This window comes from Sciurus carolinensis, chromosome 3 (genome assembly GCF_902686445.1).
Source record: "Sciurus carolinensis chromosome 3, mSciCar1.2, whole genome shotgun sequence".
Lineage (NCBI taxonomy): Eukaryota > Metazoa > Chordata > Mammalia > Rodentia > Sciuridae > Sciurus > Sciurus carolinensis.
In genome coordinates, this window is record NC_062215.1 from 167,488,739 (window position 1) to 167,632,917 (window position 144,179).

Genomic DNA, 144,179 nt, shown 5'->3' on the forward strand with positions numbered 1-144,179 from the left:
AGTCTCATTACACTGCCCTCCTGGCACTTCCAATCCTGCTGTCCTCCAACACAGCCTCCATGGAGGATGGAAAGCAGATAATGTACCAATTCTATTGAAAGGTTTCAGTCGGCATGTAGACTCAAACCCAAGCTCCTCGCTGTGGCCTAGAGAGAGGCCAGGCATGACCTGATCCAGCCGGTCTCATTATTTTTGGAACTCTCAGTAGTAAAAAGGAGTCATTTAAAAACTGTACCCATCTAGGGCAAAAAAAATATATATATATATACATACATATATATATATATATATATATATATATATATATATATATATGAATATGATGTCTCCAAAAGTGCATTCACATGAAAGAGCTATTTTGACTTCTCTACTCATGATCGTTAAAAGGAATCCCTCCATTAATGCAGTAACACAGATATAATAATATGCAAGCTTCAAAGTCCAGAAACATTTTCTAATCACATTTTTATTAATATGATTAAATATAATATAAAACTAACTTGTATTGGTTGATCACCATAGGATAGATGAATTCAAGATCTCATTTCATCTTCTCTGGAATCTCTAAAGGAAACACTATTGTTTTTCTCTCTTTATGGAACTGGAAGTCAGTTTGGAGAAATGAAATAACTTCCCCAAAATCGCACAGGTAGCAAAAAATAATTTATAAACTGCTGATCTGGAAGTTAAAATCTAGGCTTGTGGTTCCCAAAGTATTTGCTCCCCAGCTCTAGGCCAGGCAGACTTCAGAATATTATTTTCAGCGCCATATGCCATTTTTAAGATTTTGGAAGAAAAAAAGGAATGGGAAGGAGAATGGTCTCCACAGAGCATTCCAGAGCTTGGCATCCTGCCAAGCCCAGGTCTTGGGGTTCCTTTCAACCTGTTTGTCTTTCTTCTAACAACTGCAGGATCTCAGTTGATTCCCTGCCTCCAGTTAGTCCATTGACTCTGCTCTGCACTGTGACTTTAGCTTCACATTAAAGACAAGTGTGTCCTGCAGATCCGCAAGCACGCCCCTAACTCAGGAGCTTTGAGCTTTGAATCTTCCTCAGTGCTAATTGTTTTTGTTAACTAAGGTGAAGATCAGGAGGAGGGGAACACGTGCAGAGGGGCATGTGATGGTGTGTCTTCAGGCTGCCGAGAAGTGAGGGCGGCTTGGAAGAGTGCATCTCACTGACCAGCAAAGCTTGCCACAGGGTTCCAGGAAAGTTACCTAAACTCTGAGTGTCAGATGACCTTACTAGATTGTCAAGTGGCTGTGAGGATTTCTCGATCATACTTAAAGTCTCCTTCACAATGCTGAGGAAGCCATTGTTTATAAAAGCTCAATAAAAATAGAAGCATTATAACTGTAAATTCCCAAATCACTTAGTCAATCTTCCACGTGGAGTGCTTCAGTGGTGGCCTTCGCCTTTGCAATGAAATCCAAATGTGTCAACATGGTGTGGTAGAAGGTGATCTAGGCATGGCCTGGTTAGCTCTCCACACTCACCTTTCCCCACTTCTCCACAGTCTTACCCAAAGGCAGTTCCCAGGGTGGATGCTCACGTACGAGAACCCAATCAACCCAAGCTCCTATCCCTGGAATTTTTATTTTTCCCACATTTCAAACCCAAACTGAGGTACCTTCTTCCAGACCTTCTTGGATCATGCTGCCCAGGCCTGGCTCCTAAGCTGTTCTTCCATGTCCAGTCCTGCTCCAGGTGTGGTATAAGTATTTACTTACTCATATCTTTCTAATTCTGCTGTGCTGTGTTCCTTTCTAATTTTTTTTTTGTTTTTAAAAAATCTTTTAATTTAATGTAATTGAATGGCCATGAAAATTCATAAAAACTGAAAGGACAAAAGTGTAAAACTGAAATTGTCTCTCGAACACTGGTGGAATAATGTACTTGGTAAGCCTATTCAAGCTAGATTGTTGTCTTTACTTTTAACATTGGAATCAAATTGAATTGCTAGAACATTTTTAAGAAAAGCAGTTTTAGTATTATCAAATATGTATAGTAATTAAGCTATCAACTAATTAGATATTGCCAAGTATACATTTCTCTAAGTCCTTTAAATAAAGACATTTTTCTCTGAAATATAATTATCATGTAACTTTGCTCACTCATAAATGGTTCTTTTTGTGATTTTGGAAACCTGATTTTAAGTAGTCTCATAATTACCTGTGTAATCAGATTTATACCATCATTTCCTTGTCAAATTCCTTCTTCATTTCTACTGCAAAGGTAGAATAAAATTTGGTTTTTATCTAATAGTCTTATAAATGACATTATAAATCCATTCATAGGTTAGAGGTTCTGGAAGGTAGGAATTATGGTTTGTTTAGTCCTTTTCTCTCCCCAGCGTCTGGGACCTAGCCCAGACATGCTGAATTCACCAATGCCCTCTGGATTTTCTTAGTCCAGTTGTGAGGAACCCTCCATGTTACATTATCAGAAGGCCTTTAAGACTAAAGCACACAATTATCAAACTTAGTTTAAATCAATTACAGCTGAAACCAAATAAGCCTATTATATTTAAAGTATAAAGATTTTTGTGCTGCATAAGAACCAAACATAAATGGTCACCGACTGTCTGATACCATTCAATAAATCTGTCAGGCAAATTGACAATAAAGTTGGAAATGAAGGAATTTGGGGATGGGGGGACACAAATATTCAGACCAAGCAGTCTTCGAAAGGGAAAGCCTAGACAGGAGGGTGGGCCTCCCAGACCCCTCTGTGGAGGGACTGCTGGGTGGAACACTTGCTTGGCTCCTGGTTTCTAAGTGGGCTTGGCAATCAGGACTCCCAGTAGTTCTGAGAAGGGAGGAAAATGAAGTCAGGATGTGTGTCCCCTGGACACCCCTGTGAGGTTTCCTCTGGCCCTCTGCACCTCTCCATCAGAGCCTCCTGCTCTGCAAAGCTCTCTTTCCAGGCTCCAGGGAGTCCACCTCCCTACTCCACGGCAGCTCTCTGCTCTCACAGGTTGGTACATAATCCTTGGTGCTTCCACTGTGCCCCTTCCAGTTTGCAAGTAATCTCTTTATTCAAAATCCTTCTCTAAATTTCCAATCCAAGTGCGGCATCTATTTTTGATTTGATGGATCACTCAGAACTGATACAAAAACCATGAATGCCAGAAAGGACAGACCCACATGCTTCTACAGGGGCTGCCAGGCTGCCGCGGTGTTTCTAGGAACAGTTCACTTCCTGCAAGCAGGTCTCTTCTCTTCCAAGCCCAGGAAGAAGTGATTGCTTTCCTCTAAGTAAATATAATCTGCAAACAAACCTCCACCTCCAAGATACCCTAGCTGCTGGGCTTCCCACCACCTGTATGCACATCCATGTGCACTTGACTCTACACCCAAGAAGAGGATGTTTGCTTTCCTTCTGCACGGCCAAGAGACCACTGGAGTGTGTTTGCAGAGGGGGAGCAGCTCAAAAGACCCCAAAGAAGAATTTAAACTTTGAGTTCAAGAAGAAAGAACAACTGATTTTTTTTTCCATTTTTACCCATTGAGATTGAATTAAATGGTGGAGGACCCAATCATACTCAATTACTAGAGATGAAGCAGTTTCCAGACCTTCAACGAGAAGCCCTCAGCCCAAGAAAGTGCAGCTGACCCACTAAGAGTTGGAATTACACCCCTGCCAAGCATTCTGGGATTTGCTTAGGAAGATGGTAAGAACAGATACATGTTCCTTCTTTCACCAGTTTCTTTCCTTTTTCAGGTACAGTGAATTGAACCCCAGGGCACTTAATCACTGAGCCACATAACCAGCCCTTTTTTACATTTTAATTTAGAGGCAGGGTCTCAATAAGTTGCTTAGGGCCTTGATAAGTTGCTGAGGTTGACTTTCAACTCATGATCCTCCTGCCTCAGCCTCATGAGCTGCTGGGATTACAGGCGTGCACCACAGTACCGTGCTCTTCCAAGAGTTTCTTCATTGGAAAGACAGAGTTGTCCCCTGTGCCTCATCTAGGATCCTCTGAATCCTCTCCACCGGGGATTCTCAGAATGTTCTGGTCGCAGACTCTTCCTACTAAAGAATCCGGGAGGCCCCACTCCTCTCTGGTTTCCCTGACTTCTTTTGTCTGGCAACACAACAGCTGACCTGATATAAAAATGGGATGAGCCTCTTCTGAAAGTGCTCTTTGCCACTGCTTCTTCCAGCTAGATTTCTATTTATCCTTCAACATTCAGCCCCAGGACCACTATCTCTGAAAAACTTTCCAGTGTTGGTGGAGTTATGCCTTCTCCTTGGGTCCCCATACTAACTCTTGCTACATCTTACTTTGTGTTGTAACTGAGTATTTAATGATCTGGTTCATTTACCTTGCCTGGGGTCTTTTGGCAGCAGAAACTTTGTCTTACCCCTCAATGAAAACCTAGTGCTCAGCTTACAGCAGAAACAGTAAGCACCCAATGCATGAATCAATTAATCTGGAAATAAATCACTGCCTACCTCCCTCACTTTGCAGGCAGTGAGAAGAGACTGTGTTTGTAGAGATATTTTCCAGGCTCAGGAGCTGTAGGCAGAATGATGGGAAGGTTCTTACAATGATGTTCTGGAATGTTCTACAGCAATGTTACCCAATATAGCAGCTCCTGGCCATATGTCGCTATTCTGTACTTAAAACGTAGCTAGTGCAGCTGAAGAACTAACTTGAAAATTTTATTTGCTTTTAATTGCTTCAAATTTAAATAACCATGCATGGCTAGCAGTTACCAAATTGGCCAGCTCTCTTCTAGATCTTCTGAGTATAGAGTCCCTCCCACATCAGGCTAGACTGAAGGAAGCAGAAGAATGTGAGTTTAGCACCTAGGTTCTGAAACTGACCTGCCACTGGGTGATTCACATAAGCCCCCAATGCCTCCGTTTCTTCCTCCTACGTAAAAGAGGCGTGCTGGCGACATCACATGAAGTAATGGAGGCCTGAGTTGGGAGGTCCAAGATCTTATGTCTGTTTTCCCTATGATGGGCCTCACACTAAACAGTGCATTTGGTCCCCTTATCCACTAAGCTAGGTTCCCTGCAGCAACACCAGTGTCCAACACCGTGCCTGGCACATTTAGACTCTCACCACATTAAGTGTGGGAAGGAAGAGAGAAGGAGAGAAGGAGGGAGGCAGACACCAAGAGAGAAGGATGAGAAGAAAGAAAAGTGAAGGAAATGGGTGGTGGTTTTCTTATGAAGACTGAAATGAGCTGCCAAAATAAAATACAAGAGCTTCAAATAAAAATTTCAGTGGAGGGGACAGCTGGGGATGAAGATGGAGCCTGGCACACGGGGGAAAACACTCTTCCAAGTGACAAAAAAAAAAGGGATGTGACAGCTCTGAACGGACCAAGGGGAGAGGAAGGACCACAGGCGGGAGGGTCTCCCTGCATCCCACAGCCTCAAACAGGCTTCCACCCCAGGGCCTCCACGGAACACGACTGCAGGGGGCACATCCTTATCTGTCCTAAAAGGTTCTCATCAACAAGGACATCAGGAAGTGAGGTCTGCTTCACTGGCCTCCCGAGGTTTCTATGACACTACCTTTACCAGTTCCCCCCAAAAAAGCAGCATTGGGCAAGTTTTCATAACTGTTTATTCATTATAAATAGTAAATATTTACTGCACTTTTTACATGAAAGACATTTTTACAACACTTTGTTGTTGGCTGAGGCTGCAACACAAAGATCCTCGTTCTCTCTTTCCAACGCCCTTGTCCAATGCAGGAACGAACCTCAGTTCCATGCCTCGTCTCGTCTTGCTAACTCACTACGTCACCATTCTTAACTCTAAAAGGAATGTATTTGTGCCTACCTCATTCATGACTCCAAGAACAGAGAGAAATAAATAACACTGCCTTCCACCTTTCTTGTTCCTCTTAACATCTCAAAAAAAAAAAAAAAAAAACTTTTATTGACATTCTAAAATGTCACGACATAATCGTATGTAAACCTCAGTTCCTATAATCTTTTAATATTGGATAGCATTGTATAATTTAAAAGTACATGAGAGCCACGTGGACATTTCTGCTCTTGCCCTGCCTTTCATAGAAAAGAGAAGAATGTAAACGTCATCATTTTAAAAAGCATTATTCTCTGACATGGTCTCTAATCAAAAGGAGCAAGCCTGGTGTGGGTTGTTCAGCAAATAGCAAACATCGCTGCATTCTACCACAATGGGTTCCGGGCTGCAAAAATAAAAGCACCTGCAAAAATAAGAGTTCTGCTTTCATTTCTATCACTCTGGCCATGGCCAAAGCGTCTGTGAGGTACACAGTATTGCACACGGATTAGCAGGTATGTGACGCACGTCACTTGGCCGTGCCCTCCCCCTGCCCAGGCTGGCTTCCGAATGAATGTGAACTAGGAAAATGTCATACACCTCTCCCCACACCGGAAAAGAAAAACAAGCTTTTCTTCCTATTATCCCACATCCTGTTGGCAAAACGTGTCCGGGACAATGATTGACAACTAGATTCTAAATGAGGATACAATAACAAATAATTTATTATTCGGGAGGTCTTTTACATCTAGTCTAGCTTCCTAAAATACGGTGGCATTTATTTTTATATCAATTTCCAGTGTGTACAAGTCAGGGATTCCTCCATTCCTGCTTCATTATGTGAGCAGTTTTAAAGTTGCAGAAGGGTCAGCCTTGGACATCAAACAGGTTATACTTTAGAGTTTCCTCCTACTATATTTTAGAACATTCTACTTGCTTGAAACAGTTCAGGTAAGTCTCAGATAAACACACATACACACAAATGGAATGTTTTAGCTCCTTGATCATCAGCAATAAAGAGTTGGGATATTTTAATTTGTAGCCAGGTTAAGCCATTGTTTGAAAATGTTGCTTGTGTCCGTTGTCACTCCAGGTCATTGTCTTCTCCACCGCTGTCATCCAGCCTGTTCAAAAGAAGCCGAAACCAACTTTTGCAGAAAGAAAATCAATTGCTGCTCTTTGTCTCCACCTCCCCCAAAGGATGATTTTTTTTTTTTTTTTCTGAGAAGATTCTTCATGTCCAGGCTGTGGAGACCAGAAGCAGGGCCAGTTTTAGCTCCAAGTGGACAGTTCGTTTATGCAATATCTGGCTTGAGATAATGAAAGGCACCTGTGAGGAAACACGCAGCTTTTTAGGTCAGGCTGGGACAATTCACAGTAAGGGGCAGTATCAGCTACAGGCTGACAATGTCATACTTAATACCGTGGTATCAAAGGATTGAGACTAATATTTTTATTCCTGAGACAAGTTTGACATAACTCTGTGTCCCTGGGATTATACCCCATGTGATCCTTGAGCTGACCTCATTAAGAACATGTGTTTGTAATGCCAGGGGTTATTTCATGTTGGCCAACCCTCATGTTTTACCTACTGGCAATCAGGTTTTATGTCTCAGCAATTAATAACCACAAGATGTTGTGGGCCTCAGTTAAGAAAATAATTATATAAGGGAGCCCTTACTGGAACAATCAGCTGGTCTTGCCACAAAATTGGTACTGGGATGTAAGGCTTAATGATTCCTCAAGCTCCCCCTTCTTAAGCAAAAGGTGAATTTATCTCCCTTCCAGGAGAGATCACCCCCTAGAAAGTCCAAGGCTTACTTTGTCCGTACTGCCCATATTGGTAGCCTGTGACAGGGTCCATACTGTAGCCTGTGGTGCTATAGGTGGGTGGACAATAGGACTGAGATGTTGGCAGACTGTCCAAGCTCTTCATATGGTCTAGTCTCTGACTGCAGCTGGCCGACACCGTGGTGGTAGGTTCCAGGCCCCCAGTGAGAGGGGAGAGCGCATAATCGGTCTGAGGCTGATGAGGTACCCCACCATGGTTGGTCAGGAGTCCCATTACCTAAAAGAGACAGTCAGGTTAGAAGACGTTAGCATGCAGGCAGGACCAGACGGTAGCCCAAGCTGAAAGAATAACTTGCACGTCCAATGTTTCTTTCTTTGGAAATCTGTTAAAGAGCTATTCCTGAGACTGTGACCTCGATTCAAAGTGGCAGCAATATTACATCATACCCAATGATAACATCTGATTGCAGTTTCAGAAAACAGGGGATGAGGGGGAGAAGGGAGGGAAAAGGAAAAGAAGGAAGGAGAGGAGGAAGAGAGACGGGGGAGATTACACCATATCCCCGTGATAAAATCAGACTGGAATTTCAAAGGAAAGAAAAGAAGGGACAGAGACAGAGAGAAATTATGTCTGTTCCTATACAGAAGTGTCTAACCATATATCACATCTGGAGGTTTCCCATGTAAGTTGAAATAGGCATTAACTTGTATTTTTTTAAAAAGTTGGGGGTTGGGGTGTCACTCAGTGTTACGGCACTTGCCTAGCATGTGCCAGGCTCTGGATTTGATCCCCAGCACTTCAGAAATGAAAGTTCAAAAAGTTAGGGCTGGGGGTGCAGCTCAGTGGTAGAGTGCTTGCTTAGCTTGCACAGGACCCTGGGTTCAATCCCTTCCAGCACAAAAGAAAAAAAAAAAATACATGAATCGAAATCAGGGTTTTGTGTATGTGTGTTTGAGACCCTTGTGTCCTCCCCTCTCAAGAAAGTTCCTCTCCTTGTTTTGACTATGCTTCTGCAATCAGAAACCCTTTGCCCTTCCCGGAGGCTTCCTTAAGCATTCCTCATCTCTCCCACTAGGTCTTGGTTGCTGAGCCACCTACTCTAGCTGGGGAGACCTCCGAGGGGTGCAGCCTGCTGCCTCTCCACACCACACCCAGCACCAACTGAACCAGCGGGTCAAGGACTCTCCAAGCAGCATCCTCCGTTACTTAAACATTCCGTTCTTCTCTAACCAACCTTTCCCATATAAGATGCGTTAAAAGACAAGCCAGAAAAGCAAACATGGTCTTTAAAGTTCAGTGTTTTAAATGACCCTGGTGAATACAACAACATAAAAGTCAAAAGCAGAAAACAGTGATCACAGAAGAACAGCTTTCAGATCCGCTGGGCAAAGTGTTCCCAAACTCACTGACCCTTGCAACACCTCATGTTGTAGAAGTAAGTGGGTAATTAATTTTGCAGCTGGAAAGTGACCACACAAGAGAGGAAGTGATTTTTTTTTCCCCATAAAAGCAACAGCAAAAGAAATCTGCTGAGTGAAGAGCCCTCAGAAAGCACAGAGACTGCAAAATTTTTAACTACAGGGGCCACAACTGCATGACAGGTCCGTAACAGTGCTGCAGCAATGAAAACTGAGTCCTGACTGCAGGCGCTGGTGCTGACTGCAAAGGCAATTCAGGCAACAGAGCTCTGGATGCAAGAGCCCCAGCGAGGTGGAGGTGTGGGAGCCAGTCTCGCATCCCAGAAAGCATTCTAGCTCAAATTCAAAATCAAGGACTCCATAGCTTCTTTTGGGAAAGGTTTGCATAATCTTATAGCTAAATAACTTCTTCTTGAACTAAAGCTTTTAACTGATCCATTTTCAATGAGCCCCCAGAGGCCAGGGGAGGGGGAGATAGTCACCAACTTCTGCAGGTTATCCTCTAGCAGGTCCCTGCCCCCTGCGACCCTCTCTTTCACTGGCATGACTGCATGGGTCCACAGGTGGGAGGGTGGGAGCAGATGATATAGCAACAGTGTGTCCAAATTTTGAAAGATACTCCAGGGATTTACATTTTCTTGAGATAGGTGGTAAAAGAGCTCTTTTGAAATCTCTGAAAATTAGTTATAGTCTCAAAATTAATGATTGGTAGCAAAGCATAGTTTCATGCAATTGCAGGAAAGTGAAAGTCACACCATAAAGTATCAACTGGCTGCACAGCTCCAGGAAGAAGAATGACTTCCTGGATGTTCTCTCCACTACCTGGTTCCTGCTCCTCCTCTTCCACCACCCCCACTCCCACTGCCTTCCTTGAACTTCTACAGATAATTTTATAGTGTATACTTGGAAAATTCACAGACTTCCCTAAGTGGGGTTTTATATGATGCTGGGCATGTATAGGCACCAAGCCAAATCCGTCAATGCCTGAAAATCTTCAGTTAGCAGCTATAAGAAATCCACTTTTTAACTATTTATCATTAAAAGAAGAACTTAATGCCAGATCGTCTCAAGAGCAATACAGACAATTATACATTGTACAGTTAAAAGATGCACAAACTTCACTTGCTATATTAATTTACTAAACACTTTATCTTGACTCAGCCTTGGTACATCTATTTTTAAAGTCTTTAAAACCAAGGTCGTTGAATGCCAAACAGACTCCTTTCAAATCAAGGAGCACATCTTTGTGTGTTGGTCTGGTGAGCAAGAATGGACAGGAAAATTAAGAACACAGAAAATGTGAGTTTTTAATGAAAGTAGATAATGACAAAGGGGGATATGGTGCTGTAAATAAGCTGTATTGAGTAAAATGCAAGCACTTAGAAAAAGCAGTTTTGTAACTCCATCAGTCCAAAGAGGAGGGTACCGTGGATTAAACTCAGGGGCACTCGACCACTGAGCCACATCCCCAGCCCTACGTTGTATTTTATTTAGAGACAGGGTCTCACTAAGTTGCTTAGTGCCCCACTTTTGCTGAGGCTGGTTTTGAACTCACAATCCTCCAGCCTCACCCCCTCCTTGGGTCACTGGGATTACAGGCATATGCCACCACACCTGGAGAGAAATATTATAGCTGTACAGCACAAAGCAGGATTTTATTCAGAACATGCACACTCTTCCATGAGCTATACATGTACATTGTGATACATCTTTTAATCCCCTGCCACACAGTTCTCATTTGCATAATTTCGAATGCAGCAATAACTTTGTCCATGGGGAGAAAACAAAAACAGGAGGGTCCTAAAAGAGAAGAAATAAGCTCTTCCCATAGGCCAAAAAAGTCACCTGATGGTGATGTTCACTTAGCAACCTTTTGCAGTTGTTGCATTTGAAAACTTTTTAGAACAGAATTTAACCTTGAAATATGTCTTTTGGAGGATGGTGGAGACACAGTACTATCTTCAAGGCCATATTTGGTAGTTCCTCAGAGGTTCCCAGGCAAAGTGATTTTAGAACCCAGCAAAGGTTCCCACTTCAGTGAGAGACTTCAGTTCCATAGCCCAGAATCTGCAGCAGCTGATCCCAGGGGAGAAAGAAGATCTGGGACCAGGCATCTTTGATCCCCATGACTTCCTCGGACAGCCCAGAGACAAGACATTCTCCCACAAATGTCTGCCTATACTATGACTGTCACATATTGTATATAATCACTATCTTAAAATTTGTTTAGGAAGAAGGGAGGGGACATTAATACCTCCCCACATTTGGTCTGAAATTGAAATTAATAAAACTATCATGTGATTTATTTCAATATTTCACACCAAAATAAACTTGAGAAATATTCCATTTTCATAATCTGTCATTTAAAAGTTAAAAAGGAAATCTGTGTGAGGGACAGAGAGTGAATATATCAATAAAAAAAATGCATTACTTTCCCTTAACATAATTTAAAACCTCAAATCTCTATGGAAGGGTTCCATTACACTTTTATGTATGTTTCTTTAAAAGCTAATTCATATTTCATGTGGTTCAAGGGAAGCTATGGAAATTTCTTTTTGCCCACAAAGTCTGTAAATGAGTTTCTTAGAACTCCACGATATGGTTTTGGAGTGTCACCCCGTCATATTTTCTTCTAGGAATATTGTCAGGATTTCTTTCATACAAGCTTTTCCTGAAGCAATTGGTTATTCAAATCCTAGAATAAAATCTTCATCTGTTGTAAAGTGGACTTTTTCCCCTCTCAAATCATCAGCAAGATATTTCTACTACAGGGCTGGCATTTTTTCTGTTTTTTGTTTTCTTGTTTTTTTTTAATTGGGGGTGGGAGGAAAGCACAATTGCCTGGTTTTCATAAACAATTTCAAAGGAAATGAAACAAATTCAAGGCTACTCAGTTCTGCCTCTTGAAGGCTGACCACATCCTTATGACATGCCAGGGAGATCTACAAGATGCAGCAGACACAAAGAGCTTCCCTTTAAATAAAGATCTCTGGTGTCCCACCAGAAGTGGACCAGGAGACTCTTTGGCTATTTTCACTTTTAGTTGTGTACAGCCCTTAATCAAGGCATATAAAAAAAAAAATCTATTAGGCAGTTTTCTAAACTGTTACCTCCAAAATGCATCCCAGACACAGCTAATTGTTACATGGATGAAAGTGAAAAATAAAGTGAATGCCTTGGTCTCTTGTGCTCACACTTCTTCTGCCAGTTCCTCTGTCGTTTCCATTATTAGAGACATTTCCCGATGATCTCTTTAAAACTCATTCTCAAGTTTCAGAATTCCAAATAGGTTGTTTATATCTTGATTGGAAGATTATATGGTTCAGGAAAAACTAACTCTTTACAATTGTTTCATGCCGTATTTCTCTTGAATTAATTTTCCTATTGTGAGATTAAATATAAAAGATAAAAAAAAAAAACTACGGACTGAATTAAGATCTACATTGAAAATGATGTGTCTGGAAAATATTTGTCTTGGCACAAGCATTATGGTTTTGCCATCCGTTGAAAGTGCTCAGAGTTTATCCGAAATCTAACATGACTTAGCAAATTAGGGTGTGTTTCAGGACGCTTCTTTCCCCTTTGCCAGAATCTTGGTCCGTGTCTTTATTCTCTTCCTTGTTCTTGAATGAGCCGTTGTTCTTCTGGCTTAACATTTGGTAGCAGGAGCAGGGGTCATGGCTCAGTGGTAGAAAGCTTGCCTAGCAGGCACTGGGTTCGAGTCTCAGCACCACATACAAATAAATAGATGTCCACTGACAACTTAAAAAAAAAAGGGTACTGGAAAAAGTTTTTTAAAAATTTAATAGCAGTATCTCTTTAAAACACCATCGTGCATAACAGCTTTGCATGATGTAAAGAGATTTTTTTTTTTTTAGCCCTCTGCCCTTCCCTCCAAAAGTTTACTGACTACATATTTTTCTCTTTAGATATAATTTATTCCCACAACCAGAGGAAAAAGTCAAATGTTTAACAAGTGCTTTTTGCCAATATGGGTATTACTGGAGTCAATGGTTAAATTTCATGGACTATGTCTTTGGAACTGAAAAGTCTCCATTTAAACAGCTGAGACTTTCCCAAAATGTCTTCAGGTTCAAATGCCTTAGGAATTATCCTGCAGTTGATTAGCATCAAAATAATTAGATTTTTGGTTCTGTCTGTCTGAAAGCTGTAAGAGGGAAGTTGCCTGAAGGCAGAACTTTTCTCTTAAGGTATGTATGGTGACCTTCTAACCCATCCTCAGAGTTAGGCAGAGCTGACCTTTACCTAACTAGAAAGAAAGTCAGTGCATGCAAAGCACGCAGCCGAGTCGGTCCTTAGTCCCCATTTTAGGAGTAGCTTGTTTGATGCATGGTGAAAGGGAATGCGTACCAGACAAGTGTGGTTCATACGCAGCATACATTTCCAAGCTGCATTTGTGAACAGTACAGTAAGAATTTTCTCAGTTAAACGCCACCAAATACATATGCATTCATCTCCGTCCTCTGGAAATAAATTTTATTTTATCAATTTCTTAGAGATGCATAAGAGAGCTAAAATGTTAAATTTTTAGCAATATTCTTTTTTGGTTGTTATTTTTCTGGGTTTTTGTTTGGTTTGGGTTTTCGTTTTTGTGGTACTAGGGATGAAACCTGGGGGCTTATGAATAGCAGGTAGGTGCTCTACCACTGAGCTACGTCCCCAGCCCAGCAATATTCTTCAGAGTCCAATGACTGGAATATAAATCTTGGCAAATAATTAGCAAAGAAGTGACTTGCGAGAGATGTTTGACTGTATGTATATGTGTGTGTGTATACATATATATATAAAAAAGTACACGTATATATGTACACATATATATATACTTATTAAGTTCACTTCCAGTAAGTGATGAACACATCTACCTATTATCAATACAACAAAGCCCACCAAGAAAAAGCTCATTCCACCTAAATAAAAAAGTATGCCAGTTAATACAATGGGTATTTGACTATGTTAAACACATCATGGTCATAATAAAATTCTCATGTGTTTTAATTCATTTACGCATGCCTGCATTTAATATGCTTTGAGACCATGTCTACAATTAATATGATTTATGAGAAAAGAACATGTGCAATTTTGGGGGTACACCATACACAATTTTTTCTCCTATGAATGGAAAAATATAAGAAAATGGCTCAAGGAAAAATCGTTGGCCCATAGCACATTAAGATGGACTGACAGAGCCCTGAGTAAACTTGGGGGAGTTAATGATATCCTCTTATCTGACCCTGACACATTTGCAGCATGTAATTTACAGAAGCTCTGTCCAGGGAATCTTGACAAATGCTCCTAAGGACGTCAGGGCAATGTTCCATGCTAATGTAAAACAGATGTGGGTCAGATACCCCCATTCATCACTTAAGCAGAGTCTCAAACTCTTTCTGGGAGGAATGACATTACCTGCTGTTAACTCTTCTCCTTTCAGGAAATTTCTCACAAACACAGTAGCCCTCTAAAGTCTATATACTCAAACCCATCACCGTTTCAAAAACCCATCTGAGAACATGACTGTGGAAAATCAAACATATCTTGCTTTCATTTCATGACTACTTCAGGACATGTTTGCTCACTATTAACTGACCCTTTGGAACTTAGGATGCTAAATACAGAAAGAAACAGGTTCTATGCTTGGGCATCCCATAAGACTTTAATGAGTTGGTATTTGAAAATTTCTAATTGTCCATAAACTAAACCTGCATTTAAGAAAATGCAGAACTGATTCACCTTAATGATCATCCTTAATGCAAACCTTGTTGAATGTTAACTGTGAAGCTCTGGCTGAGGCTCACAAGTAGCCTAATAAACCTGAAACACACGTCACCTTTTAGTAAGAAGGGCTTCCGTTCTGTCCCTCCCAGGCTGAGAATTTTGGGCCACGCTATATTCCTTTTCCCCTAAAACATTCCCCTCCACCCAACACCCAACGGCATGGAGGGCAGACACTCTGAGCTACTAAAGAAGGAAACTAGTTTTCCAGTTCAACAAGGAAATTTCTTCTTTCATCCAGACCATGTATAACGTAGGCAAAGATTTCTGCGGTGCTCCCAAGTCAGTGACACAAGATTCCTTCTACCAAACACCTGAAGACTACCAAAAAGATACCCTGCAACCCTTCTCTTCATGGGAAGGAAGGTGCATCCTTTAGATAAAGAAAAGAATCCACTAAAGAGATGCTGATTTACGGATACTACCAATCAGTAGATGTCAGGAAAAAAAAAAAAATTCTAACCAGGGAAGGTAGAGGATAGTCTTGCTAAAGTCTAAGAGTGAACTTGCTCTTTAGGAAATGCACTGGGGTCTGAAGGTGGAATGAGCATTCACTTAAGATGCCTGGAACCTGTAGCAACTCTACAAATGTGAGCCCACATCTGAGAACTCGGTCTTCCAGGAGCCAGAAGCAACTGTGCAACCAAGTGAAAATCCTGTCTGCCTCAATTCCACCCCACACCTGACTGAACCAAGAATGCCGCTCTGTTGTCTTTGGCCACTCAAAAACCTGCTGGTGTTCCTGAGCCTAAATTCAGTGGGAGCTGTGTCTACTGCTGCACAGGCAACTCCACAGGGCCCTCAGCAAAGTCACTTATGTAGTTCTGTGATCTGCAGAAAATGAAGTCTGCTCCTGCCGATCTTAATGAAATAAAATTTTCATAATCTTGTGATTAAAAGAATGATCCCCAACTGTTAAGTCAAAATCACTTAGATGATCCCTTCCTTTCCAAAACCGTTCTATTGCACCTGTCATTTCAGCCGCCTTTGTCCTTCTCTGGTGAGAGGGAAGCATCGCTGGGCCCCACATTCTCTTGTCTGTAAGTTACATTCAATTCAAATGCAGTATCTTGTATTACAGAAGATGGATGGCATATTTTAATGTCTCTGTCAATATTATATTTCAATAAAAACAAGAATTAGACCAAGAACACAATACGCCAGTCGGCTCCCTTCCCACTCTTGGCCCGTGCCATGGAGGATGGTCGGCTCTTGTTTTTGTTGTGGTGGGTCCTCGTGTTATTATTATCCCAGGTGCTCAAACATAACCAGTTTTAGAGCATTGTTTTTCCACGGACTATCTCATCTAAGCACACTAAAATTACTGCATTCTGAATGAACATCAGTTGGAGTCTTTAAACTGCCGAGGTGGAATTCTTGAAAACACCCCTATTCACCAAGAATCTGCCTTTCCTTCTAGGTCACTGTTTCCACATTTGCTTTATTTGTCAGAGACAAACAGAAGAGTAATTTTTGTCAGAGGTCTGCATGATCATTTTAAATAAACAACAATAAAATCCCTACTTTACCAAAAAAACACTTAAATTTGCTAGGTCCTATGTTCCTCAATAGTGTTCTATGGGACAGTTCCTTTTTAAGATTTTCCAGGTTAAGCAAGAAAGTGAAACAGAAGGTAAGATAGTTTGAACAACTCACCTGAGCTAGTGGGTAGCCTGGAATCCAGTGCTTTGGACCTTGGGGCTCTCTTCAAGATGACTCGCACCCAGGCTGCAGCCAATTCACCACTAAAGAATTTCTCTCTCTCTCTCTCTCTCTCTCTCTCTCTCTCTCTCTCTCTCTCTCTCTCTCTCTGTCGCCCTCCCTCTCCCTCTCTCTCTCTCTCTCCCTATCTCTCTCTCTCTTTGGTGCCAGAATTGAACCAGGGGCACCTTATCACTGAGCTGCATTCCCAGTTCTTTGTATTTTCTATTATTTTGAGACAGGGTGTCACTAAGTTGCCCAGGCTGGCCTGGAACATGCAATCCTTCTGCTTCAGCCTCCTGAGTCCCTGGGATTACAGGCATGTGCCACTGCATCCAACAAAAATTCTCTTTTTTTTACCTTATTTGCCTTATCTGAAGTTAAATGCCTTATCTAAGGCAAAACTTGAGAGTGTGGTATTCAACAAAGGGGCTCCACAATCAAGTTGGAGAACACTGAGTTAAACAAAAGTAAACAGTTTTCCATAACTTCAGGACTTGTCAGAGCCTTTAGTAGGCACCAGGACCCTGATAGATAAAGGCATATGATTTGTGACTTTCATCTAATTGTGCATTCAGAATACTTTTCCCCAAAACCACTATTCCAAGGAGCCCACTTTGGGGAATAAGCCTTTATTATGAGGTTCAGCTTGGCTTCTGGGTGTCCAAAAATGATGACGATACAATTCTATTCCTCCTGAACCTCATTATCAATGGGAATGGGAATGAAGGCATTATAATAGAGTATCATGTAGAGTATATTTTAACAGATGTCAAGACAGTCGTGTGGCATCTACAGAAGCTAAAACAAGAAACTCCGCCTGCAAGAGCTGGGGAAGGAAGGACTGACCCCAAGCTGGAATTTTTCCCATGGAGTCACACAAATAGAGGATCAGTTCCAGAGGGGGCATTTATGAATCTCAGAACAGATGCAATCGTTTAACTGAATTTTTTAAGTGCAAACTGCCCCAAATGAGACATTAGGATTTTGTGAGAAAAAAAATAGTCATTTCTTGAAATAATACTTGCCTCCTTCATTAGCTCAACCTGAGAGTTAGCTGCACAGCCATCTCACAGTGATGTATAAATACCACCTGGGATCCTACAGAAGGCACTGGCTCTAATATTAAGTTAGGAACAGAAAGACAAAGAATACAACTTTCACTTATATGTAGGAGCTCAAAAGTTGATCTCAAAGAGGTAGAGAATAGAATAGGGGTTAGCAGAGACTTGGGAGGGCATTTGGGAGGGAGGAATGGAGAGAGGACAGTTAATGGGGACAGGAGTGCAGCTGGATAGAAGGAATAACTTCCAGTGTTCCACAGCACAACTATGATTGACAACACTTTGTTGAGTATTTTAAACTAGCTGGTAGAGAGGATTTTGAATGTTTGCAACCCAAGAAATGATATAGCTTGAGATGATCGACCCTCCAGTTACCCTGTTTGGATCATTACATGTATTGTAACGTCACACCATACCCATGTGCCAATTAAAAGCAAACATAGTTTTCAAACAGCACTATCTCAAAGGCCTCCCAGTTTGCCATTTTTTCCATTGATCAGCAAGGACAATGGAATTGCTAATCCAAGAAACTCTTGTTTACTGACCTCAAGCTAAACGTCAAGAGTAATTTTTAAGTATTCTACTGTACTTTGAAAAATATACACCTCTGATGAAACCCAGACTGTTTTGCAGAGGCAGATTCTTTAGAGGGGAAAAAAACACAACAAAAAATAGTACACAACTAATGACCGAATCAAGTCTCCTGTGTCCACAGTACAAAGCACACATTCAACCCCTAATTGAATAAATATGCAAGTATTCAGATTTCTGTAGATATTGCCATTTTGCAAATGCAGTAAAAAATTAAAAGCTTTACATTGCATTCCAACCACATATAAAGGGTTGATTCAGACCATTGACCTTGCCGTAGAATCTACCACAATTTTTCTGTATATTACTGACTACAAAGAAAAACTTTTTATTCTAGTAGCTTAGTTATAAACTAAGCAATCATACTCAATTTTTTTCTGCTCAATGGCTAGAGGAATTCAAATGAGCCTAAACACCATGGGGTTGTAGCAGTTGATTTGTCCAACATACAGAAGAGCAGAGCTGACACCATTTCTATTTAAATAAACTCAGCAGACACACACAAAAAAGTTAATTCAGCAGGAAAGATTTTCTTGTGGCTCTCTTCAGCAGCATGATGTAACATGCAGTGATTGGTTGCTGCTTCCTTCCTTTCTGCAAAAAGGAGATCGGATCCAAGTCACTGCTACTCTTAAAATCCTCCAGATCCAACTGACTCAAGAGGCTACAGTCAAAGCCTACAGAAAGGGGGCTCCCTCATATTCTTTAAGGGTAGCAACCCCAGCCTTCAGAACAAACCAAAGGCTCTAGGTCAATCCAGCCTACACAGATTCAACAAATGGAAAAGCAAGGCTTTTCAAGCAAGGTTTGTTCCGTTTCAAGAATAGAACATCTTGAAAGAGCAGTATGGCAGACTGGGCGTGCAAATGGCCCAGGGTTCTTCTGATGTAGCTGGCACGGGCTCATTTTTGTTTGTAAACATCCTTGAACCTTTGTGAACATGTGAGATTCCTCAAGTCCTGGAAATGAGCTCATATGCTGCTCTAGGAAAGGAACAAAATGACCCTGGAGCTTTTGAGAAGCTGCTGCTTTGGTACGGAATGTCTGACCCAGCTTTGTTTGACACCCAACAAATCTCTTTAATCAAAATCACTCCTCTTTCTTCCACAGATGAATCTCTGGAAAGTGTAAAGGGAAGGAAGTGCCTCCTTTGGGAAATAGGTTGGTGGCCGGCCACCTGCTCGTCTGGCTCTTCGCAATGATAAAAGGTGGGCAGAGGGCATGGGATTTGTCAAATGGACAAAACAAATGGCTGACCCACAAGACCAGCAGCAAACAGCTCCTGGATGTGTGCCCGAAGATGTCAGTAAAATTTCTCTGTTGAAACAGGAGCTGGCCGTACCACCAGAGTAAACCTTACTGCTTTTACCTGAATCGACAGCACAAGAGGACAATGGATTTACATGCAGAGTGAAAAAGACCTTCACTGAAACATATGAAATGGAAAAGTACCCATGGCAACCATTTTTAATCGTCCTTTTTTAATGAATGTCTCCCTTGTTCACATCGTCCATGGACAAACAACCATCATCTTGCCTTGCAGCTAAAGAATTTGAGATCATTTGTTAACACTGTGGTCCAAAAAATGACAAGGAAAATCAAAAGCAGTCTTGAGTTTTGTGTACACATATTAACACTTAACTGCTTCACCCTAATAAGTTTCAGGATTAACAAATGTTTGTCAAAAGAAACTGTGCTGAGCAACTGAAATCTAATTTGAAATGGAACCAGGAGAGTCTAATACATATATGCATGAAATGGAGAAGCAGCCTAATAAGCGTAGCTGACACCAAATATGCAATTTACATACATTACACACTAATAATCTCAATTTTAATATTATTCTTTAAAGGCAACTGGATGGGTGGTTGAGTTAAAGGTTTCCTTTTGTAAGATGTGAATAAGAACAGAAGTTGATCCTGGCGTCTTCTGCCATTAACCACCATCTCGTTAGTACAAAGGGTCTGTTCCAGGGAGGGCATCTCAACACTACAAGGTCATGAGCATTCAACCAGACTTAGACGAATGGTCAATAAACTTGATGAGATCTGCAGACCTACTCTTTGTTCCTGAGGTGCTGAGTGGCAAGCAAACATTCAAGCATCTTCAAGCCTGGTACACAAATCTTTATGAGACTTTTTTCTTTCCTCAGTAGATTATCCATGAAATAGGACAGGTGTACTGGTTATTCAATTACATCTTATCCAAGACCTGGACAAAATTTGAAACGAGGCCTCTGAGCATAGCTCTTACCATGGGGATTTATTAATAACAGTTAAACATTCTCTAAAACAAAAGCCTTTTTTTTGTAATTTAAGCCTATTTTCTTATATTTTCATTGGTTTCACTCATAAACCAGAAACTAAAATCTGCCCATCTGCTCGAAACACAAAATGTGTTCATAATAATCCAGATTTATACCAAATGTATTTTTAAGTATTGCTGAATGGAGAGGTACTCAAAATTTACAGCCTCTGAGGTTGCAAACAGGACTTCCTCTTTCTGAGAAGGAAAAGGCTTAAAATGAGTGTAGGAAGGGATCCGAAGGCTTCTTGGGTATCAAATGGCTCCGTTGGAAAAAAAAAATGTCAACGATAGAAGAGTAAATGAATCAAAACCATATGGACCAAATTTTCCCTAAAATACACAGTTTGAAAAATTAAGGAGGAAAAGTGCTTGGCAAAAATGTGTTTTAGGTTTTACCAAACCCAAAACATTTGAAGAGTCATTTGCAATGGTTGACGAACCCTAAATTCAGCCAAGTGGCCCCATTTTTGTACACTATAGAACAATAGAAAGGCTTCCCAGGAGCATGGAATCCACTAGTACTATATTTCACTTGGGAAATCACTGGAAGCTGTCACCAAAGAACTGTGGAGTTTGTAGAAGGGTGTAGAGGGTAGAGGTGGGGCGTGAAATGATAAAAGTTTGTTAATTTCATTGGCTTTGTTTTAAGGGTTTGGCTATGTGTGTTTGGGGGTAGGAAGCAGTGTGGGTCATATTTCTTGCCTAGGAAAGTTAATTAGAAGAACATGGGCCAAATGTTAATTGGTCTCATGTCTTAAGCATGTGGTAGCTTTTCCTGGCACTCCATATTCAAAGACCGCTCCCTGTCCCTCCTGCACAGGCTGGAAGGTACTGGTAACACACTGTCTACGGATCAAGGAGAAATAGGTCTTTATTTCCCCCACATTTTGTGTTGTCCCTGCAATAAGAGAACATGTAGTTCAGACAGCTAATCTGAGAAAATAGAAAATATTGGGGTTTTATAGCCAATCCCCCTACCTTGCCCATCACTAAAGATCTCATCTCAGAGAGTCCCTGTTGAATCCAGCCTTTAGTGGAACTGGAAGCCCAGCCCTCCATTCGTGAAGCTCTTCCACCATGATTGCAAGAAAAGCAGGCCAAACAGCAGTACTAGAACCCACAGAAGCTTCTCAGGACATTATGCAACCCCTGGCAGAGACGAGGAACTAAAAATATGTAATTTGTGTTCACAGAAGAATTAGTAGCAACTAGGAGATAGGTTTAGCTCTTAACCCTGCCAGGAACTCATTCTGTCATTTAGATGAGTGTCTTGTCTTGACCTCAATTTTCCCACAAGTAAAATGGGAATGTTCCCCAGATAGTTGCTGATTAATTGATAACAAAGAAAAACTGCCAACAATTAAGTTGCCCTCTTATTACTTTCAGCAATTCAGAGGAAGGATATGACCCAAGTTTCTTGTCATTTCTTGTTTTTCTGTCCTGCTTTGCTTTGTTTTTGGTATTCTGAGATTTAGCCTGTCACAGATACAGGACAAGGGGTGGCTACACTCTTTGACCATCTGGACAGGTGTGAACTCTCCAAATCATTGTTTCCCACCGACGTCCATGAAGCAGAGGCCTTCCCTGAGGAAAGGCCTAGAGATGTCTAGGAAGCATCATTTGGCAAAGGACTCTGTTTCTGAGCTTTAAGAGAATCTTTGCCAGAGGGACATGTTAGAGACACCAAATGAAAACCAACTATTATCCACGCACACACACAGAGGAATCATCTGACTATCTTTATGGTATGTATTATTCCATGACCCCCCACACACACACAAAAAAAACCAACTAGAAGGTCAAGTCTATGATGGTTCACACACAGTCTAGCTCATGATTTCCAAGTGATCAACAATACATCAATTTCAATGATGCCAGAGAATGCATCAAATAAAATGCACAAATATTTTTAACATATCAGGTAGCTTAGCTTCCATTGAAGAGATCTGCAATGAACAGACCATCATGACTCATGAAACTTCATATTCACTTCTGTGACAAACTGTAAAGGCAGAGAAAAGGCAAGACATAACATTACATACACTACCACCTCAATCATGTTTTTTGAAAAGGTGCAAGGACCCCAGAAAGTTAGAAGTTGATATGCAAAAATATTAACAGTGCCCTCTGTTAATTCTCTGGGAGAATTTTTTTCTGCTCTAAGGATATTTTAAATTTTTTTCCCATTTTTATGAAAAAGCATGCAATGTTTTTATTACTGGAAGAAGTTAAGAGATTAATGGAAATGAGATTTAGCAAAATATAGTCTAGCCAGGCACACTGGCACACACCTGTAATCTCAGCGACTCGGGAGGCTGAGGCAGGAGGATTTCGAGTTTAAAGCCAGCTTTAGCAACGGCAAGGTGCTAAACAACTCAGTGAGACCCTGTCTAAATAAAATACAAATAGGGCTGTGGATGTGGCTCAGTGGTCAAGTGACCCTGAGTTCAATACCTGGAACGAAAAGAGAAAAAGAGAAAGAAATTGTATAAAGTAACCTGAACCTAAAAATTTAGAAAAGTACTCTCTACTAAATTATTTTAAAATATAACTAAAATCCTCTGCCCCTGTTTTGTCATAAAACCTGTTTCCTCTTCACTGAGTATGTGCTGTAATGAATGAGATCTTAGACCAATCACCAGGAATCCTGGAATCTCGTTCCAATTCCCTCCCTATTAGTCCGTGGCTGGCAGAGGGTCACAATCTCTTTGGGCCTTAGTTGAACCGTCTGCATAACAGATGACCAGAGAGAAGTGGAGCAGGTAGAAGAGGAGGTGGAGAAGAAAAGGAGAAGCCACGATCACAACACAAATTCCTTGTTGGCATCTTCTGATCCAACGTGTTAATCAGCACTTCTCTATAATAAGCAGTAACAAAAGAGTCACCGCTCTTTTTTATTTTCTTTTATTTTTTTTCCTTTAGTCCCCCCTTCTTCAGCTAACAGGTAAACCATGTTATGAGACATAGGTTCTTGCTTCCAATTTTTCTTTACACTATTTTTAAGAAAGCCTAAATCAAAACTAGTACAGGCACCGCTGGTCTACACGGAGGCATTTGGGAGAAGTGATAAACTCCAACAGCTACAGAAACCTGAGTTCCAATCCCAATTTTTCTACACCATTAACTTGTAACTACTTTCGGTGAGATAGACTCCTTCCTTGTCTTGTTTTCCAAATTCGCCTGAAGAAATAAGAAGAAAATTTATCTTGTTTATCTCTTTCCTTACTCATTGGCAATGCTACCAGAACTAAAACAACACAGGATCCTAGTGGTGATTTTAGGCAGAAATATGTAGTAGAAACACAAAAAATCCTGGAGAGTTGCAAGGTAAGAAGTAAGGAATTAATGTAATATGTAAGATATAGTAAGGAAAAGTTGCCTGTAGAATTTTCCATTGCTTCCATCAAATGATTCTACCCTACCACCAACTCTGATCTCTGCCAATCTTCTTGAAGTCAAGGATTAGCAGCTGGAAGTTCAGGTTCTAGTAATTCCACTTACATAATACCTATTTAATACACTTATCATTGCATCCAAGATGATATAATACAAGAAACTAGCTGTGTCCACTTACAGAATCCAAATTCTTATTCTCTTCCTTATGACCCACTAAAATGAGTTCTAAGAAATGCCAGTGGATTCCTACCTCTCACCTTACAGAAGCAGCTAGGGTCAGAGTTCACTTCCATGAAAACTTTCAACCAAATCACATTCATAAGAAACTTTTCTCTGGCCCCAGAAGACTAATGTTAAAAATCACAGACACAACTGCTTCCCGTGTTACTTCTAACCAGTGGAAGAATCTTCTGTGTGATGAATCTGGGCACATTAAAGATGACTGTTAATATAAGCCCATGATTGTCATGCAAAATCACATTCACAAATGCCAGTCCTCTAACATGAAATGTAGTCAGTGCTTAGGAAGCACTTTGGTTGTTGTTTTCATGTTGTTATTTTTCGGTTGAGGTTTAAAGCCCCCTCTTACTTTTTTTTTTTTTTTTTTAATCCCAGGATGTGCTATAGGAATCTATGAAACTTAATTACATTTACTGTTACAAAAAAGGATTTATGAACTTTTGCCTTTAGGCAGAAATGTTTATTTCATTGCCTTTGCTGTCCATTCTTTTCAACTCCCACGGCTTTGAACTTTTCAGCTGCTCAGAGTTATCACCGTTGTGCAGAGCTCAAGAGCTCCACTCTAAGACACACACACCACGAGCTGAAGAGAACGAAGGAGGCAAAGATATATGAGTCGTGATTTTGGCCACCCTTTGTGCCATTAAAATCTCATTTTCTGCCTATTAGAATGCCCTCTCCCTGCTTAGGCGGCGGTGATAGTCCGTGATTAGTGTGTAATTGAGTATAATTGTCTTTTCACTTTTCATTTGTGTCATTCTGAGCTTCTCTCTGTTTTTCTAACCACCGGGAGGAAAAAAAGAGGTCGAGAAAAGATAAAGCTGTTAAAACTCTCACTCTCAGCCCTGAAGAGATTCTCGATTGCAATTATAGATTGCAACCCCTTTGTGACACTTCTCCAAATTTTGTGGGCAGCTATCCTTGCCACCTGGACCAACTGCTCTCTAATAAAATCAAGTGATCTGTATTTAAACAACTGCTAATAATGTCAACCTCAGACAGATGCCACATGTAGGAAATTTAACCATCCCTCTGACATGCAATTATCGAGGCAATTTATTAATGTGATCTCCCAAGAAAAACTCATAGTCCAATGCAAATTAGAAAAACAATTACAACATTCAAATATTTATATATTCCCAAAGAGCAGTAATTCTCCTAATTTGCGCATTTATAACTCATTTATTCCAGAGTTCCGTAGTTATCAGCTGGGTCTCTCTCCACCCGACTTGTCTGCATGCTCTCCGATGGTTTTGTCAAAGCCTTGGTGTTTTCTTACGAGTTAGGTTTGCTCAAAACCCTGTCAGCTCAAAACCCATTTTAGGCAAAAAACAAACAAAAAGATCCACGATGTTTGGGAGGTTCTTAACCAACGCAGAGCTGGGAGAGAGGGGACACGTGACAAATGTCTTCACAACTAAGTACAAACACAAAGTCTCTGAGATTACATTAAAAGTTGCTTGAACTTTAAGGCTAAGCTACAACTTTGGATGCAGCAGTAGGAAGGGTAGAGAGAAAGGAAACTGGAAAACTGAAATCATGTGGCTTGTATAAAGAATACATTATGGTTTAAATTTGGTAATTCATTATACGACTGCCTGGGGGAATCGACTCCTTGGTTCTGGTACACAGCAAATCGTCTGTCTAGAACCGTGGGACTGACCTGAGGTGAAAGGCCATTGCCAATGGCGGGGTTCATGGGGTTGGAGGGCCCCGACGGAGGCACAAAGCTGTCTGAGTAGCTGGAAAATCCGTGCCTGGTGCTGGGGAGGCAGTAAGCAGAGCCACTGTCTGGGTTCGAAGGAAGAGGGCTTTGGTGTACAGTGCTCGGAGGAAGCGGTTGAGGTCTGTGAACGGTGCTGCTGGGATCCGACACGGCTGAAATGAAAAAGACTGTCAGTGCTAAGGCTTCTCTGGAGGCCAGCAAAACAGGATCAGTGCAGAAGTTCCCAAGTCACTAAGCCAGTGGTAGTAACTATGGGTCAGATGGAATGCTAACTTCAAACTGCACTTCCTAACACGCTGCTGCAGAATCACCCAACAAATAGTCACAGCTATCTTTGAGCAGATTCGCAGAACCATAACTTTGGTATATATGCTCACGACATATTCACCTGGAATATGAATGCAGAAATCACATGAATGCTAGCCTCTTTTGGTAGTGAAAACTACGAATCGATGTGAGAATTAACCAATATCATGACTGCGAGTCTCAAATTTCCCATCAAAATATACTTTTTGACACATTTAGGTACTAATATTAGGTACTAATAGCTAAATATCAGTATGGTTTTAAGTGCCTGGCATGCTATGTATTCTTAATCCAAAATCAATTTAGTCTTAGAATTCAACATTATTGGGTTCACTTTTACCTATTTGCTAACACATAGTAACTTTATTAACCTTTCCCTTCCCTTCCCTATGTTACTGCTGCAGTTAGTAACCATCAGAGAGCTTCAGGTAATTGCAAACTGAAGCAGTAACATTTTAACCAAAAAAAAAAAGCAAATTCCATGTTTATTGAGGAAAGTTGTTTCCTTTTAAAACACTGAAATAGTATTCCATTACAACAGAGTTTATCTAAAGAGATTCAGATATGTCCTAGAACAAACTATGTTTCTGAAATGTGACAGGAACATTTAGGACAACCCAATGGCACATAATTGACACACAAACAGCATCGAGGTCAACCTGTGGAAAGAATTCACAGTATAAAGTATCCACCGGACAGAGCAGTTGGAAGTTCCCTCTAATCTCGGTGACTCCCTTTCCGTGTACCTTGTGGAATAGCTGTGGGCTGGTACGAGGTCTCCGACAGCTGGTATGTTGGCAGGGTCGGCATGGCAGTGGGAGGGAATCCCCCCGGAATGAGATGGTTGAAAGCCATCAGCTGATTAGCTCCAGCTTGCTTCCTCCATCTCGCACGGCGGTTGCTAAACCAGACCTATGGATTTAATTTAAAATTTGAGGATTTCACTGATGAAATAATAGTACATCCTTAATGAACTTTTCATGCTAAAACAGATTAAAGGCCCCTTACTGACAGGGCACATAGATGCAGGAGTCCTCCCTCTTCAGTGTTATTTGGAAGTATTGTCAGGGGTGAAAGCAGAGTGGAAATGTCAGGGTCAGCAGAGGGCTTTGAGGACCCTCTATGGTCTTGTAGCAGCCCCCATAATCCATGTGATAACTTAGAGTGGAGACAGCTGTGTAGGAGCTGGGACTAAACTAACTTCCAACTATGACCATTGATACCCACCCAGCTTCTTACTGTTGGTGTGCTGGGGAGCTCTGGAACCCACACAGGACAACTGTTCTAAACTTGACCTTGCTTATTACATACACCAAGCCTTGTGTTTTATGCCCCTATCAGTCTTTCTCTGTAATCCCATAGTCTTTATAGGCACATCTCCCAGAGAGTCAGATCAATTGAACAGGAGGCCAAGCAAAAGGAGTCTTTTGAGCAACCCTTTGAAAGTGAGATCTTGCAATGATCTCCATAGAAATAAATGTCAAAGTGTTTCCAAAAATGAAAATATTTTTCATTTAAAATAGCTTATTTATCATTTCTTTTGACAGTCTTAAAGCACCTATGATATTCTGTGCTGGCGGTCTCTGTGCTAATAAGATATATACAGAAAGAATCTGATATAATAAAATACTTCCAGGAATTCAAAGCCCAAGTATTTTGTGTGTGTGTGTGTGTGTGTGTGTGTGTATCAGTGGAGAGAAAGAGCAAAAATGTCAACAAGAAATGTAACTGAACATCTAAACTGCTGAGAAAATGTAATATAAGGTTTTCAATGGGCTGCATGACCTTATCCAATGCTTTTAGCTGCAGAATGTAAATGTAGAACCTGGGCTAATTTTTCCAAGGTACACACATGATGATTACCCCAAAAGAGGATTTCTATCAATTAAAGAAATGCTTTTTTATTTTTTAATCAAAATTCACTGAAGCTGGGTGTGGTGGTGCACACCTGTGATCCCAGCAACTCAGGAGCCTGAAGCAGGAGGATCACAAGTTCAAGAACAGCCTGAATAACTTAATAAGATCCTGTCAAAAAATTTTAAAAAAGGTATAGGGTGTGGCTCAGTGGAAGAGCACCCCTGGGTTCAACCCCAGTACTGCCAAAAAGAAAAGAAAAGAAAAAAAAAAGTTCATTGAAACTTAACAGGGGAAAGCATTTCACTTGAGGTTGGAGGGATAAGGGTGGGTGAGGCAGGACCCCTGGACTTGAGTAGCTTCCAGCCTGGTCCTCATGGAATTCACAGAGAAGTCAGGGAAACCAATATAAGTGCTCACTAGAGAGCTCAGAATCAGGACATCTTTAGAATGGAGGCAAAATCTCAGCTCATTTTAAAGTTTGGATATGACTTCCACAAAGGATCTTTCCAGTGGAGGTCACAGTACAGAATAGAAAGACTTGACCAGACTAAGAAAAAAGCAAAATTTGATTTCCTTCTAGGACAATGCTGGCAATTATAAGACTTAATTGGAATTATTTAAAGTCATATAGTTTAAGAAAGATAAAAGGAAAAGATTTTTTCTTCCATCTGGAGCATAAGACCCAATTTAGCAAACTTTGCCCAGGCACTTGCTCAAACTTCTATCACTCATCCAACATGTCTGAAAAGAGATTTTCTTCTCCAGTCATTGTTGCAACACTGGCAAGAAAGGCAGTTTGAACTTAAGCAAAATATTACCATTTAATACTCCTTATGTTTCCAACAGGAAGAGAAGGTAAATCAATATTTTCCCATGTTGATACATAATTGAATCAGAGCTTTTACTTAACCTAATAAATTGCCACCTGGGGTAACAGAACCACCAATAGCTCATCCTTTTGGGCCTGCCTTCGCTGTTTTCTCTTTGCAAGTCTGAGCGCCCGTCACCCAGATTCCCAGAGGTATTGTGGTAAGAAAACCATTGGCAAGGAAGAGCTTGAAACAAACTGTTTTGGGGTCCCATTCATCCTTGAGTGTACTGTACCGTACCACCCAATGTGGTCAGAGCTTCGCATTATAAACCCTCAGGGTAAAAGAGGCACTTCTGCTCAGGCAAGGTGGCCCCACACACCTTGCTAGACCAACTATGCAGATCTCCAGCTCTGTGTGCCAGGCCGGGAGGAAAAAGGAACTCCCCAAAGTTTAGGTGTGACCTTGCTCATGTGTATCTACCATCCTCAATGCCAGTGGTGAGACCCTCCATGAGTGCCTCAAACGCCTACACTTAGATTCTTATCAGAGCCTGCTGCCAAGCTCTCTGTGCCAACTTCCTTCTGTGACCTTTAGATAAGTAAACCAGGTTAGATTTACCCCAGGGTGGTGGTGCCTGATCTCCCCACCCATCTCACCTACTATTCTAGCCACACCATAACTCAGTTTTAAAAAGCAAAAAAGGTCATTGCTTGAATAACAAAGAAGAAATATCATAACTTTCTACAAATTCCTTCAAAAGATAGAATCCAGACTAGGGGTTTAAAGGTTCGGGGTTTGTTTTCATTTTTTTTTTTTCAAAATAACACAAATAAGTTTTAAAGGTATTAAGTAAACCCACCAGGAGCTGGTTTGGAAAATTAAAAAAAACAAAAAAATGATAAAGAGTTTTATTTAAAAATTCATATTTGTGATATAATATTTTATATCTACAGAAAAGGATGATAATAAGTAGTTGAGAAGCAAATCTTTACTGAAAAATGAACCTTCAGCAAGAGTTTTCCAAAAGAAAGAATTTAAATGTTCCTTAAGTTTAGGCTAAATAGATACAAAGGGCTATTCTTGAGAGAACCAGGGCATGGTAAAGACGGGCCTGCCTGTCTGTGGCCATTTAACTAAAATTTTTATCATCCTACCAATGCCAACCTTCTGCATTTCCTAGAACAAGCCAAGTCTGCAAAAAAGCATTAAAGGAAAAATATACTAAAGTTGAATACTGAGAAGTGGTCTTTGCCCTCTCTATGCTTTGAAACTCAGAGAAGATATATCTTCTCTTTTTAGCAGAAAAAAGAAAAATGAGACCCTTGAAATACTCATCATTTTAAATACTCAAATGGACAGAGCACAGTGATCCTGGGATACTGTTATCTTCCTATATTTAACTGAAAAAAAATCTCTTGATACCCAGAAGTCTTCAGTGACTCAATACAGAATCACTAATTCCTAAGAGATCATCAATGACACATGTAAATGACATATGTGAGTGTAAAATACTAAATAAGAACATCTAAAGTAAATGGAGAGTATTCATTATTCAATTTCAATTACTATAAACTTTTCCTGGTTTTGAAAAAAACAACAATAACAAGAGAAACAAACTGGCCTTTGATTGATATTCTAAGAGAGAATATGAGTTTTCCAACAATGTCTTTGCTAGTAAGGCAGAAGGAACAAGTTTTACAAAGTCAGCTACATACCCGATAATATGATTCTATGATCTGTGATTCAGTGCAGTGTTATTCTCTGCATCACACATGACCTGGCCTTCCAGATCATTCTTGGCATGGTAAGGAAGTAAAAGCAGGGTCACACACTGGTTGGTAACCTATTCTTAGGCACAATTAATTGCCTATAATTGCACTGTAACATCACAATGCACTTGAACACCCTCAAAGCAAGTTTGTATTTCATTTGATGAACTAGAACCTGGTGCATTTTTATCTACCCCCTGGACCTTTCTCTCCCTATATGTCTTTGAACTGAGTCCAGTCATGAAACTATACCATTTTGGAAAATGACCTCCACATGACCTTCTGGAACACTCTAACATCCAATAATTGTTCAAGGCAAAATTTAAATTGGTTGAAAGATTCCCCCAAACATCATAATAACCAGGAAAAAAAAAATGATAATGAATTGTAAACAGGAATATCACTTTCATGAGCAAAGTAGCCAACTTGTCCAGACCCTGAACAATAGAAATTGGGGAAAACTTAGTACTCCCCACAGTAAAGACACAAATGGGTTCAATGCAGACCAGCAAAAGTAGAGTTCCAGCTCCTGCCTTACGACTTCTGTGACCTTGAACAATTTGCTCATCAATGGTGGGCCTCTGTTTTTGGATCTGCTAAAAGGAAAATATTTTAAAAAAACTATCTTGCAAGATGGTTGTAGTAATTAAAAAGGTAGAATCAGAGCACTTAAAAGAATAGGTAGGAGATGTTATGTGTTCAATAAATGCCAGCCGTTGGCTAGGGAGGTAGCTCAGCAGTGGAGTGTTTGCCTGGCCTGCACAAGGCTCCCAGTTCTACGCCCAGCACTGCCAAACAAAACCAAAATATAAAATGTTAGCTCTGAACTCAAAGTCTCATATTGACACTCCTGTCGGAGAAAACCAGCAATTAAACCTTGCTTTGTTTTCCACAGCCAAAGCCTTGCATGCCAGTAAGTGAATGGGAAAGGGCCCGAAGAACACCCTAAATACTGGAAAACCAGTTTGACTTGAATGGAGGCTCAGGTCAAGCTGGCTTCCAGATTTCACAGACTAGCGCTAATTATCTCATCGTGTGAGCTTATTTTGCCCATCAATAAATTACTGGTTCATATTTTTTGGTGTTGTCCTCAAAGGCAATCTAACTGACATTACTCCAGATGGGTTACTTCAAATGTTAATTGAAAAAAAAAATGGAGAGAGAATGTAACACTTCTTCCTTAGGAAGAGAATTCACAAAGAGATCATAAAGTGCTTTTTAAACACCTGTCTTGGTGACCGTCTGATGCAACAAGGCCAAGCACTGTGGGAAACGTGGGACAGGCTGCTGCTTTCTCTGGACGCTCTTTCATTCCCACCAGCTTTCTCTCCCCAGCCTCTTATCACTACTACAATCCCGCCTTCACCAGGCTATGGACAACAGGTTGCTGAGGAGAAAGGCCATGTTCCCAAGCATCTCCGAAGACCATGGTCACGTGCAAAAGCACATTCAACTGCATCTGAAGCATCGGGAACAATCTCCCACCAAAAGCTGTGGGATGACCACATTTTTGCTTCATTATGAAGTTTGGAGTATTTCTAGACCTATCTTAACTTCTGGACTACACAGAGCCGCTAGGTGGCTTTAAATCACCACTGGGTTTCCTTGAGAATCCCAAATTATTGATGCAGAAGAGTCCAGAGAGATCACACATCCTAGTCATTCTAGTAGTTTTTCACTTGTGATGTGAGAGAGGTGGCAATTGAGAATACCCTGAAATCCAGCTTCCCTAATAACACTAGTGTACACACACACACTCATGCAACCTTGTGTACATATCTCAAGCTCTTCTAAAATTTATCCATGATTATTCTGGTAGTCCATGGACCTGGGTTAAGATCATTTGATCTAATTTACCCATATAAGTTTAAAAAAAAAAAGTCAAAAATTAAAGCCCAGCAAGATTAAGCAACTTGCTCAACAAAACACTTTCGCAAGCTAGGATGAAAACTCACATCTTCTGACTCCTGGTTAAATGCTATTTCCACAAGTAGCTTCCCTTCCTATCTTCCACCATCATGGTGACAAAAGGGAAAAATTGCTTTCTACATGAACTTCTTAATTGAAATAGTTACTAAACCTTTTGCAAATCATAGATATTTGCAAATAATTCTGTCCAAGAAAAAATTAATGTTTGTCATTATTTACATATGAACAGTTATCCCAGTAAATTCAACGAAGTCTTTTTTTTCTTACTTCTAATGTTGTTATTACTAGGCAAATAGTCCTTGTTGAAATAGTTCTTAGATTATATACTCAGATTTGGCCATGAGAAACACAACATAGCTACTGTCGAAATAAATTTTTATGAAACACTGACAAAAACCTATGTTTTTACAGCTTTAGTCTCATCTCTGTCCAGAAGAGTCTAGAAATATTTTTCCTTTGGGTGGGGGAAGGGGTGGAGAACAGAATGTAGACGTGGTTTGCGGTTTTGGGTGTTTGGGGCTTGGTTTTCCCAGGTGCCCCAAATTAAACTAACTCACACTTTCTGGCTATCACTCAAAGTGAGTCCACTTACTTACTGCTTTCCCAGATCCTTCTAAAAACTACAAGATTTTCTTTTGGCATTTTAATCAGTGATTAACTACTCCCTTCTTTTTCCTGCTGGGTTAAGTAAAAGGTCCATATGCTGGGTGTTCTAGGGAATTTGTTAGGCCGTAGATCATAGCCTGTTGCAAGACATGATGTGTCTCAAGGGAACTAGCAAAGCCATAAGGAATGTAAAGAGTCACTGGGTTAAAGCCACATTAAGACAGCTGTTACGTTAATGAGGACCCCGCTTTGGAAAGGAGGTCACTGTACAGAAAAATATGAACTACTCTTTATTGGTTTGATCCCATGTCCTCTGGAAGTTAATGGGCAATTATTATTATCCTTTGACATTCATTGAGCCACCTAAGAATGCTGGGTACTGTACAAGCAACAGGGGTTTGAAATTTAGTCTGTCCCCATCCTTATTTCTGACGAAGATCCCTCAGTTCCCATCACCCACCTCATCTCATCTCCTTAAAAAAAAAGTTTGTCTTTTGATTTAGTGAGTTCAGAATTGCCCTTCAACCTGTCTCAAGAACCACAGACCCAGGGTATGGGCTTGACCAGCCATGGAGTATAGGAGCTAAATCCTGAAATAGACACTCCATGTTCACGCTTAATGTGTCCCTTCACATTTAAACCAGGTAATCACAGAGCTACAATCAAAGCAAAATAGGTCTCACATATTTATTTTTATAACACCCTTACATGGTATTTTAATATTGCAGTATGACAGAACTATTAAATCCCTCCACCCAGGTCACTGGGATACAGAGTGTGTCTCCCCACTGTCCAGGACAGAAGTGACCTCCGTTAACCACACATCATAATGACTGTACTCTGGAACAGTGGGCAGAGAATTCAACAGTTCCAACTTTAAATCAGCAGCCCCATGACCCCTGGTGACTCTTCCTTCACCTCCTACCCACCTGCACCTTACACCACCAGCCGCCTGCACTCCGCCCCTACCTCCCCAACCCACTACCACCACTGACTTCATGCCACAGCCCCTACTGCCTGTCGCACCAAGTGTGAGCTGCCGGATGACTCTCTAGCCTCCACAGGACGTCCTCAGTTGGCTGCCCAGGCATATGTTGCTTGTCCCCACTACAGCCAGGTACTCTAAGCAAAGTGATTATTCACTGCTCCCTCCAGATGAATGGTGATCTCACATGGAGCCCAAGCACTGCCAATCTCTGTACCTTTGTTCCTGGGGTTCCCTGTTACTAATATACCCTCTCCACCCTCGACCAACAGCCATCTAGCCTCAGCCTCTCTCTGTACTCCAGGATCTTGTCCTGTCCTTGTCTCCACTCACACTGCTCTCTCTCTCTCTCTCTCTCTCTCTCTGGCACTTAGCGCATCCACTTTGCTTTTCAATTGCTGGTGTTAACCCAGCTACCCACGAGGCTGTGGCTCCTCCGGAGAACGGTTTCAGTTCCTCTCAGCACTCCCTGAGTTTCTTAGCACTGTGATGATCATTCCCAAAGTTGAATAAAACAACCCCTCTTACTAGACTCTTCAAGCTGGAAGAGTCTTCTGTAAAGAGCTGCCATCAGAGAAGTAACGCACTGTGAATGTGAAAGCAGTGCCCAATCCACGGACCATGTCCACTGACTGGTTCATTGCCATGGGGTCACCAGGATTTGGACTCTGACAATCGGATGGCTGGGAGAATCACACAACGCTCCTGGGTACTTAAGGTAACTCAGGTTCTGGGCCAGGGAGGGGTTCCAGGTTTCTGTCTTTTATAATCTACCAAACTACCTTGAGGGCAAAGCTCACGGTTGATGATGAAAATATTCTACATTCAGTAGATTCATCTAAGTAGCCTTTTCTAGAAGGCTCAGAGCACTTCCAAGAGTTCAAAAGATAATTCAGCATAGTATTAAAATTATATACGTACTTGAAAGGCTTGCAGACTATGGTCTTTAAAGGAAAGACTTCACCTCATGCACCTTTGCATGTGTTCCTAGTGGAAAGGTCACAGAGATGAAGTGCGCGGGACCGTGTCCCTCTGCACGAGGTGTGCAGCTGCGTAAACATGGGTAGTCAACTAGTCCACGTTTCCTCTTCCTTATTTACATACATATATAGTAGCCACTTAGTGACGATTGATGGGTTAATTCAATAGTGCCTGAAACTGAATATTCACTCAAAAACTGTTTGCTATTATCTTGGTCCTAACCCCCAAATCCGCATAGTGCCTGGTGCACAGTAAGGATCCCAGAAGTGATGAGCAAACATGAATAAGATGAATTTCTGTGCATCCTAAATAAAGTCAGCACCCTTCCTTAGTAATAAGCAAAGTCTGAAGGCACGCGTCCACACTCAGCGCATTTATTTTCCAGGTCTAAAGCGTGTTTCAGGAGAGGACCCTCACAGGTGTCCTACTCGCACTGAAGTGGGCCAGGGAGTCTAGGTGCCGGTACCTGCACTCGGGCCTCCGTGAGCTTCGCCCTCTGGGCCAGTTCCTCCCTGGTGTAAATGTCAGGGTAGTGGGTTCTCTCGAAAGCACGCTCCAGCTCTTCCAGCTGCTCTGCCGTGAAGGTGGTTCGGCTCCTGCGCTGTTTCCTCTTTAGTGGCAAATCGGGTTCAGAGTCAATATCGGAGCCTTCATCTGATTGAGGTGCTGAGGCTAAAAGCACAGGAGGGGGGAAACGTGATGAAATATGAATCAAAAAGCAAGTCTGACCAGGCCACAGTGACTGCAGTCCTAAGTACACCCCCAAGGCCTCCCACAAACACCACACCACTCCAGAGCGTGCTACCTTCATAAATAACATGCAGTCGCTTCCCTTACTGGATCACCCTGCTCCCTGTACAGAACTCACTGCTCTGGGTGCTGTCATTCTGAACTCTTAGGAAACAAAAGTGGGCCTTATTCCATTTTTATAGCCTTGTACTTAGTACTTAATAGGTACTCGAAATGTGTCTAATCAATGAGTCACATTTAATTTGGTTTCTGATAAATTTTCACCAGTCTTTACACTGGAAAATCTGTTAACAAATATGTTTTTTCAAAGAAAAATTTCTGAAATTGACTTGATATCTAAAAAGTCAATAACTGTGAACTATTGCAGGATTCCTATATATTTATAGACTCTACTGATCTTATAAAAAAAAAACATTCTGTTGGAATTTAGTATCTCATTGCCAGATATTAGAAAATCTTCTAAGGAGAATTTTTATTTTATGAATATGAATCTGAACAACTACTTTAAAAGGGAAAGAGACATTGCCTAGCAAATTGTCCCTAAAGTGAAGTTCAGAATCCCGGTGGGTCTCTGCTTAGTGGATGGATGGCTGCCCAGGACAGCTGCCTGATTTGAGAAACCACACACAGAAAGAAAATGTGAGGTATCTTGTTATAAAATTATCACAAAGTCCAAGGCAGAGCATCAGAGCATAACCAGTGTACAGGGCCCTACTCAGGGTGGGGCCCTGGGTGACCACATAGGACCAATGCCTCAAAAGCTGGCCCTGTTGGGCTTGTGTTTGCCTGGGTTCCCATGGGGAAGGGAAACTTCAAATTTTAGTGTGTGGGTACCTAGAAAGGAGAAGTGGGAACTGGGGAATGGGATGGAATTTGCATGAATAATACAAGAGGTGTCTACTCCCATTAAGAACAAGGACTGAGTCCTGGGGGCACAAGAGGTGCTATTTCCAGGCCCAGGTCTGATGGAGAGGGATGGAGTCATAATCTCACTGTTTCTAATGGGGGTTCAGAATTATGGCTTCCCCAGCAAAGGAAGTCCATAATAAGTACCTGTCGTTCTAAGGTTTGAGGACACATCAGACAGGGGCTCTGGACAGGGGACCAGCCCTCCCCAGACCCTGGAGCAGTCAGGAACACACCCTGCGACTAGCAGAGGAACCATAGCAGCCTTGCTCCCAAGTCATCTGAACATGCTCTGGAAACTCCCCAAAGAACAGGGGCATCCTCCAGAGAAGGGGCTGTGTTATGCTGTCAGCAAATGGGGACAACAAGCCAGAAAATTGTAGATTATTTATGTAAATGTTAAGGTAACTCATTTGTACCCTCAGGCTGGTAGGAGCCGGGCAAGCACAGGTGGTACTAGCAGCAGTATGTCCTATACTTCTAATTTCTTCAACCCAGACTTAACTCTGCCCTATAGAAATATAAATCTTCATTCTATTTCAGAATAAATTACATTCAAAAAGGTGCACATCCAAAATGAACAAACAGAAATGATTCTAAGTTTCTAATATACCAATATTTCTACATTCAATGTACCACTTAAACACTGTGCAATGAAGTAGTAGAGAGAACTAAAATATGTAATGTATCTGACTTGTGTTAGTATGCTTGATTTTTCAAATATGTTGTCTGATTTAATACAAAATTATCTCATTCAATATAAATCTTATTTTAGGTATTAACTTAAAAATAGACTTCCTTTAAATATAAGAAAATTTTAAAGGAATATGAACATGCTAAACATATGCCATGTTACATTATAAACTTCAAAAGCTCCTGATATGATTTACATGCATATATATTTGATAAGTATGAACTAAGTAATGAGCAATAATTTGGACACAATTGTAAACCAATGGTTCTCAAACTTTTGGAGCATCAAAATCACCAGAATCATCATCCAGAAGGGTTTAGTAAAACGTAGATTACTGGTTCCCTTTCAAGGTTTCCCATTCAGTGTGTTCATGATGGGCTTCTTGAATTTCCATTTCTAACACATTCCCAGGTGGTGGACAGTGCTTCTACTGGTGCTGGAGATCACCTGGAGGACCATCTCTATTGAATGTTCTAGATTTATTCTTTACCCTCTCCAAATTCCCAATAAATAAAATACTTCCTACAGCACTTTATCAAAAAAATCACTTCTATATATTTTTTAATTATAAATATTATGCTTCCTGAGAAGCGAATTACTCATTCCCCTAAGAAGACAATATATTTCTATAAAATGTTTAGCTTCATACTTCAAGTGTCTATTGCTCTGACTTTTCTTTCCAAAGTAAATTCAGATTAAAAAGAAAAAAAAAAAAAAAAAAAACTTGAACAGCATTAAAAATCTGACCGAAAGCTTCCTCTGCCTGTGAGAACTCTCAATCTTTGCTTGCACATTCTCTTACTATGATCCCATTAGGATAATAGTATGTGGAAATTTTCATGTTTCCTTTGGGAGTCTCTGGGGTTATTAAATTCTCCCAAGTAAATATGATGTGCCATGCACTGTCAGGTCAATTAATCAAAATCATCTCTGGTTTCTGAAGAAAAAGACTGGTTAGGTTTACAAGCACCAGCAAGAATTAATCCTGAGGGTCAAGACACTGTGTTGCACCCTAACAATCATCATCCCCCAGAAAATAAGCTCTGAGAAAATAAAGCCCCTTTGTGCCTTGTTCACTGCTGGAACCCTCGGAAAACAGTAGGTGCCTAACAAGTACACGTTCTAATGAAAAAAGTACATAGTATAATTTCAGTTTACTCTAACGATTACTTCTCCACCACTATTTTACATCTTCATAAAGAGGAATTCTGCTCCTCCAAGTCAGTCTCTCAACAACTATGTAGATGAGCTTTGGGGATCTCTGAACTCTCAAAAATTATTTGCAAAGTTTTGTGAGTATTTGTATCCTGCATTTTTCTAGGGAATAATTACCAATTTTTTTCAAAGAGGATTGTGTGTGTGTGTGTGTGTGTTTTAAAGAGGAAGAAATACCACAAGATGACTTTAAAAGACTCAGAATTTTTGAGTTCAATTGGACAGCCCTTTCCACTACAAATACAATTTTCTAGCAAGCTAGCAAATAACTACTTTTATTGCTACGCTGCTCATCTCAAAGCAATGGAAAAGTTGCATCTAACCAGGAAAACCTCCAGGCAGCATCATTTCAAAGAAAACTAAGGAAATAATTTGCCCAATTTTTCTGCTAGAAAAATTATTTGAACCAACTGATCATTTTGGCAATATGAAGCCACAATCTTACAAGTTAATTCTATCTTTTCCCCATCTGTAAACCCCCAAAGGATGTGGGCTTTAAAATATGTAAAGTCAGCAACCCCAGGTCAATTTACCAGCTAGGAAAAACTAACTCTTTCTAAAGATGAAAATACTACTCCTTCTCATATCATTCAATAGAAATAAAATTTATTATTTGTACAGAACTTAATTCACCTGAACTTGTCTGAATTTAAATCATTCAGTTTTTTCCAGAACAAATCTAAAACTTAAGTCACACTTTAATAGCACATAGAAGCCATTTTATTGGAGTTCATCTATTTCACATATTCAGTTTATTCAAGCTACTAGAACAAATTCAATACAAAATCTTAAATATTATATGACAGTAAAAACAAACCTTCCTTTCAAGCAGCTTAATAGAAAGAAATTATATCTTTTCTCTTTCTTTCTTTCTGTACAGAATACCAAATGCTATGACTTGGAACCTACAGTCAAGTTAACAAGACAGTTGTCTATATGAGTTGATAAAATGCTAGGATTGCAACTAGATTCTACTTAACCTCTTTGGTCAGTTATTGCTATACAACTTTAATATTAAAAGTTGATATTCAATTGTATTGAAGTTGTTCAGTCATATATTCCATGAATGCCTTGGCAAACAAAATTTGCTTTATTATTCACTGTTCCCAAATTTGAAATTCTAGTATAGCTCTCATAAGAAAACACACATCAATGCATAATGCACAGATTACTTTATATTGCAATCAATTGTCAGATTTTATCCCAATCCTTATTGGATGCAATTTTGAAAGTCTGGACTTATTATCAAAACCCCCTTTCAAAATCTATTCTCTAACTTAAAGAGTAGGACTTACCACAACACAGGAAAAAGAAACTGAGGTTCTGAGAGTTATTCAGACACATAGTTAAGGAAGTCAGTCCTGTGTGACATCAGAGAATAAGCTTTCTCTTCTAGCTTGGCATATTCTAAATGATGTTGAGTTCCTTTCATGTGTGTGTATACACACACACACACACACATACTGCCTTTTGAAAGAACAGCAGAAATGAACAGAAATAGGAATTCTAATGTCTCAGTGATCAATCTATCACCACCATTTCTCCCAAATTTTCAAAAACTCCCAGAATCAAATGAACTTTACAGAAAATAGTATAGTTGGATTAATATTATATGACAAATCAAAAAATTTTCTCATGGAATCCAATTTAGTTCAATGAAAATTTATTGAACTCCATGTTCAAGGTCTAATTTTTAAACAATAATAAAGTGCCAAGAAATTAATTGGTTTTGCTAAGATAATGAATTGATGTAAGAAATCCACACAGGCTGATCATCTTCAGCCTCTACTAAGAACCACTGTTCACCATTCACTGGTCCAGGGTCAGTCCAGAATGTGACACTAACCACAGCAGTTGACTAATTTTATATCTTGATTAAAGTCTTCTTTGGGGGATTTTTATTTTTAGAATGCACATGGTGGAAGGTTATCAAGAGCTATAAAAGTCTTAAACAAAAGTGCAGGAATAAGTAACTTGAAACGTATTGGGATATTCATAGGTTATCCCGCAAAAAACTGCAGAGCGATCCCTAGAAAGCATCATTTCCTGCTGTGTGGCTGAGTGTTTCCACTCTGTATTCTACAAGAAAGTCCCATCCCTTTTTCTACCGAAAGCTAATTTTAGATTTTAGGAGTCAGTTTTTCAGCCATCCCAAGCTTTCACATCAACTCCCCAAATTAAACCTGGGAAATGGGACACTGTCGGCAAAAGAGAATCCAGCATCAGACAACCTTCTTACCCACAGGATTAAAACTCTTCCTTCAGAAACAAGGCCAACCGGGAGGAAGAGGCAAAAGCCCTACCACCAGCGGACTAAGCATGAAGCTTAATTAAAGGAGGAATTACAGAATTAGAGAGTATGTCTTTGTCCGTTGGCCCCTTGCGACATCTTCTGTAGCCTCGGGAAATATTTCATCCTAGTTAACACTATTACACATGAAATCTTGCCTCAATTTTATAGGGATTTAGTCACGTGGAATTCTGTAATTATTGGTTTCCAGACAAATATAATTCAGAGAAGGGAGACAGGCAAAAAATGGAGAAACAGAATAATTCACAAGCATGAATCTGGCACATTGTCTTTCTTCTCAGCAAGACCTTTCATTTGAATAATTAAAGAATCAAAACATGACAACCATTTAAACTCTGCGTTTGCCCTGGATATAACACAATGCGATTTACAGACCCGGGAGGAGGTGGGGGATCTCTGGAGGCCAAACTTCCTAGTCATCCTTCATTTTCTCTAAGATGGCCCCATACCAAACCCGACAGTCTTTTCGTCTGTTTTCATCTTTCTGAGCTAGACCTGTCAGCTGGGTGTCACTGATAAAGGAACACGATAAAAATGAGAGTCTCTCCAAGAGCTCCAGAAGTCCTCTCAGGCTGCGTCTCACCACTTACAGGTATCTCAGAAGTACATTCTAGAAGGTCCTTAGCAGGTCAACTCAAAGTTCGATGCTCCCACTTGGCTGACTGCAGAACTGTCTCCTGTGCTTGTGAGTTTTACCATCAACACGAAGGGCACAATAGGGCTAACTGCGTGCTGATCCGAAGTCGCCCTTTTACACTGAGAAAGATGTGAATGACCTGTCTTGTGTTCACTCGGGTGAAAGTCAGGAACGAAGCAAGACTGATATTCCCTCACAGACCCAGAGTAAATGACAAATGACATTTTCCCTTTGTGATCTTTGGGATTTTTGTTGACTTATTTGGAGGCTTTTGTTGGATCCCAAGAAATGGCCTGTGGCTGCAGCCTATTCTACCGATTTCCACGCTCCATCTGTGGAATCCATCAATGGGGCATTTACCCTCATTCAGGGTTCTGACACCTGCCTGGCAGGGTGCAGGAGACACAAAGAAAGCCAGAGTGGAGGAGAAAGGGGAGGTTGGGTGTTTCTTTTTTTTTTTTTCTAGAGAAGGGGGGGCGGTTGAAATGGAAGCACAGTAGGGGTTAATCCACGCCAGTCCAGAGACCAGCACCTGCAAACTTCTCTTCCATATTAATTCACAAGCTAAGGAAGTAAGGCAACATTTTAAAACTGTACATATGTCAAGAAAAGAAAAGAGATACACCTCTTAGAGGAACTTCCACAAAATCCTAAGGTATGGCTAGAACTTGTGTCAATCAATAAACTGATCTGCCCAGAATTCCGGACCCAGAACTAAGCTTCAAGTACCTGTGATTTAGTTAGCTGCTAAGCCAGGAGAGATGGTTTCTAACCTGATCAGTCCTTTATTTGGGGGTGGGGTAGAAAGATCTTGTTTGAATTCCCTCTAAAATTTCTCCCCCAAATGTACCAGGAAAAAGATTTTGTAGCAAGTGCAAAAAAAGAAAGAAAGAAAGAAAGAAAGAAAGAAAGAAAGAAAGAAAGAAAGAAAGAAAGAGAGAAAAGAAAGAAAAAGAGGACAAAATTTTTTGTCAAGGCAATAGCTCTGCCTTCTGGAGAAAAGGTTCTTTCGAGAACACCAAATCGAATTAAGACTCTCCAGCCATCCACCTACTCCAGTCCCTGGCCAGCAGTCCCTGTTTTTGGCTGGAGAAATGTAACGCTATTCCCCTCCCCTCTGACCCAAGCCCTTCCCTCGGAAGCTGCAGTCTCACAGCACGAGGTCATTAGAAGGAAAATAAGCTCCTGCCAGGTTGGGGCTAATCAAAATAACACAAATAAACCCTGACACTCAACAACTCCCCGAGTGCCGCTGCCCTGGGAGGAGAGTACAGATTGGTTATGAAAATGGCCAGCCCACGGCCAGAGAGGTCCAGGAGGGCTGCGGGGTGCTTGGTCGCCCGGGAGTCACTTTAAATGCACAACATGGACTGTTGGGTGTTTGTTTAAGGTGAGGGCTGACAAACAGAAACTGGCATAACGGCCAAGCTGCCTTGGAGGTGCTGAGCCACGTGGCTCCAGAGACCTCTCCCCACCCCTCCCCGCATCCGAAGGTGGGGATAACTTTGACTTTCAGGTGCCTACAAGATGTCTGTCTGCATCGCTGTGAGACAACGTCCTTTAGAGGAAGTCCTTTCCCATCAGCTACCACCTTGGCCATTAGTCATTTTAAAAGCCCTCCTCTGCGACAACCATCTGGAGAGAAAGGCTGATTTCTCCATTCATTCATTCAGGACGCTGGTGATTAGTTCTAGTGACTATATTCAGCAGAATATTTAAATAAAAACCTGTTTGCTACCTTTCTTATCCCCTGATACAAGCTACATTTTGCTTAAGGGAGCCACAAAATGCCTACCAAGCTGTACCTGTTTCAGCTCCTTCTTTCAAGGGCGTAATGCCCTGGAGAAATCCCTTCCTGGTTTAGGAACCCTGACACTTACCCAAATTAACCCAATGGCTTCTGAAACCCTTTGTTTTCAGGGTGTTGTGTGTGTAGTGTGTGTGTGAACAAGAATTCCTTTTAGGACATGAATCTCTCTCATCCCACAAGGCTGAGATCACCCTTCCCCAACGCACCCCACGAAAGACTCCCAACTATAATTTTTTTTTGAATGGCTTTTTCAATTCCACGATCATTGCCACCACAGCATTTCAAAGAGAAAAGGAGACTATAGAACCAGGAAAATGTGTTGCTATTCAATTAGGAAAACTGGTTAGTTAACTAATTAATCGGCTAACTGCTTTCTAAGAAGAGTCTCCTGTGATAAGAACTTTCCCCTTCAAGAGCTTAAAAGTCATTCATAATTAAAATTAAGACTCAGGGCTTTTTCTGCGTCTCTAGAAGCAGCAATCGAAGTTCTGGTTTACTGGGTTTGGATTGCATGGAGCAAGGAGAGGTAATTTGCACACTGAAGGGGAACAGGAAAACAGTAGTTCTCCTGTGAAAGGCAGAGGGCCAAGTGGCTTTTATTTACAATTGCCAAGAGAGAGGCCATTATGGACCATATGTGCCACAATTGCCCTCTTATCACGGGCTGGCCATCATGTCCATTGGGAGCTGTTAATGAACTGGGTAATTGAGCCGCTGACATGTGTTACCAAAACAAAACAATAGGAAGAAGAGACAAATGAACATTTTATTTGCCAATCAGAGTAGGTTCAGCCTTTCACCGAGCTGCAGCTAAGTGACTGACTGTATACATAAAACAGTGCATTGAAAGCCAGCAGATGTAGGCACAATAATAGTTAACTGACAGCTTATGGCCCATCTGTGCTTAACATTTTGTTAAAGAAATTACTTGACTTGCTAAAGAGACGAATCATACAGCTGCCCAAGTGCTGCATTATAAGAGATAAATCATTAGCTAAACTGTTTCATGCTTAAAATGACAATGCTTATTAACAGTTATGTTGGGACATTTTGTCAGCACAGCTTGACACAGTTATTACTTATTAAAAATGTGACAAGTCATAGATATTCAGCAGAATTGGGTTGGGGGGAAACAGAACAATGCAATCCATTTGAAAGAACAATAGGCATTTTCAATCTCTCCTGAAGAAATATGCCCTTCTAAGATGAATGAAAAAAATAAACTCTCTGAAAAGGAACATAAGATCACGTTCCATAAAATAATTATTATGTAACTTGCTTCCATTTACCACTTTCTTCAAAACTGAAAAAAATATGAGAAATGCACTCATTCTAGGTTGATTGCCACTAATTTAATCAATGATAGACCCTAAAGCAAGCAGGTTAAAATAATCATTTCTAGACACTTCATTTTCCCAAACATACTCACCTTTTTTCCTTTGGGAAAAATATTTCTTTCATAGGAAAAGAAAAAAAAAAGCCAATGTTGCAAAGACTAGTTTTATAAGGGGATTTAGCGTGTGTTTTTGTTACTGCAGCTAAATTGAAACCACATTTTTTGGTCTAAGTGTGGTTTATTCCTTACCATGTACAAAAATTTATTCCTGAAGTCATATCAACATGAACTGATTCATCAGAGGCAGAACAGAGGTCTCTCAACACTCTTCCAGTGACAGTTTCTTCACCAAGATGGGCCATATTAACTTAATAATGGTAAAGACAATATTTTAAAAGATGCTGTTTATTGACCACTGACAGCTTACGCCACCCAGCCCCTCTGGGGCCTGTGCACACATTCTTCATCTCTACCAACACCCTATTTGAAGGGTGATTGTCATCCCCAACTTACGATGGAAAAAATGAGATCAAGAGTGATCTGACCTGGTTGATTTTATGAGGACACAGACCAACGCAAGCTCTTGTTAGGTTTGCCATTTGAGGAGTAGGACTGCTGTGAGTTGGAAGAAAAATTGTAGCCAATATCTTCAATATTTTTTTTCTTCCTGGTCTACTGAGCCAGGACTCAAATATCACAGTCAATCCTGTAAATCAGTTGGGAAAACATGAGCGTGAAAGGTGAGTAATATTTTCAGTGGTGGTTGGGGTACATGAAAATTATGTTACGTACAGTTACTAAGAAAGAACTCTTGCTGTGAAACCTAAACCTCAGCTATAGTTACAGAGCTTAAACAAGAGACAATGTGCTCGGTAGGGCTCATGGCGTATCTGATGAACACAAAGGAGGGTCTTACCTTCATCTGTATTTTCCATTAGCAAATGTTTTTGCTGTTGTGTGCACAAGTTGTTCTAAAGTCAACAAATATACTAAGGCTCCATATATGGAAGAAGTAATAGGTTTCACAGAGCTTTTCAGGGGGTAGAAAACAAAAGGGTGCCTTTGCCAGCACTTATTAAGACCAAACTTCCCAAAGACACATGAAACCCAAACAGCCTTATCCACAACTAAGCTTTGCCAGGACTAGCATGGCACGAGATGTTTGAAGACAAGAAGAAAGGCAGAGTTAAGAAGAAAGTCAAATACTGGACTTTGTGTGACAGAAACCTATAAAAGGAGGTAAGAAGGTAAATGACCAGGAGAACTGAGATGCCAAGTCAAATATCATCTATGAAACTACAGGATCACTGGAAGAGGCCAATCCCTTCATTTTACAGACGAAGCCCCGAGAAAGCAAATAGGGTTATGCAGAGTCCCACATCCTTCAAAAGAATTGAGCTAGGAAAGAAAAAAGAAAGAAAGAAAGAACACTGCCTAATATCTACAGGATGCCTAAGAGGCAGCTGATGTTGTCCCTGTTATCAAGGACGCAAACGTGAATAATATATGGGACTCAAACTCAAAAGGTAAAACACCCTCCAAGTACTCTCTCTACCCATGCAAAGGCAAGTGTCCAAATGTATAATAGATAACATGGCCATGCCCTGGGGCAACAGAGAGATGGAGAGCCTCTGAAGGCTGAAGGACCTAGATACGTTATTTACTAAAGAACAGAGCCATCGATTTGGTCAGCTTATGATCTTTAATACAGAGATCAAAATATGTGCAAACGCTTTAACTGACACTTCCCATATGGCATTTCAAGATTGTTTTTTTGCTTCCCATTTTATCCTGGGTTCTCTAAGGGGAAAGGGGTGGTGGGCAGGGGGTGGGCAACACAGGAAGCTTGTTTTGAAAATCCAAATCTTATCTGGGTCAATTTTTGCTTGTTGGAAGATAGAAAGAGCTAATAACTGAACATAAATGAAAGAGGAAATAGTTTTCCTGGAGGCAACAGAGAAGGCTCAGCTTAATCCTGGCTGGCAAAGGAATTAGTAGCAACATCGTCAGAAATGCTGCATGGGATACCTACTGTGTGAGGAGTGCTTCCCTGGGGCTGGGAGGAAGGGGATAATGAATCCGAAGAGTGATTCCCTCCTTCATCCTGCGGAAGTGTAAGGTTCCAATCCAGAAGGTGGACTTTCAGATCAGTGTGACACCCCACCAGAGGACCCAGGGAAGAAGAGGTACCATCAAATTACTGAATAGATGATGCGTTTCCCCGAGGTAGGGACAGCTGCTTTTTGAAATTTTGTTTTCTTTTGGTGTCTAAGCAACAGAAGAGGGGATTCAAAGGTTTGGGCAAAAGTTTGGCATCACAGTGGAAGTTCAATAACGTAGGAGGCAGGCCAACTACTTCAGTACCCACTTGGCCTCTTCCTGTCTGATTTCAGCAAGCTTCATAGCCCTCTGAACTAGTTTTCTTATCAACAGATTTAAGACATCTGCTTCAAAAGCTGGTTTTAAGGAGAGAATAATTTGTAAAACATACACAGTTCCTTCCCATGACATAGCCTCAGCCAATCCCCACATCCCTTCTTGTTGCCTAGCCCTATGTATGACAAAATGTTCTCCATATTCTGTGAGAAAAAAAATGACCGCCAAAACTTTGAAGGCATTGTAGTTCTTAAATGTGTGAAATAAGAAAATCATCCAATCTCCCATCTGCTTCCTCTTCAGACGGCCCTACCCACAGTCAGCCAGTCCATGTGCCCACTCTGAAGAAAAATCAGCTTTTGCTGCATACCCAATTGACTTAAGAATCCAACATGGAAGCCAAGGATACTCAAACCCACCACAACTTAGGACACACCCCCGTACCATGAGATCAATGGTTACAGTAGTTATGAAAGTGAATAGACTCTGTGCTCTCAAAGCCTAAATAAGAAGACTGAGCTGACCAAAACTCAAGCAACCAGCCTAAAATAAATTAAGTACCATTTATGTGGGCTCTCCTTAATGCCAACATTGATTTTGATTTTCCTGAGGAGGAACTTTGACTGCTTGGAAGAAAATTCTTGTCTTACATTGACAGGAATTTACAGAGGCAAAAACGAAGTCGTTTTGAGCAATTCATTATCTGATCATTTTGATGAGTGTCTACAGCCACTATGAATAAATAAGCAGGTATCTAATTCCAAGAAAATATGTCAAGACTTTCTTAAGAAACGGCTGTCAACACATTTGATCAGACAAATGCCCTTCACCTCCACATTGCTTTCCAGAAGTAATCTTGAAGATGGAAGGAAATTAATAAGAAATTACTAGATAGGATAGAATATAGGAGGAGAAAGAAGGGAAAGGAAGGAGAAGAGAAGGAACAATTTTTCCAGCAAAGAAGAGGAATAAGGCAATAAGGAGTTCAAGAGTCAATGAGTTGGCTCCAGTCACATTTTTCTCTAGAAGTTTCTGGCAATAAGTCTTTCTGAGCTATCAAAGACTAGGTGGGGAACTAGATGGGGAGGTGAAGACCTGATATGTGTCCTGGTCCCTTGCAGTTTTGAATAAATTAAGGACTGTCCTTGGTAAAGACCAAACAGTCCCACCCATTCCTCCCATCCATACCATCCAGTGATTTTTATCCAGAAATCAGCAATTTGTCAGGATAGATGCTGACATTCAAAAAAACACAGTTGCCAGTTCAATTAAAACTCAAATTCTACCTATGCTTCATCACCCTTTCCTAAAAGCTTCTTGGACAAAACAATACATTATTTTACTTACTTCATTGTGAGTTTTTGTTTTCACATTATAAAAAACACATTGCATTATAAAATAAAAATTGGGTAATATCTAAAAATAAGAAACAATGATAGTTTCAGAATCCAAAACAATACTGATTTTTAATTAGACAATTAGAGTATATAGGTGAATGGTTGGGTGGATGAAAAGATGAATGCATGGATGAATAATAGATCAATACACAAAGATAGATCATAGGCCTTTACTGCATGGTTTTCCATTTTTGGTTCTATGCAATATATATTATATTATATTTATTTTACATTATTAACAAATTTTAAGTTTTTAAAATTTTTCTTAACTGGCTTTAACTTAAAAAATATTTGAATGAAGGCATCCTTGTTGTTTTAGCAATAATAGAATACTGACTGATAAGATCATTTACACTTGAGAATTTAACCTGAGTTCTGAGATTATATAGCTTTGTTCCTTCTAGAGTGCTCCTAAACACCTATAGATGCATTTGAATGTGCAAATAAGAACATTTACCCATCTCTTTCTATGAGGGCTGAGAAAAATGCCCATATGTTTCATTGCATTCATATAATGCAGCTACATAATTCATTTGAGAACCACTGAATCCTCTCTTACGTATCTCTTTCTACTTTCACCATAGATAGCCCACAGTTTTAAGAAAACTTGTCAAAGGCCTAGGGCATCAGAGGTGACTGTCCTTAATGACCACTCCTCCCAAATCTCCATCCTTGGGCTGGGACTGTAGCTCAGTGGTAGAGTGCTTGTCTAGCACATGTGAGGCACTGGGTTTGATCCTCAGCATCACATAAAATAAGCAAATAAATAAAACAAATCCCCATCCTTATTTCTATTCAGGCTGCAATTAAGTGGGAGGGTGTTCTTAAGATGCCTTCCTCTTCCTAACAGAAGTCAGAGCAGGAAGGATGTGTGTGAGCCTGTCATAAAGAGTGTGGCTAGAGAAGAAAACCGACTGAAGCACAGGGTGGTCCATCCCAGGTAGGTAACAGTGTCATGAAACTGTAGGGGAAAAATCAGAGTACATCATGATTTAAAATGGTCTCCCACTACTAGAGATGCTCATGTTTTGTATAAATGTGCTGCTTTAGCTAGAATTTTGAAAACTAAAAATCACCTATACATTTAAAGAGTTGACTGAGATGGATCAAATGTTACCTGGCTTATTAGTGGCAGAGTTAAAGCTCAGACCCAGATCGTCTGAATTCTAGCTCTTCCCACTGTGTTACATAATCAACTCTTTTTTTTTTTTTGGATCCGTGGGTGAACTGACTTCTATTTTCCAATCAGCTATGGTAACTAAGTCCTTCTCCTACCAGAAGAATCACTGGGTACAAATATTAATGAAGTAAAGCACCTTGACTTGATACTGGGCTCAGAGGGGGGGAAAGTTTGTTTGTTTGTTTTTTTTTTTAGTACCTCAATCATTTAATTTCATTTAACAATTATATAAAACTGGTTTTGTTTCTGAGTTTTAAAGTCCGGTCCCTTGTTATACCTCTATAAGTTTCTGTACGTTAGGCATCTTACCTTTGTTTTTTTAAAAGAAGTTGATTCTTAGAGTGTTTAAAAGAACTTGCCCAAAATCTCAGCAAGTCAATTAGATGACAAAGCTACAAGGAAAACCACCAACCCTCGCTCTAAATATGCATGGAAATGATTCCTGGATCATCTATTACTTAGTATCATTCACAAATTTTTTTCACTCAAATAACATATGTATTCAAATACTGATCATTGATAATCCATGTTTAGAAGAAATAATATTTTCCTGAGTAAATCGGCTTTAAAATATAGAAAACCAGGAATTAATGTAAAATTGAGCATGTTTAAAAAAAAAAAAACTTGGCACAATTTAAAATTTTCATTGGACTGAAACAACCATTCCCAGAACCCCACAGGCTCATAGAAGGATCTAGTGGGTTGGTGGTATCTTGACTCCTACCTGGCTCACCATCTGTTTTTCTGCCTTTCTGTGTACCTTCCATGAAACCTCCCCTCAAACTCCCAGCCCCTCCCTTCTCTGCACCATAAGAGCATTTTGGACTTTCCATACACACAGCAACTTTGCTTCCCAACTGGACGATTGACTAAAACTTACAGTTCAATTTTTGTTGTCTCCATGCTTATTCCTCAGATTGACCACTTCCTTGAATTTCTATAAATTAACTGTGTGCCCCAGTGGGTTTTTTCATTTCAACAGGTCAAACACTCAGGTCAGCCAAGCAACTAGTAAGTTCATGGAGACAAATGGAGCGCCACACTGCCTTCCTAAAACCAGGTGTGGAAGGAGCTTGGGTCTTTGCTTGCTGGTACCATAGCTTTGCAAGTGAAAACTTAGAGGCCCTTCTAAGAGGGATGGCTTTGCATGCCAGAGTTCCATAGTGATTTTGACTGCCTTGATGCTGGACACCTCAGAGAAGAGGACCAACTGACTGATGGCATCAAAGAGCATCATCACAAAACTAGAACAGCAAAGTGAGGTGCGTGCAGACCATTCTACTTGAGTCTCTCATAAGAGTCCGTTAATTGGAAAGGACTCCAGGCCTTGGTTTCATGAGAAAAGATGTGTGAAGGAGTTTCCTAAACCCTAACACTCATGAAACACATATTTCACCATCGCCATCACCATCACCACAACCAGATGATTATGTAATTTTCGTAGATACTGGAGCACCAACTCAACAAACTTCATTTAGCTAGAATTAAATCAAAGAAGCATTATTTTAAACCTTTCACAGTCTACACAAAATGGAAACATGAGGGAATGAGGTCCTCCTGTGATCAACTAAAGACATTTGCCCCTTCTTCTCGGACTTCTTGGTTCTTGCTTTGAATACAGGGAACACCAACAGCATCACTGCCGTCTTGGCCCAGCTACTCTCCTTGAGTCAATCCTTCCTTTTCTGTCTTTCATCTTCAGCTGCAGGCCTGAGGGAAGGTCTGCACTTCAACTTCCAGAATCCTACGTATCTGTCAACAAAGACATTTTTCTTCTCTTCTTTCAAGAGAGAAGTGAGTCCCAGTCCAAAAATAGTCAGAAGCAGATCCAATTTTTGTGGGGACCTGAAACTTTTACAGTTCGGGGAGTTCTCTTTAAGCACACAAAACTAGTTTCCTTTGACATATTTTACAAAATCATATGGCCCTGTGACACATTGTGAGAGCCCTTTGCAGCAATCAGGAAGGAGCCCTTACCTGAGAGGGCCCTGGCCTGCCTTTATTATAAACCCACTTGGGCTCATCAACCTCTGGTGAAGACAGAGCCACATGAAAGACCCTCTCCTTCTGCATCAGCTCATCCTGCCATGAACACAGTGCACACGCTCCCTAAACAACAGTAATGACGGCCACTACATCCACCACCAAAACAGCAGGGACAAGCAAGTCAACCCATACTGATGAGTGTAAACTACCCAGAGTCTCCAATGGGTGAAGGTTTCTTCCCCAGTGACCACTGAAATTAACCCTTGGAGTAGCCACCACCTTGACCTAAGAGTAAATGAAAGCATGTGATCATAATCATTCAGAAAGTTCAGGATAAATCCAGAAGGCCATTTTGCTTTGTGTTCTGAACTTACAGAAACATCTCGGGAACCTGAACATATCATAGGTAGAAAGATCTCATGAGCATCATGGTACCCTCTCCAAGGACTCCCATGAGCCCAGATTCTCCCTGTATACTTGCCCTGCACTCATAGGCCTCAAAAGAAATTCAGCTGAGTCAGGTATGGTGGGGCATACCTGCAGTGCCAGGTGCAAGGGACAAGGGAGGCTGAGGCAGGAGAATTCCAAGTTTGAGGCCAGCCTCGGCAACTCAGCAAGACCCTATCTCAAAATAAAATGGGCTAGGCATGAATCTCAGTGGTGAAGCACCCCTGGGTTCAATTCCTACTACCCCCTCAAAAAAAAAAGAAAAAAAAAAAGGAAAGGAAGGAAGGAGCTGACCTATGAACTCGTATTTTAAATATTTTTTTCTATAATAAATGTGTATTTTTTAAATAATAGAAGTAGTTCCGTTATTGGGAAATACTCCCCAGATAAGCTTGGTGGGGGCATATTTCTTGAATAAGAATTTCCAAACAACCTTAAGTGAGTTCAACATGTTAGTTAGCTGTGTAATATTTTGGTATCTAAAAGATGATCCTGCTAGCATGGGCTAAAGCAGAAAACAAATGAGGGCTGGGCCCGAGTTGAGGACTGGATTCTAAGCCCAGCACTGCAAAATAAATAAATAGACAGATAAAGAAATCAGAGGGACAAGAACACATTCCACTTAAAATTCAACAAATGTTAATGAACTGTGACTTCTTGTACAGGAAACATTTACCCCATGGAAACCTAGGAAATTATCATGCAAAGGGGAACATAGACCCAACACACTGCCCTAGAGGTGAAGGAAAAGGGGCAGTGAGAAAGTTCAGAGACAAAATGATGCTTGGGGTTAAATCAGTTGGTTGTTTCAGGACCAGGAGCTTTAGAATTTTACCCACCTAAAAATTACCTTACATGTCTTTTTTACTTTCCTCTGAAAATATGGCCTTATTTTCATCAGATCAGAGGTTCCTTAAATTCTGACCATCATGCAGGTTTTGCCCCAGTGAATCATTAGGAACTAAGTTTCTTTACATTTCTTCACACCTTTAAATTGCTAGAACACTAATTTTCACTTCCTTCAGCAGTTTTTAAACCTTCCAAAAGTATTAAAGAAACATTTATTAAGTGTGGAAATTTTTTTTTTTTTTTTGTATTGGGAAGTGAACCCAGGGGTGTTCTACCCCTGAGCTACATCCTTAGCCCTTTTATTTTTTATCTTCAGACAGGGTCTTGCTAAATTGCTGAGGGCCTCACGAATTTGCTGAGATTGACTTTGAACTTGCAATCCTCCTACCTTCGCTTCCCAAGTTTCTGGGATTACAGGTGGGCACCACCACACTCAGCTAAACATAAAAATTTGGAGGCAAAAATTTTTAAAACTCCTGGACTTAAAACAATATTAAAAATGCACACTGAGCCAGGCATGGTGGCACACACCTGTAATCCCAGCAGCTCCAGAAGCTAAGGTAGGAGGATTGCAAGTTCAAGACCAGAAAACTAGTAAGGATCTAAGCAACTTACTGAGACCCTATTTCAAAATAAAGAATAAAAAGGGCTGAGTATGTGGTCCAGTGGTTGAGTGCCCCTGGGTTCAATCCCTGGTACCAAAAAAGAGAGAAAAAAAAGAGAAGAAAATACACACTGGTGTTTCATTAGGAACCACCACCCCCAATATGCCCATTGTCCTCCAGAAGTGCCCACTGTGTATGCCCCATCTCAGATGAAGGAGGAAGACTGCCAACACTCCAGCACAATTTCACAGTGGTTTTCTGAGACTGCGCACTATGTTGCCAGAGGTTGCCAAGAAAACCCTAATATAAAGAATCACCGCAAACTTAGATGAGGTTAAATAATACCTCCAAGTTGAACATGTGAAGATTTATACTGCGTTCAGCTAAACAGGCCCCACTGCCTGTTTTTATATGCCCCATGGACTAAGAAAATTTTTTGACATTTTTAATGGTGGGAAAAGAAGAGTAACATTGACACACAAAATCGACAAGAAATCTTAGTGCTCACAAAGTTGTCTTGGGAACATAGCCATGCCCATTGATGTGTGTATTTCCTTTTTTTTTAATTTTTAATTTTTTTTAGATGTTAATAGAACTTTCATTCATTTATTTATATGCAGTGCTGAGAATTGAACCCAGTGCCTCACACAAGCTAGGCAAGTGCTCTACCACAGAGCCACAACCCCAGCCCGATGTGTGTATTTTCTAACACAGCCTGGCTAAGTAGCTATGACGGAGACCGGCGGTCCACAAAGTCAAAAGTATTCACTCTATGGACCTTGATGGAAAATTTTTACCTAGTTTATATGTTAGTTGATATTTTATGGGTGCTAACTATGCACCAGGAACCATGTCATGCAACTTTACTCGCTTTCCTTTATCCAATCTTTCAAATCCACCTTATCATTACCCCCCAATTTACAGATGCAAGCATGAGACTCAGAGGTTATACAGTTAGTGTGAGCGGAGGTGGGAACTGTTAAATCTCTCTCACGTAGATGTCCGTGAATTCTGTGCCCAACTTCATCCCTGAATCCCCTGGCGCCACCAAAACCCATCACCACTACCGTTAAGGTTTCAATCTGAAATGTCTCATGTGTTGAAGGCTCAGTCCCCAGTGCAGCCATGTTCCAAGGTGGGGCTTTGGGGAAGTGACTGGTCATGAAGGCCCTGACCTCTGACCTCATCATGGATTAATGCATCCATAGCTGAATGGACTACCGAGACGTGGTGGAAACTGTAGGCTGTGGGACATGGGTTGGAGGAAATAGGTCCCTGGGGGAATACTCTGGAAGGATATTTTTTGTTCCTCGTCCCTGACCCTTTCTCTCTCTCTCTGTCTCCTTTCTGGCTGCCACCAGCTGAGAAGCTTTCCTTCACAACACCCTTCCACCATGATGTTCTGCCTCACCTCAGTCCAGCTAATCCTGAACTGAAACCATAAGCCAAAATAAATATTTCCTCCTTTAAGTTGTTTTTCTTAGGTGTTCGTTACAATGACAAAAAGTTGACTTGAGAGACTACCGTCATCCAAGAGCAGGCAAAACACAGACTCAAAGCTCCCAGTGTCTACAGCGTGACGCAGGCCCCAAACCCCTGGCAGCCTGCATGGAGGGGTGCCCTGTTGCGGTGGTTCCCCGGTGCCAGGCACCAATGAAGCCAGAGCTGTGTGAGGTTTTTTCCTCATGAGAGCTCAGGTCTCTGTCCTGTCACTCAACTTTATTAGGCAGGTGCAAAACTTAATTCAAGAATTAACTATCCCAAAGAATTGAGCTACTACTGCTCAGTTCACAAGGAAGAGAGACACCAGGTAACTCTTTCAAATGGATAAGTTTTCCAGGAGGTCTGGAATCTTGGTGCCGTGATTACTTTAGCTTAATGCTGACTCCTATTTTGACTTAAGACTCTTGATCATCTTGCAGCTCTGAGCTACAAACCCAAGGACCCCTGACACAGGGCACTGACCACATCTCCAGAAATGTTAGAACCAGAATCGGTGCTGCATGCCCCAGTCCTATGCCCCGATGTCCCAGAGACTACCTCCATCATATCTAACCGAAGGGCCATCATCACCGCAGAAGTTTACCTATTCAGTTAACAAGAAGGCTAGAGGAAGCAAGCCAGAAAGAACTGTTATTCTATTCCCAGGATTCTATTCTCCCCCAGTCAGTTGGGCAAGTTGCCTAAACTATATGACTCTCAGATTCTCCAAACGTAAAGGAGTAATAACAATCCACAGGTGGGAAACCAGTCTTCAGGTATGAATAGACTTTGCAAAATGTACAGTACTATAGCAAGTAAAATAAAAGCAAATTATAGAATTGAAGTATAAAATGTATATTTTGGATTGATATTAGTAAGTTAACTTTGTTAAACCCTTAAGACATTTTAGAGTGTGATTAGGATCCTAAATGTCACACTAACCAAGAATCTGTGCACTTGGATAAATCCAGAAATAGCAACAAACAAGATCTCAACAATGTAACCAACGTCCAGCTAACAGGATGTAGCAACCTACATCAGACATAAGCCTAGGCACATATTTTCACTCCCAGGGGTGGAGGGGGTAGGGGGGAAGTTGAAGTTTCTAATAACCTCACTCTAAAACATTTTTCTGAATTCATATGTATTTATTCACCTAACGCTTATTTAGTGTCCACTTTATGTCCAGTTCTCTGCAAAGCAACACATTCGATGCTGAACAGAACAGAACTCACAGTCTAGTAAATACCAAATTCTTTCAAATGTCTGACATCCAATCTCCAGGAAATGCCAATTGCAATTTTTTTTTTAATGGGGAGTTTTGCTTTAAGTTTTCAGTCAGACATATTAGATGGTTAAACAGATAATGCTTGGACTTCTAATCCCATTTCATGTTCAGTGGATATGTTCTTTGCCCGGGGGAAGGAGGTTGATCTTATATGTTGTCAGTCTTTTCTCACCTTACATGTAGGCTGGCTCTGTTGTACCCAAACATGCTTGTCTGTTCTGACATGCTTCCTCTTACATTCAGTACTGCCCAATGCTTCAGACAGGAAGGCTACCTGAGGATCTGGGATTCAGGGTTCTCTCAGATGACCAGGATTCCCACACTTGGACCCTTCTTCGGACCTTTCGCTAAACTGACATCTCCATCGATGTCACAATTCCTTAGGATGCAAGAGAGATCTATAGCTGACTGGGGTTTCTAGAAGATCCATTAAAATTAGTGAGCACCTATTTTAATTATCACATACTGTTTTGGGTGACACCCTCTAGTATAAACACATTCAAAAAAATCCCAGTTAATATCAACACCGTATTTCTCATAACCTCTCACATTCTGGAGGGTTACTATCCAGCATTCTATTCTCAAAGCACACAGTCAGCTGGGCACGTTGCAACATTAATGGAAACGGTCATAGCCAGACTCATTTGCGGATGTTCTTCAAAAGCACGAAATGTAGGATCTGATGGTAACACTGAGGTTGAGTGCAGTAGTCCCACTGTGGCGGTGTGTGGTAGAAAATGTGGGACCTGCCTTAATAAGATCCAGGCCTCAGGAGAGGAGGAAAGGTGTACTGGGACACCTAGCTGGGGAGTCCCCTTTAGTGACACTATACAGATAGTCTACCAGTCCCTCCAGCAGATTCCCTGAAGTGTTTGTTAAAAATGACGATTTCTGGGCCACAAGCCAGACCCGTGAAAGCAAGGCACTTCAAACCAGTTTCAGAAATATTCTTTTTAAACAAGGACCTCAGAAGTGAAGCAGAATAGCACCAACTCTTATCTAGCATCTACCTGTCAATATTCTGACCATTTTATGTATCCACATTCAGGTTCTTTCTGCATGACTCTTGGGTCCGTCCCCTGAAGTTAGGAGACCACTGGCCTATTCAGATTTGGGAGGCCTATGCTGGATCTGGAGTTGGGGGTGTAGCTCAGTGGGAGAGAGCTGGCTAAGCCTGTATGAGGTCAGTCCCCAGCATCAACAAGACAACAACAACAGTTCTGGATCTGTCCTTTTCTAGCACTGTGGCCACAGCCGTGGGTGTTTGCCTGCATTTAAGAAAACACCTGGGACTCCAAGTACAAATAGAGAAACAACATGTATCCCATTTGTATACAATAATAATAAAAAAAAAAAAAAGAAAACACCTATAAAAAAATAGCAATGGCATGCCCAATCGCAGTCTCCACACGCTGTTTTCGTGCCTACCTTGAGAATGCGCAATCAGTTCTCTTTTGGGCTTGTACCAGACCCTGTGCTTGGAAACCTCAGCACTCATGGACTCTGGTCTTCCTCTGGTATTTGGAATGTGCCAGAATCAATCACATTCCAAGGAGGCAAACAGGCTGGCAAGCAGATCCTCTTAAGCGTTTTCAGAGTTTGCACGAAGGACTTGCTGTGCTCACAGTAAACCATTCTTCCCTCCAGCCAGCCGAGGACTGTTCCACTCTCCCCTGGCTGATTCCTTGATGCTGAGCAGGACCTCCTCCCTCTTGGAGACCCCCAGGGTCCTTCCTTGATCCCTCAGGCTCACACTGAGCCAGGCGCTTCCTGATCCTTCCCTCTCCCTCTCCACTCCCACTGAGACAATCCCTCGGGCACAAAGACCCCCTAACCTCCTCCAAGTCCTTCAGCCCAAGAGATTCGGAAACTGCCCTTTGATTTCTCCACTGCAAGGAATTAACTTTTCTTTAGGAGTAGCCTGGAAGTCTCATTTTCTCATGAATACAAAATTACATGCTGTATATGACAGTGATTTTTAAACTAACCCTCTTTTTCGTTTTCTTTTCCTAAAAGTCGCCAAGCAAATACTGATAGGGTATTTCGAATACTAGGCTTCAACCGCACAACTTGGTAACCTGATTTCACCTCAGCACGGCGTTGAATCTGACAGCTGGTTTTCCATTTTGAAATTTGACAGGCTGTCCCAAGACCTATTCTACCTCTAAAAGTAGACACACGGCCATGCGACGTGACACTAGAATAGCCCCCACAGTCATGAGATAGTTTTGTTTAATAAGGCTGATTGGAGATAGTACTTATAATCAGTGTGTCGGTAAAATCTGGAAAGTATTCATAGGCACACTATGCCACGGGTCCTATTATAGTAAGGAAAAAATAGTAGAAAAGATAGAGGGGCACTGGGGACAAAACAGACCCTTGAAATTACAGTGCAGTTTGCATGCTGCAGCTAACGCCAGGTGTACTTTTTTAGCTCACAGAGCCAAACGTAAAGGGTCAATTAATAAATACGCTTTTATGTTTTAAAAGGTCACTGTCATATACAGTTCTAGAACAGTTATTTTTATACCTCAACAGTTACTTTTAAAAAATTAAAACTCTGCAGCTTGCACATGTTTAAAAAAATTAGTTAAGGTTTTCTCATGCTATGGAAACGGTTCTTCGTGACTTCCACTGAGAAATTGCCTATTTTTCAGTGTTTCAAAAATCCTGAATTATGTGCAAAAAAAAGTCCTCTTAATGAACTACCCCTCTGGATTCAGTTTTTCTAATGCCAATAAGGATGTGCACAGGTTAAGTGCCCCTAGGTCCTACCAGACGATTATCAAAAGGAGAAGAGGAAGGGGTAGAGGCCTGAAGATTGCAGAGCTCTTTGCGTCTGAGAGCACCACAGGAGTCGGAAGTCGGGGATGGGGGGCTGCCTGAGGCGTCCTTGTCCCCCCCTCCCCAAGTTCCCACACCACCTCTGTGGGAAGACCCAGGCAAGGGTACAGAGGAGCTTTGTCACCGGGTATATAGCAAACCCTGCTGGAAAAAAGCACAACTTTAGGGAAGAGGACTATTCAAATGAAGATCCGAATCCTAAAACTAAGGTGATTTTGCAGAGTGTGTGCAAACACATCTATATTACAAACCAAATCAAATTAATTCCTAACACACTATGCATGTTTGAGGGGAGACACTCTAGTGGTGGAAAGAACAGTGTCTGTCTGCTTCTTACTATGACCTTAGAAGAGGTAGTTGTGCTTCAAAGCCTCAGTTATTTCATCTGCAAAGTGGGAATATTACTTACCTCACACCTTGTAGTGAAGATTAAGCTACATAACCCCTGTAACACTCATGATTATTATCATCATCATTACCATCAACACCCCACATAAAATTACTGTAAGAATTTCTGATCCCATTATTAAATAATATTTAATAAACCTAATAGGGTAATAATTTGTTTCAAAAAAATCTGAATATCTAGCTGCAAACTTATTTAAATACAAAGCTTACATTCAGAACTGGAACCATAACCCCCACACACTCCTCTACACTGCCCTAGAGATAAACTTTGACCTGTTGTTTGGTAGTCACACTTTCTCTGAAGATGCTTTGTTCCTTTCAAGAACAACAGCCTGACCCCGAATCTGGAGACTGACATGCCTCAGGGTACCTCTCCCTCCCTCCTGGGTTGGTTAGCAAGAACCTTTAACCTCTGGACTTGATTTCTCAGCTTTGCATATTGTTTGCAATTAGACAATATTTGGGGCAGATGGAGAATTTCTTTAGTCTGAGTTTTGTTTGTTTAGTATTCACAGTACTGGGGATGGAACCCCCTCAGCACTTTTTTATTTTTATTTTGAAGCAAGGTCTCCTTAAATTGCTGAGACTGGCCTCAAATTTGCAATCCTCCTGCTTCAGCCTCACCCCAAGTAGCTGGGATTACAGGCATGTGCCACCACGCCCAGTCTAGTCTGAGTTTTAGTGGATGCTGACCAATCGTATCTAAAATATGGATCTGAAATTCAATTCTGTGAAAAAAATAATCTTACTGATACTGCTGAGATTTTTTTTCTTTAGTGTTATTTTCTAGGGTCAAACGTGGCACTGACTACCATAGAGATCTCAACCCCAGGTACGCTGTGAAGAGAGCCAGTATAGCGGCCCCACAAGAGAACTAGAATAAGGATACTTCTTCCTGAGGAGCTATACCTTTAGAGTTTCTGAATTAAAAAAAAAAAAAAAAAAAAAAAAAGTTAATTTTAAAATGTCAAGTTTCTTAAACTGAACATACTTTGTATTTTAACCTCATCTAGAGCAGCTGAGATCTACCTTCCAAAAGTAGTTCCTTGTGAGAGGAAAAATCTGCTCTTACTGCTTAGAAATGAACACGCTCGTGTGTGCAGCACGTGTACATGCACACGCACACATGCACACACAGAAGTGACCAACACAACCTATTCAACAGAACATCATTGTTTGAATAAACCCCGGTCCCCACTTCCTGATACACTCTGAGATGGGAATTCCTAATTCCTGGAATCATATTACATGAGCAGCAGGAATCACATTGCTTCTGTCTGTTTTATATCTAGATCAAAAGGGAGGACGTGGAGGTCGAACAAAGCAAATAAGCACTTTGCAGGTAACATGTGATATATCAAATATAAAGAGGAGGTATAGCATTCTACCAATCAACATCTATTAAGAACCTCAAAATAGAAGGGGTTTATAACCACTAGTCCCAACAGAGAAATCACATTGGAAAATAGCATTGATCGTGTTTAGAAATGGAAAAGTGCAAGTCTTTATATTTTGGGAGCATTTCAAGACCAAAACTAAAACTATAGAAGTTAGCATTTTTGTCCTCTGAATTTCACTTTAATAGAAAAAAAAAAATTAAACAGCAAGTAACTTTTGCCTTGGAATCAGAAATCCAGCACTTTGAAGTCTTCCTTTCCCTTTCTTGCACACAGAAGGCAGGATTTGCTTCCCTTAAAAGTAAAATGCTACTTCAGATTGGCCTCCAGCGGACGAGGCTGACATCTTGAAGCTGCTGCCCACGAGTTCCAGAACCCTGGGCCAGTCACTTCACTCCCAATGCCCACTTTCTCCATCCTGAAGACAGGCCACACCAGATCAAAGTGGCAAAGGAAAGCTACACGTGAAAGAGCTACAGAAAAAGGAGAGCATGATAATCATCACTGCTGGATTGGGTTGCTCTTGAACTCCTTTCCCATGCGTTTTTCAAGAAATCAAACAACTACCTTTAATTTACACGTGTTTATATTTGAACACTGTAAGGTCATGGTTGAGGAATGAAAAACTTATTTCTGGCAACATAAAATTTAAAAATAATGTCATCCTTGGAACCATTGAAAATTCACCTAGAGCCAACCAGACTCTGTGTAAATAATTAAAACAGGCTCAAGTTGTAGCCAGAAACATTCAGCACCACATCTTTCAAGACAGGGCCGTCTCGATACAGAATTTCTAAATTCATTACCAATAAACTTTACCTTAGATACTCAATTCAATACACAGTTTTGAAGGAGTAACCTGGAATGCAGACTTTAACCCAAAACTTATAAAATTATATCAACATAAACCTATCCTGGAGAGCCGGGTACCTGGTAAGCTGCCAGGGTGCCAAGGGCAACTGGCTAAGGAAGAAATCCTCCCTCAAAGAGCCGAGGGTCTCACAGGCAGTGACTGCCACACTTGGGACTCAGTGCAGAATCCTCGACTCTATTCTAAACTCATTTTCATAATGCTCACATGGACTCTGTGGGTGTTAAATTTTAATCCTATTCAAAATTTAGAAAATTCATTGGACAGGAATAAAATACTAAATACCTAGCATACAGATCAATTTTTTTATAAAACATGGTCCCCAAAGCCCTCTGGAACTCTGTAGTGAAATTCAAGACTAGAAGGAAAATACACCAACATCACTGTAACATCCCTCTGATTGTCCCCTTCTGGGCAGAACAGGGGGTGGATTTCTTTCTGAAAAAAGAAAGCAAAATGTCTTACCTTCTACTTCCCTTCCTGAGGTCCATGCTAGTTTTTAATTCATGGGCCAGAACATGGGCCCAGAAACCCTATGATACTGTGCATTCATTTGCAAAAGGTTTTGAGAGAATCCACATGCTTAAAACTATATAAATTAAGTAAATGATATAAAAGCCACAAGCAAGTGGCCCTGTTCTTTAAGAGCATATATTTAGTGTTCCCTGTATGCCTTCCTTGTTCTCTGAGAGGGACTTTGAAGGTTGCCTGACAAATGAGGAACGTAGCTTAAATGTGCCTGGTAATCCAAAGCTTTTCTCTGTGCAGATACCGTGATTTTGTTAAACCTCTCTGACTTACAGCCAAACATTTCACCAAAATAGAGCACTCCTAGAGAGGAAATATCTGCGATAGAATGACATCCCCAATTTGGAAGAAAATTTTATTAACTTTGTATGTCATAGAAATAGATTCATTTTACCATCACTCTCAGGTTTCCAAAACTCTTTAAAACCAAACAAAAACACTTAGAAAAAATTAAATGTTCTCAGAAGGACTTTTTGCAGATATGAGCAAAATAATTCTAAAAGGTAGACAGAAAAGCAAAGGACTTAGAACAGCTAAAAATGTTTTGAAAAAGAAGAAGAAAGAAGAATCACATTTTCAGATTGTTATTACTATAAGCTGTTGTGACCAAGACCCTGTGTGTAGGTAAAGGAATAGAGACATGTGTCAGGAAAACAGAACACAGAGCTCAGAAATAGACCCACCCAAAAAAAAAAAAAAATGACCAGTTGATTTGCACAAAGGTACAAATGCAATTCTATGAAGAAAGGCTAGCATTTTCAGTAAGTGGTGTGGCATCAATTGGACATCCACACGAAAAACAAACTTTGTCCTAAACTAAGAATGCAGGCAAAAATTAACAGGAAATGGGTCATAGATTTATAGGAAAAAATATTCAGGGCCACAAGAGGCGAAAGGCTCTAAGATATGTAAAAAACACAGCACATAAATTTAAAAATTGACTTCTATTCTACAAAGGCTTCATCAAAATAGAACTTCTATTCTACAAAGACACTGTTAAAAAATGGAAAGACTAGGTACAGAGTAAGAGAAAATATTTGCACATTACGTATCTGGTCAAGGACTTGTGTTAGCAATAAAAAAAAAAACCTCTCAGAACTGAACAACGTAAACAATTTTATAAAGAGCAAGAGAGTTGAACTGAAGTGTCACCAAAAAAAATAAATGGATGGCAAAGAAGCACATGAAATGATGTTCAAGATCATTACTTATTTGGGAAATGTGAATTACAACTATGATTAAATATCACCACACACATATTAGAATAGCTAAAATAAAAATATTGACACATACAAGGGTTTGCATTGACACAAAGCCCTTGGAACTTTTGTGCATTGCTGGTGGAACACAAATGGCATACAACTGGCAAGTTGGAGGTTTCTTATAACAGCAAGTGACTCAGAAATCCCACTCCTAGGTAGTTTGACATAGGAAAACACACAAAACCTCTACGCAAACATTTAAGGCAGTTCTACTTCTAATGACCCAACACTGGGAATAACCCAAATGTCCCTCAATAGGTGAATCAGTAAAGAAACCCATAGCACATCCATTCAATGGAATACTACTCAGTCATAAAAAGGAATGAAAGAGTGAGACTTGCAATGACTTAGGTGAACCTCAAAGTGATCACACTGAGTGAAAGAAGTCAGTCTCAAAAAGTCACATACTATCCAACTGCACTTCTATGAGATTCTTTAAAGAACAGAACTACACTGATGGGGAAAGGGTCTTCAATGTCTGAGTGTTAAGGGTAAAGGAGGATGAAATTGCCAAGAGACCATTTTGGGGTGATGTAACTGTTCTCTGGTTTGATTGGGATGATGGTTCAGGAATTAATATATGCTGATATTTTTTAAAATGCATGTTCAAACTCATATTCACAGCACTCTCTTCATAATATAGCCCAAACTAGAAGCAGCCCACGTATCTGCCAAGGGATAAAATTGGGATATAGAAATACAATGCAAAGGACCATTAGCCATAAAATGTAACGTAGGACTGAGAGATGCCACGGCATGAGTGAACCTCTGAAACACTGTGTCAAGAGAAGAAGTCAGACGGGAAAGATCACACACTGTACGACTCCCTTCCTGTGACACCATCAGAACAGTTAAATGCACAGAGACAGAACCCAGGTTGGCAGTGGCCCAAGCATGGATGGGGAATTGAGATGCAGTTGTTTTTTCTTTGGGGGTGATGAAAATGTTTTAGACCTAGATCGAGCTGTTGGTTGTATTACATTGTGAATGTAGGAAATGCCACGGAGCGTTCATTTTAAAGTGGTTAATTGTATGTTGGGGATTTCACATCAATACAAAATATTTCAAAAAATTCAATTTACTATAAGAATTTCGAAAAGAATTCACAGCTGCAAAAATAAAAGTAGAAAAAAATTAATAACCGTTCATAACTTTGTGCTTGGATGACCACTTTGAACACAGCACAAAGGAAGGGAGTGGTTACGTTGTAAAATCAAGGGGACTTTCATTTCTGTGCATCAGACTCTCTTTCCATTGTCCCCCCAAAATGCTTTTGCAGTAGCAAGAGTCTCCCCAGAGTGGGAGAAGTTTTTTGTCCCAATTTTTCAAAAGTGTATGAATTTTACTTTGTTTTCAAGTGACATTTGCTTAGTTAAAACTGTTTAAAGTGACCTACACGGCTGTGTTTTAGAAGATATCACAGAACAGAGTCAAACCAGTGGGACCTGCTTTGCCCCTGATGACTGAGACACTCTGGCGACAGACCCTGGTCCTCAGCGTCTTGCCGTACCTGCCTTTGCTGGGTGCTCCCCTCGGTCTGCAGTACCTTTGCTCGGCAGCCCCTCCGGGACTGCTTAACTCCTAATTATCCTGGCGCGCTCTGCTCTGAGTCCTCTTCCTCCAAGGAAGCCTTCCCTGATCCCGCGGGTGCCACACAACAGCCCCTGCATTCCCATGATGTCCTGCACTTTAATAGCACACAAACACATGTGGTCGCATGACCTGCTCATGAGACCGTCTTCCCCTCTAGTCTACAAGCTCCTGGAAAGACAGGCCATGTCTCATTAACCATTTCTCTCTCCAGTAACTGGCGTGTAGTCTGAAATGGTTTCTGAACAGGCCTGTCTTAATATATACAGGTTGTTTGTTCTTGCTTTAAAACACACTCTTAAAGGTTGAGGATATAGCTCAGTTGGTAGAGTGTTTGCCTCGCATGTACAAGGCCCTGGGTTCAATCCCCAGCACCAAAAAAAAAAAAAAAAAAAAAAAGTCCTAAAATACACTCTTATTCTCAGGGTTCTCTGCTTTCTCTTTAGTTCTTTCTTTCTTTATTATATTTATTTATTTTGTTTTTAATTTTTGTGGTACTAAGGATTGAACCCAGGGCCCCCCAATGCTAGACAAACACTCCTCCACTGAGCTACTATGTTGCCCAGACTGGCAATTTGCATCCTCCTGCCTCATCCTCCTCACCCTCTGGGATTGCAGGTACTTGTAACCACACCTGACTTCTCAGTAGTGCTAAGTTAGCCTCCTGAGAATCCTTGATGCAGCAAGATTTTTTTCTGTCTTTCAGGATACTGAGAACATTTAGCAAGCCAGACCTTCCCAAAGAGGATGGTCGCTTTAATTCTTGCACACACATGCACAGAATCTGACAAAACAACAAACAGCTGGAAGTCACAGTCCATGCCTGTGAGTGAATCAGACTCTGATCCAGTCAATCAGCAAAGTAGCTGCTCTTCTACCTCCTGCCAGAACCTGCCTTGCTGACACCTTGGAAGGCTTAAAGGCGGAGCCAACCCAGAGTAACCGGAAGAGCCAGCAGTGGATCTAGGAGTTGTGTTACTTGGAGCTTGTAAAATGTGGGGGATTCTTATAAATTATATATATTTACAAATACAAATCAAGTATGAACAGTGAATATTTGCTTAAAATGAGGGAAAAAATCACAATAAATAACTGGAACTCCATTTTGTGTGTATCTCTTGAGACATGTACTAGAATACTAAACAGGAACACATCCTGATAGCATCCGGGCCTCCCCTGCCCACCTTGAACACTCTACAAAGCTAGGACATTCCGAGAACTCTCAGGGGTTCATGTTTATAAGACTCCAATGTTAAGTTTTGTTAACATTCTGAAAAATCTACCTTTGGACCACACCTTGCAAATTAGATTAAAAAGGACAATATCTGAGGCATACTGAGAGGCACTTGATGTCCCTGTGAATTATCTCATATAATCTGCTGTGTGTGTGTGTGTGTGTGTATGTGTGTGTGTGTGTTGCTAAGGATTGAACCCAGGGATACTCTACCACTGAACTACTCCCCTAGTCATTTTTCTTTTTTCTTTTATTTTGAGACAGGTCTCACTAAGTTATGCAGATCGACCTCGAACTTATGATCCTCCTGCCTCAGCCTCCTAAATTGCTGGGATTACAGGCATGTGCCACTGCCCCTGGTTCTCATATAATCTTTATGGTGATTTTATAAGGCAAATGCTATTATTGGTCCCATTTCATACACCTACAATCTTCAGAGGAACTTGGCACCCTCTCAGAAATAGCCCTCTCCTCAGTACTTTCTTAACACCACTGGTCTTCCCAGAAGCCATGGGCCAATTACACAGTGGCAGGGAGGAGCCTAAGTCCTGCAGTTGGGCAAGCCCGCAGTCTGAGCCCCTGACTAGCTGTGTTAGTCCACCTCTCTAAACTTCTGCTTCCTTAGCTACAAAATAAGAAATAGGTGATTATTGTTGCTTTGTGTTTATCTGCCTGGCCCTCTAAGGGCTGCCTGTCAGATGGAAGAATAAATTTAGATCCCAGGGAGGTAAGAGAGAGAGAAAATTCTCTCCCTCTATGATTTGGGGGAACCACTAAAATCCCTTGGGATCTCATGGGTCACACAGATGCCAGGAATTTCTTTTTCTTATACTTCCAGGAAGCAGCCTAGAGAATGACAGACTCGGTTTGCTATCTTTGAACCCCATGAAAGCAAATGGCATTGAACCTGCAGGTAACAAGAACCAAAAGTGTAATAACTGCAACTCTACTCTATAAGCTGGGCTTGGCCTCTCCCATCAGACTCACCAGCGCTGAAGCAGAGCAAAATGACAAAATTCATCTGGACTTCAGGACCTTATTCTTGTCAAGAGATTGCACAGGCCTGTAGCTCAGGAAGGCAGCCAAGGACCAAATGGGAGACAGAAAGGAACCCGAAGGTTCTTGCTTACTCCTGTTTCCGAGCCTTCACACCTGGCAAGAAACCATTTTGGTTTGTGTGGGGAAATAAGTACGAAAAGAGACTAGAAGGAAAAAAGTTAGTAGAAATTAGCAGATTGCCCAGGAGGGAGAAGCAGAAGACACCTGATGAAAAGAAAAATGCTCCAGATCCTCCTTTCTGCTTGGTCCATTGTGGTCCACAAGGTTCTTCGACATTTCAGTCCTCTTAAGACAATGGACACATCCTGATCTTCCCAAATATTAGGGCTTTCAGTTATATTTAAAAGCGTTCTGGGAGAACAGTTCAATGGCAAACCTGCCGGGCACATGCAAGAACCTGAGTTGGATCCCCAGAATTGCAAAATGGTGGTGGCAGGGTCACCAAAGAGAGCTACCTATTTTTAAAACTAAAATAAAACATTTTTTTTTTTAATTACCAAGAAAAATATACTCTTTCTAAAACTGGAAATTTCCATGGCTATTCTCAGTAATAATGTCCTAGCATATGCCCTTTCTATTACCTGAATTGCCCCTTATGTTACAATTTATTGCTTAATTAAGTTCTTACTAGTATTTGGGGCATTTTGCAGTACTTTTCTCCCAAGACACCTAAGGAAATTTGCAATGTCACTCCATGGCTCCCTGTTGAGTTAAGCAGCTACAGCTCTATTAACTGTTTCTGTGACAGTAGCATTTCCTAACCTCCTAAACGTTGTTATCTTAGCTCTGATGGGAGAATCATAATTATTGGTTGACTCTATAAAAAAAGAAAAAAGAAAAAAGCTGAAGTTGCTAATATGTTACAAAATCATAAAATTTGTTTTCACAGTTTTATACCCAATTCAGCCTTGCTGACCGTAAAATCGGAGTTTTCTTTTTAAGAAAAGAAAAATTTCAAGCACTGGTGTAAAACTGGTGTGTTAAAATGGTTCGGTAATGGCCATTTTACAAAGGCAGTAACTTTTATATTAATAGCTACATTCTGGAACAGTATGTCAAAAAGCTGCATAACAGATCCTTCAGATCTATAACTGTTCCTCCAAACAAAACCCATTATGCACAAACACAGCATCAAACAAAAATCTGTAACAGCCATGTTGCAAGTAATCCGAACAGAGTTAGCCCTGCTGCAGAGACATATTCGACCTATCTGCAGACATTTGTTTGGGGTTTTGCCCCCTGTCTTACCCACACACCCCTGGGGGAATCTGGAAATCAGTTCTTAAAATCAGTTTGCTCACACTTTCCAAGAAGTGCTTTGTTGACGCTGTTCTTTTGTTTTCTATAATGACATCCTCACCACACGAATAGAAACCGATGGGATCTCCAATCAGCCCCTGCCCTACCTCCCCCACCCCGCTCCAGGTCACATATGCATTGGCTGCTCTGTCACCACAAGGACTTTTCCAGTCGCCTCTCCCCAAGGGCATTTCAATAGCCAGGCACAATGGGGAAAGCTAAGAGCTGAATTTCCGCTTCACTCTGAGTCTCCTCTTTTCCAACAAGGATTGAAGGGGTGCTCTCCAAATCCTTGGCAGTAGTGGAGACAGTTCTTGTAGGCTCATATATATATATTTTTTCCCAAATAAAGAACTTCCCTGGATGGGTAAACGTGTTTGTCTTTAAGGGTTGTTCTAGGACAGATCATGCACATACTTCAGCCAGCTCCAGATGAAACGAGTTAAGTGACTCTCCAGCATGCTGATGTTTGAAAATGACATATTTGTGCCATATTCGGACCTTTGACTAGGAACTCCACTTCAATGCAGCCTCGGCGCTCCCCAGTGCCCTCCCACCCCCTCCTACTCCTTTATGTATATATGTTGCATAATTACGGAGCAGTGAGTATTTATCACCTTTTCTGGGCAGTAAGCAGAAAGAAATACAATACCATTACTTCCAGTTACTGCCTTTCCCAAGATAATTAGGTAACACGGTGGAAGGAGCCTTGGTAGCCTAATGCTGTTCAAGTTAAGTGATTGACATGGCTCTGTCTGGCTGCTCTATTAACTGTTTCATTTTGTTGCTATTTGCAGTTTGCTTGGCTAATACTCCGAACAAATACAGACTGTTTCTTTAGCCCCTTTTTTCTCTTTGACCTTCTCCTGCCCATTTTCTTTGACTCACTTCAAACTGCCTTGAAAAGGCCTGTTGAATGGTGCAGTCCATCAGAGACCCAGGTTCGTCCCTACCCTTGCCCTGAATGCCTTACTTCAAAGATGGGCCGCATTCTTTAATTGCCCTTTGAATTAATATCAAAGGGTCACAATGCGAGTGCCAAAAGAGAAAGGGGCTTTAATGAAGCAAAGAGCTGCCATTCATTTGCAGATAAGCACGTTTTTATGCCTGAGTGGTCACTGTGGCTAAAGGCTTGGTGAAGAGGAGGCTGGTCTGAGAGGACTTTTCCTTAAGTAGTGATCAGTGCAAACAAACAAGAGTAAACAAATAAAAAAAAAGTCTACAAACAGCGACAACAGAAAATAAATAATAAGGCTAAATTCGTGAGCCGCACATCCCCCTCTCCCACTTCCATTCAGAAAGAAAAGAAGAAAGAAAAAAAGCTGCACTTAATTAGCAAATCCATTCACCATTTTTAATCCCATATTTCAACATTGAAATGCCAAAGACAGAGTTCAACATGGAGCCTGAGAGAACGTATATTCAATCTGAAATTCTGTGCCACGGGTAACACAAGAGGGGAAAATGTTATGACTTCAAAGTGTAGGGGCAAAAAATGTAACTTTTCACACACACACACACACACACACACACAAAGTTCCATGCTCCAGATTTAGTTACTTTTGATAAGAACATTAGTTCTTAAATTATTGACCCTTGGTCCTTTAATGCAGAGAATTTAGCATGAGGCTAAAATAGTGGAACTTCATCTGTCTTCTGTCTTCTACCTTCTACCTACCTACCTACCTAAGCCCATATTTTCCATTTCTCCCAAAGAAATTGAGACCATTTAATGCCACTGTCTTCATCGTCCCCTCCCTCGTAACATTGGAGCTACAACCACATCATGCATGTACAAACCCGCAGCACCAGAGGTCAACATAAGGTAAAATACAGTTCAAATCATCAATGATTACAGAGTGAAATAGTAATCCAGCCTTCCCTCTCCCTCATGCTCCTGTTAGAGACTTTGGTGATTAAGGAAGGAATTCAGTCCTGGTGAATTATCCTCTTAGCTACAGTTCTGACTAGCATCCTGGGTAACCAGCTACAAACTGCATGGCGATCTCTGGTGGACATAGCATTCAGACCATCGCCCGGACCTTTGTTCCTCCCCTGGATGCCTCAGAAAACAGAGTTTATGTTCCTCTCCATGATGTACAAGGGAGGTCCTTGTTCAGATGCTTCAGTCAGTCTCCAAAAGTGAGTTGCCAATTTTAAATTTGGGCACATAAAATTGCCAATGCTGTGTTAAAAGGGAGAGAAAGAGAGGTCTCCCTTATCTCTGGGGAAATCAAAGGCATCTTTTCCTCACTGGCCTTATTTTCCATGAGCTTGTCCATCTGGTTCAGAGTTGCCAAAACAGAGTGAGGAAAGAGCAGCAAATAAATGTCAGAGTCGGCCAATCTGCATAAATCTCCAATTCCTTCCAGAGAAACTCCTTCCTGCCCTGCTGGGCCCTCCAATCTTGTGACATGAGCCAACAGGCATCAGAACAATGTGGAAATCAAAAGACTTATTTTGCCCAAACCCAGACCCCTAAAAGCAGTTTCTCTCATACCCGTTTTCCACTAGCTATGCCACAGTGTGCTGCTTTGCAATAAAGCAATGTCATCGCAGCAACCAGGTCCTATGTGTCCTGGATACAGAGTTGGTTCAGTATAGTTCAAACTGATCACAGGAAGATTCACTCAGTCCTTGTTATACTGTACTCTGGGAAAGCCAGAAGGCAAATTCATCAGTGGCCAAACCTTGTTTCAATGAGCGCGAAGTAATCAGCAGATTATAAGTAAACAGTGTATTTGCTCAGAGCTTCTAATGTGTCTGTGGTCACGATAATCCGTGTGACAGTGGAGCAAATACTGCCATCTCCATTTAAGGGGAATCTGGCTGAAAATGGAGAGTGACCTTTCCCTGATCGCACTCCTCGTCAGAGGGTGAACTAGGACAAAACCCAAGTCTCAACCCCAAGACCTTTCATAAAGCTAGTTACATCTGATGCAGAACTAAATTTGGCAGTCCAAAGCTCTGTGGTTTCTTTACCAAAATCCACAAGTGGAATAAACTTCAAGACACTGCAAATCCAGCTTAATGAGACACAAGAAAAGTGTTTGGACCACATATTTCAAGGCTTCCCCTGGATGTCACACTCATACAAACACGATCCATAGACTGCATCCCAAACGGCAGCCACAGAGAGGCTGCTGATAATGATGACATCTTGAATTCGTCTAGGCCTTCACATTTCTTAAAGTGTTTTTCATACCCACTCTCTGGTGTGATTATGATTCTGTAGTTGAGAAAAAAAAATTTTTGTTTCACTTTAACTTCAAGACAACCAGCCCTGATGTCAGATGAAGACATGAATTTTTAAGGTTTTAAATCTAAACAGCATAGTCATCGAAGCTACCCAAGTAATGCATTTCTTATTTCCTATGTAACTCTCAGTACAACTGCAGGGCATTTGATATCCAAGTAAAATTTATACTCCCCAAGGACAAATCGTTCATGATAGCATTCTCTTCTCTTGCCACCTTCCCATTACAAGCTCAGAAAGGTACTTCTGAAATCCAGTTCCATATGAAAGACCTCTCACTAAGGCTTAACGTGCGAACAGCAAAACTGCAAAACTGCAAGAAAGAAGTTTCATCTTTCCAAGTCGCTGTTTTATTAAGAGGCTTCTGAGGCAAGCCTGGCCTAGATACCAACCATACCTCTCTCCTGTAGGTTTTCACTTTCTGCTTGAAGCAGGCCTCTGTCCTACCAAGCCACATGAACCCAGGATCTGATGAGGATTAGTTCGGGAAACTGCATAGTGATCCCCCCTGTTCATCCCTACCAGGGATGGGAGAAGCTCTGACCTTTAAGGGAAAAAAAAAACCCAAGAACAACAACCAAAAAAAAAAAAAAAAAAAAAGGCGGGAGGAGCAAAAGCTCCCGAAGTTTGCAGAGTTGGATCAGACTCACTTCTTGAAAACTCTAAGTGCAGCTCCTCTAATCTTCCACCACTTCCTGCAAGCACCAACGAGCTGCTCAAGCCTGGAGTGAGTGTTATGTCAACCAAAGAGGCTTAAGGGGAAGAAAAAGCGGTCTAAACAAACCTCTAGGAGCAGACGCACTGCTGTAAGCTTCCAGGGGTAACATTTGTTATGAAGTAATAAGAATTTGCATAATTTGGGGGAAGACTTTGTTTTCAAAGTAATTCTCTCTTTCACCTGCTTAGGTCTTCCCCGTGTATGGCTTTGGTTAAGTTTTGTTGATGGAGGCTCATGTTTAACCAACTGTTTTTAATTTACAAATTAAACTTGTCAGAAGTAGAAATCCTTCCCTTGGAACTCTTCCAATATGTCAAGAATTAATTCTAATGAAAACGGCATTGCCTAAATGCAGGATGGCCAGTCACTTATTTTATTTACACAAAGTCCTTCTCAGTTTCTTTGATAAAAGCAGCTAAATCTTTTTCCTCTTTCATGTTTTGTCAGCACTTGATTCCTTTTGTCCCTTGGCTATTTGCCTAGCTGTGGACAATAAGGCAGGAAGAATAGAAGCAGATTGTTGGAATGGCCCTCAATAAACCTAATTATGACATGTTGAGTGCCCTCACCATGACACAGTCAGGGGACCCAGGCTTATTCAATTACCCTCGCCAGGTTTCTCTTTCAGACCTAAAGTTATCCTTTGACTGTTTGTATTTCTGAACAGTATTCATGTTCATTGTGAAAGAAAATCCCCTGGACTTTGAGGGGTTTTAAAGTTGATGCTGTTATTGTTGCTAATTTTTATTAACTGAATGATAACATGATAAAGAAATAGACTTTTGTTATGTAATAAGAACAAATCAGTGCGCGCTTAAAGTTACACCTTTCTTTCCTTTCTCTTCCAGCCAGTCTAGCAGGCCATGTAACCAGAATTAATAAACAAAATAATTTCTTCAACCTACGTGTCCTTTACAACATGATATGGAGTCTAGCGGCTCAGGACAGGGCTGTTGCATTATGATTCTTCTTAACTTCAAAAATAATAATAACCACCTGATTTTGCTCTGTGTGTGTGTGTGTGTGTGTGTGTGTGTGTGTGTGTGTTTTAACCACCAAGAAGGTTCCTTGCCCTATTAACACCAGAGAACATAAGTTCATTGGTACCTTTACGCCAACAGCTATTTCTTCAGCTGCTCGAGGTAGGCAGGATGGACAGTATTTAATTAAAACTCTGGCTGCTGGTTGAAGGAGCCCTCTGCTCCCTGAACAGATCGTTCAGAGATGGTGCCAGGGGTTCCCGCAAAGCCAGTGTATAAAAGCTGTGTGTCAAGTGAACAAAAGAATGGGGGAAAAAATGAAGGAATGCCAAAAATCAGCTCCTAATACATCCTAGCCTGTAAGTCAACCAGGTCCAATAAAATTAATATTCAGTCATCTTTACATGCGCACATGGCTTAGCAGGACAATTATTTTGTAGTTGTAGCATCTCTGGATAATTTTCTTTTTCTTCTTCATCTTCTACTTTTTTTTTTTTTTTTTTTTTTTTTTTTTCTGTTGAGAAACTCATTGTTCCCTTTAGGTAATTTAACAGATCTGGGTACTATAAAATAACAAACATTCAACTACCATATACCTTATTGTATTCAACTATAATATTGATCCATATTCTTCATTAGAAAACCCCCACCATTCTAACAAAAGCGGATATAAATTGCAATCTGTTCTGCAAGTGAATCTGGAGTTTGGTATTTATTTGGTTCCTTGGGAAATTGCTTTTTAATCCTAATGTGAGAAATCCAGCTCACAAAAGACTTGTGAAATAAAATACACAGAATCCTCAGGTCTTAAAGAAAGTTAGGAGTAAGGACCCTCCACAACACTGGAACTTACTCTGTTGGTGCCTCTCCTCTCAGAGAGGAACAATTTCATTTTCTCCAAATCTTAAGGGGAAATTTTTAATCTCAAGCATCCAAAATGACTTGTATAACAAAGTCTTTAAGCATTATTAATATATGTAATTTGGGCGAAATGTTTATCTTACAGAACATCATTTAGTTTCACTTCAGACATTTGTGGATTTCAACTCCCTTAGTGTTACGTTTCTGCTCACATGAACTTAAAATCCCTTTGAACAATTGCAAAAATAATCAGAATAGCACTCTGCTTATTAATGGAAAACACCTCTTTTCATAGCACGATGGAAAACAGTAAATGTCTCACTACTGTGGAGTTAGTGTTCTTCCAACGTATTCAAATTACTTTAATCAGCAAATGTAACCCTCCTGCATAAGGGAAGCTTAAAAAAAAAAAAAAAAAAAAGTCTTCTTGCACTACTTTAGAGTGGAAATGTTATTAAAATATCCAAGTTGTCTCAATATTTTAACCTGAAGCATATGTATTTTTGCATTCCCTAAAATGTTTTAATGTTTTTATAGAGTTAAACAGAATAACAACTCTTCTTCGAATCTCAACTAGCACTTCCCTAAGAAAACACGAGGAAAAAAAAAAATAAGTCAAGGAAATCAAATCCTCGGATTGAAAACTGCTTGCCACCCTAAACTTGGCAAAGCATTATAAATGCCTGCTGTTTTAAAAGTTATACGGTTATCTTGCTATTCAAACTATACTAAACAAATTTATGCCATAACTCTCGCAAATTTAACTTCTTACAACCTGTTGGAACCCAATGCATGTGGCAGCGTAAGTCAGAGGTTTGCCTATGGATACGGAAAGGGGAGTTGATAATTTGGATTGTTTTGATTTGTATGGAGTTACTCAACAAAAAAATCTCATGTTGGCTAAAAGTGGCTAAGATCAGATTTCTTCTTTAATCTAAAGGTCAAGTACTGCCTCTCTCTCTTATCAAATAAAAATTTTAATTTGCAATTCAAAGTTCAAATTGCAATATATTTGATCTGAGTACAGGATAATCACTAAGAAAAATAGAAATAAACTCTTTCATATGGTAAACAGTAGTGCTTATTGTTCTGGGTGTATAAGAGGTCTAGTTTCTCTTTCTAATGTTCTCATTTTATAGTTTTCAGACTCTATTTTAAATGATCAGTAAATATTTTATAGTAATATTTGCTTACACATGTTTCCATGAACCTATTTAAGATAAAAAGGACAACAAAATTTGAGACATAGATATCAGGTACATAAAAAAAAATATGCAGCATACAAATATGCCACATTGGGGAGACAAAAATAAATGTGAAATAAATTCAGTATTTCAATAAAGTAAAAAAAATGCATGCAAATGTTAGTTTGGATATTTTATATGCTCTAGAAATTCCTCAAACAAAAAACATTTCCACAATGCATTTTATATTATTAACTTTAGCATTCAGTCATTGCAACCAAGGATAGAAATATTTGAATGATTGTCTGTTTTCAGAATATATACTTTAAAAGTCAGTATGTTGTAGATGTCAACTCTTGAAATAATTTTCTTCTACAAACATACAATAATAAATAAGCGGGGGGAAATTAATAAACTCTCCTCTAGTTAAGCTATGCCATGAATTATTTTCAATGACAAAAAATACTTTTTACTTGCTTTTCCAGGTTCTAAAGTGCTTTATAGCAAAGTCCTCAAAAAACAACATGTTTTCAGACTTGAAGTGATCTCCTGTTTACTCTGTTCAAGTTTTTTCCCAAATTTTATTTTGTGCAGAAATTTTTGATTGAATTTAATTCTTAATAAGACTTTTTTGTTTTGCTTTTTAGTAACTTTTGTGTGGTTGTGTATGTCTTTTAACTCAGAGGCAAAAAGTGAAAAAAAAAAAATTTTCTTTGCTGGATTCAGTTTCTGACAACTGCGTGTGAGACATGAGGGCGGAAGTTCATGAAGAGATGACTGAGAATCAGGTGAAGTGGCTGTATCCCTGTCCTATTCTCACTCTCTTCCAGCCCGGAGCATTGCTGGCGTTGACTTGGTCTCTCTGGGCACAGGAAGAAGTCGTGTAGGTGCAGAGGACTGGAGAGAGGACTGTTGCCACCCTGCAAAAGGCACTGACACTTTTTCTCTCACACAAAAATTCCTGTGCAAGAAAGTTGGGGGAAAGTCCTCTAAACAATACCCCAGACCTTCCCAGCCTCTCTGAAAGCCACAGTTTGACAAGAAGAGAAAGAAAACGTGCACTCCCTGTGTGGATGGGACAGAGCAGCTCAGCCACCTGTGCGGTCACGGTCGCCCAACCGACCTCAGCACTGAGAGCATCTGCCCCCGCCCCAAAGACAAGGCAAGGCAGGAGTCACTCACCTAAGACTCCGAGTGGCCAAGGACCCTCTCCAGCCTTGTGCTGCTTGCCTGGCTGCCCGGAGGCCCCAGTGTCTCCCGGAGGCTGCTTGGGCTGCGGAGAGTACTGACAGCAGGCCTTGGCACCACCGCCTGCCGGAGCTGTGGGTGCAGCCTTCACCTTGCCCAATGCCTCCGGTTTTCAGAGCAGGGGAAAACGAGGTCCAGAGAGGGAAAGCAACCTGATCACAGGTACATTTTCAGAGACCTCGAAGAAATATCTACAATCGCCTAATTCCAGCTGGACAGCTGAAGGAACTAAGCCCCCTGCCCCAAAGCAAGGGTTTTGCCCACCTGCCCTCCTGCAGAGACTAGGTGTTCATCTTCTTGTGAGGAGTAGGTTCCAGATCACTGTAAGGGACTCCCTGCAAGGACCAGGGATGCCACGTAGTGCTCAGGACCACACAGGGAAGTTGTCAGACCCAGACTTTGGCTTCCTCGGTAAACAAGATAAGGCAGAGAAAGTGAGGAGCTGTCCTGGAAACTCTAAAATCCAAGACACACGTGAGGGTGACTGAGAATTGCTTCTATTCCGCTGTCACCCACCACGTTGTGCCAGACTCAGTCCACCCGCAGAAATGCTCCGTCTCTCCCCAACTCTGCTGAACGAGGATGTTAGATGTGGTTTCGTGAGACCTGCAGTGCTTACAACTTAGGGAGTCCCTCTTGAGAAATGAATAGCAGCTGATCTTCATTTTGCAACACTTACAAAAATCTAAGAAAATAACGACATTGCTCAGCTCTCTAACGACATTGCTCGGGTCCCTTCCAGAGCCTGGAGACCACACAGGGTAATTCCACAGGTTCATCAGTTCTGCAGTGAATCCACTTCTGACAACGGCCCCATCAGGTGAGATGTGGGCTCTTTCTAGGCTCTTGCTTCTGCTGTCATAAACCTAATAGTCATAAAATACCCATTGAGTCTAAGACCCAACTTTGGGGTCCCCTAGGAATCCACAATCATTTAAATAGTCCTCCAATACAATAGGTCTCTTCTAAACCCCAGCTGTGGTGGAGTCAGTTCCAGTCATCCCGCTAAAAGTCCTCCAAAGCACTGTTTCTGAGGTTATCAAGGATCCCAAAATCCAGAGTCTAGGAGGCTCAAGAGACGGAAGCCCCTGGTATTCCCTCCACAGAAGCCCTCCCGGCAAATGGGAGGATGCTCCTGGGGCCCTAGTCCTCTGGAGGAAGGCAGTTTCATTTATGAAGACCTCTGACAATTGTCCTGGGGCCATTGAAAGGGTGAGAGCTTAGATCAGAGGTCTAGAGGTCCCTTAGGGAAGGTTTTGAGTCCTGAGGCAAGATGAGGTCCACAGGGTCCTCTGGTCTATGGCTCTGAGCCAGAAAGACCTTTCATGTCCTTCTCTGATGCTGCTCTTCACCAAGGAGCCCCAAGGACACAAGTCAAGGCCTTTTCTAACCCAAAGAAGTTGTTGGGGCAGAACGGGGAGAAAAATTCACTTGTGATGGAGGGGGCTCCTGGCCCAACCTGGGCCTGCCTCTTCCTGGATAGCTCAGTGGGCCATCATGTCCCTGAAGGTCTTGCTCAGCAGCAAGGAGGGCCCCGACAGCAGAATTAATCCTGTTGATTTACAGGCAAGACAGAATCCACTGGGATGTGAAGTAAGGGGTTTCAGAAACCTGTCCCTTGCCCCCACCAAAAGCTTTCCTCTGTGCATCCTCCAGATCCCACCCTCAGGGATCCTTTCCACCAAGCCACTCTGTCAGTTCCCAGGATCCCTTTGGAAAATGTCAACACCTCTAGGAAGTGAAACTGGTTGAGTTTCAGTGAGAACAGGTGGAGCTGAGCGGAGGTGTGAGGTATGGGGAGTGAGGGTGCCCAGGGACAGGGATGGAGGGAGCGAGGCAGGGGGCGAGGAGGAGGGGGGGGACACCCAGGATGGCTTCACCCCTGCCACCTAAGGGCGGATCACATGCCAGCTGAGGAAGGAAAGTGGGGAACCATCATCAAAAAACTTGGAGAGGAGAGTTAGAGGGTGTGGGTGCTTTCAAACACGCCTGTGAAAAGGCTAAACTTGCTCTGGTAACATCATTTCTTGTAAAGAACAGTTTGAGTGGCAGTTCTTTTTATGTTTCCTAAAATGTTTTTTCCAAAAGGATTTTCTAAGTACCAGAAATTTCAATGTTGAAAGATAGTCATTGTCTTTTCTTTTCTAATGAATTTCATTTGGGTTTTCATTTCTAAAAAAAAAAAAAAAAAAAAAAAATAGAAAGGATTCATTTCAGGGGAAAATTGTTAAAACTAGTAACATTAAATTACAGTAATTCAATAAAATGATGAAAGTGAGCCAACAATTATTCAGACCAAATTCAGTTCTGTATGTCATTTGTATTTTATAATGAAGAAATTACTCCTTATCAGACTAAGGTATATGCTGGCATCCCATTAGAAATAGAGGGATTGTGCTGTGGCTAAGTTTTAATTTTCCTAAAAGAAACAGACAATATGCAACAAGGGTGTGCCAGACAATGAGCACCTGCTCTCACCTACACAAGAGCTCTGTTCCTCTACACCCTACTGACCACTTAGGAGACTTTTACATTCCAATTATCAACAGCCTGTTTATTCAGGAACACAAGATCTGCTGACACTGTCCAGAGGCGAGGAGAAGACACAGAGATGCCAAGTTCTGAAAAGCTCATTGAGAAAAGTCCAGAAACTGAATCCCAAATAAATCAGGTCTTGTGTTTCCATCCTGGTCTTAGACCTTGAGCTCATTCCCTGTCTAGGAGGGACTTGCCCAAGACCCAGGCATCCCTGTAGCCCCTGCCCCTGCACACTTAAGTCTGACTCTTTGCAGTTTCTGACCCAAGTCTGCCATTTGCTTTCTTCTTCCAGACAAAAACTCAGCAAGTATTCAGAGCTTGGCAGGTCCAGTGACCACAAGCAGACACTGGCTTCCAGGAAGTAACTATAGAAGTTGGCTTTCTACTGCCCTCTGATAAATATGTGTTGTGCATACACATGCCATGGATGTGCCCTGTCTATTAAAATCCAAGCAGATCTACCACCTGGAAAGTTTCCACTCTGGACAGGTTCCCAGGTCACATTTTGCCCTGGCAGATCACTAGTCCACCAGAGGCACTGGAGGAGACCTCCATTTATTTGCTCCACTTCCTGAAATGGATTTCCAGCCCCCTTTAGAAACAGTCCAAGAGGATGTGAGAAGGCCCAAAATTTTCCAAAATATAGCAGACAATTCCTGACACTGAGGTCCCATGTACTTGGTAATCATGAAATGGAAAATTGAAGCATTTCCCCCAGACGAATTCATCAGTCCTTCCTATTTTAAAGAAGAGTAAGTTTACAAATCAGAAGCCAAGGGGCAGCTCTCCCAACAGAACACCTGTTCACTGACATTATCCAGTTCCCTAGGGAATGGCTGTGCTTGTCACTGCCCTGTACCTGTCTGGATAACAGCAACGTGATGGTTTGTCCTGCACACCAAGTTTGGTCACTCTGCTGACATTAGGCCAGGAAGAGACTTATTTTGCACGGCCTAAATTTCTGTTGGGAACATCACAGCAACTTGGCAAACAAATCAAAATTTTCCTCAACAGGATTAACCCTCCCTAGACCTTTCTCCCGATGTGCAGAGCTGGATACATTTACAGGTAGTAATCAGACGCCACAAATTACGGGGCTGATTCAATCCAAATTACGCACAGAGCCAGGAGAGAGAGAGAGAGCAAAGCTGCTTTTGATTCTTCCTGGCTCTTTGCAGATGCACTTAACGCCAGGCCTGTTTACATCCCCTAACTGACTTCTTTAGATTTCTATAAGCAAGTCAGAGGGAAAGGGAGGGGATCCAGGGCACACAACTAAGCACAAAGAAAACTTCCAGCATTAGGAAAACTTTCCTGCCTGGTCCTGCAGGCTGTGTGCTGGGTGTTCTGAGGCTGCTCTAAGAACAGTCGAGAAAGAAGAGTTGTTTTTGTTTTTCTGTTATTTTTTTAAACCAAGTTAAGATTTTGATGTTCAAAAATAAATCCTGAGCCTCTAACTCGTTCTCCTATTTCTGAACCACCCACTCCCAAGGAGGGATGACTTGAAACACTTCCTTTGTAATATTTATTGGCATCCACATCTCCCATTTTCTCAGGAGGTATGGAGAGTCTTGTTTTTCTCAGATGGTTGGAGTGCTGTTCTTTCTGGTCCATTTTAGACTGACTCCCAGCATAGGTATGCCAGTTACTAAGCAGTATCAACAACTGAATTTCTGAGCATCAGATTTAAGAGAAAATAGGCCAGAATGATTTGAAGGAGGCAAGGTATGTGAAAAAACATAAAAAGTCTTTTGTTCATAGAAGGGAATGGATACATACTCCCTAAAATGGATACATATTCCCTAAGAATTCATAACATTAAAAATCAGCCATTACCAAGCCCAAGAAATCCCTGGAACATCAGATCAGCACTTCTAAAAATTTAGAAATTTAAAACAATGTTCTATTACTTACCAGTTCAAACTTAATTTGGTGACCTTAGAAGACAATTTCTTTTCTGTAGCTAAATAAGTTGCCTCTAAATTGTTATAAAATTATCCATAATTTCTACATTATAAGAAGCAAAGTAAGCTTAACATAGACTATTTTTGATGAGAGTAAAAATAAACAAACAAAAAAGACTAAAAGAGGAACCAATAAGTAGAAGAAAAAGCTTTCCTTAGATCTAGAAAATGGGCCATTTGGAGAAACGATAGAATATTGGAGGAGTTTCCAGAAGGCAGTCATTGTTGATGGAACAAGTCTGAGTAGCAACTTCAAAACGTCTACTTAGGTATAGTGGGTAAAGAACAATCCTGTTTTTCTAGCCCAAGTGCCCATCAGTAAACATGCTCTTGCTCTGAGCTTTTCAATGACTCCACCATTTGTTCTCAATGCAGACCCCAAATTCCACCAACACTATCAAAATTGCAAATGGTATTCCCTTATTTTACAAATAAACTCACATATGTGCCAAATGGTGCTGTTAGATTGGAAACTATCTAAACATTATGAAATAAATCATCTTTTGCCAATACAAGCAAGGCTGAGGAGGAACAATGTGAAGAATCATTGCTGAGATGTAATCTAAAGTTCAAAAAACATAGTAAAAACCTAGGCACTGGCACACGCCTGTAATCCCAGTGTCTTGGGAGGCACAGGCAGGAGGATGGCAAGTTCAAAGCCAGCCTCGGCAACTTACCAAGACCCTCAGCAACTGAGCAAGACTCTGCCTCAAAATAAAAAATATACACAGGACTGAGGATGTAGCTTAGTGGTCAAGAATCCCTGGATTCAATCCCCAGTATCAAAAGAAAAAGAAAAAGAAAAGAAAAATGCAACAAGGTGCAAAATGTTTTATCTACTTTATCTTTGCTACAAAAGGAGTAAAGTTTTTTTGTTGTTGTTTTGTTTTGTTTTTGATTTCTTCAGTGCTGGAGATTGAATGCAGAGTCCTGCATGAATTAGGCAAGTGCTTTACCACTGAGCCACACCCTGCCCATGAGATTTTGGGGTTGGTTTTTTTTGTTGTTGTTGTCTGTTTGGGGGGATTTTTGTGTTGTTTTTAATAAGAGGAGAGAGAGAAAGGGAGATGTAATTCTAAGATTATGGCAGTCTCCAGAAAGACACGCTCCTGGACAAAAGTGGAAAGAAATGTATCATTGCATATTCATTTATATCATCTGAACTTTGTATAAAGTGAATATTTTAACCACTCAAAAATAAAGGATTTGAAAACTAAATCCTGACAAAGAATATATTTCACTTGAGTGTTAGGGCCGATGAGAGAATACAATCCTTAGAATAAAAGAACATTTCCCTTTGGAGGCTGAGGTTTGGCTCACATAATCCAGGAGTCCCCCTGCATCTCTAAGCCTTCAGGGGGCCAGGACTGTCCAGAGGAGGGTTCCATGCTCTGCAGCGAATTTTTATCAGTTCACTGGGGGCCGGCAGGCCAAGGAGCCCCGGCTGCCTGCTGTGACGCCTAAGCCGCGACAGCTGCATAAACTGGCCGTGCCCCAGCCTGACCTATTTCGGAGACAGGTCAGCCCAGTGCATGCGGGGATAAGAAAACAACCTTCTTGCAGCCAGTGGCTGTACTGTCAAGCTGCTCCTGCAGGAGAAAAATGGGGGCAGGAGCTCTCCAGCCCCGAGAGCCTTTCCAGCAAGCTATTTTCTTCTCACTCATGTTGTGCCCCAATAACACAGGAGCTCCCAACCTTTGGAGGGTGGGGGAAGGAGGGGAGTGGAAGGAGGGGACTGAACGTAGGGAAACTAAATAGAAAAGTCGTTGAAATTTGCCCACTAGTTTAAAGAATGCTATTTTGGAAAGTTTCCTTAAAATTTCTGAGCTGCAGTTTTAAAGGAAAGGGAATTAAGAAGAATCATGCACAAAGAATGGAGAATGCACGCAATCTCACGTGCGGAACTCTGAAGGCATTTAAGAACCACGCAGCAGGCTGCAGAGGGGACAGATGTAATGAGGAATTGCAGAGTGGGAAGGAGGCCGGGGGAGACGTCACAAGATGAAGGAGTTTCAGGAAGAAAGATGTGAGACCTATTTTCAAAAAATCAACTTGTCAAAACTTTGATTCAGGAAAAAAAAAAAAAAAGGCATGAAACCCAAAGAAAGGTTTAATTTGAAGGAGTTTTGCAAAAGCCAAGTTTGTCTAAGAGAGAAAAACAATCTTGATAGACCAGAGGAAAAATAATTAAGAAATATCCGTTGACATCTCTGCAAAAGGTTTTAGAATTTTATTACTTTTTGTAATAAAATCTTTTTTTGTACCCATTGAAGTCAATGAGGTCTTTTACACTAAACGGTAAACTTAATTTTTTGATATTGTAAAAGTGGACTTTGTGGTGTTTGTGTGTGTGTGTGTGTGTGTGTGTGTGTGTTTGGTCCACATTGTTGCTGCTAAGCCCTGAATTAAGCTCTTATCTGCCCTTGGGCAGAGCCCATCTGTTAGTTTATAGGCTCCTCACTTTCTGCAAGTTCAGAGATTTCCCCCCCCCAAGACTTTGAGTTTTGCTAGGGTAGATGTAATTTGCACATAACATGCATTTTCTCATTACAGAACACTGGGAAGTTGGTATGACGTACCCATCTTACAGATGTCAAAACTGAAGTTCTAGAGTTCACACCTGAAAGGTGCTTGGTCTCAATTTCAGAGCAATGTTAGTGATGCAAGAACAAGTCACTTTCACCTTAGGTATCAAGCTCTTATAAGACAAGAAAAGATGTAGAAAAGTACTTTAGAGTATGTTTAAATCAGACAGAACAAGAGACACTCTTTGCTCTAGTGACCCTCAATCAGGAAACCAGTCAAGTGGGGATTCAGAAATATGAAACCTATTTGCTTTTGTTATAATAGAATAAATTGGACCAATTAACTCTCTTTAGTTCAAGTTATGCTCGACAATAACAACTGAGACACATACCCTCAAATCATGATAATATATTTGAACATTGAACTTAAAAAAATGTTTGAGGCTAGAGATACAGCTCAGTGGATAAAATACACTCAAGGCCCTGAGTTACATTCACACCACAAAAATAAATAAGTAGGTTCCATCTACAGCACAAAAATAAATAAATAACGTAAAAGTAAACAAATATAAAAATATATTTGGAAGGCAGACTCCATGTCTATACTAGAATTTACAAAAAAAAAAAAAAAAGAGGGCTATGGTAGCTGTACTTTAAATATGTCTGTGTGCCTGTAAAAATCTCAAAATACAAATGTAGATATTTTGTTAAAAATGTAAATGTGTATGTGATCAGATCAGCATTTACTATGAAAGTACACAATAAACTAAACCAATTTCAAGTTGCCATACAAATTGCACAGAAATTAACTTTCTTTCCTTAACTACACAACATTAACTTACTTACAGTGTCCATCTAAAGACACAAGACCATATTCCCTTAATTCTGCAGTTGTTTCCAGAAATACATCTTATAACTGATTATAAAAAATGTTTAAATGCATTTAAGTCTACATATAACTATACTATTTGAATGCTCAATATGATCCTATAAGTTGTTAAATGCTAAAATTCAATTGTAGATGGAACCTATTTATTTTTCCCTCAGTCTTGTCTTCATTAACCAAGATGAGTCTTGCTTTTTTGCAAAGCATTTTGATCAGCTACTTTTAAATGGAATCCACTGAATTAGGTCCAGGATGAGTGGGGAATTAGCTCCTAGAATCGAAAGTTGACATTAATATACTCTTAAAGAGCTGGGGATGTAGTTCTGTGGTCCAGTCACTTGCCTAGCATGTACAAGGCTCTAAATTCAGTCCTCGGTACAAAAAAAAAAAAAAAAAAAAAAAAAGGCAGTAAAACTGTTCAACTAAGAGTACAAAAGAAAGCTCAGTCAAGAAATTACTGAATGGGTTTAAGGATACAAACACATAACTATATTGATATTGCCTGTCATAAATTCTAATCTGTATTACTAGGGGAGGTCATTCTCAATTACCACAAAAAGAAGAGGACATAAAAACTCAGATAACTTTGATCAAGTCACCTTACACCAAAAGAGGTGTTTTATTCTATTTCACCTTATTTAAAATCCTGCAGCAAAATTTAAAATGTTATATACAATGTTCAAGGTAAAAATGTTTTCTTAAGATTTACCTTTTTAGGAGGGAAGTGCATCAAAGCAAATTCTAAAATTTATACTGATACACTCTGTTAAAATGCAATTTGTTTTTAAAACAGAAGTGTCCATGTCCATAGAATATAATCTATTGGTCTTTTGTTCGTTTTTATCAAGAAAAAAAAAAAGGAAAATGAGACATTGTGGGTAAGTAAGAATTCATAAAACCTACTCACTTGTCCTCAACAATTACCTCTTTGACAATGGTGAACTTTGTAACTCATCTCACTTACATAGATGTTTTATAAAGCTAACAGGAATTTTGATAACTATGCATGTCCCAAGTAAGAACTGAAAATTATATATCTTTTCCTTAATTCAAAGTGCAGTCCCAGCACTGATAACTTGAAAGAAGATGTCTTAGAGGACAGGTGCTCTCGTTCCACCTGAAACTCACACTACTGGAGCTCAGTACCTAACACCACAGGTGAACACAACTGAAAGCTGAGCTACTATACTGGTGTGAATGGGACAAAAATATCTTTCCCCACAAGGTAGGGGAAGGCCGTAAGGTGACTCTGTCTCCACTCTGGGGTTCATCTTCTAAGGAGAATGGCAAAGGCTGAAGTTCCTTTTCACTTTCTCAGCACCCTTCAAGATCACTGCTCCCCCACTAGAGGCAGCCAGTTCTTGGGTCAGCAATTTTCATCTTGGTACTAAGATCAGGCCTAACTTGGATCTGCTGTCTCGCTGGCAATGTAGGAACACTTAGCCTAGTACTCAAGGATGAAAGTCATTTTTAACCCCATGTGTATGTAAAGTATGCATGTGTATGTAAAAAGATGCAACAAAGGACTCTCTAACGTTGCATCTGCTCCCAGGACAGGGACCACATCAGATCTGAGCTGATTTTCACTCCTGCAGCTTAATCTACCTCAGGCAGTTGTTCTACACTGAAATGATTGGTACTAAACATTATATATCAGAAAGCACTTAAACATAGATGATTATTAATTACTTGGGGAATTGAAATAGAAAATACATTAAAATATTTACTAACATTCTCCTCTGCATATCAAGATTCATCTTGTTCCAGAGCAAACAAGTAAGACTAAAAACTAAAATTAAAAAAAACAATTATTTAGTAATGAGATGCACACAGAGAAGGGCATCAAAAAATAAATAAATAAGCCCATACACAGACAGATCCATGATACACAGTTAAATAACCAAAGTTTGAATCTGGCATAAATTTTCCATCCTTAGAGTGATTTGTTGGAATTTACAAATTAAGCACAGAGATGACATTTTCAAAAGAGTCCATGCAAGAATTTTTACTTTCAAAATAAAAGAAAAAGCAATGCAAATATACTGAGTTCTTAAAGAAACAAACAAAAGTCTAATAGTTCATCTAAAAATCAACAGCCAGAAAAGTCATAAAATGATTCAGGGCAGTATTGCTCCTGGCACTCAACAGCTGAGCATGAACTGAGAGACTATACTGCACCTTAGATTCTGATGACTGGAAAGTGCAATTTGTGGGGCAAATAAATCTTGACTTCATGCAACTGGATATAATTTAGTGCCAGCATAATTCTTAGTGACCAATATATAAATAAACCCCAATGATGCACATACTGTACACACAAACAAACACATATCTATTCCTATATTATAGGGAGTTTAAAATATACCAGAGAATCATCTAACCAACTATAAACACAAAAATTACGGAAACATATGTAGAGAGATGTAGTCAATATAACTTCCAGTTTCCTGTGCGTTTAATCATTTCTCCACCTAGTTTTACAATAAAAATCTGACATCTTTTCTCCATGTCTGTCCAGCTTAGAAGACAACTTTTGAGAAACTTCCTTATTTAGAAATTTAGCAACAGGCAGATACTAATTCCTATGCCTTCCCCGGCAAAATATGAATTGATTTGACAAAAAAATCACCATCTTAGCCTCAGTTCTAAACAAGAAATCACCATAGGATAATTAAAAACACCCCATGAGTCTTCTCTACAAGTCAACAAACTTGTAACTGGTTTCAGTTCCTATTTCTTAAAGAGAATTTGGTCAATTCCTCCTTAGAGGTTTCAGAGGAAAAGGAGGATTTTCCAAGACTGATAAATTGAAATGATCCTGCTTTGATCTCTGTGGTTAAGAATCTCTCACAATAGAAGATGACCACCGAGGGGCCGCTCTCCCAGCCCTTTAATGCGTAACAATGGTATCAACAAACAGCTACTTAATCAATATTTGGCCAGAGCTGCTGAAAACTTCCTTTTCAGATTTTAATTCCTAGTTGTAAAACAACCCCAGAGCAGCCAGTGAGATAAGACATTAAACTGACTGCTTAATTGCCTTTTAGTGTCTCGTTAGTTATATATGTACATTCCTAATGGTTCTTTAATCTTTATTTACCCGCATAAATAAATTATGCCGTAGAATCTCACCGAACTTAACTGGTCCAGTCGCAACTCGCTCTCACACCGTTTGCTGCTACCGTTTTGATTTTTATTGGCCATTTACATATGCACAACTTCAACACTGAATCTGATGGTGAGGAAAGGTTTTTGCTTTATCCTCAAAATAGACGTGTTCGTGGATGTTGAAACCACCCAGATTTAGTGGCCACGCTCCTGTTCACGTGATTGATCTGTATATTCCAGTCGCCCGAAACGCACACTTACTGGTTCCGCCTCGCCGCCCGGGTGGGTTTTATTGCTCAGCCCTGGGGACTCTTAAATGACCCTTCAGTAATTATTACACACTTGAAGCCCATACCTCCCGTTCCGGTGCTATCAACAATCACATCAAACCTCAACATAAACATACGATTTCAAGCATTAATTAGAAAATCGGCATGTTTTCTATAAGGCTAGAAAGTAAGCATACCGCGGTCAACCAAGTCAAAGGGACAACCACACAGAAAACACTACCAGCCGAACTCTGCCGTCTCCTCTCACATTGTTCCAGCAGGGAAATCCTTGCCCCTAGATTGACAAAAAGGACACAGCATGGTGTTCTAATTTAATGCAAGTTCTTGAATCTCCAGGACCTTTTTAAGTGGGTGGGATTTTCTTTTTGAGATTTGTAAGGTCTTCAGCAAATACGAAATGTACCTTAATGGTTAGAGACGGTTTTGAGGTCAAATTCCTGATCCTGACAAACGGACTTGGAGAGGGCGACATGCCCCCTTTAATAAAGGTTCGGATCCCACAAACCTGTGATCCCATGCCCCATTATTTTAATCTGTGGGAAAGTTTCCTCCGCCTTCAGTCCCAACCTTACGCCAAAAGTCTGTTCCTTGCTAACTGGGGGAAACACATGGCCTTGCTTTTCTCTCGATTACAGCACTCTCTCCCTGATCAGAGTGTTCTTTTCAGGCATCCTCTGGAGGTGAAGTATTCCAAAGAATTTAGAACACTTTCCGAGGTTTTAATTGGCTTATCTTTTTAAAAATCGGAAGTCGTTTGTCTTTTTTAATCCGTTAAGATCACAAGTTTACAAACAAAATAGGAGCTCGAGCAAAGCTTTTGTGACTTCTACTTTCTCAAATTAAATTTTCAAAACACTCTTTTTTACCCACGTCAATTGGAGGGGGAGAGATGAAGGGAATATAAACCCTCAACCAACCTACACTTGAAGCCTCTGAGGTTCATCTTTGCAATTGTTACAAACTTCCCAGGCTCACTTGTGATTCTTAATAGGGACGGGGTGGGGGGAGTCCTAGGAAAGTGTATCTGCAGTCCCAATCAAAACATCAATTTGGCAATCTGGCCTCTTTCCCCTTGCACTCCCGAACTGCCACTTCAAAGCCGCTACAACAAGTCAGTAATTGTAACGTTGCATCTAAATATTTAAGCGAGAGTCTTGCAGTCGCGTGTCCATTTACAGTCCTCATCTGTCCTCTAATTCCATTACGGCACAAAGCAAAAATGTTGCCCAAAACTCACAAACAGGAAAAGCGTCACCCTGCTGGAGGAGGAGGAGGAGGAGAAGGAGGAGGAGGAGGAGGAAGAGGAGGAGGAGGAGGAGGAGAGGAGGAGGAGAGGAGGAGGAAGAGGAGGAGGAGGAGATAATGAAGGAGCAGTTTCTATTGATTAGTCACCGCTTTTGTGTTAAGGGCTTTCTTTAAAATAAGAAAAAAAAATGGGGGGAGGTTGCAGAAATTTCACTAATGTGAGCCTCAGGCAAGGGAGGGAAAAAAAGAGGAGAAGAAGGGGGAGGCGGGCCGTGTCTAGATGAAAGTGAGAGGAACATAAAGGAGGCAATTGAGTCGGCTGCAGCCCGGCGAGCTAAGCTTCGAGCCGGCCCGAGCGCAGGGGAGGGGGCGGCGCGGCGCGGCGCTTTGGCGCAGGGAGCAGGAGTGGGGGCACAGCCCATTGTGGCGGCGCCCGCGGGCCCGCTCAGCCGCGCCGGGGGAGGACAGAGGCGCCCATTGAGCGGTCGCAGCGCAGGCCGTGCTCACAGCCCCCGATGCCTGGCCCGGGGCTTGCTTCCTCCGGCTGCGCCAGCTCCCATGTCACTGTCGGCCGGGGGCGCGGGCGGGGGAGTTGGGTGTTCCTGAGCCACCCAACCCTCTCCTTTCACTCGGGCGAGGGAGCTGGAAGGAGGGACCCAGCTCCCAGTGCGCGCCAGATCGCACCGGCCGGAGGACACCAAGTCCGCGCTCTCCGAGCTTTAGGATTGGGCGAGAGAAAGGGGAACCTTGGGACGGCAAAAGGGACTATCTAGGAGAAAGGGCAAGACTCTGGAAAGAAGGAGGGTAGTTCTGACCTCCTCAGGGTCCCATTCTCCCCGTGTCCTGGTGTCTAGGAGCAGACCCCGGGTTAAAGATGTCCCGTGGAAAATCAGTCCCAGCAGCACCCACCAGGCCCACCAAGGCTGGGACATCCGGCGAGAGCACACCGCAGGGGTCGGGGCACCCCAAAGTCCCTCCTCCGTCCGCTTTTTCCTCCCCCTCCCACAGGGCGCTCGAAGCCCTTTGCTCAACATTCATTCTATTTTACAAGCTGGGCAGCTTGAGACTTTTGATGCCCAAACAACAGAGGGGAATTTTTGAGGTTTCTAGACTTCAAACTACATCTAACTCTCCCTTCTCTGGGCCCCTCTTGCCCTCCAGGGCTCATCCGGAAAGGGAGCTGGAGGCTCTGAGGAGACGGACTTTGCATCTTCCTTGACAACCCCAAATTAAATTTAGGCTTCAGCCTCTGTGTGTGTGTGTGTGTGTGTGTGTGTGTGTTTTCATCCGCACAGCCCTCACTGGGGAAAATACTCGGATTTTTAAAATGGTAGCAATTGCCCTTGAATGGCAGCCGGCCCAGCTAGACAGCCCGAAAGACTAGAAACATTTTGTAGGTGAAATGGCCACTTTTTCCACGCTGGAGAGTCCATAAAACTTCCTGGCGCAGCAGCTATTGGGGCTCATTGAATAATTCATCCCTCATTGCAAGCCCATAATGTCTATTCTGGGCCCTTTGTGGAGCTGTTTTCTCTTCTTTTCTCCTTGAATTATAAAAAGGTTGCCTTCCTTTGTTCACATCAAGCTGCTCGGAGTTGGAGCTTTGTCTGGGCCAAGCTAAAGTGTGAGTTTCAATGGACTCTCCAGGCTTTGTCTCCCAAGTTCATCTCCAAGTGTAGATTGTGTAGAGAAGGCCTTCATTGTAAAAGCTGGAAAAGTTGTACAAATGTTTGACCAGCTCATTTGGGACGTTTTGTCTCCTGGGCCTGGGTTGGCTGTGCTGTGAGGGAGCGACTGATCTGCCTGGCCGGCGCCTCCAGCAACAAGTAGCAAAGCCATGAGCCCCTGGGCTCCAGCAACTCTGGGCTCTTCTCGCCACTGCCACAAGAGAATGTTTGGTTTGGAGTTCACTGACTCCTCAACTCCTCACTTTCCTCCCACCCCAGCACCGCTATGCTGAAGCTATGACTGGGATAAAAACAGGGGTGTCTTCTAAGCAACCAAGGCAAACAAACACCCCTCCAAAAAGAAGAGCTTAGACTGAGTTCATGTGAGGCTGTAAAGGGAGGGAAGCAGCAGCATATATTTTTCCTGCTCAGTCTCCTGTAGTTTGGGGTGTCTTTTCTGGATTCCAGCATGCCCCAGAACACCTATGTTTGTTTATCCCTGAAATCAGCCATTTGGGTTTGTAGCATCCAAGTGTTCCTTGTGTGTGGATTTTACATCGCATTGTAATGTAGCTGCTCTGAAAGACCAGTCAATGCCCCAGGGCTGGACAAGGAAGGTTAAAGAGATGACCAGCCTCCCGACCCAGAGTTCCAACCTGGACACCACCCTGGTGAAAGCATGGACCCGGCTAGTTAACAGTGGGTGACTCCTGTAAGCCTGCCTATAGAGTTTTGTGCCACTCTAGAGCAACTACAAAACTCAACTCCAGTCCAATGAAGTCCAAGCCCCAGACCAGGGAACCCTAGGAGTGGGCAGGACAATGTATGAGTCTGAAGAGATGCAACTATCTGCAAAGGGAAGACTCAGTGCCCCACTCCCCTGCAGTGAGCTTTCCTAGTTCACCTCCCAAGGCTGGCTTGCTCGCTCCCTTCCTTTCTGTGTGTAATTTTAAAAAGTTTAAAGATGACTCCAAGCAGGTAAAGGGGAAGCAGGCTGCACTTCTTGCTCCCCTGGGGGAAGGTTTTCTCTTGGTGCTGACAGGCCACAGGCAACATGGAGTGTGTGGTCCACACCCCTGAGGGACAGAGGGTGCAGCACTAAAGGACCCAAAAATACTCAAGATCCCTTTGAAACCCAGAGCTTGGGCTCATTTCGATTGCCAGACACATCAAGTTAAACCCCATCACGCTTGAAAACCAATTTAAAACAAATGAAAAACAGTCAACTTATACACACAGGCACATTTATAAGGCAGCATATGTGGACCACTTCGGGTGCCCAGTGCCCAAGAGCCTGCTCTCTCTGGGGCCACTCTGTCTCTCTAACACAGGAAACTGAGATCCCGGCCTTTCCTGAGGGCACAAAAGCTACTTCAAAAAGTTATTTCAAACTCTGAAGGATGAAGTACTCTATATGTCCCAGCCCCACAAGTCCTCAGAGATTCCCAATCTCAGGCTCCATAGACCCCATTACCACTGAGAACGCAATTCATAGACTTCTAGGAGTTGGAAGTGGTAAGGAAGAAGGATTTATAAATTTTAAAAATGTAAGTAAAATTAAAATTTAAATAGAAAAGTTTTTGTTTCAACAGCCGGTGTCTCTCTGGTCTTTCATTTGAATGCGCATACCGAGTACAGTGGCTGAGAACCAAGAGGGACTTCGACAAGAGCAGGGGCTGGGCGGCCTTCGGGCGTTCAAGGTCAGAGAACCGATGTAGCTCAAGCCCACCGCGCCGCCGCTTACCTCGCTCGCTCAAGATGCCATCGATGCTGTGTTTAGCCTTTTTCTCGCTTTCTTCTGCCTCCTTCCTCTCCAGGTCGGCCTCCTCCTCTTCTCCTTTCCCGAATTTACTCCTCAGGATTCGGCTGATGGAACTCACTGGGGGCAAGAAGAGAAGGGAGCGCACACTATTGAGAGGCGCGGGATTGTGCGCGGAGCCCCCAAACCCCAAGACGCAACTCCAGAACAGCTGCCCCGCACGCTTGAAGAGTGTCCCCTTTATCTTGTGGCATTCCTGTCCTTTCACCATCCTCTCACTCTCCCCTTCAAAACCCCTTTTCTAGGCCTCTGTGTACAGGAAGACCAAGTCTGGGAAGTGTGCGCCTCCAATTTAGGGCTGTCTCTCTTCTCCCGGTAGGAAGTGTTCCCCTTCTTGACTCCGTACCCCGGCTCTAGGTCTCCAACCTAAGAGATGCCTTCCACCAGCCCAGCCGACAACCTCCCTCCTCCGCACCTGAAGCTCTTGGGCCCTACGGTTTGCTTTCAGTGAAGAACCACAGAGGACCGTCCCCTGCTAATCAACTTTTTTGAGGCTATAAAGGATTTACATTTCAACTGCAGAATCGTTTCCTATTGTAAAAATCAAAGACAATTCACTCTCTTCATTTATTTTTTCCAGATTCCAGTCGGGTAAACAAATCCATGCTCTGAAATATATCGTTCTCGCAGAGGGAAAAAGGGAGTTTCCTTTTAATTAAAAACAAACTCCCGCGCGCCCTCGCGCTGGCCCTGCGCTGGCCCTTCTCCCTCCGCCTCCCCCAGGCTGCCGGGGGCGCCGGATGGTCCCTGGGACTCTCGGCGAAAATCCGGGCGGTTGCCGATGCCTCCCCTCCTTTGCGCACAAGGCAAAGTCTTTGCTGGCGCGGCCCCATCTCCCTTCGGTTGGGGTTACCAAAACATTTGTTTCTCTTTAAAAGGGAACATCAATATTAATAAACGCTTGGCCTCCGCCTCACGTTTCCTGCCCTGCCTCCTCCACAGAAATCCTCTTTGGGGAGACCTCGGCGGCGGTCTTTCAACCCCCCACCCCGGGACAAGCAGCGCAGCCCGCGCTCCATAAAACGCCAAGAACGTCTGGTTTGTAAATATCTCAGGGCCTTGGGAGAGGCCGCCTCCCAATAACCCGGATCGATCATTGGGACGATTATGTGTGGCTTGGATGACCCGCCCGGGTAATAGCGACTGACGGTTGCGCCTTGGGGAGACGTTAATGGGCCTAGTACCTGAGGGCACAGTGTTTCGATCACAGACCGCGTCCTTGAGTAATTTGTCTCGGATTTCCCAGCTGAACATGCCCGGGTTCTCTCTTTTGTATTCCTCAATTTTCTTCTCCACGTCAGGCGTTGTCACCTGCTTTAAGAGAACAGGCGGGCCGGCGTTGGTACCCGGTACTCGGGGCCGGACTCGGCGGCCCCACCGCCTCCGGGCCTGTCCGGATGCTTCTTCCTGCATCCTTTGGGAAGGTCCCCTGGTTGGCCCTAGGACCCCAACTTTCTGAGGCAGTTCACATTGGAAAGCCGCAGACAGGAAACCATCCCACTCCCGAGCAGCCTGGAGACCCTCCACCTGTCTAGATAAGCTCCTCGGACAACCGGGTTAAATCGAGAATTATAACATCTTGGGACTGGGGGCCGTAGTTTCTGATCCCTGGAAATAAAGGCAATTCCTTACACCGAATCAGCAAGAAAACGAAACTAAAAAGGGAATGTTTGAAAGAGGAGCTGAAAAATCAAATTAGATCGGCAACTTGTGATCCTCCAAGGGGGCACAAGAGCTTAGCTGAGGAGCAGAATGTGATGTTAAATGGAAAAGGTTAAGTATCTAGGATTTTAAAAATTAGAATGGAAAACAAATAGACCCCTCCCAATAAAAGCCGGTTCCAAAGAGTCCTAGGTTGAGAATGGGTTGGGAGGGAGAAGGAAGGTGAGAGTTTTGAAAGTCTTCGGTGTGCCATAACCCTCTTGATTTTGCCCCTTGGCAAGTAGAAAATTGTATTGGCTTTCCCCTAAAGTCAGAAGAAAAGGCAGACCTTGGGTAATCCCCTCCCACTCAGTCCTAGCCAGTAGGACTCTTTTTTAAAAGAGAAGCAAAATAATTTGAGGATAGTTCCAAACTTTTTTAACGGAATCATCGGACTCATTACAAAGAAAAGTAATCGCCCTGACTTTTGACTTTTCAAAAACAACTTGCACTGGGGGAGATTGAAAGTTGAGATAAAAACCATTGGGATTCGGTAGATTCCTTTTGTAAGAGACTGAGTAGCCGGTGGGGGCTGGGAAGACGCTTGGGGAAGTAATAGGCAACAGGTAGGCACATACAACTTGCATGTTTTAGGTGCTTATTAAAATAATTTGTTGAGAATTCCAGGGTTCCTGGGCATGAAAAAACAAATATTGCTTTTCCTTTGCAAAAACACTGGAGCTTTCCCGTAGGGAAAGAAACATCCAGCTCAAGCAACAACCGAATCCTTCTCTTGTCCCAACACACACATACACACACACACACACACACACACACACACACACACACACCCTATCATGGTCTTAAAAAAGAGCCCCAGATGGCAGCCCGCTCTTACCCACCCGATTGACCGCAGGCTGTGAGGCGGCATGGCTAGGCCCGCCTGCTCACCTTGGGCTTGCTGCCGCCGATGGCACCCGGACGGATGGAGCCTGTCTCTTGGTACCTGCACAGAATCTTAGAGACGCAGCCATGGGACACGCGAAGTTGGCGAGAGATGACGCAGGGCCGAATGCCGTGGTGGGCCATCTCCACAATCTTGTGGCGGATGTGGTTGGGCAGCGGCCTGCCGTTGATGAAAACGCCGCCGAGCTGGTTGACTCGGCCCTGGCCGAGAGGAGTGGATACTGAGAGAATAAGGAAAAAAAGAGAGGCAAGGACAAAGTCACTTAGGTGGAAGAGAAAGCAGCACGAATGATCAATCCCCCTAATTTTGCACTATTCCAGCCAGTCCGCAAGTGACAGCCCAGCTGCTCCACGTTTCCACTCCCAGACACTCTTTTAGTCACATTCGTTCAAATTATCAAGCAACACAGAGGCCTATCGCCTTTGTGTGAGGACAGTAACCGGGCACGCTAACTAACCTAGGAAAGCTGGCGACTTGGGGAAAGACCCTGAAGCCCATGGAAGACTCTGTCTTCCTCTAGAAATTACCCCCAAACCCTGCCCAATTGGAGCTACCCTAAGAGTCTTAATCGAGCTGACAGCCCTCGGAGTTTCTGTTTAGAGAGCAGCAGCCAAGGGTCACAGAGGGTCTTGAAAGGAGGCACAGGTGGCAGCGCAGCGTGTCACCTGTTACATCTCGGGACAGAGACAGTAAAGACTGCGGGTCTGCTTGTGGGCAGCCGAGTCCCCTTTCATGCTCTGGTGCTGCGATGTATTCTGCATGGAGAACGAAGGGCCCAGCAAATTGTTTGAAAGGACTCAGGTTTGCAAACTTCCTACTTCCTTGGGATTCCCAGAATCTTCAGTCAGACCGTAAGGCGATTCCCAAACAAGTTACAGGGACTTCGAGGTGCTACTTGAGTTGAATGGAACTTCGATTGATTAATATTAAAAATTCTAATTACGATCGTACCAGCCGCCGTTAGCCACCACAATTTTGCCCGACAAGAAAGTTCTTTCCCAACTAAGAAGACTTTTCTAAATGTGGGCGCAGCCAGAACACTTTGGAGACAGGTTTGGGTGGACAGAATGTGGAGAAGTTACTTCCGGTACTCCAAAGCTGGTTCATTCCATTCTTGCCCAAGACATCTCCAAAACAACCGGCGAAAGTGGACCCGCCGGGCGCAGGCCTGGCCGCCCGGCTCCGCAAATATTTGCAGAGAGCACCACGATCCTTTTGCAGATAGAAAATCGAATGGGCCCTCGCCCCAACTATTGCTACTTGGGGTGGGAGATGTTGGGGGTTTGGGATCCCTGGATTCACCACAGGAGTCTGTGGAGACCTGGGATGGGGTGGGGCAGTCGACCCCAGGCGCCAGGATCCCCGAGGCGTTATGGCCCTTCCTTACCTTCCAGCGGGAACCCGCTGCGTGGGTAGTTCTGTCCCGGGCCGGGCCGCATCATCCTGGGCACAGCGCCGGCCAGCGTGGTCATCCTGGGGGCAGCTTCTCTCGGAAATTATATCCAGGTGAAGGCAAAACGGAGAAGCTAGCGCGGCGACCCTCGGGAACTCTCCAGAGCGTGAAGAGCTCCTCCCCAAAAAGACAGGAGGGAGAGGGACGCGGGGAGGGGGGCTGCTAGCTCCAAGTCCAGAGCTCGAGATGGAACCCGGGAAAGGGGCGGGCAGGGAGGCCCCAGAATCCAGGATCCCAAGCCCAGGGCGGAAAAGTTTGGTGCGAGTCTGGGCGAACAGCCCCGCAGCTGGGGGCGCTGGAAAGGGGGCTCAGAGCGCCACGAAGAGCGAGGGAGGGGGTGAACGCAAGCGCGGCCAGAGTCTCCTCCCGTCGTGACACTGAGTGCAGGGATCCGGGCTAGGGAGCATTTATTAGTTCTTTCACCCAAAGCTTGGTCAGGAGCCCTGAGCTGCGATTGGCCGACGGGGAGACCGTCCCGGGTGGCGGAGACACGCGCTGATTGGGCGACAGCGGCCACTTTCTCTTCCCATCCCTGACTGTGCCGAGGCCTCTGCCTGCCCCGAGAGGGACCCAGGGACCCGCGCTGCGCGCCTTCCCCGAGAGAGAAGGGTGAACCGGTGGAAACTGGCAGAGACAGCCCCACCAGGGTGATGACAGCCGCTGAAAATGGAGAGGAGTCTTTCTCGGTCTCTGTTATCCTCTTTGTGCATCTGTCTGTCTCTTTCTCCTTGGCTATTTTTCTATCTCTCTATCTCTGTCTCTGTGTGTCTCTGCGGGTGTGCCTTTCTCCATCTCTGAGTCCGTTTTTCCACCTGTGGGTCTGTCTCTGGAGGGGCACGATTCCACTAAGAAATTGTGGAAACCCGAGATATGTTCAGCTTTCCTTCCTCTGGTCTGCCAGTGCCCCTTAGCCACGGCCTGTTATGGGGTCTCCCCTGTGGGGTTCCTCTCAAGAAGAGTCAGGGGTGTGCCGATAATGTTCTTTTGTCTTCTCAGTCTGGGGGTGGGGGATAGGTGGGGTAGCTCAAAGGGTAGGCAGACACTGCTGGGCCCCAAGACTGTTAGTTGAAGGCTGGGGGCGGAAGTACGCTCATCTCCTTTTCTTGATTGAAAAACCCTTCTGGGAAGCTGGGGCTCTAAATTTCCACGTAGAGCTCCCTGATGAAGAGATACGTCTATATGTTAAAGTTTTGCCCGACTGCAGCGTTTGTTCTCAGGAATTTATTATGGTATTCAGACTAAACTGCTGGAAAAATAAAAGGAGCAAAGTCTTGGCTAGGAGCTGAAGTGTCCCCAGCAGGATATGACGCCAGGAGTGTTGTAAAGACTGTCTGTCCTTAGAGAAGGTACCATTGTGCATAGCCTTTTATTTATAACTTGGTAAGTGCCAGCGAACTCGCCTCCTTTACACCCCCGAGTGCCAGCCCCGCGCTCCGGCCCGCGCTTTATTCGCTCAAGTCTATTCAGGGACTGTCACTCTGGGGCTGCGAGGTATTCAGGGCCTTAATCAATCAAAAGGATGAGAATCGGGCAGGTTTTTCCCTTTGAAATAAAGGAAACAATGACTTCTGGGCTTCAAGTTCCCCCTTTTCCTTTTACAATTTTTGAATTTTTCCTGCCGTGGGGTTCTCCACCCCTCTCTCTCTGTCCCCCTCCCCCACCTCCTTTGACAGTTTTGACGTGTACTCGCCCCCCCCTCCTTGTCCACCCCCTAATTAAGGCAAACTCGGAAGGCAAGATTGGAGGGGAATAGTTTAGCTGCTCAGCAGTCCACGAGTTGGCCCTGTAAACACCCACTCCCAGCAGGGAAAACAGACAAGCTTTCTCTTAGGCCCATGTCAAAAGGCTTGGTTGACCCGGAGAGCATCAAATTCAGGCCTCTGGAGGCTCCAGAAAATGTCTGGACACCCCCCCCCCACCATCCACCCACCCTCGGGGAGGGGCACGTACATTCGTAGTATAAAGCAGAGAAGCAGCTTGGGGTGGAGCCCTGTTTAACCTGGTTTTGCATAAAATGATTCAATTTGTCAGGGGGAAAACTTTCTCATTTCCTTTTTGGGGCCACCGAAGTCTGTGCCCTTTATTTCCTAAACTACTTCTCATGGATAGCATCTGAGGAGCTACCTAGATTCCCCTCCCCCTCCAAGTTTTGTGCTTCCAAAGGTTGCAAGGAGCTGACAGAACAATTCTGGGGATCAGAGGTATTTGTTGGGGAGAGGGGTACCTAAAATGTATTAAAGAGAGCTAATACAGGGCTCAGTACAGGAACCTACACACCCACGGTGAGAAGTTTTAAAAACTTTGGGGCTGAGACTTATTTGTTTCTGAGCCCGAGCTTGGTCTCCAAGTCCTCATGACACAAGGGGCTCTCCTACAGAGTGAAACCACAGAATCACCTGAACTACCCTGGCTTTCAGACTCCCCTGGGACATTTGAATGGAGGTGCTGCCAGTTAAACTGGCTTTTGAGTGCCCACGAATTGTAGTCCAGTAGTGCATTCATGAATTAATAGTCACTTGCTATCCAAATGCACAAATGGAGACCCCGAGAGTGTGTGAAAGTTGCAGGCCTGAAGCTCCTGGGTGGAGATTTGACCTCCTTTTTTTTTTTTTTTTTTTTTTTTTTCTCCTTTCCAGCCTTTTCCCAGCCCAGCCCTCTGAGGTTAATAAGCAGTCTCCTTCTCCACCCTAAGGGCCCAGGAAATGGGGTTGAGGGAGTACCCTCAAGCTGGGGACAGCTATGCCACTTACAAAGACCTCAGAAGGCCCATTTTTCCATGGCGAGTGGTGTAGAACTCCCACACAGGAAGTCCAAGGACATTCATGTTGTCTGAGTCTCCTCTGCTGCTGGGCCCACCAGCCATAAGACCAAACTAAGCCCAAAGCTCAGGACACCACAGAACTCTTCCCAACAGGTTCCTGGGAGGGCCCGTTGATGCCTGGTTCCCGAGAAGTTTCAAAGGTTGCACCCAGTTCCAGAGTTCAGCCATTCTTTCTACCTTGGAGGCCTGGGCCTCCCCTTCTTCCTGAAGTTGTTCAGGAGGTCAAACCCACCCTGCCCCACCTCTCTGCAGCTGGAAGGGAATGTCCACCCAGGACACTACCACTATCGAGATCCACTGAAGTCCTGGTGCCCAGTCTGCCACAGGCAATTATTGGCAAAAGAGTGACTCAGGGGTGTGGGTTCCAAAGCAAGAGCTGATGCTCCGAAGCCTAGAACCCAGGTTTGGAAAGCAGCACTGTTTCCCTGGGCCCAAAAATTACCTAGAAAGTACCCGGGGAGTACCTGAAACAGCCCTGTGAGTGATCATGCCATCCACTCATTCTCTTTGCACATGTGCAAAATGAAACTGAAGCCCTGAGGACAATAGTAGAATAATTTAACAACAAGGAAAATCACTTGCTGGTTGCCTCTTGTGCCCCTCTGCAGAGTAACTGTTCAGAGGAACTTCGGGGGAAACGGCAGCGGGCTGGTTGCCCAGGGCTGGGTGGAACATACCATCCTCTTCAAGCCCGCTCTCCTACGAATTTGGATGCCTGGATCTACATCCTTATGGCCTTGGACAGTTGGGTCCGGGCTGCTCCACACCCCTTCTGTGAACAGCTTCTACAACTGGAGATCCCGGCACACGAGTTTGATGACCCACGGGCTTCTGGAGGCCTCTGAAGGATGACCTCACTTCCAGCCAAAGGTCTTATGAGGAAATTATGAACTGTACAAAGTAATGTGTGTGTGTGTGTGTGTGTGTGTGTGTGTGTGTGTGTGTGTGTGTGTTAAGGTGGGAGCAGGTCCTTTTTGCAGGATCGGGAGCGCCAAGCTCTGGGAGTTTGGCTCGGTGGGCTGGGGAAGCGCCTGGCCTCCCGCTTCCGCCCTAGGCGTGACTCTCAGAATGCAGTCTCAAGTTGGGCAAAGGCAGCGAAACCTTCCATTGCGCAGAAAGGCTGTCTCGTGGTCACAAGGAAGAAATTAAAACTCCAGGTTCCTGATCACAAACTTCCTGGCCAGATTCTCCGGTACCGACTGGGCAGTGTGCGGGTTAAACCCGTTGCCGCCACTGCCACAGAGACCGTCATTAGGACCCCCGCAGTTATTTGTCAAAAGCATTGGCGCCGCTGTTCTCCCCACCAGAAAATCCGTCGGGAGGAGTTCGGATTTAGGAACTGGATGGGGATCTGGACGCCCTATTGAAACGTGGTGTGGGCCGGCCGCAGTGGGTTTGCCCCGGCAGTGCCCCTGCGGCGTAGGGAGCCGCAGGGAACTTGTGAGCAGATTCTCAATAAAGAACATATGGTTTGTGAGAAGGAAGGAAAGAGGAAGGAAAAAAGGAAAAGAAAAAGGAGGGAGGGGGAGAAAAGAGATATTAAAAATATATATATATGAAGGAGTCAGAGAATGAATCTCACAGCTACTGGTCTCCTACAGAAGTTCACTTAGTCTGCACACATTTTTATGCCAACGAGAAATACACAATGCCAAAGCCCGGTTCTCCAGGGGAAAAGCATCTTGTAATAAATAAATAAGTAAATAAATAAGTTAATAAAAAATAAAATAGTCCTCTCTGCACGCCTTGCTAAGAGTATGCTGGGGAAGCGATTGTGATGTTCAGAGAGGAAATTCGATAATTACTCGGGTGCATGTTTGGGGGGATGGGAGTGTGGGTGCGTGCACACTCGCGAAGGGACCTGGTGCATTCGGGGCGGGCAATTAAGGGCGGAGGGGTCTCTCTTAGCCTGGGGACTGGATGATATTGGAAGCATCCTGGGTCTTTGGTAAGGGAAAAGTCTAACCTATACAGAGGCCTGCGGAGGGTCTGAGGTGGGGGCGGGAGCAGAGCAGGCAGAAGTGAATAAAGGAAGCAGGAGAGTCTCCTGCGTGTCTGAGAGATTGTCTGGAGCAAACAGGTAGACAAACGATCCCTGCAGGAGCTCCTGCCCTAGATCGCATAGACTCAAGTGTTGGAACTGACTGCCTCGCTCCAGGGTCTGGCGGAGTTGTGGAGGGGACACAAGTGGTAGGGCGGAGGTGGGGGTTAACAAGCATTTCGCTTAAATCAAATCAGATTTCTCTCCCACTCTCCACGACTCCTGATCCAGCGGTGAGCTGCCACCGCTTCTCAGCCTCGATTTCTTCAACCCTTGCAGGAATTCCCCCTGAGATGGATTTCAGAGGGAGGGATGGCGGGTGGCGCTAAGGAGCTAGAAAAGAGAAACCTGGAAGACGAATGTTCAAACCCATGGTCTCCCCGCTGAGCCTGGACGCAGGCCACATTCGGGTCACCGGAGACCAAGGCGTCAGGCTGCAAGTGTGCCCAGCACCCGCGCTTCTCGGCTTTTAAAGGCGCGCCTGGAGCTGTAGACTGCGCAGCCAACTGAGCGGACTAAACGCAACAGGTGGAGGAGGAACGGTTTCCAGGGGCCAAGCTGGGCGTGATCTGGTCAGAGACCCGCGGAGCGCGGGCCTGGGACGCCAGGAAGATACTAGAAGCACGCTGTGTACACCTGCTTCCCTGAGACCCCTGTTCCTGCCCTCGTGTCCTTAGAGAGCGTACCACGCATAAACCGCAGGAAGGACTCACTCAGGGACACATTCTTTCTCGATTGGATCAAGGGATAGGGGAGAGAAAAGGGGGGAATGGGTGGGGAGGGGAGTAGGAAGGGGGAAGAAGGAAGGAAGGAAGAGCAAAAAAAATTAATTTTTAAAAATTTTTAAAAAAACAAACTCTAGTTGTCTTGAAAGAACCAAGATTCCCAAGCCTTTAACTCTCTAGACATTACTTGCATTATTTCCTTCCTAGACAACCTTTTTCTCCATCTCCCATCACCCAAGAAATGACATAGACTTCTTGTTTTAAATAAAGTTAATCTTTCTGCTGACGAAATTTTAAACCAGTGGTAGGCTTTGGGGAGGGGCACGGGAGTATCATTTTGATTCAGAAGCTTGGACGTGGGAGAACCATGAGGGAAAACTCCGCAAAGGTGAAAACTGACCATCTTGGACAAGAAAACCGATCGAAAAGGGATCAGCCAGGCACAACGGCTGAGCTCCCTGGAGCACACAACCGACCGAAGTGCAGATCTCGGGCTAACCCACGGCCCTCCCTGAGCCATCTTGCAGAAAGCTCTCCCGGGTACCCCAGTACCCCCGAATGCAGGTCACCCTCGCGGTCTTGCTTCTTCACCCCCCAAAACCTCCATGAGGGTTATCCCAGTCCCTACACGTTCAGCACCCAGCCGGGGCCAAGACTTAAGACAAGTAGCCCCAAGAGGAATGAGCTTCAAGAAAGCCTTTCTTCTTCTTTTCTTTTCCAAACGAAATCTAATACTATCTGGCCGCAAAAATATATATCACCGGCCCTGAGTCTGAAAGATTAACATTTGGATATGTAAGAAACTTAATCTGCATGGCTAATTGATTCTCAGCGTATCAGTTTAAAGGATAAAGATCGATATCTGCATGATGGATATTGTATTAATAGGGACATAAATAAAGGCCGAAGAGTCGTTACAGAAACCTTTGAAGCCACTTCCTGGCTCTCTGGTCCTCCTGGGGGCCACTCGGTCACCCCCACCTTCTCACCCCCACCATTCCGGCTCCCGATGTGTTGGAAGCACTTGCTTCTCTCTCTCTCCGGGTGCGAGTGAGGAAATCTACAGTTATTAAAGCGAGTTTATTTTATTGCTGCCACGCTCAAGGAAGAGGAGGGACTTTCCTGCTGGGTTGACACAGGTGGACAGTAAGAAAGGAGCGAGTGGTATTTTATGATTATTTGGGGGGAAGTGTTGGGAACCAAACCCAGGGCCTCACTCTTGCTAAGCAAGCACTCTACTACTGAGCTACTGAGGGTGGAATTTCCACAAAATTAAACACATTCATATATTTAGCTACATAGACACATTAATTCGCAGGGCATGGGTTTCCAACCTCCCGTGCATGCCCTTGGCCTTAGGGACACCACCGAGCTAACGCTTCTTTCCATCTCGATTCCCAGAGGGCACCTACAGAAGGCCTCCTGGAGCCTAGGAGTAGGTGATCTGGGCTCCTGGAGATGCCCTCTGGACGGGGATAGAAAGCGCAGCAGGGACCTTGCGGATCTGCCGAGAACCAGCCAAGTCAGGCGGCACTTTTTGAGGAACTGAAGGCCTAACTCAAGCAGGAGGGAATGGAGGAGATTGGGGGCGGGTTAGCCTAGGGAGGACAGCCTCATGGACCAGGACCAGGCGAAGGAACATGTAGAGGTACACTTGATTCGAAAGAGAACGCTTCGGGCTGGTGGTTGCCAATCAGTCTTGCGTCCCAGTGGCTGCCTCCAGTGAGGAGCCAGCACCAGGGAATTTTCCAAATGCGAATAAATCACCCTTCGTTGCCCCCCTCTCCATTAATTAAGAGGGACGTTTCGACAAAACGAGTGTAATCTTTATTAATTACGCAGCCTCAGCGTGCCTCGCACATCAATCACGCCCAAAGCGAAAGTACCGGAGGCGCCTAATCCTTTCCCAGAGCGCTTTTGCAGGAACCGAGATGCTAGCGTTTTCATCACGACGTTCACCTTTCTGGGTTCTTCTTGCAGTGGCGGCCAGAAGAGACCCAGCTCGCTCGCGAGACCCATTCCGCGGGGAGACATTACCAGAAAACCCCTGGCCCGCAGTGCGCGGGCCCGACCGCTCCCACAGCCGGGAACTGACTCCCCAAAGGCTTCCACGAACGCCCCTTATTTGGGGTACGCTCTCGGGTAAATGCACCCGAAACTCGCACGCTGACTCACGCGGATGCGGCACACTTTCTCCGCCCTTTTCCGCTTCTGGGCGGGGTCTGGAGCTTCCAGCTCCCAGGGCTCTTCTAATTTTGGATGTTCCAAAGAGAAGCCTGACAAAAAGCGATTCTTCCAAGCCCAAATTTAGTCTGCGCCACGATCCTGGGAGACTGTTTATCTCCAGGGCGAGGTGGCCGGAGGGAGGCAGAAAACACAGTGCAATTGCACTGAGGACACGTAGAAAAGTGGAGTGGAGCAGGGAAGACCTTAGAAGCAGTTCAGACTGCTAACCCCCTTGGGTCGCCACGGGTTCCATAGGACAAAGCACAGTGCAGGTGCGTGTGTTGGAGATGCAGGGCGGGGCGGAGGGGGAGCGTTCTCCAAGTTTTTTGCAGAAGGACCAAAGAAAACTCGCAGACGACAGGTTTCAAGTGAGAAATCCGACTGGAGATTAAGAGAATTCCTAAATCAGGGTCTCTTGGACACTGCTTGATGCACTTTTATCCGCGGAAGGTAGGGACCCTGGATGCTCACAGGAAAGCGCCCTGGCGCATAGGGTCCGGTGCGACCACTCCTGCCAGGTGCCACCTCTTGATCTGAAACTTGGCTCCTTTCAACACCATTCCAAAGGGTCCTGCCTTCCCCGTGCAGTGACGCTGACCCATTGTTCTGAGATTCCTCTACTCAAGACTGTTAAAAAAAAATTCTGGATTTAAAAGGGTGAGGCAATTAAGGACCCAAGCCCACAATGTCATCCGAAGCTATAGCAGATGAGGTGGTTCTGCTCAAACCCTCTTCTTGTACGGTGAACTGAGAACGGGGATCGCTAAGTCCGTTCCTAGTTGACTGTGCCGACTTTTCAAGCCAATTATAAACGCTGGATCAAGTCTGGCTTCGGAAGTCCGGCCCTCAACCAATCTCTGCCCTGAAGGACTGGCCTGGCTGCCTTTGCATCACGGGTCTTGGACCAGGGCCTTTCAGAGCTACCTCAGGTACGCCTCATACTCTGAGCTGGGAGCGTCCCAGCCAGAGTGCGGGCTTGGGGATCCGTTGACCCCCCGAGAAACTCGTGCTGTACGCAGCCTGGCTTTGATGCGCGCTGGCAAAGCTGAGTGGTGCCAGTACACCGCCCTCCTAGCACCTGAAGCACTGCTCTCTTTTCCACTCCTACCTCGGTGCCGGAGTAGGACACAACCCATCGCTGGTATTCTGCCGTCTGTCAATCATTCCTTTACCTCTTCCCAAAGTTCTCATTAAGGGTTCTCATTAAGGGTTCAGGCTCATTTGCTCACAGGTCACCTGGTTATTGTACTCTCTCCCTCCTCCCCAATGAATGATCAGCACAGCCTGACTTCAGCCTTCCTCCCCAGCGTGGACACATAGCCTTCCATTCATTCCACAAATACTTATTGAGCTTCCACTACCTACTGCCTACTCTTCCAAGGGCTGAAGCTACAGCAGTGAGCAAAATAGACCGTAGTCCTTCCTCCCTGGCACAACTGACATTCCTGAGGCTGAGCTGTACAAAAGCAAGGCGTGCTGGGCTAGGGGTTGGGAGCATTGCCGTTTCAGCTGTGGAGTTCTGGGCAGGTTCTGCAGAGGTAGCTTCTTGCAGAGAAAGGAGGATGGGAAGGGACTCGGTGAAGGAAGGGAAAGGGGAAGGGAGAGAGAAGAAACCAAGTGTTTTGCACAATAGTGTTGGGAAGGGAACACCTACAGTGCAGCCGCAGCCTGAGGTCCAGGCAAATGTGGGCAGGGCCTGGGTAGTCAAAGGAGCAGTTAGGCTCCCCATGGAGAGGGAAACCCCAGATCCTGGGCTTTCAGGAGCAGAGTGGGAAAGGAAAATCAGAAGCTTTCGGAACAACAACAAAAAAAAAAAAAAAAAACAAAAAAAAAAAACAAAAAAAAAACAGAAAAGTATCTTCAGAGTGGATGGTTTTAGAGACAGGAAAAAAGAACCACTCTAAACTGAAATAGGGGAGGGAGCTGTGAGGGAGAAGCGGGGAGGAGGAGAGAGGGAAAGAGATGGAGAAACACCTCTGTAAGATATTTCCCATGAAATAAATCCTGTGGTGTTCTGCACAGAATCAAGGTGGGTTTATACTTCTGAATGACTAGTTTTGATTGGTACCGGGAGAAGTTATCTCAATCCCCATTTCATTCCTCCAGAATAGGTGGGGGGGGGGCGCTGTGGGGGGTGCGGGGGTGATGCTTTGGATATTTGGGGGCAGCAGGCTACAGGGGGCTGTGGCAAAGGAAAAGACCATAGGATGCAAATGTAATAGTTATGATTCTATTATGTGCTGGGTACCCTTACTTTTATTGACATGAATAATTTGGTTTTAAAAATTGACTTATTTTATTATTTTATTATTTATTTATTTGGTACTGGGGATTGAACTCAGAAGCACTTGACCACTGAGCCACATCCTCGGTCCTATTTTGTCTTTTATTTAGAGACAGGGTCTCCCTGAGTTGCTTAGCATCTTGCTTTTGCTGAGGCTGGTTTTGAACTTGCAATCCTCCTGCCTCAGCCTCCTGAGCCTCTGGGATTACAGACATGTACCACTGTGCCCTGCAGAATTGGCTTACTTTAAAAATAAAGTAAAATAAAGGTTGGAATTCACCAGCTCAGATAGTGCAGAAATACAGTCATGGAAGAAAAGGTGGACGTGAATAAATCCTTCAAAGCAGAGGTTATGGAAGTGCCAGAGAAGACGTCACTATCTTCTTCCCAACACTACTGTCAAGCCATCTAACCTGTCATCTGCTCCTGCCTCTATCCCAGGGACCAGACTGAACAATGACACAGAGCTCAAAGAACCTGGTGCTTGTTGGTCCAGCTGCATGGGTTCTCCACACCAATAGGAAGAATAATTGGTATGAGGTGTAAACAGTACTTAAAGATCAATAGTGAATTGTAATAGCAACAGATATGAGTGCTTAGTTCCTGCCGGCATTGTTCTCAGTATGTTACAAAGATTCAGCTACAGTTCAAAGCAACTAGTTAAAAATGAAGACAAGGCCAGTCAGGTGGCACATGCCTGTAATCCCAGTGACTGGGGGGTGGGGGGGAGTACTGAGGCAGGAGGATCTCAAGTTCTAGGCAGTCTCAGCAATTTAGTGAGACCTCAGCAACTTAGCAGGACCCTGTCTCAAAATAAAAAAATAAAAAGGGCTGTGAATTAGCTTAATTACACAGCTAGAAAAACTGGTGCTAGGATTTTAACAATGTTGTGCTGCTAGTCTTGTTCATCAGAAAGTCCTAATTTTCTACCACTGTGATCAAACCCAGAAGAGATAAAATCTAGAAGCTACTGAAAAACTTCACCTTTCCCTGGGGGTGGTGAGGTGTGCCTGTAATCCCAGTGACTCAGGATGCTGAGGCAGGAGGATCCCAAGTTCGAGGCCAGCCTTAACAAATTAGTGAGACTCTAAGCAACTTAGTGTGCTCCTGTCTCAAAATAAAAATAATAATAATAATAAAGACTGGGGATATAGCTCCTCGCTAAAATGTCCCTGAGTTCAATCCCGGGTGGGGGTGAGGGACCTTCACCTTTCATCATTTACCTTGTTCTGGTTGTAAATAAATTTCAACCAAAATTACTTTTAATGCCTCCGAGAAATACGGACTTAGATTATCTCGATTGAAAATAATTTGGAAATGTATTCCATCTCCTTCCAGTTATAATCCAGGGGAGAATTTATTATTCTATTTTTCCACTCCGAGGAGGACCTGAGACAGTTTGATCATCCATTCGCTTCTAATTCAGGTCAAGCACGTGGTAAGCAGGAGATTAAACGCTAGCAAGAAGCGTCCAAGTCTTCTTGCCTTCCTACTACAACCAGCTTCGTATTTGAAACTTGACATCTTCGGGGTTCCTGAGGTCCTCGATGGCGCCAAGCCCCGCGACAAATCTGTCTTCTTCCCAACTGCCACCTCTCAGTCTGTAACGGTGTCGTGGAAGTTCTCGGGTTAAGGATTGCGTGGCTGCGTAGACCGGGACCTGCCGGTCTTGGGGACTTGGGGATGAGGATGCAGGAGCGGCCCCTTCGGGAAATTGGGAAGAACTTACGGGCTGAAACCCACCACCCACGGTGTTTTAAAGCCCCACCAACCTGTTCTTGCAGGTGTCTGGCGGATACGCCCTCGGACCTTAAGAAGGTGCGTGGAGACCCTGTCCGGGAAAGCCCTGGACTCCCGACGCCAGGCGGAGTTCCACCAGCTTCTGGAGGCTAGGGTTGGGGAACTCCTGCTCTGGGGCAAAAGCGCACGCACGTGACAGCAAAGACTGAGTTAACACGACGCCCCACCGACTCCTCTGCAGCCTTTTTTCTTCTTAATCTATTTGGGGCATCTCTACTATTTTTTCGCTTGGTGTTGGGGATCAAACCTAGATAGAGTCTTGCAGTGCTAGGCGAGCACTCCACCACTGAGCTACGTCCCCACCACCATCTCTACTATTTCGGGGGAGGGCACCGGGGAGTGAACTCGGAGGGCACTCAACCACTGAGTCACATTCCCTACCCTATTTTGTCTTTTGTTTAATGACAGGATCTCTCTGAGTTGCTTAGCGCCTCGCTTTTGCTGAGGCTGGCTTTGAACTCCTGCCTCAGCCTCCCAAGCCGCTGGGATTAAAGGCGTGCGCCACCGCCCGGCTCCCATCTCTACCGTTTTTAAGAATAAACGTGAACGTACACCTTTACTGTGGGTTTTGGGAGTGGCCGCTGGGAATCCAGGGATGTTGAATACCCCGTCTGGTCATAAATGACATACGCTGTAGATCCTGAGATAGGGGAACGTCACCAAATCCGGAGAGGTGAGACCGAAGACCAGCTCCGATGCAAAGACAAAACAAACCATAGGAACTAAGGGGAGAGGCTGAGTGATCGGGTTGACAAGATACCAAGACAGCTGGTTGCTCCACGCCCGGGCAACTGGGCTCATGACAACGCTTTGTGTCTTTCATTTCTTTCCAGGTCCTCCCCTGCCCACTGGTAACTGGGCTAGGAAATGGGGCGAAGGACTGCGAGCGGAACAAACTAAAGGGGCGCCGGTTCAGCCCAGTGGGGACCAGCGCTTCTTAGCCTAGGCGATCTCGTGTTCTGTCTAACTCAGAAGGCCCCCTGTTGAGAGGGACCCCTTCGGCCCCAGGATTCCCCCCTCTCGACCCCAGAGAGCCCCGGGGCCCCAGGTGCAGTGGCTGCCTCGGGCCGCCCTCGTAGTGCAGACGAGAGCTCAGTTGCCATCCCTTGCACCCCAACTGTCCCCTGAGATTCGTTGGGCTCAGTGACCACCACTAGCGTCCGCGCCCAAAACCGGAGAAATCGAGGTAATCCCCTGCTTCCCACCGACCCAGGGCCGTTCTGTTTCAGCACAAATCTATTTACACCTGATCCAAGAGCATGGAATTAATTTGCACGCCAAACGGCTACTCGGAAGGATCTTTTGAAAGGAACTGAACAGCTCTGTTCGTATCAGAAGACACGATTCTGCCCTCTGCGAACTAGATGTGCTCACGCAAACCCACCTGTCCACAACCAGCAGACGCACTGAGGCGCCCCTTTGCCTGGCACTGGCGATGACACCAGAGCTGTCACTGGTGAGGTTTTGTTCATTTAACCTCGAGATGTTTTCACAGAATGCGTCCCAAGTTTCCACTTTTCCGCTCTTTACTTTTTATCTTATTGTTTTGTGACGAGTGTTGGCTATGCCGCTCAGGTGGGTCTCCAACTCTAGGACTCAAGGGATCACCTTCGACCTTCCGGGCGGGCGCTTGATCTTGTGCTTCTGATTTGTCCCAGAATTTAAATGACTCTCACTGGTCTTGGAAAAGACTCACCTGTTTTGCGGGGGCTGGGGAAGCTCACAGAAAAGTCCTGTGATGGAAAATGGCACAAGCCATCACCTGGCCCACGTTTGGAAAATCACAGCTCACCGCATGGGAGTGCAAACATATATACCTGCTTTGCCTGGGACTGCGAAGGCAAAAGAAGTGTGTGTGTGTGTGTGTGTGTGTGTGTGTGTGTGTGTGTGTAAGAGAGAGATTAAAGCAATGATTAACTAGCCCTCCTTCGGTTATCCAAATTATGGCCACTTCCGAAATCCGAGCAATGCCCCACGCTCTCCAAATGAGTTTCTAAGAAAATACAACTTGGCGGCATTTAGTTCATTAAAGTGAGATTAGGTAGCCGGTCGCGTTTCAATAAAAAGGTTGTGAAATATAATGACTCTCAAATTTAGTTGCTCAGAAGAATCACCCGCGGCGCCTTTTTAAAATACCGATGCACCTTCTTCTCCCCCGCCTGGACCAATTAAAAGTAGTCTTTGTGGGCGGAACCGGTGCTTAGTATTGTTGTTGTTGTTGTTGTTGTTATTATTATTATTATTATTATTATTATTATTATTTTACAGCCCTTTAGGTAACTCTAACCTGCGACCTGGTTGGAGAAACTCTGCTAAAACTCGCATCGGGAAATAAATTGGCTTTATGTAATTTTAATAAATGGGCCTCCAAAGACAAATCATTTGTCTTTCATAGTTCCCCCCAACACCCGATTTTCCCCAAGCAAAAACTATCTAATTCTCACTGGGAGTTAATCCTTCCCCAAACTATGGGTCAGATGGAACTCCATCTCTACCTCCTAAATTTGACTGCAAAACATTTAAAAATGCATACACAATTGAAATACAAATCCATTATTTACATATGATGAGGAATACTCATTGTTGCTGCCCTCATTGTTGCTGCCGGAAGAGATAGCTGAGGGGACATTATATTCCATGGTTACCAAAATTATAACTGTTGAAATAAAAGTGTTCTAATTTTTACAGTGATTAAACGCTTTCTTTTCAGTTTATGTTGTGGTGTGTTTGGTAATATTAGGAACTAAGGAGACTTTTCTACCCTCTTTCTTCTCACTTCAACACCCCCACTCAACCCCGTGGAGAAGGGGCACTGCTAAACCAAAGATAATCCAATTTTACATGCAAAGACAACTGTTTTTCTGAAGGAAGTATGCACATTCTTCCCCAGCTCCTAGGAATATTCTTGGAGATGGAATTTGAACACTTTTTCCCCAAATATATTTTATAAAGAGAAATGATCTTGAATTTATCAAAGAAAGAAACTTACTTCTCTTTGGCATATTTTGGGTCTGCATAAGTAAACACTTCCTCAGAAACAACCCAGATGGAAGAAAGCAATGGCAATGTATGTATATATTATATGGATAGTCAAAAGAGATCTAGTATAAAATCTCTGTCTTCTTTTTTTATTTGTTTTTGTTTTTTGATGGTACTTGGGGGTTGAACCCAAGGACACTGTACATTGAGCTACATTTCCTGACTTTTTTTTTTTTTTTTTTTAATTTTGAGACAGGCTTTCACTAAGTTGCCCAGGCTGGCCTTGAACTTATGATCCTCCTGCCTCTTGAGTAGCTGGGATTACTGGCACCTGTCACTGCACTCAGTGAATAAAATCTGTCTTATAATAAATTCATCCACATAACTTCAACTGCAGTCATTTCTAACACTGATCTTAGAAATAATTACTTTAGTAAACATTAGCTATTACTCTAACAAATTCACACTTTAACATACAATAAAAACATGACTTCAAAGTAAGAAATGCAAATGTTTATTTAGCAAGAATGCAGTTCATTGCCCATGATGTAAATTTAACCATCTTTGTATAAAAGAAGAAATGTAAAATTTAGATATTAGCTAATGGAAATGAAATGATTACAGAGGGTACCAGTTGGATCACAGAGGAAGGGGCTCATTCCCTTGAGATCAATAAAATTAACAAGTCTATGAAACATTTTCACTATGACAAAGGCTCAAGAGTTAATAAAACAGGGAGCAACAAATAAAAGAAATTTAATAGAACTTGGTCTCAATGTTATGGAAAATTCCACAGCAATGTATGCTTTTCCCAACTATGCAAATGCTGCTCAATTTGCAGGGGACAGTGCATAAATGTACCCTAAATGTCATAATGCAGAAAGGATTAGAAACAGAAGCCACATGTCTTTTAGACTCTCTAGTGGTTCCTGTCACTGAATGCAATGCAGTAAGAGTTCTACTTTTTGTAGTGCTGATTTTTCTCAAAACTCAAAGGGTTTTACATAAGTAAATATTTCCATCTTTCCAAAATTATTATAAAATAGGGAAAGCACTTTTTGACCTAAGACCCTCAGGGACTAATGAGTTACTGAGTGGTAGAGGAGTATGGGGAGCCCAACATTCATTCCAGAGTTTTCCTCAACAGACTATGATAGGCCACTTATGTGCTGGGAGCTCACTAAGGCTTTATGGATAGAGTAGAGGAACAGAGACAAGTAAATAAACAAATAAATAAATGACATCATTGCAGAGAGTTACAAAGGTTAGGAAGGAAGTGAAATCAGAACCAATAACCCCAGGGAATACAGTGGTCAGGGTAGACCTCTCTGAGGTGATATTACATCCTTGGAGAACTGAATGAGAACAAGGTCAGAGAATGACACAGGGTTTTAATTTCCAAAGCATCATGAGCCATCTCCCCTCTTAAACCTACAAATCTTCAACCAATTTCTTGAGATAGAGAAGGCTGATACTTCTCTCATCCTCATTTTATAGATGAAGGACTTGAGGTTCAAACAGGTTAATTGACATCCCAAGATCTTTCCAAGTAAGGGGAGATGAAATATCAGACACATCTTGTGACCGCAGACACTTTTTTTTTTTTGACCTCCAAGCCCAAAGTGCTTTCTGAATGTAGATGCTGGTCACCAAATTACATTGGATTCAGAGGCCAAGTGTTTAATCCATGGTCTGCATGTTGAGTTTCTTTCACTTGAAATTTAGATTCTATGGAAGAATGAGGATAACTCTAACCTGCTACCTCAGAATGTAGGCTGAACATTCTGAACCATGGGGACCTGGGGACCTGAGTCCTGAGCAGATGGGCAGGCATGCCATTAGCACCAGGAGCGATTCAGACAATTCACCCATTATTTCAATAATTTCCAAACTCTAAGATGCTGGTGTGCCCACATTTCTACATGAAGTAGGAATGAGTAAATCAAACCTGCAGAATGGAAAATGAGGAGGGACCCCTGCATGCTAGAGAACCACTGGAAACCATCGGCCATCTTGTCACTCAATTTTTGGTAATAAAATAAGACATTTGCAATACAGTAAGGTTAGTTAAGATAAAAATATCTTTAAATCCTGAGCTACTGAATGTACTGATTTGGTTTTAAAGTATTCTAACTCAAATTTCTCATTACAAAACATTCACATGGAAAGCCCATGAAAGAAGCAAAATGTGGCTTTTAGTGTGACTGAGTCAATTCAAAGATGTAGGTCTCATTAGGTTACATCATTGATGTACTTCTGTGGGACATAAGTAAACTCTGGAAGAAGCAAGCTGGTCCCCAAGTAACTTTAGACAGACTTCTGGGTTCCCAGCTTCAGAGAGTGAAATAACAAACATATGTTTATGGATGCATGTACACATGGTTACATCCACAAAGCCATGTTCTATTACTACTATGCATATATATATACACATACACATATACGTTATTGTATACATTCGTATGTAACATATGTGCATACATATTATATTTTGTGTAGATGCATTCATTCATTTGTGCAACTAAGGTGACTGAAGACAGAATCTCCACAATGGAAAAAAACAAAGGGAGAATAAAAGGTAAAAATGCATCTATAGATGCTGTGGGTATAAATTAAAACTCATCTCTGAAATTTGATTCTTAGTATTTGGCACCTTAAAACACTTCACAGAAAACAAGAACAAAGGGTGACAACAGAATTTGGTTTTGGTGGACATTATAATTGTAGGTGGCTAGGGGGTTTCTCCCTCCAGAATCCTACAACAGATCTTACTGAGCCTTTAGGGACTCACTAAGCCCTAAGGATAATTCCACAAAATGTTCATCTTAGCATTTCTCTCTCAGCCCATTCAAAATGTGAAAGAGAGACTTAGATGGGGACAAGTATTTAAGGAAAAGGCCACACCAATAACTTGAAGTTTCACAATGAAATAAGTGTCACGAAATTGTTTTTTCTATAAATACTTCTTGTTTTTATTAAGACAATGTAGACATATAACACACCATATTGTAGTTCCTAAAATGCAGCCAGACCACTTACTGATGGCCAATAAATTACTTCACTCATATGATAGCTACAAATGATCCATTCAAGTACAGTTAATAGCATAGTATCAAGATATCATGCAGGCAGCTTGCATAAATACACGAGTAATAATAGCACACCCTCAGTCTCTTCTGTGACTTTTAAACATGAAAACTTTCTTAGTCCAAATTCCAAAATATGGATTAGGGAATGTTTTCATATAAAATACTTTTGAAACCTTTTTCTCCCTTAAAAAGGGGATCTAACCTACCTGCAACATACACTCATAATTCATCTCCTTAGTTACAAAATAAGATATGTATTCTTTGTCATCTCCTGTGGCCAGATGTGAACATTTCAGTGATTCCAACAACAGCAAACAGCTACATTCAAAATAATATCTTTACTGTTAAATGTATAATGTATATATGTATATATATGTATATCTTGGTAGTCAAAGGCAGAAAGACATCAGTTAATTTCATCTTTGGGCACTATTTTATATTTCATCAGTTGGAAGTCACTTAATGTTGTTTCACAGTATAAAAACTTGACTCCGTTACCAACAAGCCTTTATTTTCTGCTCTTAATTTCAAAATCTATTTGAATCAGAGGTATGAGAGAAATGTCACCACTTAAAACAACTTTTCTGGAAATCTTAATGTATAAAAATTTCCAGATATATCTATTCAAAAATAAATCATTTTAAAAATGAAATTAAGGAAAAAGACGGGAAAGGGGAAGCCTGTAGTTTATATTCTTGAATAGCTTTCAATATCTTCCAGGTGGGGGCAACAGTAAGTCAGTTTCGAGAGAAGGGAGATCAGGCTTTTTAAACTCCCTGAGTCCAGTTACAGAAGATGAAATGACTTCCTGGCAGTAACATCGTGAATAAAACAACCACAAGCTTTCAGAAGATGGGACTTCTGGGCTCTGCTCCAGACGACCGGAGGTGGGCAGCAGGGTCATTACCCTTTGCGAGCTGCGGTCCCTGCGCTGCACTGCCCTGAACGCGCACGCGCGCTACGCACCTGCCCAACAACTACAGATGCCCGGGGCTGCTAAGTCCAGCAGCCACGTTCACTCCCTGGCTGTGCCCTCGGGGAGTGTAAGTCACTCTCAGCACTCAGGATCTCTCCCTTTCCAGGACCGCCGGGAAACAGGAAAACCTTTTACTTCTCTCCTTCTTCCTTTGGACAATTCAAGGCCATTCACAACCGCTGTGGACATATACGTGCGCTCACCTGCACCCTTCAAGAAACTCTCAAGTTCCAGCCTCCAGAAAATCAGCTTTCGGGAGGGTTGACGGGGGACCCCTCCTATTTCCTCCTGATTGCAAATCCTCAGACTCTGAGAAGGACGGTCACGCACTCTGCAATGATGGGGGTGGCGCCTGAAGGGGAAAAGGGGACACTACACCAGCCTGTTCACTAGCATCCTCGCCTCCTAGGTTTTCCTCTCTGACCCTGCGCAAGGAAGTGGGGCGTGGAAAGCTTGAGGCAGAAAACCATGGTGGTCAGGAGGCTGGAGGGTGGGGGATGGTACGTCCGGAGCGTCCCCGCGTCACAGGGAGAGGAATGAGAAGCTCGAGTGTACAGAGTCACAGGCCCACTCCTCTTTGGCTGTGCAAGGCAGGCGGTGCAGGCGGAGAAACCAGTGTGCTGCCCCGCTACGTGTCGCTCCTCCGCGCGCCGCCGGGTGCCGCCGCTGCCCGCGTCCTCGGGCCGCCACCGCCGCTTCCCGCCGAGCTGGCGGTCGCACCCTCGGGCCGATACTTGAGCCAGCAGATGACCCAGGTGACAACGACTGAGAAGAGCGCCAGGATGCTGGCTACCGACAGACAGATGGGCCCCACGGGCGAGGGCGAAGGCGACCCAGTCGCCGGGGCATCGCCAGGGGGCGCTCCGCTCCCGGGGGGTCCCCCGCCACCACCGCCACCGTAGTGGTTGACGAAGATGAGGCCGGTGAAGAGCAGCACCACCATGGAGAGAAAAGAAAAGACCACGCAAACGCAGCCGGCGGTGAGCGCCGCGCGCTTGCAGTTCTGGCAGCTGTCGTAGGCGCCCGGGGCGCGGAGACTCGAGCGGGCACGAGGCCCGGGGGCCGAGTCCTCCACGGGTGGCGGTGGTTGCGGGGCCGGGGCGGGCGGCTGGGGCGCCGCAGGCGCTGCGCGTCGTGCTGGCAGCGGTGGGAGGCGGTCCTGGGGTAGCGGATCCTGCGCAGCGCGCAGAGCTAGCGGGAAGGCCTCGGCGAGCTTGGTGTTATTGGGCAGGGCGTGCACGCGGCTGTCGGGCAGCGGCGTGCGGTGGCGGCACACCGGGCACGCGATGGCGCCCGGCGGATCGTGCCAGGGCGGGGGGCGCTGCGCGCGCTCAGGCGCAGCGCTGGCGGCGGCAGCGGCCGCGGCGCGGAGCTGTAGCTGGCTCAGGCACTCCTGGCAGAAGGTGTGCAGGCACGCCAGCAGCTTAGGCGCGCGCCGGTCCGCATCGAAGTAGTTGTAGCAGATTTTGCACTCGTAGTCCTCGAGAGGTGGAAGGCCTGGGGCCGTAGCTGTTGAGTTCCGGGGTCCCCAGTCTCCGTAGTCCCGGCCTCCAGCCGCCGCGCCCCCGGCTCCCGCGCGGCTCCCGGGGCTGCTGCTGGGGCTCTGTTCGCTGCCACCGCTGTCGTTTGCTGGCGCTGCCATGGCATGATCCGCCCCTCATCGGGGGCAAGGTGAGTCGCCTTCCTCCCCCTGCGTTGCCGCCTCGGCTCCAGGCGGGGAGGAGGCGCTTCTGCCTCCCCCTCTGACTGCTGTCGCCTGGCAGGGGAAGCACCGCTGGCTGGGCCGGGCGGGGGCGCAACGACAACCGCCTCCCCCTCCAGTCCACCCCACCCCGCCCTGCTCCGCCCCCACGCGGGCGCCTGGGTCCCTCCCTGTCCCCCGGCGCCTCTCTGCGGTCCCCTTCGGCCCCCTCAAGGGAGCTCTTCTGGCTTTGGATACCGGTTTCTGTTGGATTTGGAAATGGGAGTCGAGGGTGGCTGGGAGGCGGCGCGGGAACACATTTTGGGGTTTAGCTGCTTAAGGATGTTGCGTTCTGTCTGTACTACCCCGCCCCCCGCCCCAAGGATTGATGATGGGAACCCCGGATCTGCTTTTCTCCTTTCCCTCTTCCTCAACACTCGCCCACTCCCACCCCTCCTTTTTGTTCTGTTTATCCTCCTGTCTGGGGCTGGGTCCCTGGCCGAGCCTTCTCTCCCCCACCAGCAAGAGCTCACCGGTGATGTAATGCGGGGCCCGCGCAGGGAGGGGAAGCGGCGGCCTCAGCAGCCTGGCAGCGGCGTTGCCTACCCTTGGTGAAAATCGTGATCTCATTTCTCCGTCCAAGGGCGAAAGCCAATAATCACCAAGCCATTTACGCTTTGCGCTTTTATTAGCAGAGACCACGCAGCCCTGCAGAGCGCTTTCTGGGTGGAAGCCGAGTGGTGGCATTTTCCTTTCGTTGTTTGGAGGAAATTTTGGAGATGAACAGTACCCCCCCCCGCCCCCACCCTCAGAAATACCGCTTCCTGAGATTTGAGGAGACGTGAAGACAGGCTGAGAGCAGGAGCTTGATGTTTTCTGGATACTGACCACAGCAGACCCAGGTGGCTATTTCGTTGGTGCCCAGACGTTTACAGAGGTAGAGTGTAGGAAAAGTTGTCAAAGAACCTCACAAGTCCAGATTTAACCTAGCCACTGGCATCAGCACCTTCTTCCTCCTCGCGTCCACTTCAGCTTTTACGCACAAATGTGCACAGCCCCAAACTCGATGAATAACATGGGACAAATCTTGATTTTATTAAAATTAATAGGAGCCCAGATGAGCAGGTGAGCAAGAAGTAGGGTTTCTTCAAAGAGCACTCAGGAGAACATAGGAGCGGTGGGTTTAGGGACCATCTGTTGGGAGAGGGGTGAAGCTCAGATATTTCTAACCAGAAATTCCCTTTCCCTGTTTCCCCAGGCTGGGCCTCGCTCTGTGAGGAGGGAAGCCTCACCCACCCACCAAGGAAGGGAAAGAAGATAGCTTTGTAAGGTTCTGGATTCCCAGGAGATGGGATGTTCCCACTTTCTGTCCAGATTCTCTGCAGAGGACAGCAAGATGCCCCAGGGAATGTTTGTGGAAAGGATAAATGGATGGAAAGCTAGGCAAAGGCAAAGAAAGGACAGAAAGAAACCAATGAACTACCAATGTACAGACAAGAGGTAGAGAGTCCTGAATAACCGTAAGGCTTTTGTGATATTTGAAAATTAGTTTTTTTATTCTATGAAAAGTGACTGTTATAGGTGTCTTAAGTTCAAAAGACCTTGTTAAAAAACCTTGAAGCTTGTTAAAAAACACTAACTTTCCAAGATTCAAATTTTATAATGATGGTTTGGGGTGCTTCTCTTTTAATGTTGTTGAAGTATTTCATTTTGTGATGTGATCAGAGAGGGCAGGTTGGTGGGACGTCAGAAGGCCCTGCTCTGGCCTAGGAATATTGTCAAGTGGCCCAGGACCTGTAGTAAAATGCTTCCTGTGGTCCTTTTCCTCTTCCGACTGTATGATTGTGAGAAGCCTGGAATAGTGTGTTTTATGCATGGATTAAACTGGGTCCTTCTGCTGTGAGCCTTGATCAGCTCTGTGCTGAGAAAAAACATAATGCTGATATGAAAAATTTAAAACAGAGCCCTGAGAAGAGAAGCCCAGAAATAGAAGGGTGAGTGTTGATTTGTATAGTTCCTCCTGCCTACCCAGGTCTTAGGACATGGGCAGCCACACCAATGTTTATAGCAGCTCAATTCATAGTAGCTAGATTGTGGAACCAACATAGATGCCCTTAGATAGATGAATGGATAAAGAAACTGTGGTATATAAACACAATTGAATATTATTCATCCATAAAAAAGAATAAAATTATGGCATTTGCAGGTAAATTGATGGAGTTGGAGAATATGTAGCAAGCATTTGAGCAAAACACTGAAGATTTTTCAGCCTCACTTGTTGATACATTCCACCATACACCAGAGTTTCTCCCCCTCTGCACTTTTGACATTCTGTGTTAGGTAATTTTTTATTGTGGGTGCTGCTCTGTGCATGGTCTTTAGCAATATCTACCCCTAACCCTCTACCCTCTTGATGTCAGTAGCAATGCTTCCCAGTTGTAATAATCCAGAACATCCCCTGGGGACAAAAACCATCCCCAGGGGAGGCCCATGGGGCTTACACCAAACTCAGGGTTGATTAAAGTGAAATCAAAACCTGAAGCATCTTCCAGCTCCTATCTAGTGTCAGCAAACAGCATTACCAAAATAATTATTCCTACATAGGCACATCTATAGATCATGGTAATGTAGGTACCACTGCACTACCTAAAAGGGGCCAGAATGGTTTTGTGAATAATACATTTTGTTGATAGGGTCACGAACAATTATAGAATTTGTTTAATGATAGAATTTAGCTGTGTCACACACCTGCAATCCCAGTGACTCTGGAGGCTGATGCAGGAGGATTGCAAGTTCAAAGCCAGCCTCAGCAAAAGTGAGGCACTAAGCAACTCAGTGAGACCCAGTCTCTAAATAAAATACAAAATACGACTGGGGATGTGGCTCAGTAGTCAAGTGCCCCTGAGTTCAATCCCAAGTACTCCCCCCAAAAAAATGATGCTAGAATTTGTTTGAATATTTTTTCAGGGGCACCCGCTATCTCTAAATATTTTATTTTTCAGTACTAAGGATCAAACCCAGGGGCGCTTTGTGACTGAGCTATCCTCAGCCCTTTTTATTTTTTGTTTTGAGACAGAGTCTTGCTAAGTTGCTTAGGCCCTCACTATGTTGCTGAGGCTGGCCTCCAACTTGCAATCCTCCTGCCTCGACCTCCCAAGTTCCTGGGATTACAGATGTGGACCACCACAGCCTGCCCCAATTATTTTATATCCTGGAGACATTTGCTCATTTTTTAGGACTCAAAGGTGTCATGGGGGACTTGTACTGCAAGAGGGTAGCACTTTTCTGAAGAGGCGTTTGTGTCCCATAGGCCACAGGCTTCTGTCCAAATGGACCATAATGTCCAGTGTCCATCATGTCACCGATAGGAGCGAGTTGCTGCTTGGTCTTTCATGAAGGAGCTAGGGTTTCCCTGGGAAGAAAGCTGTGTCGAAGGAATTTTTGAGTCAGAAACAAGAAACTCGGTATTCAAGTCGGTGTTTGAATTAGCTTTGCAAGAATGCTGCTCTTGCCTTGAACATATTGCACACTATTTACTGAAGTGTTTAATTTTTGTGGAACTTAGTAAATGGGAGCCCACCTTTGTTGGATGATCTTTTGTCTACATTCCGTCTATCAACCATCTGAAGAATCTGTGAGTTTGGTGAGCAGTTCTCTTGCAGAGAAGCTAGTGGGGATCAAGCGGTCATACAATGTGTGATTTCACAATCCTGAGTCCAGATCCTAGAACTTCTTCTCACGCTTTGTGTAGTATTGGGTGTGCTGCTTCCTTTCTCTGTGCTCAGTTTCCTAAATTGTAAGATGAGGATAAAAGTGGTAACTGCATAAGTCTATTGTGAGGATTGAATATGTTGTATACACAACACACAAATAGCCCCCAGCCCCTGTTAATGCTTATTATTAATATGTCAGGGGTTGGTTCCTACACCTGATCTCAGTAACCCTCACAAATGCCCCTGAGAGAGCTCAGAGGATTTCTGTAACCATTCCAAGGTGGTGCAGCCAACCAACTCTTCTGCTATTCAGAGACAGGGATACAGGTAGCATCTCCATCCAAAAGAACAGGTGGACCCTGACCTGTGAAGTCAACCATGCATTATAGACCTGACAGCTGTAATAAACAAACCTCTGCATAAAACATCAGGACAAAGCAAAATCTTATTTGGTAATGCTAGAGGGAGAGATATATAGACAGATAATGCCACTTAGAAGTAAATAGTAAATCATTCAATCAAACAGTTGACATTTTAAAATAGAAACCAGGTCGATTCAATTCGACATTTATTTGAGGTCCTGTTTCAGAAGACATTGGTGCTGGTAGTGAAATCTGGACTCCAGGAACCAAGAATTTAATAGGAGTCAATAGAAGAGAAGAAGACAGGGCAACTAAATGTGCTGTGTTATCTTGGAGAGGATCTGAAATACGTCAAAGGGCCTTAGGAGTAAATTAAGGAAATCTGAGTAAGGCCTGAGTTTTAGTGAGTAATAATGTATCAACATTGGTTCATTAGTTATGGAAAATGTTGCATGTTAATGTAAGATGTGAATAATAGAGGAAAATGAATATGGCATATGTGAGAACACTGAGAATCTTTGCAGATTTTCTGTAAATCTAAAAGTTTTCTAAAACAAAAACTTCAATTTTTCATTGTATATATACTTGTGGGGTTATGTTAGTCAGCTTTGCATTCCTGTAACAAAATACCTGAGATAAGCAACCGATGAAGGAAAAAACCTTATTTTGCCTCACAGTTTTGGAGGTTCCAGTGATAGTCTGTTGGCCTGGCTGCCTTTTGGGCCTAGATTGAGGCAGTGCATCATGGCTCAATGTTTACCTTGTGGCAGGGAGGAAGAAAAAGCGGAAGAGGAAGAGCTGGAGTTTTAATATTCCTTCCAAATCATGTCCCCAATGACTGAACTGCCTTCCGCTAGCCCACCTCCTAAAGGTCCCACTGCCTCCCAGTGTCACCATAGGCTGTGTCCTTGCCTTTAACAAGTGGAACTCTGAGTGGCCTCTTAGTCCAAACCACAGTAGGGTACAATGTAAGGTTTTCATAAAATGTTTATTTTTTTAAATGTGGCTGATTTATGGGGATTTGCGATAAAAAGGCTACTAAAATTCCTTGAGAATTTTAGATAAAGACTTATCTGCTCATTTGCATTTGTATCATTATAAATAAAACCCATCAAGCAGATTTGAAAACTCTTCCATGGGAACATTGTATTTAGTATTCAGCACATTAGTGCATCATACTCTTCATTATAATATGCAAATAATGGTATTTTTTTTTAAAGTATGGATATCATGCAACTACCTTAAATAAAATTTGGAAAAGAGAATTTAAAAACTCCTATATCCTGACCCTTCAGCATAACTATTATACTCTTTGGATTGATTTATTTATTTTTATTTTATTTTTTATTTTTTTGGTGTGGTACTGGGGTAATCTTTGGATTTATTCTCAGAGGCATATGTTTTTACATAATTATAATAATGATACACATACCTGGCTTCACTCTAATTAGATTCATTCTTTCAAATGACTGTTTATGGTGTCTACTATTTGCCAGACAGTGTTTTGGGAAGGATATAAAACGGTGAACAAAATAACAGAATGCTTGTCCTCATGGAACTTTTATTCTAATGTCTGTGTGAGAAAAACAAGAAATAAATTGATAGAATATGCAACATGATAGGAAGTAGAAAGTGCAATGGAAAAAATTAAAGTAGGACAGGAGGACGGGAGTTTGGGAGTATGGAAGAGGTGTGCTCATTGTTCTTCGTCCAGCAAAGGCCAACTTAGTAAAGTGGCATTTGAGCAAAGACCTTAAGGAAGTAAGTGGTTAAGCAGAACCACGTGACTGTCTGATGGGACAGTACTCCAAGCAAGGGGGAACAGCATGTACAAAGGTCCTGAGGTGGGATTCTCTCACTGTGTTCTAGAGATGGCAAAGAAACCAATAGCAGGAACAGAGTAAGCTAGGAGAGGGGACAGATATAAAGCCACAGAGGACAATGGGGGAGGGATGATGCTGTGGGGATTTATCAACTTTTTATTTTAAGTTAGAGTGTGATAGAGGTCATTGAAAGGTTCTGAGCACAAAGGTATGGAATCTGATTTAGGTTTGGAGAGACCCGCCGCAGCTGCCGCGTGAGTAGCTGGGAAGGTGTGAGTTCAGAGGCAGATGGCCTGGGCAGGTGGGTCGGTTGACCAGTCAGAGAGGGGACGGTACCTTGAACAAGTGAGAGTAGGTCAGTCGTGTCCAGGTGAAGCCTCCAGGAGGCACTGATGGGGTGAACGGGAGAGGAAGGGCAACTTCGGGGGATGTTTCCGTGGCTTTTGACCTGAATCCGCAAAACTGCAGTATATATTTTCTTACTCACTCATAATCACTAACAAAGATATAGTACACATTTTTCTATAGTCTTAAAACCAGGATCTCCTTCACCTCCTTGCTCCAGGGTCACATCAGTGAGACTCTCCCTGGCCCCCCGTCTTAAAATACATCCCATCCCACTTCTTGTCCCTCTTACCTGCTGTATTTTATTCCATAACTTCATGACTGTTGGTGTCTGGTGAAAACTAAAAATGGGGAGGCTTAGGAATTGAGGATTTCAAGAAGGCTGTCACTGTGAGGCCCCTCTGGGTACCAGGCCGGTCACACCTGGTATATATGGGTGAGTGGTCCTTTGCTGTCCATGCCTCCATGGACGTGGGTCAGTCTCTGAAAGGGGTGGGTCTCTGTTTTGTCCCCTGCCATATCTCTCATGCCTAGAATGGGACCTAGCAGGTGGTAGACACCCAATACAGTAAGTATTTTTGAATAAGTAAGTGGATTAATGGCAGGTTGACTTTTCTTACCATTACCCCACCAGAATTCTCTTAAGCAGTCTTTCATCAATGAATATTCAGGTAAAATATTTTGCCTCCATCAATCATGCAGCAATAAAAATTCTCATCATAAAGCTTTTCTGCTCTTTGGATTAATTCTCTAAGACTGATGGTCAGAGTAGAATATGTGCAAGTCACTGCCCTCCAAAAATGTCATTTGCTAAATACACTTGGCTGGATGACTTTACATCCCATTAATTCACCTTTGACAGTTTTTATTTATTTATCACCCAAGGAAAGAACTTTCATTGTTTTAACATTTATGAAGAAATCCTTTTTTAAAAAGGGGGGATATTTTCCTTTCCCTTCAGAAATTCCATGGTAAGTGTTGAAAATGTTTTTTTCCTATTGTGTGTTTTGATTTTGTTTCAGGGAGTCATCAACAAAGAAAGAATAATTAGGTCAATGTTATTTATTCAATAAATACATTCTATTTTCCCATGTTTTCTGTTTCATTGGATTTTTTAAAAATGTTGATTGACCTTTACTTTATTTATTTATCTATATGTGGTGCTGAGAATCGAACCCAGTACCTCACCCATGCTAGGCAAGTGCTTTGCCACTGAGCCACAACCCCAGCCCCTTCATTGAATTTTTGATCAATACTTTGTCACTGCTTTGTTTTCTCTGCTTGGACTATAGTTTGGGCAAGGAAAAAGCATATTCTCTGGGCCCCCGGTGACTATCAGAAGTTCTTCTTTAAAACTTTCAGTGATTATTAGAAGTACTGCCAGAAGAAAAGCTCCAGAGACTTGCAATCCTAATTTTCATTATTCAAACTAACTTTTATACATTCCAATCTGGGACGCTCCTAGTGCCCACAGCTTATGCCTGCTGGCAGACAGAAGGGTTCTGCAGTTGATTTTTTTGTCAGGTGTCAGTCATCAAGGGCTAGCAAGAGTCTCCATAGCAAAACCCAACAGAATCAAGTCTAAACTGGATTAGGTACAAGCATCACAAACTTGCTTTAGAAGGTTTTCTCGGTGAGAAATGGGCTTTCCATGCTCTGAGTTAGGGGTCTCCACAGCAGGATTTTGCAATTGCTTTGTCCTTTGACTCCCACTTCCTGCTAAGGGAGCTCATATAGGACACCCTTGAAAGTCCAAACTGCTTGCGCCTCAGCAGGGTGAATTCAGTCAAAATCAAAGGCTGCATTCCGTGGAGGCTCTAGAGGAGAATCCAGTCCTTGCCTCTTCCAGTCTCTAAAGCCTCCTGGCATTTCTTAGCTCCTCGTCCCTCCATTTCTGCCTCTCCTCCTCCCACTCTGACCCTGACTCTCCCGTCTCCCTCTTAGTACACTTGGCGATTCCATTGGCTCCACTGGGATGACCCAGGTGCTTGCCCCTTCTCACCATCTGTAAATCAATCACACTGGCAAAGTCCATCCTGCAGGTGTATAAGCTAGTCCTAGGGTCCTGGGACATCTTTGGAGTCATTATTCTGTGAATCCAGAAGCTCTGCTTGCAGCCCAGCAAGGCTGCTCCCAGGGAACCTGAACTGCCTCAGGCACCACTGAGCTGCAAAGGGACGGAGGGGATCAGGATCTCCAAGCCTCTGTGTGGCCCATGAGGAAACGTCTGCCGTAGATGTGGAATGACACAGGAGCAGGTGCTTGCCATGGAAGGGAGAAGAGAAGCCTCTGAGTCCTGGACAGAGCAAGCACCGCCGGGCTCCTCGCACATGCCCTTGCCGCCTGCAGCCATTGCAACCTCCCACGGCCAGCACCTGCGTTTCTTCCTGTAAGAACTTCTTCCTGCAGTCAGTCTCCTGGGCAGTCTGGAGCTCTGAGGATGTGTTGGTCCGCTTCCTGATGCTGTGACGAAGAGTCTAAGCTTAACCTTAAGGAGGAAAGGTTTCTCTTGGCTCATGATTCAGGGATTCCACTCCATGGTCTCTGGGTTCTTTTGCTTTGGATGGCACAGTGCATTGCGGCGGGAGCATGTGCTCTCTCCTCATGGTAGCCAGGAAGAAAGAGAGAGGAGACCAGGGTCCCCCAATATCCTCTTCAGTGGTATGCCCCCACAATGACCTAACCTCCTTCCACTTGGCTCCACCTCTTAAAGGCTCCACCACCTCCTAATAACACCACAGGCTGGTGACCAAGCTTCAGCATATGGGCCTTGGGGAACACTCCAGATCCAACATATACCAGAGGATTAACATCCCCAGGGTCAGCCCTCCACTGATGACAGGTGGGAGGAGGGTGTAGGTAGCCCAGCAACCTCACCTCTAGGTGATCAGACCTGAAGGGCCTGTGCTGTCCCCTCAGAGCTTGCCCAGAAGAATGAAGCCCCAGACATACAATGGTGGCTGTTTGACAGAACACCTGTTAGTGGCTGGCTGTTTTTCTCTGCTTAATGTTCTTATCCCTTTCAGGTGTTTCCTTGAGATACCCTCTTTGTTATGATCCCCTCTGCTGAGGGAAGCCAAGCTAAGACCTGGGAGAAAGCTCTGAGCAAAGAATGTGTAGACACATCTGCAGAAGCTTCTTGTTAAACCCCTCTGAAAGACCAACCAGGCAGGGCAGGTGGGATAGTGAGTCCTTGACACATCCTACGTGGTTCCAGCCATGAAGTTGGTGTCTCATTTCCAGAGTGTACCCTGGGTAGATTCCAAGGCCCTCAGAGAAGCTGCACTTGAAAAAGCTAGGGGTGGGTGTACTGATGGGGACAGAGCGAGACCCCACAGAGAGAGTGGGACCAGCTCATTCCACCACCTTGTGGCTAGTCCCCTGATCTCCAGAGCACTCCAGCAGGCCACGCTAACCTTCCTGAACCTGAGCAGGGAGGAAACATCTAAGAGCATTCAGAATGGGGTCACGGCAGAAACAGAGGAATCCAAGAGCCAGAAGCTACAGGAGATAGCTGTCCTCCCTCCTCTGTCTTTTCTCTCCGGGTGCTGCTTGGCCTCAGAGCCAGGAGTCCGGGAACAAGGTGTGTGAGGATCATCGGAGCAGAGGCCAGCAAGGGCCCACTCAGTCCTCCTCACCCGCCATCTCTGCCTTCCTGAAGGCCAGGTGCCCTCCAGAGAGAAAGGAAGCCAAAGAGGAGGAGGATCTCATCCTGATCTGACTGAGCAGTTACCTCCAGAAAAGGTGACTCTCAAGCTGGCAGGGAAGTGACTGAGCTGTTGACAAAATTAAGTTTGTCCTTTCGCTATTATTTAAGAGAAATGGAGGGTTTATAAATCTGAAGATAAAACATTGCACCTGTCACTAGGGAAGGTATTTTGTTTCCCATTATTTGAACTGTGGCCCTTTCATCTTAGCTCCAGGGAACAGCAGGTTTATCATATAATGTGGAATAAAACAAATATATTAAACCCAAACACTATATTTCTCCATCTACACACACACATACAAACACACACACACACACCTGACACTTTCCTGAGTCGCTCTGCTCTTAAGGAAGTGAGAAGGTGGGAGCCATCCCAGAAAAGAGACTGGAGGCTCCACGTCAGGAGGTGGGTAAAGCTGGGGGAAGGGTCTGCAGGAAGAAGAAAGAGTGGAAAGGAAGGAATTTGGGAGACCTGTCCTGGCTCCCTCCTTTGGACCAATGAACCCAGAGAAGTGAGGTGGAGACTCAAAACTTATTATGTGATATGAAGGAATTATTGTTGATTTTTTCATTATAATAACAACATTGTGACTATGGAAAAAAGTGAATATGCCCTTCTCTCTGTGCATACTGAAATATCACAGGGAAGGGGATGTGATATTTTGAATTTGCTTCCAAATATTCCAGCAAAAAGAAATAGATAAATACATTTTACAAACCTGGGGATAAAAGAAACCAGATTGTCACAGTGTATGAAAATGGTTGAAATTGGGAGGTAGGTATGTAGGTGCTTATTATGATATTTAAAGATGCTCCTGTCAATCACCAATCTTAGAGACAGACCCCAAATCGGCATCATTTTTGTAAAAATAGTACTAATAATGCTTGTTTATTTGCAAGACCCCACTAAGCACTTCAGTTTGGAAGGATTAGAGACAATGATCTTGGATCCAGCTTTACTTTTTCACTTTGCTCTTTTCTTCTTCTCTGCCTCCTTTAAGAAATCCAGCTAGTGCTGAAGGGGACAGGGATTGCGGGTGTCCCCATGGAAACAGGGGGAAGATGGAGGCGTGCAGAGCTCCTGCCCAGGGTAAGTTCTAGAACTCCTCCCTCCTCTGTCTTTTCCCTCTGGGTGCTGCTCAGCCTCAGAGCCTGGAGTCTGGCCCTGACAGTTCTACACATCCGTTGATCTAAATCCTGGAATGAGTGGATCAAGGGAGATGGAAAGGAAATGCAGAGGCGTGCCAAGGCTACAAGGGCAGATGGAAAAGAGAGGAGCTTCCTCTGCAGTAGAGTTAAATACCGGTGTCTCTTCTTCACATGGTCTGTGAAGCTTTTTGCTACCCAGATATTATTTTTATTTGTTGAATGTTGAAAATATTCCTTAATGTTTTCATGTGAAATTTCCTTTTCCTTCAAATCTGAGCTCCAGGTCTTTCTAAAGTTTAAAGAGATGCAGGTCTGGGGGACTTGGCCGTTCTCACCTGGGAAAATCTATGGGCTCAGATTGCCACCACCATCTCTGAGAGCCATTCAAGAGCTCGGACTTTATATGCCAACCAGCTTCAGGCTCAATTCTAAAACAGCTTCTTGCCCTCATGTCACTGTGGCCTTCTTGCAAAGGTAAGATCAGTTGGCCAGATCTGCCATGTACTTTTCTTCAAAAAAAAAGCTTTCTGCAGCCTGGGATTCCTTGAATCAAATCCGTATTGTCAGAAACTTTCCCCCGCTCTTATAAGTTTGCCCTTTTATTAGATGCTATAAAATACGTAATTAGGTAGAAAAGTTACGTGAAAGTTATAAAAGTGCTTTCTCTTTGAGCTATGGATCTTCTCTGAGAGATGAAAGTAAGGCACAGACTTTTAGTGAAAAGAAAAGCAGTTTCACAGATGCCTTAAATAGGAGTAAATAAGGCTGTAATTAAATTGCCTTTCTTATCATTATTTGTTCTGATGCTTCTGGCCCAGCCATGAATCTCAAAGCTAAAGGCTGCCAGAGTGCTGAGAAATATTAAAGGTCTCAAGTTCCAACCTCACACCAGGGATTGTCTTGACCTCTATGGACAAAGAAAGCCAAAGACGGTGCAAGTCTCTACATGCACTATTTAACCCCAGCTTGGACTGAAAGAAGAGGCATCATGGGTTCTCATGGGCTGTGGGAGTTGAGACCCAGCTTCTGAGACTCTTCTTCTCTCTGACATTTGTGCAAAGATCTAAGTGGCAAAGTGCTTCACAGACTGGGTGCCCATGTAAGTTTCTCCTCTGTGTGATCATCACCTGCAAAATTTAAAGGAAAAGGGAATTTCACATGAAAACATTTCAGGAGATTTTCAACTTCTCACTCTTGAGTTCTGTGATTTTGTTCATGTATGCATCTACTTATAATCTCAAGTATTCTGGCTTCAACATTTGATCAGAACAAAAGTAAACAAAAGAAAGAAGTACTAGAAAATCCAGATGTAAGTGACCTGGACTCATCTTTGAGAAGCTTCAGTTTTTGAGTATGTGTGTTTATGGTAAAAAGCATATACCACAGAATTTACCATTATAGCCATTTTTAAGCAATGGTAAACCTTTTAAGCTAAGTTTATTCATATTGTTATGCAACAGATCTTCAGAACTTTTTCATCTTGCAACTCTGAAACTGTACCCAGTGAACAGAAATTTCCTCCCTGATCTATCTCCAGCTCCTGACCCTTCCATCTTCTGTTTCTAACACCACCTTAAATATCTCATATATGGAATCATGCAAGATTATTTTTTCTGGTACTGGAGAATGAACCCAGGCTCACTCTATCACTGAGCTATAGCCTCAGCCCTTTTAATTTCATTTTGAGACAGGGTTTTATTTTTGCCTGACTTTGAACTTGGGATCCTTTTACCTCAGCCTCCCCAGTTGCTGGGATCGCAGGTGTGTGCTGCTGCACCCAGCCAGATCATATAGTTTTTGGTCTGTCTGTGGCTGGTTTAGTTCACTTAGTATAATGTCCTCAAGGTTCATCTATGTTGTAATATGTGTCAGAATTTCCTTCCATTTTAAAGTCTGAGTAATATTTTATTGAATGTGTATGCCATATTTTGCTTATCCACTCATCTATTGATGGACATTTTGGATTGCTTCAATCTCTTAGCTATGATGAATAATATTATCTGCATATGAGAGTGCACCTATCTCTTCAAAATACTGATTTCAGTTCCTTTGCCTTTATACCCAGGAGTGGCGTTGTTAGAGCATGTGATACTTCTATTTGTAATTTTTTGAGGAAACTCCATACTGTTTTCCGTAGCAAATGCACCATGTTAGAATCCCAATAGTATATAAGGGTCCTAAGTTCTCCAAATCCTTGGTAACACTTGTTTTTTTCTGTATCTTTAAAAATAGTAGTCTAATTCTAGTGGATATGAAGTGACATCTCATTATGGATTTGATTTTTGTTTATCAGATTGTTTGTGACATTGTATACCTTTTCATATTCTTATTGACCATTAGTGTATTCTCTTTAGAGAAATATCTATTCAAGAATTTTGCCCATATTTAAATTGGGTTATTTGATTTGTTGTTGTTGAATTGCAGGAGTTCTTGATATATTCTGGATCTTTTTTTTTTTGTACTGGGGATTGAACTCAGGGGCACTTAACCACTAAACCACATCCCCAGCCTTTTTTAATTTTATTTAGAAACAGAGTCTCACTGAGCTGCTTAGGGCCTCACTAAGTTACTAAGGCTGACTTTGAACTTGCAATCCTCCTGCATCAGCTTCCAGTCGCTGGGATTACAGGCATGCGCCACCACATCCAGCATATTCTGAATCTTAACTCCTTATCAGATATGTGATTTGGAAATGCTTTCTCCCATGCATTTCACTATGTTGAATATGACTTTTGATTCACAAAAGTTTCTCAATTTGATATAGTCCCATTTATCTATTTTACTTTTATTATGAGTCTTTTGCAGTTGTATCCAAGAAATTGTTGACAAGATTAATGTCATGAAGTTTTCCCCCTATGTTTTCTTCTCGGAGTTCTATAGACTTGTTTTTGAATCCATTTGGATTTCATTTCTCTATGTGGTATAAAATTATAGTCCAACTTCATTCTTTTGAACTTTTATCCAGTTTTTTCAATACTACTTGTTGAAGAAACTATCACCAAATGATCATGGCATCCATGTCAAAGATCATTTGATTGCCCACATGAGGGATGTTTCTGGGCTCTGTATTCTGTTCCATAGGTCTGTTGTCTGTCTTTATGACAGTACCACACTGTGTTTTGGTGTGTGTGTCAGGTGTGGGGGTGGTGCTGGGGATTGAACCCAGGGTCTCCAACATGAGCTCTTCCCCTGAACTACATCCCAGTACCACACCATTTGGATTACTGCAGCTCTGTAATATGTTTTGGAATCAGGGAGTATGAGTGTTCTAGTTTTTCTTTTTTTCAAAATAGTTTTGGCTATTTGGGGTCCCTTGAGATTCCATATGAATTTTAGGATGAATTTTTCTATTTTTGCAAAAAAATACCATTGGGATTTTGAGAAAGAGGATGCTGACAGCCTGTTCTTTAGTAAATGCAATGGAGACTCTAATAATAAAGTAGCAAAATCTACTGAGGCAGCAGACAAATGCTTGATTGTTAAGAACATACATAATTTTTCTCAGCCTCTTTGTGAAGTAACACTATCATAGCAGAAAATTATGCAAGTGAACACTTTATCTTATTTTTTTCCTCATATCTACAGACAGTATAAATGGACCTTATTGGGAAAAAGTGAGAGAACAATTGACTCCTTGAAACAGAGCAGCCTTAATAATAATGATGATGGCTATTATCCCAGTATCAGACAATCTGTTTAGTTTTTATTTTATAAAACATTTACATTCCGTTGTCTCATTCTATTTTGGTCTGAAATTGTTTCCCAATGTTATAGTCCCTGAAATATTAATTCCTCAAAAAGGGAGTTTGTGATTAAATATTTTGGGAAACATTCCAAACCACATTCTATAGTCTGCATTAAAGATTGATTATTAAGTGTTCTGAGAAGTACTGTTGCAGAGATGTAAAGTTCTATTTTGTATAACGTAGAATATACCAAACTTTAATGGTCACACATTTTTTAGTAAGTCTATTTATGAATCTGTAGGATGACTAAAGGAACTTGAAGGAAAGAATTTTACTTTATTTATTTATTTATTGTGCTGGGGATCAAACCCAGAGCCTCATGCATGCTAGGCAAAGGGTCTCTCACTGAGCCACATCCCCAGCCTAAACCAAGAGTTTTAAATGAACATCTTTTAGATACCAGACTGTAAGGACTGAGATTGTTCAAAGGGGTGCAGAAAAGAAGGTGGAATTGATTTCTACCTTTACTCTATTATAAAGGGCTAAAACTGGGAACATGACTCGGCATGCATGGAAACCTGGGTGTGTTTGCAATAAAGAAATGGGGCCATCTCTCCATATGCTATTTGCATCATCTCCATGGTGCCCTACGCCATCCCTACTTGAAGCAGTGCCCTTGCTGGAAAAGAGCAATTCCATTCCAAGGGTACACTTAGCCAAGCCCAGCTCTCCTGCATAGTATCAGTTTCATTGACTCTTCACATGATAATGATTTTATAATATTTCCTATAAATGGAAATAGCCCTTCATCTAGCATGGTTAAGCACAACTGATTGGTGTATGTGTATATGTGTATATATTTTTAAATTATTTTCCTCCCTGAGCATCGTATATTCTCCCTCCTAATTGTATTTTAAAGACTGTCTTCTTCCAAAACATCATAAGAGTTCAAAAACCTTTAAACAATGTATTATTTATTTTTCTGGCCACACAGATTTCTTCAGAGTCATTACAATCCATCAACTGTGCATTTGCTGACTTAATCATAAGCAGATTTGGTTTTCAGGAGACTGAAGCTGCTGAAAAGGACAAAGCCATTAGGGTCTTTCACATCCATTATCAGAGTGCAGGGGTGAGATACTTATTTCCAACAGGGCAAAGCTCTGGGCCTAAAGCCTCTACAGTTTTGGAGACATATTTTTTAAGAAAAATCATTCAAATTACTAGGTAAGAAGAAATGCTAAGTATTTATTTAGAAGTATAGACTAAATCACCACCACCACAAAACACATGAAGTTGACAAGTTTTAAAAAGATCTCAAAATTCAGAAAAAAAAATCTTATTTTTAATTAGCTATTTGATGTAACCCTTAATAAAATTATTTGCATACTATTTGATTGCCTAGTCATGCAACAATGATTTTATCTTTTTTTTTTTTTTTTTTGCTACTAGGGATTGAAACCAGGGCTGCTTAACCAATGAGCCACATCCCCAGACCCTGTTTTTTATATTTATGTAGAGACAGGGTCTTGCTGAGCTGCTTAGGGCTTTGCTAAGCTGCTGAGGCTGGCTTTGAATGCATAGTCCTCCTGCCACTTCCTCCCAAGCCGCTCAGATTTTGATGTGAGCCACCATGCCTGGTGATTTTATCATTTTTTTACATAGAGAGACTGAAAGGAAAAAATCAATCTTAGTATGGTGGATCAAATGATACTTCTTTCTGTTTTGTCTTCTTTGTGGTACTGGGATCAAACCTTGGATTTCATGCATGCTAGGAGAGTGGTCTACCACTGAGCTATACCCGAGTCAAATGTTGTTTCTTATTTTTTGGTGTGGAAAGGGTCTTCTTGGTTTAGGACTTATTTTTGGTATCAGCACGTAAACTTTTAGGACTGTTACAACTTTTAAGAAAATGTCTCTCTAGGGTCTTTCATGTATGATCTGGAAGGTTTCAAGGTCTGTGGCAGAGAGTAGTACTAAATGCTCTGAAGAGATGAAACTCCCCACCAGCTCACCTTGTCACCCCTAATGTCGCGGCACATGATGAGGGTCATGTTGAACCTGGCACTTTCCTTTCACAGGGTTGAGTTTGCAGCTATTGCAGTGGTAGGATTATTACTGGAAATTGTCTTGGCAGCAAGAAAACCACCAAAACTGAACCATGAAGAAGAGGCTGAACCACCTAAATATCCACTAAACCAAAACTATGTGTCACCATTAATTTCCTTAGTAATGGTCCCAAAATGCCCATGACTATTCCCATGCCACCCAACACAATGAGAAATCGGGCCAGGTGGGAGTTGAAGTGGAGAAAGACAGTGTCTCACGCATTTCTAGTTAAACTCTCCTATTCCTATAAACTTTGCAAGGACATACAGCCACAGGAACACTGACAAGTTCAGCCAGGGACCTTGAAACAAGTTCCATCAGTGTCATGGTAAATCCGCTTCTAGTTTAAATTCAGATTTTCTTCCCCAAGACTTGCTCCCTTTTCTCTTGGAAGGATTTACATTTGCTTCTTGAACTTAATGACCAGATCCATAGAAAATGTGATACAAATACACAGAGCACAAATCCATGCCTGCATCCCTGCTGACCAAATTGTTATTAAATCTAATAAAACAATTACTTGAAATTATGTGAATCAGGGCTCTTAAATCTGGTGGTGGATTCAGACATCTATGTGACTTTAAAAAGTACAAAAAAAAAAAAAAAAGTACACATTCCTTGGCCATAAACCTAGGAATTTTGATTCTATAGGCACAGGGTAGCCCTGGAATTTTTCATGTTAAAATTTCCCTGTTGATTCTGAGGTGCCACCAAGTTTGAGAATCACAGATATAAGTAAATATTTGGGCAAATGCCGATGTCCACCTCAGCTCTGCAGGTTAGAACAAGAGTGAACCCAACTGAAAGATTTTGACTTGGTGTAAGGAGAAGTAAATTCCCCATCAAACTGACTAGACTGGAAACTAGTAAGAACTTTGTGAGATGGAGTTGTATCATCCCAATTTGTTGGGCACAAATAAAAAAGAAAAAATTCAGGTTAGTTTAGGCATAGAAAGTAGTTTATTGGCTCCTGTGACTAAAATATCCATTTCAGGCATGGAAGAATCAAGGATTAGAACACCCTTACACTGAGCATTTCCCGAGGAAAGAAAGCACCCTTTCAATAATTTCTGAAAGTGGTGGGATAGTTTTGTTGTATGGGCTGGTCAAATGTCCCTTTCTGACCCAACCACACATCCACATTGGGCACATGGTACACAGGAGTGGGGTCAGCCTTATGGAAAAATGTGACTCAAGGAAGGGAAGGTAGTTCTCCTAAAGGAAACCGGGATTATAGACAGAAACCACTGATGAACAGCTAGCTGCCTGGATTGAGTGATCTCTGGGGCCTCTTCCAAGAGTGGACTTGCTTTGTCTTTGCTGAGTTCTCTGACTTGCCCAGCTTCTGGGGTCCTGCATGCTGGAGGCCTCGCTTTTGTCCATGGGACCAGGGGAGGGGTGCTATGGAACTCGTCTGGTGATCTGCAGATTTCTACTTACTGTGTGGATGAGGCTTCTACCAGCAGCGTCTGCAGATCACGCCTAGCCAATCTACCGGTCCAAACTCAGGTAGCCAATCAGATGAGGCTGGGTAGAGAGGTAGCATCAAGAGCCAAAGCCAAGGAGGCAGAACCAATAGGACGTGACAAGAGAATATTCCCAAGCGCGTGGTGGGATGCAGATGCCAGAACTTTTGAGCAGAAGCAGGAATGGTGGACACTATCCACAGAGCCATTTCTCCCGAATGCCGTGCTGCACAGCCAGCTGCATGCTCAGTTGACCATCATGTTCTTCATAATGAAATATGCTTCACGTTTTGTTCTTTTTTTTTCACTTAAATATCACAGATCAGTGGTGTAGTGATGTAGTAGCACCCCAACTCCCATTCAAGGGCGGGCTCTCCGCTCGGGTGTGGGAGGGCACTCAGCATCCCCCAGGTGACAGCTCCTGCCCTGGGCTGCTGTCATGCCCTTTGTGGGGTGGCCTGCATCTAGAGGTGGGGTATAAAGGTTTGGCCATTTCAGTCCAATGTGGGACGATGCTAACAGATCATATTTAATCCAGGACTCCCTTCCTGTCCAGGGGCTCCAGGACTGTATTGGAGTTGATCCTTTCCTTCTGCCAAGTTTGACTTCTTCGTGCATCCTCTCATAGGTAAACTAATAAACTTTGTTTCAGCACATGCTTCCGAAAAGCCAGCCTGTGATAAGTATCATTAGCTTGTGGTATAATTGCCCTATTAAAAATAAAAGGAAAGGAAGCAGTAAGCATGCAAACTATTTTTTAATTAGTGAAAAAGACATAATAAGCCTTTCTCGATTCCTTTTCCTTTTTTTTTTTTTTTTTTTGGTGTTAGCCCTTTTTATTTTTTATTTTGGACAGGGTCTCACTAAGCTGCTTAGAGCTTCACTAGGTTGCTGAGGCTGGTCTCAAACTTGCAATCCTCTTGCCTCAGCCTCCCAAGTCACTGGGATTGCAGGTGTCAGCCACTGCACCTGGCTTTTTCCTTAAAAAAATAAAGTGCATGAAATTGAAAAATTTAAATCATTTATTTGCATAATGATCAAATATAACAGAGGAACTGAATCTCAGCTGGGATGCAGTTTCTACATTAATTTTCATACAGTTCAGAATTATCCCTTCATTTCTTTTTAGTCACTTCTCTTAAGAATCAAAGTAGAGATTTTTCTTTGATTTCACCAAATTTAGAGAGTCTTATAAATAAAAAGAAGTTGTGCTGAGAAGAAGATCTAATTTAAATATTTGAGTAGTAAGGAGTCATTGTTTTCACCATTTTTTAACTCAACATTGAAAATATTAAAATAACTTGAACTTGGTCCAAACTTCTAAAGACACAGTATTATTTTCAGCAATAAAAGCACATCAGTATTTCTAAATGTATCTATACAGTCAGTTTAAACTCCTATCTCCTTTGATTGCAGTTGTAGAAAGTGGTCAATCATCAGAGGTCTTTGTTATTTTCTATGAATGGGATACAATGTCCTTAGACTTTTAAAAAAATTTGATATGGTTTTATTCCAATAATAAGGGATATAGTTGAAAGAACTCAAATAGTTCAGAAAAAAGAAACCATGAGAAAGAACCAGCCCCCACATCCTCACTCCTTATATGCAGTAATTTGCTAATCATTTATATTTTAATTTACATTGGTGATTACCTAATGCATCTCTAAATTGTATACTTACATCACTACTTCTTGATTCACTGAGTTTGGGTATTAAATATTGACTTTTTGCCATAATGGGTGAAGATTCAGCTCTCACATCTTTCTAGTCTTTATTTTTGAATTATTATTTTTGGTTTCTTTATAATTGTAAATAGTGGACAGAAAACTCTCTTATTCCATTGGTGTGCATGTGTGTGCATGTGTGTGCATGTGTGTGTGTGTGTGTGCATGTGTGTGTGTGTGTGTGTGTGTGTGTGTGTGTGTGTGTGGTGCATGTGTACTGGGGACAGAATCCAGGGGTGCTCTACCACTGAGCTACACCCCCAGTCCTTTTTACTATTTTGAGACAGGCTTTCACTAAGTCATCTAGGCTGACCTAGAACTGAAGATCCTCTGGCCTCAGCCTCCCAGGAGCTAGGATTACAGTGTGTCCACCAGGCCCGGCTCCTTCGAGACTCTCCTGGTTGCTCACCTTCTACAATGAGGACATTAGTGCCCTACCCTCTCTTCAGCTCTCTTCCCTCCCTGAGTTCCTCGCCTCGGTTAGCTATTCTTCATTCTGTCAATGTTGATAAATTTACATTATTTTTTAACCATAATTAAGCCTCCTGAGCTTTATCTGTAGGTTGATTCCATGAGTTAATATCTAAAAAAATGGTCTTTGTCTTTTATAAAGAAATTTTGTTTCCATGCCTTTGTTTTATTGAGGTTCCTGGGGGATAACTGCAGAGCCATGCAGGGTGCTATAAATATCCACCCTTCTCTGGGGTTTCACTGCAATGAACCTTGTACCTCTCAAAGGGAAATGATCTAGGCATCAAGGCCAAATCTCTTCTGTTTTTTCATATTCTATCAAATACTTAAAACCACGTGCAATTTAGTTGTTGTCGAACATTTGAATTATGATTTTTGATTGATTTCTTGTTTTTCCAACTTCCTGATTGCCTTCCCTATTGTTATTGTTGCTGTTGAATGAACAATAATATGCTTTCTGCACTGTATTCTGAGTATCTTCTTCATTCTGCTGATCCACTTTTGTCCATTCTCTTCCCCATCCCCTGTTCTTTTTGAGTGTCTTCCTGGATTCCTCCAATTTCACAGTCTGATTTGGTCTGATTTTTTCCGAACAGTGGCTCAGCTGTTATCTTGATGTTTGTTCTCATTCGCTTCCTATATTGCATGTCACCCTTCTCTTGGTGCTCTTCTTTGAGTAAATACTTCAGAAATAAATGATGTAAAGCAAACTGTGAGTTCTTGAACATAAAGCAAAGTGACCCTTGCTGCTCAAGAGAGCTTTTGCATTGGCACTCTTGGCTCAAAGGTGAGATTTGTTGAATATTCTCATCTGCAAAGGTCTTTTCTGAGCACCTTAACTTTTATTCCTCTTTTATTCCCATACTACAATTTTAATGGGATTTGGGGGGCAGAGTGAGTCAAACATCTGTTTTCTGTATATGGACGCCATCTTGAATAAAAAGAAGTAAAGATTTTCCTCCCTGCCCTTGGCTTAAAAATGAGTACTCAGACTCATTAGAGAAAATCTAGGAAGTTATGACACATTTCTCCCAGAGGAATATACAAGGACAAAGTTCTGCTTGATCTTTTAAATGCAGGATAAGGCAGATATTGAACCAGACTGGATCTGGGTGCCCTAAGAGAAAAGAATGGTTCTTATTTGTTGCCTAGTACTTTAGAGATCTTGCATCCTTCAATATCCATTTTACAGATGGAGAACCTGAAGCTCAGTTCATCTAGCAATTAGTAATTCAGTTTCAAACACAGAACCATCTGATTCCCACACCACACATGTTGCCTAGAGGCAGCAAAGCTACTATGATGGATGATGGACAAAAGATGCCAACAACTACAAGATCTGAGATAAGATAAAGATCTCAGTCTCCAGTTAAATGGATCATAGCCATCTTCAACATGCACAACATAGGTGCTCAGGAACTTATTTGTTAGCAGAATGGACTTTTGACAGTTCTCGCTCCCCAAGGCTGAACATTCCCAGGGAGCCTGTTTAATTGACCACAGGTGTCATGAGGCAGACAGCCTGATGTCTTCTATTTTAGTTCTGCTATTGAGATGTTCTGCTGAACTCTGTCCTCAGCAAACATACTTATAATCATATTGGCATTTCAGTTTCAGAGAAAAGAAATCATTAATTAAAATGTACATCACTGAATGATCACGGTATACATGTAGGATTCTACGATAGGAACAGCAGTAAATGGACAATCCATTAATCAATTATGGCTACAAATCCAAACCATACTGACAAATGATATCAGTTATGTGACTTTAAAAAAAAAAAAAAGATGCCACTTCTTCACTTATATTGATCTCATGTTTCCTCAGTTTGAAGCTTGAAACATTTAACATTTAACACTTTCTGTGCATTAGTTAACATTGAATATATATTACTGTTCTTTAAACCTACTTCATGACACGACTATTATATATGCAAATGAAAAAATGAGAACTGTGGGTTTCCAGATGGAAGCTATGCAGAACAGATGCCGTCCTCCAGATGTGTACTCTGGAGGAAGAGACAGATATTCATCCAAATAAGGGCTAATGACACAGCCCTTGCTGGTTATAGCTGACTTCTAATTTACAAAATGACTGACATAATGCCAGGAATCAAAGCAGGTTTACGCAGAAGCAATAAACTTCTGGTTCAAGTAGTACAATTTTCAAGGGAGCGAGAAACAAGGGATGTATCTTTTCTTGTTCCTTTAATTAGTGACTCAATTAATTACCAGAAATGAAATTGTGGTCACTAGAAAACTCTATATAGGAACAGTGGTAAGGAAATGCAAGGACCTTACCAAACTCAAAGCCCCAATCTGACAATTCCTCAGGTTGCCAGAAACAATGCCGGGCGAATGTTATTAGCTAATAGTCCTTTCCTTAATACATCTCCCCCATTATTAATTCCATAAATTTTCAGGACACTCAGTTTTTGTACTTCATAGGTTGCAAATTGGTATTTGCTTGTGATCGTCAAAGAAAGGAAGAAATGTTCCTGGCAAACCCGGATATTTTTGTTGTGGTTAGTTATGAAGGAAAGGCTTGAATGAGGAATTCAGCTGAATCCTAACAATCTTCACCCTAATTTTGTTTTAAAGAAAAGTCAGGCATAAATTGGTCAAAATTTCTGCCCTACACTCAAATATTAATACCTCTACAAATTCAAGATACACTTGAAATTTGAGCAGGGTCAGTAAAAGAGCCTGCAGGCCTGGGAAAGCTCTTAGTTGCACCCACGTCAGATGCTATTGTCCACTGAAATAATTTTCATCAGAGAAAAGCTTGGCAATGTAAGAAACTATGATGATACGAGATGCTGTTCCTGAACTATCTCCCTTACAGTTAAAATCCCAGCAATTAAAGAGGACAAAAAAATTTTTACAATTTTTTACAAAAAAAGTTTTCCTTCATAACTAACCACAGCAAAAATATCCTGGTTTGCCACGAACATTTCTTCCTTTCTTTGACGATCACAAGCAAATACCAATTTGCAACCTATGAAGTACAAAAACTGAGTGTCCTGAAAATTTATGGAATTAATAATGGGGGAGATATATTAAGGAAAGGACTATTAACTAATAACATTCGCCCATTTTGTAAAAAATTTTACAATTTTTTATAAAAATTTTACAATTTTTTAGAAGCTGTCTACAATTTAGTAGAAGCTGTTTACAATTTAGTAGAAGCTGTCAATCACCTCCCTATGGAAGTCAGAGCTCCCTTCCCTCAAAACACGTAACAAGGAATCATAAATGATGTAATGCGATTTCAGACCATATCCAGGGGAATGGAGAATTGAGGCCATTATGTAGATAATGAAGACATATCTTTCATTATTGGAGAGTTAAAAGACTACAAAGATAATCATCAGACAGAAATGGGTAAAAGGGCTCTATGGAGAAGATGTATAAAAGGACAGCTACCATGATGTCATATCATAAGGCCTCAGGAGTCACGTTTTATAAAATACAAATGAACTATCAGCAAAAAAGTATTTTATTTGTGATAATTAGCAGGGTAATAGACTCAAGAATATAAAAATAAATAATAATCGCCAACAGTTCTATGGAAAGTAACACACATTAAGATTATAAATTGAATTTTATTTTTCAAATTATGTGAATTTATGTAAAATTTACACTAGTGGATAAAATATTTGCAATGATATGGTAGTTGTGATTGAATACAGAAATGCTGTTTTTAAGCTTTGCAAGTCAGGAACAATTCCACAAGTTGCTTCCATGTGAGTAAGGTAGACCTTAACTTCTCTGCTCTGTTAACACCAGAACTGCTAATTGCATTGACTGATGGAAACACCTCCTTGCAAAACACAGAGTTCTGAATCAGTTGTAAGTTATCTAAACATCTGAAGCACTTAAAAGAACTTTAAAGATGGCAAACATGATCTCTTCACTTTGTCAACTCTGCGATATTTTCAAGTTGATTGCTAAATAGTCGCAGTCAGATAAGATTGCTAAAACTTCAACAAAATGTGTTAAATAGATCTATCTCTTGTGGGACTTTAAAGCCATTTCACCGAGCAGTGCAAAACAGGGAACATAGTCCCATGCCTACACAGATGAGCCATGGAGTCCTATGAGTCCTTTCTTTGCCTAGGACATTGTGAAAATTATTTCTATTTTTGCACATTACTACCCATAGACATTGTTTGGCAAATATGTGCATTTAATAATTTTATTTCACTTTAAATAAAAATTCTTACTCACAGAAGAATAATGCTGGATTGATTGATCAAATTGATTGATTGATTGATGTTCATGTATACATTCAGCCATGTGTTCAGCAATCACGTTCCCACCATCTAGAATCTGAACTGAAAAACCCAGAGGGAAATTCTTGTCTGTGGGAAGCCCTTGAACTGAAAGGTCATTTAAATCAAGGCCAAGGTCTTGGCTAAATTGGACCAAGGGGGAAATGAAGAAGCAGAAGCAGGTAGCAGAAGGCACGAGTCGGTGAACCCAAGAACCCACGAGGGTGAGACACAGAGGCACGGGCAGAGACAGTTGATCAGGCCCAGACTGATGAGGACAGATCTTGACCTAGGTCACTTTTGATCCCTGCCTTGGAAGAGTTCCCTGATGCCCTAAATATCTGCCCTACCTCTCCCATCCTACTTCCCTCTGGTTTTGAGGGGGTTTCTGTGCCTTACAACTCAGAGTTTGCCACAGAGTGGATGCTAAAAAAAATTGCTCCTTTTGGACCTGACAACTTTACTGGGTTCCCTGTTGACTCAAGGTGGAATCTCTTTCTTGGAGACAGGTGGCAGATAAGATATTATATTAATATAATGTCTCTTCTAATGAATTAGAAGGATTAAAAAAAAAGGAAGGAGGAGAAGAAGGAAACACTTCTGGGAGAGGTACCTAAAAGGGACTTGATCCTTGGTATCATTAGTTCACCTGTCTCCTTATTGCAAATGTTGCTGCTTTGCACATGGACATGGTGAAGAAGCACCAACATTCAACATTCAACAAGAACCAAGGGATCAAGCTGGGTGTGGCGCATACCTGTAACCCCAGCTACTAGGAGGCCAGCCCAGTCAATGAAATCCTGTCAAAATTAAGGGCCTGGGGATGTAACTCAGTGGTAGAGTACTTGCCTAGCATGTCCCAGGCCCTGGGTTCAATCCCCAGTACTGCAAAAAAAGTTTTTTTTAAATGACTTGTTATTAATTATTTCTCTAAATAAAATATCATTTGAGAGATCATTTCTACTTTTAGGTTTGGGCAATGAAGAAATGTCAAGAATGTCAAGTGATAGTTCTATAAGATTTCATTAACACAATTCAGCACAAACTCCATGTTTGTAGATTCTGTATTCACAGATTCAATCAACACCAGATGGAAATATTTTTTTAGATTGTGTCTATACTTCTTGTGAGTGTTCCCTAAACAATATAGCACATTTTTACATAGAATTTATATTGTATTAGGCATTAAGCAATCCCTAGAGGTTTTAGTGTCCAGGAGGGTGTGTGCAGGTTGTTTGCAGGTACTGTGCCCCTTTATAGAAGGTACTTGGGCATTTGCAGATTTTCATACCCGCCTGTGGGGGTGAGGGACAAGAATCGATCCCTTTGGGGATATCAAGGGATGGCTGCATTCCTGTTTCCACTCCTACTTCCTGTATTATGTTAGTTATGTGGTATTTATTTGCCCTCTCTAGCATGACCCATCAAGGTAGGACGTACTATCCTGGATTAACACAATCATGCTTTGTTGATGATTATGACTTTTGTTTTTTCATCCCAGGGGTTGAATCCAGGGGTGCTTAAGCACTGAGCCACATCCCACCCTTTTAAAAAATATTTTTAAATTTAGAGACA

The 144,179-nt window shown here is 42.6% G+C and overlaps 2 protein-coding genes across 4 annotated transcripts; both read right to left on the minus strand.

The window, feature by feature from the left end:
* Positions 1-6,472: 6,472 nt before the first annotated feature.
* Pax3 (paired box 3) lies at positions 6,473-97,515 on the minus strand. Of its 3 annotated transcripts, XM_047545777.1 has the most exons (10): positions 97,087-97,515; positions 95,684-95,919; positions 94,276-94,405; positions 93,017-93,151; positions 35,508-35,713; positions 26,849-27,014; positions 25,734-25,948; positions 7,593-7,839; positions 7,071-7,101; positions 6,473-6,919 (listed from the first exon to the last, which is right to left on the minus strand). In XM_047545777.1, exons 1-10 carry the CDS (start codon positions 97,169-97,171, stop codon positions 6,856-6,858), a joined length of 1,515 nt encoding a protein of 504 aa, XP_047401733.1. In that variant the 5' UTR covers positions 97,172-97,515; the 3' UTR covers positions 6,473-6,855. The 3 variants fall into 3 exon arrangements, with proteins under 3 accessions (XP_047401733.1, XP_047401732.1, XP_047401731.1); XM_047545776.1 differs by having other exon boundaries at positions 6,473-7,101; positions 94,276-94,402; XM_047545775.1 differs by having other exon boundaries at positions 6,473-7,101.
* A 17,483-nt stretch (positions 97,516-114,998) lies between these two features.
* On the minus strand, positions 114,999-117,795 carry LOC124980586 (RING finger protein 225). Its single transcript, XM_047546301.1, has one exon. The coding sequence runs from the start codon at positions 117,733-117,735 to the stop codon at positions 116,722-116,724; it is 1,014 nt and encodes a 337-aa protein (XP_047402257.1). The 5' UTR covers positions 117,736-117,795; the 3' UTR covers positions 114,999-116,721.
* Between the last annotated feature and the right edge of the window lie 26,384 nt (positions 117,796-144,179).

Bases quoted from the DNA above. Each gene is read 5' to 3' on its own strand.
- LOC124980586 (XM_047546301.1), bottom strand. From the start codon at position 117,735: ATGGCAGCGCCAGCAAACGACAGCGGTGGCAGCGAACAGAGCCCCAGC.
- Pax3 (XM_047545777.1), bottom strand. From the start codon at position 97,171: ATGACCACGCTGGCCGGCGCTGTGCCCAGGATGATGCGGCCCGGCCCG. The intron at 95,920-97,086 runs GTAAGGAAGGGC...TTATTCTCTCAG, and splicing joins CAGCGGGTTCCCGCTGGAAG to TATCCACTCCTCTCGGCCAG. The intron at 93,152-94,275 runs GTACTAGGCCCA...TCTTGCCCCCAG, and splicing joins TCGAAACACTGTGCCCTCAG to TGAGTTCCATCAGCCGAATC.